Source organism: Aquarana catesbeiana, linkage group LG10, assembly GCF_042186555.1.
Source record: "Aquarana catesbeiana isolate 2022-GZ linkage group LG10, ASM4218655v1, whole genome shotgun sequence".
Taxonomy (NCBI): Eukaryota; Metazoa; Chordata; class Amphibia; order Anura; family Ranidae; genus Aquarana; species Aquarana catesbeiana.
Genome location: NC_133333.1, coordinates 230,780,073 through 230,924,251, shown reverse-complemented (window position 1 = coordinate 230,924,251; position 144,179 = coordinate 230,780,073). Strand labels below are relative to the sequence as shown.

The 144,179-nt window shown below is 43.7% G+C and overlaps 1 pseudogene; it reads left to right on the top strand.

The window, feature by feature from the left end:
- The first annotated feature begins 78,127 nt into the window (after positions 1 to 78,127).
- Positions 78,128 to 134,004, top strand: LOC141110157 (indolethylamine N-methyltransferase-like; annotated as a pseudogene).
- Positions 134,005 to 144,179: the final 10,175 nt, after the last annotated feature.

Genomic DNA, 144,179 nt, shown 5'->3' with positions numbered 1-144,179 from the left:
TAGGAGTTTTCAAGCTGCAAAAAACCCCAGGGCCAGCGTTTTCTTGAGCAGCAGCGTTACAGCTGTAAAAATGTCTGACACGGCTAAAAGCATGTTAATGCTGTATACAGCATTAGGCATCGTCAAGCGTTTTTTAACTGTAGTAACTGGATTTGGGAGTGGAAAATAGAAGAGGGCAGAGAAACGCTGCTAAATGCTAATGCAGCTAAATGCAGCTAAACACAGCTAAATGGGCATTAATACCAATGCGAAACGCTTCTAAAAGCGTGTTTTTCCTGGTGTCGGTACCGGCTTTGCAGCTCATTTTTTTTCACGCACTGTGTGCGTGAGGCCTTAAACTCACAGTGACTTTAAAGTAGTTCCTGTACTACTTTGGTCAGACTTTTATGCAACATGAGGGCCATAGACTTCAATGTAAACCCTCAAAAGTTGCATGAAAGTCACACCTGAATAATATATGTGTGTGCGACTTTGTAGAACACACACAGTCACATGGTCAAAGCCAAAGTCGCAGCAAAGTCCCACTCATCCAACGTGGCATCAAAGTCGCAACAAGTCACACTGTAAAGTTGCAGTGGAAATTACACAATTTTGAAGTCGCACAAGTGTGAATGGAGCCTAAATGATCAAAACAGATGTAGAGCAAAGTTTCTGTGCAAATGGCCCTCTGACCCCTTTATACTCTCCTTATCCTCCCTCTCTCTCTCTCTGTCATTAAAGAGGAGTTCCCATTTTTTAAAAATAATTAAAAGTCAGCAGTTACAAATACTGCAGCTGCTGACTTTTAATAATCGGAAACTTACCTGTCCCACGGTCCAGTGATGCGAGGGATAGAAGCTCCGCTCGTCTCCCCTTCCGTTCAGCGGTGCCGGCATTGCAACTGTGGGTGCCGGGCTGTGGCTTCACAGCCGGGCACCCAATGCGCATGCGCGAGCGGCGCCGCGCACCACAATTGGCCTCTCAGTCATCTGGGACCTGTAATGTGTCCCAGATGATTGACAAGAGGGAGGGAGCAAAGCTAAGCCCTTCCTGCGCCGAGGGGAAGCGATATCACCAGCCCAGGCACTGAAAGAGGCAGACTACGAGGGACCCCCTAGCAATAGGCATTTAGAGGTAAGTTATTTTTTTTTTAGGCACATTCATGCATTTTTTTTTTTTTTGGGTGGAACACCACTTTAAATGCCAAATGTTATGAAAATTTAAAATCTCTTTTTTGGCAGTGAAATTAGTTTAGTTTCGAGTAAGATAACATCTGAATCTCTAATATTCCTCCAGGTCGAGCTGAGGGTACATTTTTGATTGACATCAGCCTTGGTTCCATCATTCACCATCTGTATTTCATCTCTAAGTTTTTCAAAAAAATAGTCCTATTAAAATTCCAAGAGAGATGTATTATGGAACTGAACAGATGGCTACATGACCGTACCGGAGCATATGATTGGTCTCATACATCGTCAGCCGCAGCTGAGTTAGAAGGAACGAGGTGATTTGTCCCCTTTCTGATTTTTGCATTTTAGGTTGCAGAAGATTGTTTCTTTATAGGCAACTTCTATTGTTTTTGAGTATATTTCATTTATTAAGTTGTTTAAAATACAAACTTTCTTTTCATGTTTTTAGTCAGGTAACTTTGAAATATTGTATTTCTAAAGTTCAAATCTATGTTTTCATCCAAATAAATGTATAAATGCAGCGCTAATGAGTGATATATAATACAAAGTGACAGCATATCACACCAAATGTGGTGTAAAATTAATAATGGCTTGATAATAAAATACAAGCAAGTATATACCAAAACATAACAAATTATATGGAAAGTCAATCTCCAGTAAATATTTAAAAAATGGTGTCCATAGTAAAGTAAATGTTCTTCAATAAATGAAAAAACATTCCATGGGGAAAAAAAAGGGGGGATATGTGTGAATGATGCCTTTTCAACCAATAGGTACAGCAAAACAGTTGTCTTTGTACGGTCTAAGCCCACATACAGCTGTGATGGTAGCGGAAATGAATACGCTTGCCAGAAAGGGTGGACACACTCACCGTACGGCGCTATGTCGATTAGGCATTTGGATCAGTCAATCCTGTGGGTGCTTGATAGGAGACACTGATGGTATGGAGATGCATTTCAATGGCCTCATCCGAAGCAACCATGGATGGGTGGTAATTCTCAGGTCCCCAGCAGATGGATATGCTCACATTCACAGGAAGTAGACAGTTGGATGGAGCGTGCAGACTCCACAACACAGGATGTCAAATCATAAGGGAGAAAAGAAAAAGCCTCCACGTAGTGCACGAATCCAATAGGAAAAGGTTTATTAAAAAACGCCAGAAAAAAGGGGATATACAATCACCTAAACAGGTGAGTATAGATAGTGATCACATATATTGTATAAAAATCGCGTGGTGACAAGGCACAAAGGCTCAGCAACCCGACATGTTTCGGACAATAGTCCTTCAACTGGGGCAAACAGCCTAGTGTTTGGCACGACGCTACATAAGAACCCATTGAAATTAAAAAAACATCGATCAGCTGAGTGCACTGACGCTAGGCAGGTGCAACAGCCAATCAGAGACCAACGGTATGCACACACTAATTGTCGTTGGGGCATGTGATAACGTAACCCAATCACCGCTCCAAACACACTCAGAACACAGTCACATGTTACTGCTGTTGTGTATGACGTCATCGTGCACCGGCGTAGGCGCTCCAAGCCTCATTTTCATTACAGGCAATAGCCTGTATGTTTGTAGGGCCAGGGATGAGATAACCCCACCCACTCACCACATGTAAGCGTCATTGCGCACTGGAACAAGGTGCTCATAGCCTAATAACACCCCGCGTCTACGGAAGTGCAATTACAAAGCTGGTTGAGCAGTAGTGAATGAGGTCTTAAAGGAAAGTGTGTGCATAATCATAGAGCGTAGTGTGGGCATACAGATCATCTTGCACAGATGTCTATAGAAGTTAAAAATATAAATATGAAAATACTTGCGACAGTATGATGCAAATATATATAATAAAAAAAATGATGAAAAGATGTGCTATAAGGACTGTATAAGTAATACATAAAGTGAGAGGAAAATATTGCTGACCCCAGTCACTAAACCAAATAACAGTCATCTAGAAAAAAATATTTTTAAAACACTAATGCCCCGTACACACGGTCGGTGTTGTCGTAAATTCCGACCGTGTGTGGGCTCCATCTGACTTTTTCCATCGGATTTTCCGACACACAAAGTTTGAGAGCAGGCTATAAAATTTTCCGACAACAAAATCTGATTGCGTCAATTCCGACTGTGTGTGGACAATTCCGATGCACAAAGTGCCACGCATGCTCAGAAGAATTTCCGAGACGGAACAGCTCGGTCTGGTAAAATTAGCGTTCGGAATGGATAGAGCGCTTTCGTCAGGTTGCAATGTTTAAAATTGTTTAATACAGCAAGAACAAAGTCGTTTTGCTGCTGATATTCACACAGAGTTCTCACAAACTTATTTTGTTATTATTTATTGTGATTCCCTCAATATATTATGATTTGTCACATCTGACCAATAATCTATATCATTTTTTTTTCAACTGCACTTGTAGTGTAAAGTGTCTTTGCCTTTAGTAAATAACACCCAACAGTGCTTTGTTATGTTACACAATCATGCCATTTTCAGGACTCACCACATTTCTGTCAGGGTCAGCTAAAAGAAACACAGGCAGTAAATGTCACCAAAGATTTTAGTAGTTAAAATGATTTATTTATTTGAAAAAGGTTTCAGACATTGTTTAGCATATTGATGGCCCCCCCAAAGTATTCAAGGTATCTTAGACGGACCTCACGGGCACACGGGGGGGCAAGCCAGGACGGCCACTTTCAAGCGCTGTCAGAGTTGGTTCATTCAGATTTCCGGCCTCAGGCCCAACTGAGCCAGCATAGTTGGCAGAATGTTGCCGTAAAAAGTTGTGTGGAATACAGCACGCCAGGATAATATGATTCAGTTTGTACTCCGCCATGTGTATGGGTGTAAGAAATAGGCGGAACCGGCTGGCCATGATTCCAAATGTGTTCTCCACCGTTCTTCTGGCTCTGGCCAGCCGGTAATTAAAAACCCTCTGGTCCGGGGTGAGGGTCCTCATCGGGAATGGCCGCATAAGATGGTCCCCCTGCGCAAACGCTTCATCCGCAATGAAGACGAATGGGAGTCCTTCCGCAATGTCTTCTGGAGGTGGCAAGTCCAAGCTGCCATTCTGGAGACGCCTGTAGAACTCCGTCTGGGCGATGACTCCACCATCGGACATCCAGCCATTCTTCCCCACGTCCACATACAGGAACTCATAAGTAGCTGACACCACTGCCAACATCACAATACTATTGAACCCCTTATAGTTGAAATAGTATAACCCAGAGTTGGGTGGTGGGACGATTGTAGTGATCGAGTATAATATTGTGGTATAGTAGTTATGATAATTAATTAGTAAGTACTCTTCCGCAGCAACCCAATTCTTCCAGAGAGATGCACTTTATTGACTTCCAACACAGAACAAAGTCCAAAGTCCACAGATGACAAAAAAATCCGACAGAGTATATAATTCAAAGTCCCATGTTCTTAGGTCTGTGTGTCCATACACAGACAAGCCTCACCTAAAAACCATAGACTGAATGCCGTGTTATATTCCCTACATATTGAATGGCTGAGCAATTTGATTGGCCGTCTCCATTCAGGTCTTTTATATACTCTAGTCTTTCAGACAGACAACTCCCAGCCATGAACAGCTGTAGTCATAAACCACCCCAATTTGCACTCCCGCATATCAACATCAACAAGTCCTTAGATATGTGTAATTAGATTAACAGATACCACCTGAACACCCTTTTGAAATGTTCAAATAGACTTGCATAAGATTAACACATCAAAGGGTCTTCAGCTGTCCCCTTGCTATGTTAAAATTCAGTTGGACAATTCAACTGAATTTCTGGTCAGCATGGCACTCCAATACAATATTATACATAAATCGGTGAACATATTACAACATATACAACATATACCCACACTTGGATCAGTTCTAACTACTAGAACTGACCCATAAAACAAACAACAAAAAATATCATTATGATTTAAGGTACTGGATGCTTTACAATGGCTCATATAAAATATGAAGTTGAAACTGGTTACATCTCTCTTCGCTAGCCTCTAAAGTATCCCCATGAAACAGTTATTAGATAATATAACTTTTAGACCATGACTAGAAAAGGATTTGGTAAACATCAGTGGCCCATATAGCTGTTAGGCCTTATTAAATCACATCAAGACCTTGAATATTGCGCAAAGATGAGCTGATGTCACAGTCCATCCTTTGGTCTGACTTCATCACATCTCTCACCATCTCACTGAAAGTAAACTTGGTATGCTCTGGGAGCTCCAATCCACAAGTCCAGGCTCAAGCTTTTCATTTTTAAAGATGCTTTTACGCAAACACTCTACTTTCATCTTTACAGTAAGAAGAACCATCAATGTACCAGCACTCACTTTCAAGGTAGAAAAGGTTTGGATATGGCAGTAAAAACTGTGCTGCAAACTATTTCCTTGCACTTGACATTCATGAGTCCATCTTTGTTGATTGCCAGTCACAATTTGCTTTTGTAATTTGCTGTAGGCCGACCCCTCATTGCCTTCAATAAAGCAGTTACTTGGATCATTCAGTCCACGATTACACCTGAATGGTATACCAACATATACATATACCCCCACACGATGGTTCAGATAGAGTCATCGGTGTTTATCAGATCTTCTATCCAGACAAAGCGGCAGTGGAAATTCTTGCCAGTATCTTCACCATGAAAGGTAGAAAGGTCTTTTTCATCCATATATGTCATAGCCTTTAGCATATTATAAACAACTGAATGTGGACGTGTTTCCCATCAATTGCTCCTCCGCAGTTAAAAAAGTCCCACCGCTGGGCAAAGTGGGAGGCCACAGTCTGCCATTCCTGTGGGTTGGAAGGAAACTGTGGAGTCAAACAAGAAAAAAAAAATAGTCATTTTGTACATAAACAGGGAAAGCAGATTAGACATAAACATTCTTGGCCAACATCAAGATAACATTTATTTGAGGGAGTTTTTAAAGACCAAGGTATAAGGTACACCTATCAGATCCCCCCCCCCCCCTCATGGGCCATTTCTAACATTATAGGGGGGAGCACTTGGACAGGTAACCCTCTCCACTTCATTGAGAGATGAACGCCTAAATAATGTGTGTTACTTTGGCCAGCCCCTCCTTAGTTACACTATTGACAGCCCACTGGACAGGTAAGAAGTGTCATAATACAAAGATATAAATACACATTGTACACATTTGAGCACATTTGGAAATTCTGCTATTACCTATCAAGATAATAATAGTATACAAAAAATGTAAACAGTACCATTTGAAAGTATACAGGTAGGCCCTTGCACTACATGCTTTGGGGAATTCATCCATACATCTAAACACAAAAGAGGTGGGTATAGTGTGTATGGGTTTGGCAAAGTCAGCAGATAGATGATTGAGGATAGATAGAGAATTGGTATCAGCTGACTTAGCAGTTGGGGGGAGGGAGGGTTCCAACTGATTTGGGGACCCCCCAAAAAAGCCTCTGGCACGCTGCCTGAATTTCAAGCACAAATCACATTTTCAAACATTTTAGGGGGTGTTTGGGGTAAAGCACTACTATGGAGCTGATAAAATACATTTATTAGTGACTACACAAGGTGAATATAGGGCCAGGAGACCATGCTGGGGAGGTAAGTGAAGGCAAATATGTATGAAGGACAAAAAAATAATTACATACAAATCCAGCATGCATGAGGACAAAGGGGACATTCATGGCATATTACAATCATGGTCATTAGGGAATGAGGAAAGAAATACAATAAATTATCAAACATTAAATACAATAAAATGTGATGTTAAAGGATAAAAATCTCACCTTAGTATACTCCTTCTGCAGGACCTGAATGATGGCAGAACAGGTCTCTGGGATAATGATCCCCAGAGCCTGGGGGGAGATGCCTGTCGAGAACTTGAGGTCCTGCAGGCTTCTCCCCGTCGTCAAGTACCACAGGGTGGCGACTAGCCTCTGCTCCGGAGTGATGGCTTGCCTCATGCAGGTATCCTGCCTGCTGATATAAGGGGTCAGCAAAGCCAACAAACGGTGAAATACGGGGTCCGTCATCCGGAGAAAGTTCCTGAAATTATCAGGATTATTCTCACGGATCTCACGGAGCAAAGGCATATGACAGAATTGGTCACGCTGAAGCAACCAATTCTTGGTCCATGAACTCCTCCTCACCCTGTTCATGGACTGGGCTTGTGTCAAGGTAAGGACCCCAACACCAAGCCCCCGCACAGCACGATCTCTACGAGGAGTACGTATACGCAACATGGCTAGAAAATGGTCGGCTGCTCAGAACAAAGTAACAGAACGCACTGAAGAGCAGCAAGGCCTGTGAAGAGCGACCTGAAAAACAGTAACGAACGAACAAGAACACAATGACAGAGTAACACGTAACTCGCTGCATGCACTGAAGAGCAGATACAAAGCCGCAAGCACAAACTGAACAGCAGAAAACGATCTGAAAACCACGAGTCTGAAAAAGCGCGAATCGTCTCTCACCAAACTTTTACTAATACAAGATTAGCAAAAGGAGCCCAAAGGGTGCCGCACTTGGTTCGGACCTGCTCTTTTCTAGTCTCGTCGTACGTGTTGTACGTGACCGCGTTCTTGGCGATCAGAAAATTCGACAATTTTGTGCGACCGTGTGTATACAAAACAAGTTTGAGCCAACATCCGTCGGAAAAAATCCATGGATTTTGTTGTCGGAATGTCCGATCAATGTTCGATCGTGTGTACAGGGCATTAAAAAACCTTCCAGAGGGCAAAAGCCCCAAGAGCTAAAAATGGGAATGGGAATAAAGGAAAAAAACATTTTTAAATTATTCCTTAACGTAATAATAGGCAAATGCCATGGGATCCAAAATGAAAAATCCCCATGCATACTTTCTCAAAAACTGAATATGTATGGAAAAAATAATAAAAAAATAATGAAAATATTACAAATGGAAAGAGACTGGAAGACAGACCAAGAGCCCATATCAAGATTTGTTAATGAACGCGTTTATGTCCCATTCAATATTTAACCCATAGGGGGAGTAGCACTTAAGCTGGCAAATCCAGAAAGTCTCAAGTTTTGATACCCCCCTAATGCGTGGTCCCCCTCTCCAATGTGGGACAAACTTGTCGATAATTTGGAACTTGGTGCCGTTCGGGTTTTTGTCATGAAAATGTAGTGTTGGGGGACACTGTGATTGAAACGACCTAATTTGATGGAAGTAATGTGTACGTTTACTCGAATTGCAAATGTTCTTATGGTACGTCCCACATATTGCTTATTACAAGGACAAGTAATAAGGTAAACTATGTATCGAGTAGTCCATGTGGTAAAATGTCTCATGTGGTAGATGGTAGAGGTGACCATGGACTGGAACGACTCAGATTTTTTCCGTCCAAAAAGGTTGTGCATGCATACATTGCATTTTTTTACAAGGGTAATAACCCTTGGATTCAGGAAAAAAAGTAGGTTTTGTTGGAGCATCAATCACATTATGAGAGATACGATTACGCAAAGATGGAGCTCCCCTAAAAATAACACCCGCTTTGATGGGAAGTACAGGGCCAAATATTGGGTCATTTTTCAAAACATTCTAATTCCAAGGCTATGACCACCTTGTTCCGGTGCGCAATGAGGCTTACTTTTGGTGAGTGGGTGGGGTTATCACATCACTGGCCCTACAAACATACAGGCTATTGCCTGTAATGAAAATGAGGCTTGGAGCGCCTACGCCGGTGCGCGATGACATCATCCACAACAGCAGTAACATGTGACTGTGTTCTGAGTGTGTTTGGAGCGGTGATTGGGTTACGTTATCACATGCCCCAACGACGATGAGTGTGTGCATACCGATGGTCTCTGATTGGCTCTTGCGTCTGCCTAGCGTCAGTGTACTCAGCTGATCGATGTTTTTTTAATTTCAATGGGTTCTTATGTAGCGTGGTGCCAAACACTAGGCTGTTTGCCCCAGTTGAAGGACTATTGTCCGAAACATGTCAGGTTGCTGAGCCTTTGTGCCTTCTCACCACGTGATTTTCATACAATATATGTGATCACTATCTATACTCACCTGTTTAGGTGATTGTATATCCCCTTTTTTCTGGTGTTGTTTAATAAACCTTTTCCTATTGGATTCATGCACTATGTGGAGGCTTTTTCTTTTCTCCCTTATGATTTGACATCCTGTGTTGTGGAGTCTGCACGCTCCATCCAGCTGTCTACTTCCTGTGAATGTGAGCATATCCATTTGCTGGGGACCTGAGCATTACCACCCATCCATGGTTGCTTCGGATGAGGCCATTGAAATGCACCTCCATACCATCAGTGTCTCCTATCAAGCACCCACAGGATTGACTGATCCAAATGCCTGATCGACATACCGCCATACGGTGAGTGTGTCCAACCTTTCTGGTAAGCATAAACATTTCCTCTTCCATCACAGCTGTATGTGGGCTTAGACCACACAAAGACAACTGTTTTGCTGTACCTATTGGTTGAAAAGGCATCATTCACACATATTCCCCTTTTTTTTCACCATGGAATGTTTTTTCATTTATTGAAGACCATTTACTTTACCATGGACACCATTTTTTAAAATTTATTGGAGATTGACTTTCCATATAATTTGTTAAGTTTTGGTATACACTTGCTTGTATTTTATTATCAAGCCATTATTAATTTTACACCACGTTTGGTGTGATATGCTGTCACTTTGTATTATATATCACTCATTAGCGCTGCATTTATAAATTTATTTGTATTTCATTGCACGGTTCACTACACTGTTGATGCTGGCTGCTACTATTTTGTTTTTTTGCTGTTCTTAGTAGTGCAACTTTACTTTTTTTGTTTTGTTTGCTATGTTTTCATCCAGCAGATGGAGCTCTTAGCTCTTTATAATGTTTTTATTCCGGCTCTCCTTATCTACTGTGCTGAAAAAGCCTATTCACTTTGTTTAAAGTAGAAGTCCAGTCAAATCTAAACTTAACCCTGCTCTCACCCCCATTCTAAGCCCTATACTAACTACCCTGTAAAGGAAGGATGTCTGTGCTTACCTATTCTGAGGGCCCTCCGGTCCGAACTGACTACGGATGCCCCATAGTAAGCCTATGGGTGAAGAGTAATCACTGCTCAAGGTCAGTCTCCACCTGTACCACCTCCACACTACCAGGTGCTGGCCCTGTCCATTACAGGCTTCACAGTAGAGGAAAAGGGTCTGGTGGGGCCGCACATTTGATAAAATCAATTTTATTAAGAAGACATATTCCAAATAGACACTCCACAATGTACAATTGAGGTAAAATAACACTAGCTGGTGTGCCATTTTTCCTCGATTGTTCATTGTGCAGTGTCTATTCGGAATATGTCTAAATTAAGGTGATTTTATCAGATGTGTGACCAACCAGACCCTTTTCCTCTACTGTGAAGCCCATAACAAACAGGGCCTGCAGCTGGTAGTATGCAGTGGAGGTGGTAGAGGTGGAGACCAACCTTGATTACGCGCAGGCCCAGACTGGCCATAGGGCAGACCCGGACTGGCCATAGGGCAGACCGGGCATTTTCTCGGTGGGCCAGGGCTGCCCACTCCGTGGCCTGTTGATGATCAGGCCTCACAGCGAGAGGTAAGCAGTGCCCACGGCCTGGAGAGGGTTAACAGAGAGAGAGACACACAGCTCAGCCAATCAGCCCCTAACGTCAACTGCTTGGACACTGCTCCTCCTCCTCCAGCCTCTCTACTCCTGTCTGCTGTGCCCACACTCCCTTGTGAATGCCCTGTCCATACTCCTGTGTCTGCCCCGCCTACATCCCCTGTGTCTGCCCCGCCCACACCGCTGTGTCTGCCCTGCCCACACATGTGAAGGAAGATTTAACACAAGATTAAAAGCTGCAGGCAGCCTGTGCCTGAGCCTCCATCCTAGGGTAAGTAAGGTCACCCTCTTTCCTGCCTCCCAGTGTATACATAAAGCAAATTTAAGGGGTGCTCTGTGGACTCTGATGCAATAGGGGGGCTTTGGTGAGCAGGGACCCACTTACATCAGAGTTCCCCTTTACACCAGAGTCCACAGCATTCCCCCCTAAATCAGGGTTCTCAGAACACCACTGTGTGGACTCTGATGTAAGGAAGCAGAGTAAAAGGGGGGGCATGATTGCAGGGACACTGTAATGTAAAGGGGACTGCACTGTAAAGGGGCACTGTAATCATTACAGTGCAGTCCCCTTTATATTTATATCACAGTGTCCCTGCACATTACAGCGTGGAGGACAGGCACTCCCCCCTTCGAGTCCCTGGGCTGCTCGGTCTAAAATGCCCCGGCGTATTTTTTGTCCCAGTCTGTGCCTGATTACACGTAACCTATAGGCTTACTATGGGGCATCCTTTGTTAGTTGTCCCTTTAATACACTGAAGCAGGCTCTGGGAGATGATCACGTGACCATCCAGACCGTTTTCCTCTACTGTGAAGCCTATGGGTGATGTCACCACCCAGGCACTGCAGCCGTTGTCGGAGATCTCTCCTCTCCAAGGAAGCCGGCTGCTGAGAAGATCATGTGACTGGACCAGAGAACCTTCAGAATAGCTACTCTGTTACCTATTTCCTTTACAGGGTAGTTAATATAAGGTTTAGAATAAAGGTGGGAGCAGGTTGAAGTTAAGAGAGTATTTGATTGGGCTTCTACTTCAATAGCTCAATCTGTAACTTATATATAGAACTTAGATCAGCCATGCCCTGGATTTGAGCAGTTCCAGCTCTCTCTAGTTTTTCTGATAGACATCAGCTTGGGTGTTCCCAATGCAGACAAAGGATTTCAACTGTGTTCAAGTCAATAGGGGTACATTTTTTGATGGTCACTTTTGGCCCTTTAATAAGAAAGGTGTATTAAAAAATCCCAGCAGGCTTGTGTTTCATAAGCAGCTGGTATTGGCCCATTAAAGCGGGGTTCCACCCAAATTTTGAACAATATCTGTATGTATTCTCTTCCTTGCCTAGATGCTGACATGCCGTTTAAAAAAAATTTAAATCGCCGTAATTACCTTTTATTTTTCTATTCTTCTTTGCACTTCCTGGTTCTCCTCCCGTGGGAGTAGGCGTGTTTCTAGCCTCTCCCAGACTCCTGGGAGCTAGTCTCAGGCTTCCCAGGATGCCACTGAGCATGTGCGGGAACGAGCGGTGAATGCTGGGAGCACAGCATTCACCACATCCAGGAAATAAATGCTTGTGGGCTTCAAATGCCCACAATGAAGATGGAAACCGCCTGCAGTGAATAATATAAGTTATTCTTTCCGACGAAATCTGACACAGGCGGACATATTACACACAATATGTGAGTATGTAATGCTGAGAAGAAAAGTTTGTGAATTAACTCAAAAAAAAAAAAATGATAGATAGGTGGACCCCCGCTTTAACATGTAGAAGAGAAAAGTACAGAGATCTTGTACTTACTGTAATTGCTCATTAACCACTTCAGCCCCGGAAGGATTTACCCCCTTCCTGACCAGAGCACTTTTTACAATTTGGCACTGCGTCACTTTAACTGCTAATTGCGCGGTCATGCAATGCTGTACCCAAACAAAATTTGCATCCTTTTTTTCCCACAAGTATAGCTTTCTTTTGATGGTATTTTATCACCTCTGCGGTTTTTATTTTTTGCGCTATAAATGGAAAAAGAGCAAAAATTTTGAAAAAAATTATATTTTCTACTTTTTGTTATAAAAAAATCCAATAAACTCAATTTTAGTCATACATTTAGGCCAAAATGTATTCGGCCACATGTCTTTGGGAAAAAAAATGTCAATAAGTGTATATTTTTTGGTTTGCGCAAAAGTTATACCGTCTACAAACTAGGGTACATTTTCTGGAATTTACACAGCTTTTAGTTTTTGACTGCCTATCTCATTTCTTGAGGCGCTAAAATGGCAGGGCAGTACAAAACCCCCCAAATGACCCCATTTTGGAAAGAAGACACGCCAAGGAAATTGCTGAGAGGCATGTTGAGCCCATTAAATATTAAATTTTTTTGTCCCAAGTGATTGAATAATGATAAAAAAAAAAAAAAATTACTAAAAGTTGTCACTAAATGATATATTGCTCACACATGCCATGGTTAAATGTGAAATTGCACCCCAAAATAAATTTAGCTGCTTCTCCTGAGCATGGGGATACCACATGTGTGGGACTTTTTGGGAGCCTAGCCGCATACGGGGCCCCCGAAAACCAAGCACCGCCTTCAGGATTTCTAAGGGCGTAAATTTTTGATTTCACTCCTCACTACCTATTACAGTTTTGAAGGCCATAAAATGCCAAGATGGCACAACCCCCCCCAAATGACCCCATTTTGGAAAGTAGACACCCCAAGCTATTTGCTGAGAGGCATGTTGAGTGCATGGAATATTTTATATTTTGACACAAGTTGCGGGAAAATTACAAACTTTGGGGTTTTTTTTGCACAAAGTTGTCACTAAATTATATATTGCTCACACATGCCATAGTTATATGTGAAATTGCACCCCAAAATACATTTAGCTACTTCTCTTGAGTATGGGGATACCACATGTGTGGGACTTTTTGGGAGCCTAGCCGCATACGGGGCCCCGAAATCCAAGCACCGCCTTCAGGATTTCTAAGGGTGTAAATTTTAGATTTCACTCCTCACTACCTATCACAGTTTTGAAGGCCATAAAATGCCAAGATGGCACAAACCCCCCCAAATGACCCCATTTTGGAAAGTAGACACCCCAAGCTATTTGATGAGAGGCATGTTGAGTGCATGGAATATTTTATATTTTGACACAAGTTTCAGGAAAATTACAAACTTTTTTTTTGCACAAAGTTGTCACTAAATGATATATTGCTCAAACATGCCATGGACATATGTGGAATTACACCCCAGAATACATTCTGCTGCTTCTCTTGAGTACAGGAATACCACATGTGTGGGACTTTTTGGGAGCCTAGCCGCGTACGGGGCCCCCAAACCAAGCACCACCTTCAGGATTTCTAAGGGCGTAAATTTTTGATTTCACTCCTCACTACCTATCACAGTTTTGAAGGCCATAAAATGCCAAGATGGCACAAACCCCCCCAAATGACCCAATTTTGGAAAGTATACACCCCAAGCTATTTGCTGAGAGGCATGTTGAGTGCATGGAATATTTTATATTTTGACACAAGTTGCGGGAAAATTACAAACTTTTTTTTTTTTGCACAAAGTTGTCACTAAATGATATATTGCTCAAACATGCCATGGGCATATGTGGAATTACACCCCAAAATACATTCTGCTGCTTCTACTGAGTACGAGAATACCACATGTGTGGGATTTTTTGGGAGCCTAGCCGCGTATGGGGCCCCGAAATCAAGCACCGCCTTCAGGATTTCTAAGGCCGTAAAGTTTTGATTTCACTCCTCACTACCTATCACAGTTTTTAAGGCCAGAAAATGCCAAGATGGCACAAAACCCCCCAAATGACCCCATTTTGGAAAGTAGACACCCCAACCTATTTGCTGAGAGGCGTGTTGAGTGCATGGAATATTTTATATTTTGACACAAGTTGCGGGAGAATTAAAAACTTTTTTTTTTTGCACAAAGTTGTCACTAAATGATATATTGCTCAAACATGCCATGGGCATATGTGGAATTACATCCCAAAATACATTCTGCTGATTCTCCTGAGTATGGGGATACCACATGTGTGGGACTTTTTGGGAAACTAGCCATGTACGGGGCCCCGAAAACCAAGCACTGCCTTCAGGATTTCTAAGGGCGTAAATTTTTGATTTCACTCCTCACTACCTATCACAGTTTTGAAGGCCATATAATGCCCAGATGGCACAAACCCCCCCAAATGACCCAATTTTGGAAAGTAGACACCCCAAGCTATTTGCTGAGAGGCATGGTGAGTATTTTGCAGCTCTTATTTGTTTTTGAAAATGAAGAAAGACAAGAAAAATTTTTTTTTTCTTTTTTCAATTTTCAAAACTTTGTGACAAAAAGTGAGGTCTGCAAAATACTCACTATACCTCTCAGTAAATAGCTTGGGGTGTCTACTTTCCAAAATGGGTTCATTTGGGGGGTTTTGTGCAACTTGGGAATTCCATGGCCTCCAAAACTGTGATAGGCAGTGAAGAGTGAAATCAAAAATTTACGCCCTTAGAAAGCCTGAAGGCGGTACTTGGTTTTCGGGGTCCCGTACGCGGCTAGGCTCCCAAAAAGTCTCACACATGTGGTATCCCCATACTCAGGAGAAGCAACAGAATGTATTTTGGGGTGTAATTTCACATATTCCCATGACATGTTTGAGCAATATATCATTTAGTGACAACTTTGTGCAAAAAAAAAAGAAAAACATTTGTCTTTTTCCGACAACTTGTGTCACAATATAAAATATTCCATGGACTCGACATGCCTCTCAGCAAATAGGTTGGGGTGTCTACTTTCCAAAATGGGGTCATTTGGGTGGGTTTTGAACTGTCCTGGCATTTTATGCACAACATTTAGAAGCTTATGTCACACATTACCCACTCTTCTAACCACTTGAAGACAAAGCCCTTTCTGACACTTTTTGTTTACAAGAAAAAATTATTTTTTTTTTGCAAGAAAATTACTTTGAACCCCCAAACATTATATATTTTTTTAAAGCAAATGCCCTACAGATTAAAATGGTGGGTGTTTAATTTTTTTTTTTCACACAGTATTTGCGCAGCGATTTTTCAAACGAATTTTTTGGGGAAAAAGCACACTTTTTAAATTTTAATGCACTAAAAAACACTATATTGGCCAAATGTTTGATTAAATAAAAACTATGATCTTAGGCTGACTACATGGATACCAAACACGACATGCTTTAAAATTGCGCACAAACGTGCAGTGGCGACAAACTAAATACATTTTTAAAAGCCTTTAAAAGCCTTTACAGGTTACCACTTTAGATTTACAGAGGAGGTCTACTGCCAAAATTACTGCCCTCAATCTGACCTTCGTGGTGATACCTCACATGCATGGTGCAATTGCTGTTTACATTTGACGCCAGACCGACGCTTGCGTTCGCCTTTGTGCGAGAGCAAGGGGGGACAGGGGTGCTTTTTTTTTTTTTAATCTTATTTTTAAACTGTTCCTTTCATTTTTTTAAAAATCATTTTTATTATTATCTCAGGGAATGTAAATATCCCCTATGATAGCAATAGGTAGTTACAGGTACTCTTTTTTGAAAAAATTGGGGTCTATTAGACCCTAGATCTCTCCTGTGCCCTCAAAGCATCTGACCACACCAAGATCGGTGTGGTAAAATGCTTTCCCAATTTCCCAATGGCGCTGTTTACATCCGGCAAAATCTAAGTCATGAAATGCTTGTAGCTTCCGGTTTATTAGGCCATAGAGATGTTTGGAGCCATTCTGGTCTCTGATCAGCTCTATGGTTAGCTGGCTGAATCACCAGCTGCATTCTCAGGTTCCCTGTTGAGACAGGAGAGCCAGAGAAAAACATGGAAGATGGTGGGGGGGCATTCCCTCCCACTGCTTGTAAAAACAGTCTAGAGGCTAATTAGCCACTAAGATTGCTTTTACATGAAAGCCGACCGCTGGCTGAAAAGAATGATACCAAGATGATACCTAAACCTGCAGGCATCATTCTGGTTTAACCACTCAAAGTCCAGCAACATACCAGTACGTTGCTGGTCCTTGTTCGGTATATATTGTAAACTTTTTTTTCATGCAGCCTGTGGAATGAATGAAAAAAAGAGATTGATTGGTGGGTATGCCCACCATTAGAATACCTCCCTTCATCCACCCACTTCTAATAATGGGCATACATACACCGTTTATATATGCCAAAGCATGGGGGCATCCGCCCCAAAAGGTAGGAGCATATTGCTCCTCCGCCCCTGCTGCCCCTATGCTTCGGCATATATGCTCTTTTTTTTAACTGTGGTGGTGAAATCACCTCCTACAGCGCTGGAGTCACGGCTTTATGTATTGTGTTAGCAAACGCTGTTCCTGTCAAGATAAATAAATCTGCGCTGCAACTGATTGGCGTACCTGCTAAGCAAATGATGGTTCACAATAAAACAAAGTAACATTACAGTATAACAGTCTTACCATACTTGCAAAGCAAATACAAAAAAAAACATAGTAAAAAATAAAACATTTTTTAATGCAACCTGTGCCTAATATATATATATATATATATATATATATATATATATATATATATATATATATATATATATATATATATATATATATATATATATATATATACCGAAGCATGGGGGCATCCACCCGCAAAAGGTAGGAGCAAATCGCTCCTCCACCCCTGCTGCCCCCATGCTTCGGCATATATGCTCTTTTTTTTAACTGTGGTGGTGAAATCACCTCCGACAGTGCTGGCTTTATGTATCTTGGGAGCAAATGCTGTTGCTGTCAAGATAGATAAATCTGCTCTGCAGCTGAATGGCGTACCTGAAAACAAAAAATGGTTAACAATAAAACACAGTAAACGGTAAAGTATAAAAAAATTGCATACCTATAAAGCAAACATGATAAAACATAATAACAATAAAACATTGCAGAATAGAATACAGTAAAAAAGAGCAGAACAATAGAGAGAGAATAGAGAGAGAACAATAAAACGACAACTATTTTTGTTTTTTTATTTTATATATTTTTTTGTGTTTTTTTTTACTTTTTTTTTTTTTTTACACTTTTTTTTGTAACTGTAACTTTTGTAACTGTAACTGGTTCCAGGTTCGGGTCTCTCAAAATGCAATGGCACCTTGGGAGACCCTGTGAAAGTGTGCCTAGTCTGTGCAGTGCTGTACCCTACGCCAATACTCAACTAGTGTATGGTAGCATTCAAAGCATTCACCAATGCAAAGACCAGGATTGTCAGGACAGAAGGGACAATAATAGCGGGTGTCCGCGCTTGCTGCAGATACAACATCTTTTTTGGGGGACTCGTTGGGTAGGGGTACTCGGGAGGACATAAAGAAAATGCCTCTCATGCAGCCAGGTTACAGCATTTGGTTGGGGAAGGTGCGGTGGAGCACCGTCTGGAAACAGAAGGGCTCTGACGATCTCTTCCTGGAATTTAAGGAAGGATTCAGTCCGTCCTGAAGCTCTGTATAGCACATAAGCTTTCAGCAAAGCCAATTGAAATAAATAAACAGACACTTTCTTGTACCAGCGTCTGGCCTTACGGGCAATTAGGTACGGCGCCAACAACTGGTCGTTGAGGTCCACCCCTCCCATATTTTTTTTTATATTCGTGGACACAGAGGGGTTTCTCCACAACACCAGATGCCGTAGTAATTTGGACTGTCATGTCTGCATGAAGGGAGGTAAGAACGAAAACAGTCTTATCATCCCTCCACTTCATAGCGAGCAAATTATTACACTGCAAGTAGGCTCTCTCCCCCAGCCTAAGACGGGAATCTACAAGCTGCTGGGAAAAGCCCTGGTGATTAGGTCGCACGGTGCCACATGCTCCAATCTGCTGATCAAACAAGTGACTAAAAAGTGGCACACTCGTGTAATAATTGTCTATATATATAAGTGGTACCCCTTTCCGAATAAGGGTGACATCAATTCCCACACAATCTTGCCAGCGCTTCCTATGTAGTCAGGGCAGTTTGTCGGCTCTACGTGGCTATCATTTCCCTCGTAAACCATAAAGCTACATGTATAGCCTGTGGCCCTGTCACAGAGCTTATACATCTTGACCCCGTATCTGGCACACTTGCTGGGAAGGTACTATTTGAGTGACAAGCGGCCAGAAAACTTAATCAGGGACTCATCAACGCAGACAACTTGATGGGGAGTAAACAAGTCTGCAAAACGTTGGTTGAAGTGGTTTACGAGGGGCTGAATTTTGTAGAGCCGATCGTATCCAGGGTCTCCACGAGGACAACAGAGTTCATTGTCATTGAAGTTCATGAACCGCAAGATCTGCTCGTATCATGCCCTGGTCATGGAGGCAGAGAACAAGGGCATATGTTGAATTGGGTCAGTGGACCAATATAACCGCAACTCAGTTTTTTTAGTTATGCCCATGTTGAGGGAAAGGCCCAGAAAGAGCTTAAATTCGGAAACCGTAATTGGTCTCCAATCTCTGGCAAGGGAGGACTGGGGAATAGTGGCGATGTGTTGACCAGCGTACAAATTGCTTTGGTCCACAATAGATCTATAGAGATCTCCGGTGAAAAACAGCGAATAAAAATCAAGTGACGTAAAATCAACTGTTTCCACCTGAATCCCGGGTTGGCCATTGAATGGGGGAAGTATGGGTGCTGCAGAAGTGGTGGGTTCCCAATTAAGATTGGCAAATGCAGCAGGAAGGGCACTATGGGCACGACGGGCCTGTGTTCGTCTTCTTGGTGGCAGCGGGACACTACTTGTGCTTGCCACCTCACCAGCTTGAATTGCACTTATGGGACTCGCCACATCACCACATGTTACTGCAGTGCTGGATGTACGACCAGGGTGTTACTAGGCTGCTGGTGCTTGTCAGTTCACCAGAAGGAATAGCGGCGCTAGTACTGCTCTGCTCCATACTAGGGACCTTCGGTTCTTGCACATCAACTACAGAAAAAGAAGTTCGGGGTCTGGTATGCCTGACATTGGCAGGGACCACAACTCCGTCGTCTACAGGATCGTATTCTGAGCCTGAATCTGACAGTTGAGTGACTTCCTTTTCATTATCTGTCATGCTCAGAAACATGCAGGCCTCTTCAGTAGTGTACCTTAGATTTGCCATTTTGGGCTGTAAATTTAGTGGTACAGTAGTGAGACTCACAGGTAAAAAAGTTCCTGACTGTTAGCGACTGTATCAAAACGCTACCAAAAAAACTGTTAGCGATCGCAGGGATCAGGCCTGACTCTGCGAACGCTGCAGTTATGTGTTTTTAGTGTTTTGTAAGTGACAGTGATCAATCGATACTGCACTTGGGTGGGCTGGGCAGGGCTGGGCCTAGGGGCAGAATGCAGATGCTAGCAGGTATCTGGGCTCATCCTGCTAACACTGCATTTTTGGGAACCCTAAACTGCTGGGGACGCTAGTATAGATCTGATCGGATAAGATATTGATCCGTTCAGATACTATACCACTAAGGGAGATGTATGCTGCGTGCGTGGGTGTTAGCGGTACTGGCGCTAACCTGACGCTGCCTGGGGTGATGCAGACCCTATCTAACCCTAAAACCTAACTTATATCACCGCCAGGCGATCAGGGGGTTAAACCTTTTTTAGGTAATAAATTGCGGGTGCCCTGAAACTATAAAAAACAAACTAACTAACCAGCGTCACCCATAACAATTATACGGTGATCACTGGTGAAAGGGTTAACTAGGGGGCAATCAGGGGGTTAAAACCTTTATTAGGTAGTATATGGGGGTCTCTATAAAACGCTATAAAACGCTGACGGCGAACCTATATACTTACCTCCCTATCTAGCAACACCTGTAACACTAATACAGCCATCAGAAAAACAATCGCTTAGTGACACTGGCGATGGGGGGTGATCACGGCATTAAACCTTTATTAGGGTTGGTTAGGGGGGTATCCTAGACCTAAAGGGGGCTAACACTAACTGCCTACCACTTATAACTGTCACAAACTGACACCAATGCAATAATCAGTAAAAAAAAAAGAAAAAATGCTATTGGTGTCACTGTGACAGGGGGTACAGTGGTGTGATCAGGGGGTGATGGTGGGTGAAAAGTGTGCCTAGAGTGTTCTACTGTACGTGTGGTGTTTGGTGCACTTACTTGATGTCTTCTCTCCTCGACGCTGGAACGAAAAAGACTGACTCGAGGAGAGATGACATCACTTCCTCTGCCACTGTTTACATTACAGAGGCAGAGGAAGATTGTCATTTGTTGGGAGCGATCGCGAGGGGGTGGCCATGAATGAGTGGCCTCCCCCTCACCTCGGATCGCTACCCTAATGATGCCAACCTCCTCGGGCACTGGGGGGGGCAGTGCACACCCCGCCTGCGGGAGGCAAATCACATACCAGGTACGTGATTTTGCCTGCCCGTGCCATTCTGCCGCAGTATATCTGCGTTAGGCGGTCGGCAAGTGGTTAACCACTTGCTTACTGGGCACTTAAACCCCCTTCTTGCCCAGGCCAATTTTCAGCTTTCAGTGCTGTTGCACTTTGAATGACAATTGCGTGGTCATGCAACACTGTACCCATATGACATTTTTTTCATTTTTTTCACACAAAAAGAGCCTTTCTTTTGCTGGTATTTAATCACTACTTTTTATTTTTTGCTAAAACAAATGAAAAAAGGGCGAAAAAAAAAAGAAAACTGTTTCATAGTTTGTTATAAAATTTTGCAAACAGATAATTTTTCTCCTTTATTGATGTGCACTGATAGGCTGCACTGATGGGCACTGATAGGTGGCACTGATGAGGCTGCACTGGTGGGAACTGATCAGGAGGCACTGATGAAGCTGCACTGATGGGCACTGATAGGTGCCACTGAAGGGCACTGATAGGCGGCACTAATAAGTGGCACTAATAGGTGGCACTGATAGGCACTGGTAGGTGACACTGATAGCCAGCACTGATAGGTGGCACTGATGATGCAAAACCATTGGGCACTGATTGGCAGCACTGGTGGGCACTGATGAGGTGGCAGTGCCTCTCTGTGTGAATGACTGATGTCCCATTTACAGAAGCCAGTGATCTGCTTTTTCTTTTCTCCTCACACTGTCAGCACGAGGAAAAAAAAGAACATTACTTGCTTCTGTTTACATCACGTGATCAGCTGTCATTGGCTGACAGCTGATCACGTGGTAAGGGATCTGTGACCAGTCGAGTCTCATTGACTGGATGAATAAAGTGAATATTTATGCATATAAAAAAAGAAAGGTAATAATAATTTTCTATAACGAGATGTATTTTATATATATATTAAAGCTGAATTTGAGGCAGATATAAAAGACTCAAATTAACGAAGCTCTGTAATCATTTTGAATGCAAACAGTGTACCTGAATCCAACCTGCTATCCGCCTCTTGCAGTCTCTGTACTACAGGACTGGAGTGTGAGAGGAAAAAGCAGCACATGTTCATGTGGTGATAGAAGGAAGGAGCAGAGTGACAGAGAGACAAGACCATCACTGTGCTGCTTCTCATATCACTGTCCAGTAGGGATGAGCCGAACACCCCCCTGTTCGGTTCGCACCAGAACATGCGAACAGGAAAAAAGTTCGTTCGAACACGCGAACACCGTTAAAGTCTATGGGACACGAACATGAATGATCAAAAGTGCTAATTTTAAAGGCTAATATGCAAGTTATTGTCATAAAAAGTGTTTGGGGACCTGGGTCCTGCCCCAGGGGACATGGTTCAATGCAAAAAAAGTTTTAAAAACGGCCGTTTTTTTCAGGAGCAGTGATTTTAATAATGCTTAAAGTCAAACAATAAAAGTGTAATATCCCTTTAAATTTCGTACCTGGGGGGTGTCTATAGTATGCCTGTAAAGGGGCGCATGTTTCCTGTGTTTAGAACAGTCTGACAGCAAAATGACATTTTGAAGGAAAAAAATCATTTAAAACTACCCGCGGCTATTGCATTGCCGACAATACACATAGAAGTTCATTGATAAAAACGGCATGGGAATTCCCCAAAGGGGAACCCCGAACCAAAATTAAAAAAAAAAATGACGTGGGAGTCCCCCTAAATTCCATACCAGGCCCTTCAGGTCTGGTATGGATATTAAGGGGAACCCCGGCCAAAATTAAAAAAAAAAAATGACGTGGGGTTCCCCCTAAATTCCATACCAGTCTGGTATGGATTTTAAGGGGAACCCCGCGCCAAAAAAAAAAAAAAAACGGCGTGGGGTCCCCCCAAAAATCCATACCAGACCCTTATCCAAGCACGCAACCTGGCAGGCCGCAGGAAAAGAGGGGGGGACGAGAGTGCGCCCCCCCTCCTGAACCGTACCAGGCCACATGCCCTCAACATTGGGAGGGTGCTTTGGGGTAGCCCCCCAAAACACCTTGTCCCCATGTTGATGAGGACAAGGGCCTCATCCCCACAACCCTGGCCGGTGGTTGTGGGGGTCTGCGGGCGGGGGGCTTATCGGAATCTGGAAGCCCCCTTTAACAAGGGGACCCCCAGATCCCGGCTCCCCCCCTGTGTGAAATGGTAAGGGGGTACAAAAGTACCCCTACCATTTCACTAAAAAACTGTCAAAAATGTTAAAAATGACAAGAGACAGTTTTTGACAATTCCTTTATTTAAATACTTCTTCTTTCTTCTATCTTCCTTCATCTTCTGGTTCTTCTGGTTCTTCTGGCTCTTCTGGTTCTTCCTCCGGCATTCTCGTCCAGCATCTCCTCCGCGGCGTCTTCTATCTTCTTCTCCTCGGGCCGCTCTTCTCTTCATCTTCTTCATCTTCTTCTCTTCTTCTCTTCTTCATTTTCTTCTCCGGGCCGCTCCGCACCCATGCTGGCATGGAGGGAGGCTCCCGCTGTGTGACGGCGCTCCTCGTCTGACAGTTCTTAAATAACGGGGGGCGGGGCCACCCGGTGACCCCGCCCCTCTCTGACGCACGGGACATGACGGGACTTCCCTGTGGCATTCCCCGTGACGTCACAGGGAAGTCCCGTCAAGTCACCGTGCATCAGAGGGGGGCGGGGTCACCGGGTGGCCCCGCCCCCCGTTATTTAAGAACTGTCAGACGAGGAGCGCCGTCACACAGCGGGAGCCTCCCTCCATGCCAGCATGGGTGCGGAGCGGCCCGGAGAAGAAAATGAAGAAGAGAAGAAAAGAAGAAGAGAAGAAGAGAAGAAGATGAAGAAGAAGAGAAGAGCGGGAGCCTCCCCCCATGCCATGGGTGCGGAGCGGCCCGAGGAGAAGAAGATAGAAGACGCCGCGGAGGAGATGCTGAACGAGAACGCCGGAGGAAGAACCAGAAGAGCCAGAAGAACCAGAAGATGAAGGAAGATAGAAGAAAGAAGAAGTATTTAAATAAAGGAATTGTCAAAAACTGTCTCTTGTCATTTTTAACATTTTTGACAGTTTTTTAGTGAAATGGTAGGGGTACAAACCCCCTTACCATTTCACACAGGCGGGGGGCCGGGATCTGGGGGTCCCCTTGTTAAAGGGGGCTTCCAGATTCCGATAAGCCCCCCGCCCGCAAACCCCCACAACCACCGGCCAGGGTTGTGGGGATGAGGCCCTTGTCCTCATCAACATGGGGACAAGGTGTTTTGGGGGGCTACCCCAAAGCACCCTCCCAATGTTGAGGGCATATGGCCTGGTACGGTTCAGGAGGGGGGGCCGCACTCTCGTCCCCCCCTCTTTTCCTGCAGCCTGCCAGGTTGCGTGCTCGGATAAGGGTCTGGTATGGATTTTTGGGGGGGCCCCACGCCTTTTTTTTTTTTTTTTTTGGCGCGGGGTTCCCCTTAAAATCCATACCAGACCTGAAGGGTCTGGTATGGAATTTAGGGGGAACCCCACGTCATTTTTTTTTTTAAATTTTGGCCGGGGTTCCCCTTAATATCCATATCAGACCTGAAGGGCCTGGTATGGAATTTAGGGTGACTCCCACGTCATTTTTCTTTTTTAATTTTGGTTCGGGGTTCCCCTTTGGGGAATTCCCATGCCGTTTTTATCAATGAACTTCTATGTGTATTGTCGGCAATGCAATAGCCGCGGGTAGTTTTAAATGAGTTTTTTCCTTCAAAATGTCATTTTGCTGTCAGACTGTTCTAAACACAGGAAACATGCGCCCCTTTACAGGCATACTATAGACACCCCCCAGGTACGAAATTTAAAGGGATATTACACTTTTATTGTTTGACTTTAAGCATTATTAAAATCACTGCTCCTGAAAAAACGGCCGTTTTTAAAACTTTTTTTTGTATTGATCCATGTCCCCTGGGGCAGGACCTGGGTCCCCAAACACTTTTTATGACAATAACTTGCATATTAGCCTTTAAAATTAGCACTTTTGATTTCTCCCATAGACTTTTAAAGGGTGTTCCACGGCATTCGAATTTGCCGCGAACACCCCAAATTGTTCGTTGTTCGGTGAACTTGCAAACAGCCAATGTTCGAGTCGAACATGAGTTCGACTCGAACTCGAAGCTCATCCCTACTGTCCAGTCACAGAGTGAGGAGGGTCCAGGACAACCTGGGCTAAGAGGAAGTGGGTTCAATGATCCACGCCATCAGACCGTGGACATCAAGTGGCAGAAAAATGGTACTATGGGGGATATCTCTGGACTAAATGTGAATATTGCAGAAAAATTTGGTTGTATTATTTTATTATTTTATCTTTTAACATGCTATTCATCTTTTTATTTGTATCTTGAGTTCTGTTTTTTTTTTTTTTTTTTAATCCTAAAATTGATAGATATAGTATAGAGTAGATATAAAATAAAATCATGTTTATTTGTATTTGATCAGAAATTAGGGGATGTGTTTTCCAGTGTAGCACCCTGATGTCTAGGCAGGGTTGCTCCTAAATTTACCTGTCAGGTCTCTTGGCCTTGGCCAATTGTTAGGAATCAATTGAGTTCACAGTAAGTCTGGAATTGCTGAACTTCTCTCTTCTGTCACTAGATGGCCAGGTATCTGGTGACATTAGATAAGACAAGGGCATTGCAAGAACGGATTGGGAATGGATGAGGTGTCTCAGCCAAAGGGCAGGAATCTTCTTGGGTCCCTCGGCCTGCTAGGAGAGCCTATTTGTTTGGGTGGGGTCAGGTGATCGGGGTTTCGGTGCCACCTGGACGGCTTTCTGGGTGGACTTGTGTTGTGCTGTCCGGGCTGCTAGGCCAGAGTTTGGGCCAATCCCCGGCACATCTGGCTGCTAAGCTGTCTGAGGGGCTATCCAGAAGCAAGAGAGCAGCGTAGGGTTGGGATTGAAGCTTGCAGTCCAACCAGGAGTGACAGAGAACCTGTCATGGTCGGAGGTAGAGGGGAAGCTGTCGCCACTAAGGGACAGGCCACCTTGTTACCAGGGACCACAGTGAGTAGCTGAAGCAAGTGCCGGAGCAGTATTCTCACCAACCAGAGATGGTGAAGAATCTGGAAACTTCAGCAAGTGCCAAGCTAGGGACCCAGCCAGTGGGGTGATGCTTGAGGAGTATCTACAGTGCCAAGCCAGGGACCCAGCAGGGATGCGGCGGTGACACTTGAGGAAGATACTAAAGTAAGAAGATTTGAAGAACTCAAGGGATTCAGTGGCAGTGAATCAGCAAGTCTAGTGAGAGAGACTGGGAGCTTAGTGGGCTGAGGATCTACAAGAAGTGATTGTATAAAAGTAAAGGAGTTTGTTACAATTTGTGTTAGGAACTGTTCTAAGACTGTTGCCAAAGGAGACAGCGCTCCTACACATGCAGATGTTGTGTCTTGCTGGATGCCTTTCCCTGCATGGCTGTCTACCTGTAGAAGTCTCGGAGTCTGCCAATTGACATTGCAACTACCTAAGGGTGTCCTTGCTCTAAACTCTCCCTCCCACCGTTCTGTTCAAGAGAACATAAATCTCTTTGAATTCAAGAAGTGTCTGGCGCCCATAAATCTACCTTACATTACACTCTATACAGAAGGATGACAGCTGTCCCTGGCTCTGGAGGTTCTCATTAGACTAAAGGAGGCCTGGGACCTTGCTACACTAGATATGTTGGAGCAGCTAGTGGGTATTAAAGTGGTGTATTAGGCTGCCCATAGATGAGCGGGCTGAATGAAATAAAATGATCAGATCCCCCTATCCACACATTCAAGGTGGATGAATGAATCCTCCCTGCTGTGTCATTGTCTTCCTGCAGCACTGATCGAGCGTGGAGAATTCAACAGGGTGGTTGTACACAAGTCAGTCAGTAGATTAACTTCTGTATAACTACAGTGCCCATACAAAGTCCCTGCTAAACCGGTCTAATTTTGATCCATGTATGGCCAGTAGATACTGAAATATAAAATATTGAAAGACACATACAAATCAGAAAACTATATACTTACCTGTGGTAATTTTCCTTTATTAACACGTACAATGTGTTATATAACAATCTAAAAACAGGGTAAATATTACCTATAAAGTTTAAAGGAGAAGTCCAGCCAAAGCTTGCTTGGCTGAGCTTCTCCTATGGATCACAGGAGTGCAATTTGTTTTGCACTCCTGTGACCCGTTTTCAGCAGAGAGGGGACTGAAGTCCCCTCTCTGCTGATGTCATGGATATCAGTCCAGGCATCCGCCAGGTGCTTGGATTGACACCCGTCTCAGCCTCTCAGCGAGCCGCCCCTCCACAGCTCAGTGCTCCAATGAGCGTGGAGGGAGATGAGCAGAGAGCTGTGACTGACAGTCTACAGCTCTCTGCTCACAGAGCTTTGAAAATTGAGCGATTGGCGTTGTTCGATCGCTCTGTTTTCAGTGCAGAGGCGTCGAGGGACAGATTCAGCATCAGACTAATGCTGCATCCACCGAGGTAAGTGTAAATCTAAAAAAAAAAAAAACCTTACTTCTCTTTTAATTATTAATTTTGGAAGTAGAAGAGAAAACTACAGATCTTCCAAAGTCCACGGTGGTAAAGGCAATAGGATTGACCCTGTCATGTGTCAAGGAGGTAGCATAAGACGACCATATTGCTGCCTTAAAAATCTCCAATGGAGTGAAATCTTCTGCATGTTGCTATAGACAAGGAATCTCCAAACTACGGCCCTCCAGCTTTTGCGGCACTACACATCCCATAAGGCATTGAAAAACTGACATTTACAGACATGACTAGGCATAATGGGAATTGTAGTTTCTGAACAACTGAAGGCTCATATAACACAATATAATACCCACTTTTTGGTAAAATATAAAAGATGATGTTATGCCGAGTAAATAGATACCTAACATGTCACACATTAAAATTGCGTACGCCCATGGTATGGTGCCTACTACAGTACTTAAAATTCTCCATAGGCGATGCTTTAAACACTTTTACAGGTTACCCATTTAGAGTTACACAGAGTTACCTTTTACCTGTTAATCACTTGGGCCAGGTGAGGCGTGCGACGGCTGGACTATATCATCCTATTTCTGCAGTATGCTTTGGGTCTGGGCCGACCTCTCCTCAGCCTGCACCCTCACTACTCAGCAGCATCCAACTCATGGGACCTTGACAACATGAGCGGGTACCCTTAAGCATTTATCATGGGTCACAGTGAGTACGTTCGGGTTCCCTGGTCTCGGCTTTGGTCCATTGTGTAATTATTGAAGCTATGCACTTTAGAGCCTGATTTCTATACAGGATCTTGCTGCTTGGTCCATTTATATTTATATTTATTCTTATCTTCATTGCTTATGATTTATGCCTCACCTGAAGGTACTACTCTGGTGAATGAGCTGTCAGCTGGGGCACATCCCAGCATGTACACAGGTCTAAACAATCTCAACAATGAAGCAACGTTCTTGTCTCTGACTGGATCAAATGGATTGTTGTGAACAGTGACATGGACATTCATTGTACTGTTCATTTAAGCACAAGAGAATCCATTTTGTTCTCACTGTTGAAATGTGTTCTGTAACCTTCACCTAACACACAGACACTTCTCCTACTAAACGCTCTCTACTCCCCCCTCCCTTTTCAAGGTTTTACTTTTGCAATTGTTCTATTCGCTAGTTTTTAATAATATATTTCTATTTGTTAGCTTTTAATAACATATTGCTATTTGTTAGTTTTTAATAACATCTCACACCACCCCTTTCTTATCTATGTATAAAATAACATGTAATAATACATTTTTCTCTGAACGGACATTTGAAACACAGTGATTGAGTCCTGTGAATCTGTTCCTGCAGCTGCTGTATTAACTTTGTTTTAGAGTCCCAATCAGAAATCAGTCATATCAGTCTTGGCGAGCCATAACAGGAGTTTGGCAGAGTCTCCAGAAGGAACCGCGCTTCGATCGGGATCATCGGGAAACGCAGACCTCAAATGCCGGCTAGGTAAGCTGCCCTTAAGCTTGCTATATTTCTGCCTTTTCCTATGTATCCTATCTGTCGGTTCTCAAGGAAACCAGACCACTCTCGGACCTTTCTGGTTGGGTAACGTGTGTGTGTGAATGTGTTTGTGTCCCCCTTCACGGGTTGGACTGTGTGTGGATAGGGAAAATCCTCTGCAGTTCCCTGCGTTGACTCCTTGTGGGCGACCTGGGTCAGAGGCGCATGGTAGGGTCAGATAAAACTCACAGAGAAGAGAAGAGACGAGGAGGGTCTCTTAATGAGTGTTTTGTCTATTGTCATAAACCCCTTCTATCCACGTAGATAAGTGGAGACTATTCTTGTAAATCTGCAGATTTGCTGTACTATTTGTTTTAGAGGCAAGAGGGTATAGGCACAAGTAGAGAAGAGAGAAGACTGGCCAGTCATTATGGGCATTAAATTAATTAAGGGAATGAAGGGAGAGAGGCCTTCAGAAAATGCCCAGCGCAAGATGAGCGCTAGAGAATATATGAACCGAAGGTACGGTTCTGCCTATACTGAGCCCCTAGATAAATGGGTAGAATGGACAAAGGGAACAGCTAAACCTTTAAAATCTGAAGGGACTTTTGATTTATAAGTATGGCAAACTTTTTTGCACGATTATGGCCCACTACTGTGCAGTGAAGGAACGTGGAGAATAGCTTGCACATGGGAGACAGAAGCTAAAGTAGCAAATCAAACTGGCTTGACGGAGATATTTAATAATAGTACTGCCCAAATTTACTACGTTTGGCCAGAAGACTCTGTAGAGGAGGACCCCCCACCTTATGTGGCTGCCAGTTTGGCTTTAAGGGGTCCACGCACAAAAGCAAAAGAATTAGATTACATGGAACACACAAAAGATGAGCTATGCAATATAGTAGAGAGCAGAGGTTTAACAGCCCCATATCAACCTACAAAGAGGGATTTGGCTCGTATCCTAGAAACAGATGATTGGCATAAATCAAAAGGCACATATGCAAACCTAGATCTCTCTGAACTTAAGGCCTTGGCCAGAGAAAGAGAGATAGAGTCTGAACTTCCAGAGCAAACCATAATTTCCAAATTGTGGCAGCAAGATGAAGAAAGAAGGAAGGGAGATGCCAGCCCTTCTGCCCCTGGCATAGAGAAATCTGTTGCAGTTTATCCTGTCAGAACCCAATTAGTTTTTGAAGGTGATGCTGTTGACAGTAAGTCTCAAATTAAATGGCATGTACCTTTTAGTCCCCAAGATATGAGAGCCATATTAGAGGGATTGGGAGATCCTAGAAAGAATCCAATTGGGTTTGCAAACAAACTTAGTGCTGCACAGGAAGCATATGAGGCTTCTGCTACTGACATTCATCAGCTTCTTATTAAAGCAGTGGGAAGCAACATGTCTGGCTATATACTTAAAGAATGTGGTGTAGACGTCAAAAATCTAGGTAAGATGGTAAGTGGACGGGAGGTTTGTGAGAAATTGAAGGAAAAATTGCCCCAAATATATGGACAAACCAGACATGCTGAATTTATGAATGCTAAGCAAGGGAAAGAGGAAGCAGCAGGGGCTTATTGGAGGCGGTTAAGTGATATGGCTGAGGAAGCAGGCATTAAAATAGAGGAAGAGAAGGCGGGAGAAACTGCAAGTCCATCTACACAACTGGTGAAACAAAGGTTTCTTGATGGTTTAATACCCCAGTTGAAAGAAAAGTTGTTCACAGCAAGGCCTGAGGCAGGCAATATGTCTATTCGAGACGTCCTGCCTATCCTGTTGTCCATAGAAAACAGGATTAACCAAAAAGACAGCAAACCCAAGGTAATGTACATGGGGAAGCAGAGAGGAAAAGGAAGAGGAAGAGGCAAAGGCAATTTCAGAAATCATGGCAATCGGGGACCAATTATATGCTACAATTGTGATGGGGAAGGACACATAGCCAAATTCTGCCATCTTCCTGACCGTAGACTAGGAAAGAGCTTAGAGGCCCCTCATGCTGATCCCAGTTCTCTGCCAAAAGCAGTGGATCAGGCATAGGAAAATGGCATGCCAGTATCAATCATGTTAAATAGGGGAGACAATGGTCCTGAGGCCAGAGTAAAAGTATTTTTACAAGAACTCCCCTATCCTGGAGGAGAAACAGAATTAACCTGTTTAATTGATACTGGTGCAAGCCAAAGTGTTTTTAATATAGAGGACTTACCTCCAGGATTATTATCTACAAATGTTATCTCTGGTGTTGGCCTAACCGGGACCTCTACTGATTTGGTTGAGTCCAAGCCACTTAAACTCAGGCTAGGACAGCAAACAGAAATTGTCACTAAAGTGTTAGTTTCAGACACAGTTCCTACCAATCTTTTGGGAGCTGACATTTTGAACCAAATTTTAGCAAACATAGACTACACTCCTACAGGAGTCCAAGTGGTCAGTAGTCTGTCAGGAGAAGTTTTAAATTCTGCCTGTGGAGTATTTTTAATCCAAGACTCCACTCTGCCATTTCCACCAGAATTGAAAGTGATTCCCACTGAATTATGGGCCACCAGTAAATATGATGTAGGTCTGCTGGATTGCACCCCAGTCATGATAAAAATTAAACCAGGAGCCCATCTCCCACAGATTAAACAGTACCCACTGAGTATTGCTCAGACTGAGGGGATAAAGGATCAAATCACTCAACTGAAAGCAGCAGGGGTTGTTGTACCAATTAAGTCCCAGGTCAATACACCCCTGTTCCCAATTGCAAAGAAGCCAGACAAGAAGGGTGGGCAGGTGACATATCGCATGGTGCATGATTTGAGAGCCATTAACAATATAATAGAGGCAGATACCCCGATCGTGCCCAACCCCCGCACTTTACTAAGTGGAATACCTGCCTCCAGCACCTGCTTTACAGTGATTGATCTTGCAAATGCTTTCTTTTCGCTGCCCCTGCACCCAGATTGCTGGCACCTGTTTTCATTTACCCATGATGCCCAAAAGTTAGCATGGACAAGATTGCCCCAAGGCTGTGTGAGTAGCCCCTCTGAATATAATACTGCGTTAAAGCAAGTATTGGACCAATGGTCCCCCTCACACCCAAACACTGTTTTGTTTCAGTACATAGACGATTTGCTAATTTGTTCTGATACAAAGGACATTTGTAGCAATGAAACAGTAAGCCTTCTCCTGTTTCTCTATAACAGTAACAACAAAGTTAGCAAAGATAAGCTACAATACTGCCAAGAGAAAGTGATCTTCCTGGGTCACTGCATTTCACATGGAATCCGTCACCTAACCCCAGATCGAGTTAAAACTCTACAAAACTTTGAAAAGCCAAGAAATGTCCGGCAACTACGTGCCTTCCTGGGGTTAGTGGGATATTGTAGGGACTGGATTCCAAATGCATCAGAACTTATGGCTCCTCTGTATGAGGCTACCACTAGAAACCCTTTGAAACTCACATGGGACAATGAATTGCAGATGAAGGAGCTTATTAAAATTTTGTCTGAAGCTCCCGCCATTGGACTTCCTGACTATACTAAGACTTTCTCGTTGTTCTGTCATGAAGTCAATGGATTTGCTGCAGGTGTACTCACCCAGCTACATGGAGACAAACAGAGGCCTGTGATGTATGTATCAGCCTCATTAGACCCTGTCATCAAAGGCTCCCCCAGTTGTATGCGAGCCATAGCAGCCTTCATTTTGCTGCTAGACAAAGTAACGGAGCTTGTACTAGATTCTGCTCTGATCCTGTATGTGCCACATGCCGTACAGGAAATCATGAATCAAGTAAATACTAGACATGTGTCTGTCAGTAGATTTGACAAGTACCAGTCTGCTCTTTTTGCTCCATCGAATTTAACAATCAAACGATGTGTTACTTTAAAACCGGCTACTCTTCTTCCTATAATTGATGAGGAAGATGCAACAAATGGTACTGATGTAGAACCTGAGAGTTTTTCTCATGATTGTATGGCTCTTATGGAGGTAGAAAGGGCCTCTGTCACACCAGCAAAAGATGAGCCCTTATCAGATTGTGACACACACTTATTCGTAGATGGTTCCAGATTTTACACTGATGATGGTCAGCCACACACAGGGTTTGCTGTAACCACTACAGACACCATTTTACATCAGGAAGCATTGAAACCCCAGATGTCAGCACAGGAAGCGGAGTTGTATGCTGTAGTCAAAGCATGTCATCTCCTAGAGAATCAAAGGGGAAATGTTTACACTGACAGCAGATATGCATTTGGAATAGCCCACGATTTTGGGCCTATCTGGAAAGCATGGCACTTTTTGACTAGTGCAGGGAAGCCAGTGAGACATGGAAAACTCATAGAGCGGCTATTTGAGGCCTTTCAGAAACCAGCAGAAGTTGCCATCTTGAAGGTAAAAGGGCATGCAAGGGGAAGTGACATGACAGCCAGAGGAAATGCTTTAGCGGACCAAGCGGCAAAGGATGCTGCCCTTATGGCATTTGGAGTCACATCCACTGTAGGGGTCGCCCAGGTAGCGGGGACAGTTTCCCCTCATCAAGAGCAGTGGGATATAGAAACTCTAATTCAGTTGCAGAACCAGGCCCCTGATGAAGAGAAGGATAAGTAGATCAAATGTAATGCTACCCAAAATCAGCAGGGCCTGTGGAGCGCTGACAACAGGTGGTGTCTACCCAGGAGTTTGTACCCAGTTTTAGCACAGCTGGCACATGGCGTCAGTCATCTTGCTAAGGGCGCGATGGTGGCACTTACTGACTGCTATTGGATAGCACCTGGATTTAGTGCATTTGCAGCCAGGTTTTGTGCTTCATGTCTCACTTGTGCTCTGTACAATGCAGGGAGGCCTGTTCATGTTCCCCAAAGGCATTCTCCAAAGCCAGATTTCCCTTTCCAAAGAATTCAAATAGACTACATTCAGATGCCCAGAATAGGCACCTATGAGTTTGCTTTAGTGTGTGTTGACATGTTTTCAGGTTGGCCCGAGAGCTGGCCAGTAGCCAAAGCAAATGCAAAAACAACAGCAAAGAAAATTTTGAATGAAATAGTTTGTAGATATGGAGTTCCTGAAACTATTGAGAGTGACAGAGGAACCCATTTTACTGGGGAAGTAATGAAAGAGGTAATGGAAGCACTTCACATACAGCAAGCTTTCCATACACCTTATCATCCACAAAGTAGTGGTAAAGTTGAGAGACTTAATGGAATTTTGAAAAACAGATGTGCAAAAATTAAAGCAGATACAGGAAAAGGATGGGTGGAAGCTTTGCCATTAGCCCTATATTCTGTACGAACTACCCCTAAACAACCACATGGGCTGTCCCCCTATGAGATTTTATTTGGAGGGCCACCCAAAACAGGGCTATATTTTCCCCAACAGTTGCAGGATTCTCACTCTAATCTGTTAGAATATGTTCAGATTTTGCAAAGAACATTGAATAAAATACATGAAGGTGTTTATAAATCTATCCCCGACCCAGATTCTGTTTCAGGTATTCACAGAATCCAACCAGGTGACTGGGTGGTGGTCAAGCGACACGTCAGAAAGCCACTAGAACCAAAATTTGATGGACCACATTTGGTGCTTTTGACAACCAGTTCTGCTGTCAAGTTGGAAGGAAAGCCCACCTGGATTCACGCCAGTCACTGCAAGAAAATCCTGAAGTGATGATATCCTTTGAAAAAAAGATGATAATGTTTCTTTTCTTTTTGTTGTTTGTGAGAACTGAGACATGGAAAAATAACCCTTTCATCCAAATGTTAAAATTGTATGCAACCCATAGCAACGCTAGTAACTGCTGGGTGTGTTCTCATTTACATCCCCAAACAGGAACAATACCCATGATAGCAATGCCTCTCAATTTCACTGATCTAAACAGGACCAGAATAAATGGCTCATACATAGTCTCCACAGCTAATGAGCACAGATCAGTAACTTTGATGGTTTCAAAACAGATAAACACTCCACAGATTTGTTTAAACATCACATGCCTGTTTAACACTAAATGTAGACGGTTGAGCAATTCAGATTGCAGCGGAGCAAAAATTACAGTTTATGGAGGAAACTATGGTCAATATTATTATATCCCAGATCCAGAACTAAATAGAACCCTTTATAGTACAAATTGCTCACAGTTTCCAATATGTGAAAATATCGGTTTCCTGAGATTCCATGTTATTGCTTCCAGTTTTTTAGGAGCAGGCATACCGTCCATACGTAGAGGGTTATATTATATATGTGGAAATAAATCTTACGCCTGGCTTCCTACTAATGTTACAGGTACATGTTATATTGGGAAGTTAGTACCGGCTTTGGCTGTTCGCAAAGATACAGTGCGACCAGATCAAAGTCCAGAATACCCTTTAGTGTTCAAAAGAGAGCTGTTCACTGAAGGTGACATGGCATGGTCATGGTTCCCTTCCTGGACAGGATGGGGAATTGAAGCAATGAAAAGACTAAATAATTACACTAGAATTGTAGATGAGATTATTAACCTTACTACCACTGATATAGGTTTATTAAATGAAGAAATGGCTCAGCTTAAAAAAGTAGTATTAGAGCACAGATTAACGCTAAATTATCTCACTGCAGCTCAAGGTGGGATGTGTAAGATATTTCGCACTGACTGTTGTATATACATTTCTGATAATGAGGACATTATTAAAGGGCATCTTGCTAAGATAAGAGAACTACAGAATAAGGCCAGAGATATTGCTAAAGATGGATGGAACCCCTTTCAGGGTTTAGGAGGTTTTGGTGATTTTTTATATGGCATAGCAACATGGTTACAGAAACTAGGCGCTTACATTGTGATGTTCCTATTTCTCATGTTTGTTATTTACTTCCTCATCAGGCTATGCCTCTGTGTGACTACCCGCTGTACCAACAAATGTACCACCAGCCCTGATGAACCCATTATTGTGAGAAAGCTAGGAGAGAGCTGAACAGTCTCTCTGCGCCAATGTAACAGGAGTTACCAGCAATCGGCTGAATGTAACGCGGAGAAGAATGGTGTCAAATAAACAAAAGGGGGGAAATGACATAGACATTCATTGTACTGTTCATTTAAGCACAAGAGAATCCATTTTGTTCTCACTGTTGAAATGTGTTCTGTAACCTTCACCTAACACACAGACACTTCTCCTACTAAACGCTCTCTACTCCCCCCTCCCTTTTCAAGGTTTTACTTTTGCAATTGTTCTATTCGCTAGTTTTTAATAATATATTTCTATTTGTTAGCTTTTAATAACATATTGCTATTTGTTAGTTTTTAATAACATCTCACACCACCCCTTTCTTATTTATGTATAAAATAACATGTAATAATAAATTTTTCTCTGAACGGACATTTTAAACACAGTGATTGAGTCCTGTGAATCTGTTACTGCAGCTGCAGTATTAACTTTGTTTTAGAGTCCCAATCAGAAATCAGTCATATCAACAGTTGGACAAACTATCTTTTTTTGAGACTTTTTGATGGTTTAGCTGCAAGTATAATGGCTCATTGGATGTCTCAATCTGACACTTTGCTGAATGTGTGAGCCATGGCTGATATTATTAAGTTACACAGCTGGAGCATTTTTTTTCTTAACCTTTTAGATGCAATTTCCTGCACAATTGACCTTTGTTCAGGGGTCTAAACTTATCAGATTATTTTATCTTTCATTTGTATATTCACTTTTTAGTGATCACGTATAAAGTGAGACCTGGAGGAGAAAATGGACAGAGGGGTTGCATTATTAAGGGAGGAACAAGGTCAATGAGCAGTCAGCTAGGTCAGTGTGTTTGGTGGGGGTGTAGCCATTACCTGATTGGAGGCAGAGGTCGAAGAGGCAGGGTTCAGATTAGAGGGTCTTTGTGGTGAGGTAGTTCTCTCACATTCCAAGGAGTCAGGAGAAGTGGCAGCTTCGGTCGCCCCCCCCTGCTGGAAGAGAGAGACAGAATGAGTGAAGTGGAGGCCTTGTTGGGCCAGGTCAGGGCTGCAGTGGAGGATCGGGGTCCGCAGTGGCTGCAGAAGCAGCTATCAGACATGCTGGGGGGGGTCAGGAGGGGCTCCCTCACCTACTACTTCCCCATCAGCTTGGAAACAGGCTAGAAGGGTTCCCCCTCCTGAGTGTCTGAGTCCTTCACCTGTCCCCCAGGTCCAGCATGCACTAAGGAGCCACTGTCTCAGGGACTCTTCAGGGCCTGCTGCTGGGCTTCCTGCTCTAAGTCCCAGTGGTGGAGGAATCCTCGTCGCCGGCGGGACCCGAGGGGGCATCCTGCTCTTAATTCCCCTCTCTTCAGATGCCGGTTGTGGCTGCCCCCCTGCTGAGGTTCCAAGCGGGGGAGCAGCTCAGCATGGGAGACATTCGAGAACATGCAGTGGGGGGTGTCATGGCCCCTCAGCTGCTCCCAGTGGGAGATCATCTGCCCTGGATGCTGGAGGAGATTGCACGGAGGGGGGTCCACTTTACTTCCCTGCCCGCCGTGAGGATCCGTAGCCTTCAGCTCTCTCTGTGGCTTCAGTGCAGAGAGGAGCTTGGCCAGAAATTAGATCAGCTATGGGCAGCAGGACGGTTCAGTCACCCTCTGCTTGCCCTCCAGCATCGCTGAAGCCTGGTAATGCCAGTGGAAGGAGGCCGGAGACTCGAGCTGGGGGATCCGCCACTTTAAAGAGACAGCATGTCCCTGTTGCAGCTGAGGGTTCTAAGGAACCCCGCAGCTCATCAAGATACGGCTGGGGCAGAAGATGATGCTTCCAGGAGCCCTGAGCCGGAGTCGCCAGACCGCAGGGTGCAAGGGATGCTGATGTAGTGGGAATCTTCTGCAGCATCCGGTGAGGTCACCAGCGAAGATGATGACCGATGTTTGACTGAGAGGCTCCCTGCCTTGCGGAGCCAGCTGGGATCCGGACGAACGGCTGAGGCAATCGCGTCCTCTGTTTCCAGTGTTATGTCTGCATCACAGATGGAGACGGCTGGGGGTTGGAACCCCTCAAGGCAAAGGAACCGCGGAGGATAGGGGCGGTTGGCAGATGCAGCAAAGTGCGAGATTTACGTGTGCTTTGAGGGCCTGCTAGGGGTCCATCTTAAGCAGGATGTCAGGGACAAAATCTGAAAGAGGGAATATGTTGAACTATTCTATATCTATAGAGAAGGGTAAGGCTGATGACAGCAAGTAAGAGGAGGAGGCGAAATGCCACTGGCAGCTTATCCCCCGCACTTTTTCTAATTGGCTACAGGCTTTTGCCATCTTGGCCAGCGTCAATGGCGAAAAAGGCACCGGAAAATTGTTCTCCACTTTTTGCTATCTTGACGCCATTGGGGAAGCATACAGAGTTTATGGGGGTACTGCTTGGCTGCGTTATGATGAGCAGTTCTGCCAGCAGAATGCCCTGCGGCCTGCTTGTGCTGGAATCATAAGGACATTGAACTTTGGATGAAGCTCATGGCTCAGGCGAGGGCTCCAGGGTGGCCCTTTCTCAGAGGGGCTGGCTGCGTAGGTGCTGCTGGACAGTTGGCCAACCTTAAAAAGGAGTTTGGCAGTTCAACGAGGGGTCATGCCGTCTTGGCATGGCCTGTTGTTTCCACCATGAGTGCTCAGGTTGTGGGGGTCACACAGTTATGCCAAATGTTTTAAGAGAGGGAAGTCCCAACCTGGGGATTCTGCTTCAAAAGGGAGGGCACTGGTAAGCCTTCCCACGATGGTGCCATATCTAGGTAGATATTCACAGAGGGAGGTGGCAAATTTCCTGTCTGATGGTTTTGCTCATGGTTTTCACGTTCCGTGTTCTGTGCTGGTGGCTCTTTCTTCATTGCCTCAGTATTTGAAATCCACGCAGCATTTTCTTCAGGTTGTTTCTGACAAATTGGCAAATAAGGTGGAACTTGGGAGAATGGCTGGATCATTCGACCTTCCGTCCAGTCCGTCTTTGCAGGTGTCTCCATTGGGGGTGGTCCCCAAAAGGGAACTCAACAAAAAATTTGGTTAGAACACCATTTGTAGTATCCGAAGGGAGCTTCGGGGGACTATGCCATTTCTCTGGACTTGGCTTCGGTGTAGTATATATCGTTCGATGGCGCAGTCAGTTGGGTGCAATGTTACGGCCTGGGATCGTTATTGGTGAAAACAGATATTGAATCTGCTTTTCGCCTGCTGCTGGTTCACCCTGGGAGCCGACATTTACTGGGTTGTTTTGGGATGGGCAGTTCTTTCTGCTGTCTATCGATGGGCTGTTCCATTTATTGCGCTTCTTTTGAGGTTTTTAGCACCTTCGTTAAATGGGTGGTACGGGAGGAGACGCAGGTAAGATTGGTGATACACTATCTTGACGATTTCCTTTGCATTGGCCCCCCAGACTCCTAGGTTTGTTCTGTTTTGTTACACACTTTGGAATCTATTGCAACACGGTTTGGGATTCCTCTGGTGCCTGAAATCACGGAGGGTTTTGCCATGGCCATACAATTCTGAGGTATTGTCATTGACACGCAAATGATGGAATGTTGCTTGCCGATTGACAAATTGGAAGATCTGCATCGGATGGTTGACGATGTCTAGACAGCGAAGAGGGTTAGGCTTGAACAATTGCAGTCCTTATTGGGTATGCTTAATTTTGCCTGCCACATTATGCCTATGGCTCTAAGTTTTGGGATTGTCAAATTTGTTTTCATTGCGACAACATAGGTGTGGTGGAAGTTATGTCCAGCCTGTCTGCCTCACCTCTGCCGGTGGTGCGCTTACTGCGTCACCTTGTCTTGCAGTGTTTAAGTTTGAATTGTTTTGTGCAACCTGTTCATGTCCCAGGTGTTCTAAATTCCATTGCCGATTCATTGTCTCATTTCCCGAGCAGCTGTGGAGACTGGCGTTGGAGTAGCAGGGGAGCTGTTACGTCGATTTGTGAGGGAATGTACATGGGCTGGATATTCGACAGTTTGGGGTGAGTGGTTTGCTTTGATAAGTTCGGTCGGTGGTTGTTTTTTCCACTCCGGATCAATTGTCTTTGCTTTTGGATTTTTTTGTTGGGATGGAATTTGCCAGGGACACATCAGTTTTGCAACTGAACAGGGGCTTGGCCGCTTTAGCTTTCCTCTTCCGGATGCATGGCTTGAGTGATGTTACCAAATACTTTATGGTGAGACAGACCATGAAGGGTTTTCGGCACAGGAGGGTGAAGTTAGATACCAGGCGCCCGGTCTCGTTTGATTTGCATCAGGAATTAGTGGAGGCAGGGCCGTCTTTAATATTGATTGGACCCTGTGCAAAAAATTTCTTGGACCCCCCATGTAATTTCGCTCTCCACCTGCTCTGAGACATACAATAAATAGCAGCTAGACTCAAAATCAGTTTACTGAATCAGATCAGGCAGCGATTGCGATTGGTTGCCAGAGAATTAAGTTAAACAGGGAGGTAGATGGGTTTGAGGCTAAGCTCCGGGGCATGGTGGTTTGCCACCGGGAACTGGAGGATCAGTCTGTCTGCTATTGGAGGGATGATGGTGTTCACCTGAATGCAGTAGGGACAGATATTTGGTCTTTGGGCCTAAAGGAGGGGGTGCTGAGGGCACTGCAGGTGTGGAGGGATTCGCTTGAATGAGGTGTCACTCAAGCTCATGTGGCGGTTCAAGGGGTCTTTGGGGGGTCAGTAATTACATGGTTACCAAATTGTGGGGCTCATCTAAGGTATGGCGCTTCCACTTGGTTAGTGGTGGTTCTCCCAGGAGTGAGGTCTCCTGGGTGAGGGGAATATGGAATTATGTGTGATGTTAGAACATCTTTGAGCCAGTTGGGGCGCGGCTGAGGACATGGACGATTCCAGTTAAAATTGGTCCTTAAGGACACCCAAAGTCCTCTTGTTGTTGGGCATTACATTCTTGAATTTTCACTTATTGGTATGTTTTAATATTATTTTATTTTATTCTTTGGTTAATAAAATTGGCTGCTCTGGCCGTATAAACCCATGTCACTCAGTCTGTGTCTTTATTCTAAATTTGTAAGGACCTAGGTTGATGAATCCTTTAGTCAAGTGAGACCTGGAGGAGAAATTGGATGGAGGAACTGCATGACTAAGGGAGGAACAAGGTCAGGGAATGGTCAGCTAGGTCAGTGTGTTTGGTGGAGGTGTAGCCCTTACCTGATTGGAGACAGAGGTCGAACGGGCAGGGTTCAGATTAGAGGGTCTTTGTGGTGAGGTAGTTCTCTCACATTCCAAGGAGTCAGGAGAAGTCGCAGCTTTCCACCCACCCGCCCTGGTGTTAGGGGTTAACCGAAGTGGATAGCTAAGTGGTTGTATTTGTGTCTAAAGTTTTTATCGAGTTTATACAAAACAAAAAAAACAAATAATAATAATATAAAATATATATATATATATATATATATATATATATATATATATATATATATATATATTAGCAGGGCGCCTGTAAACCGGGTAAAAACTACAGGAAATGTGATTCATGGGATATATGTTCCTCCACGGATTCTTAGATTTGCAATCTAAGATAATTCCAGCAAAGACTTTAGGGTAAAGAAGGATAGTTCTTTACCCTGTATTGGTAAAGTCCGTTCCGGGGACTGGTTTTATTGGGAGTCCGATAGAGATCCGGGTGGGAAAGACTCCCAAGTCCATGGACCGCAGTTTAATCTTTTCTTTTCAGGTCTTGATTAAGGCAGCTGGTCCTAGCTCTCAGAGAGTGTATGTCTCCATGTGAGGAGGCAACTAGGAGCATGGCTGCTTGTTTTCCCTAACTTTGGATACAAAATGTTTGGAAAGACATTTGCTACATAACCAAGGACAGGTCAGACTACGGACACAGTAAGGCTCGGTTGAGCAGAAGTTTATTTTGTTTGATTGATGGCAAGATGCCGTTTTTCTTCTGTTTAGAATCTCCTGTGCATTAAACATGGTGTTTTCCTAAAGAGAGTTTGTCGCTACCTTGAGTGTGATCCCTTACAATTGGTGGAGAATGCGGGCACAAGACCCAGAGACTGTACCTCTTGCTTAAATAAGAGCCAGCGCTCTTAAAGGGACAGTTAGTTAAGAAAATATTTGTTTTGTTTTTTTCACTGGTACCAGTAAACTGATAAGAGAATGGAGGAACTAATTAAACAGATGGTGCAAGCACGTATAGACCAACAAGAAACTAACCGCTTGTTGTTAACTGCTACCCAAGTGGCCATGCAGGAGCAGAAGGATTTCAATAAGCTTATAAAGACTCAGCTGCAGTCCTTGACTGACAAAGTCATACGTGTGGACAATGTTGCAGATTTACACAAGCGAGTACAGGCTGCATTACAGAAAATGATGGCCAAGGATGATGTGGAGGCTTCCCTCACAGTTTTTGAGAGGGTGACAGAGCGTGAAGGGCTACCCCCGGACCAATGGGCTGAGTTCTTTGCCCCCTTTTTGACCGGGGACCCACAGAAAGACTATTTTGATTGAAATGCTGCTGAGGCCCAGAAATATCAAACTCTGAAAACTGAGATTCTGGCCCACCTTGGCGTACCAATGGCTGTGAGAGCTCAGCGCGTCCATGCTTGGCAATTTAAGGTGGACCAACCTGCAAGGTCCCAGATGTACAACCTCATTCACCTCACACGGATGTGGTTACAGCCAGAGGTCATCACCCCAGCCCAAATCTTAGAGTTGTAGTAGACCTCTTTGTGAGAGCCCTTCCAAACCCTATACAGCGGTTTGCCGGGAGAGCTGATCCTAAAGCTGCCAATGAATTGGTGGCCCTCGTGGAGCGGTACTTGTGTACTGAGGATTTTTTTTGGGGTGTAGTACCCACAGAATCCTTCTCCAAGAGGCAGAAGCCCACCAACCCGGGAAAAAGCGATCCTGCCCTAAAGTAGGGGAAAAGGGAAGTAAATGCGATGGAGGTTCCTGAGGTGCAAGGAGTGAAGAGGCTCAATCACCAAAGAGAGACCCGCCAGGACCAGGGTCCTATAGTGTGCTGGCGTTGCCAAGAACCGGGGCACCTCGCCACCAGTTGTCCGCTAAACCAGGAATCTATGGATTACAGTATGACCCAGAAATGCTCTTTTGTTGCTACACCAGGAGACACCCCACAACAGCCAGGCGGCACTGAGAAACAAATTTGTGTCTTTAAAGTGGACGGTTGCCAGATGACTGCCTTGCTGGATTCTGGCAGTCTAGTAACTCTAGTGCATGCCAGTCTTGTGAACCCCCAAAAGTTGCAGCGACAGTTATTGGTTGTGGTTTGTATTCATGGGGATACCAAGTGCTACCCCATGGCCATTGTATCTATCAAATCTCCCTGTGGCACTATGGACCATGAGGTTGGAGTAGTTCCAAATCTCATGTATAACACTGTCCTTGGATGAGACTTCCCCTTTTTCTGGGATTTATGGGATAATGCCAAGGGAGCAAGGCCCTCAGCGGGATCGGATTCCTACTGCCCAGAACTGTTGGAGGAGCAGAATGAAGAGAGAGTCTGCCCATTTTCCCTTGGAGGTCCTTGCAGGTGACACAGAGAACCCCCATCCAGAGTTAGACCTGCCGGACCTGCCCATAACCCGGGAAAACTTTGGCACAGCCCAGCTTAGGCACCCCACTTTAACTAGGGCAAGGGAACAGGTAAAAGTGATAAATGGGGTACCCCAAGAGCCTGGGGAGGAGGTCATATTCCCACATATTGCTATGGAAAATGACTTGTTATACAGAGTCAATGAAGTTCGGGGAGAGAGACTTAAACAGTTGCTAGTACCTCAACCTCGTAGATGCATGGTACTGGACCTGGCACATTCTCATGTTCTTGGGGGACATCTGGGGGTGAATAAAACTAAGGAAAGTGTATTGCAATGGTTTTATTGGCTGGTTTAGACAAAGAGGTAAAAGTGTCCATTGGTACCTTTACCCATCATTGAGGCGCCCTTTGACAGGATTGCCATGGATATTGTGGGTCCCTTGGTTAAGTCCACTAGGGGGCACCAGTATATCCTGGTTGTCTTGGACTATGCCACCCGGTATCCAGAGGCAATCCCATTAAGGAACCCCTCAGCTAAGAGTATTGCTAAAGAGTTTTCTCTTATATTTTCACGTGTGGGTATTCCTCAGGAGCTGCTAACTGACCAGGGCATGCCCTTCATGTCGAAGGTTACTAAAGAGTTATGTCAATTGTTTAAAATTAATCACTTACGCACTTCTGTGCACCACAACAAAATGCTGAAAGGAATGTTAAAGCGAGTGGTAGCGGCAGATGGTAGGGACTGGGACTGCCTCTTGCCCTATCTCATGTTCGCTGTACGGGAGGTACCCCAAGCCTCCACTGGCTTTTCCCCTTTTGAGTTGCTGTATGGCAGACACCTGAGGGGCCTATTAGATATAGCAAAAGAGACCTGGGAACCCCACTCAAAAGTGTAGTGGAACATATTGTTCAAATGCAAGACTGGATTGGAAATGTCATGCCCATTGTTAAGTCCCAATTGCAACAGGCTCAGCAGACTCAGGCTAGAGTCTATAACCGTTCCGCCAGGATCTGAACCTTTAACCACGTTGACAGAGTCCTTGTGCTGGTACCTACAGTGGAGAGCAAATTTCTAGCAAAATGGCAAGGGCCATACCAGGTTGTAGAACAGGTGGGAGAAGTTAACTATAGGGTACATCAGCCTGGTAAAAGAAAACCCTACCAAATGTACCATGTCAATCTATTGAAGCCCTGGAAAGACAGAGAATCCATTATGGTCCAAGCACCCTTGGCGATGACTACCACAGGTCCTTATACCATGCCGGGGGTAAAAGATCGCTGAGGCTTTGTCCGTAAGCCAAAAACATGAAACTAAGGAATTTCTGCTAAGAAATAGGGGGTTCTTCTCTGATCTTCCAGGGGTAACTTCAGTAATAAAGCATGATATTGTGACCGAGCCAGAGGTGAAAGTTAACTTAAAACCTTATAGCATCCCAGAAGCTCGACGTCAAGTAGTTTCAGAGGAATATAAGGAGTATGTTGGATCTTGAGGTAATAGAAGAGTCCCATAGTGTGTGGTGTAGTCCAATCGTCCTTATTCCCAAGCCGGATGGAAGCATCCAATTTTGTAATGATTTCCGAAAGTTAAATGAGGTGTCAAAATCTGATGCTTATTCAATGCCCAGGGTAGATGAATTAATTGAGTGTCTAGGACATACTCGATATATCACCACCTTGGACCTTACGAAGGGGTATTGGCAAATACCACTTACAGAACGTGCAAAAGAGAAGACAGCCTTTTCTACTCCTGAGGGCCACTGGCAGTGCAAGAGGATGCTATTCGGCCTACATGGGGCCCCAGCCACTTTTCAGAGGATGATGGATCACATCCTTAAACCCCACCAAGCCTATGCATCTGCGTACTTAGATGACGTGGTAATTTTAAGCGCAGACTGGGAGAGCCACTTACCTAAAGTGCAGGCTGTTATTAACACCCTCCAGGGTGAGGGTCTGACAGCCAATCCTAAGAAGTGTGTTGTGGGATTAGAGGAGGCCCGGTATCTGGGGTACATTATTGGCAGGGGGATAGTAAAAGCCCAAGTCACAAAGATCCAAGCAATCCAAAGTTGGCCAAGACCCCTGAATAAAAAACAGGTCAGGACTTTTTTGGGGTTAGTAGGCTATTACAGAAGGTTTGTCCCCAATTTTGCTACATTAGCCGCTCCCCTTACAGATCTTACCAAGGGGGGAAGTACACAGGAGTAACATGGTCCCCAGATGCTGAGAAAGCTTTCCAGAACCTAAAGACAGCTCTGTGTAATAGCCCTGTCTTTATCACCCCAGATTTCACACAGGAATTTATAGTGCAGACGGATGCTTCAGAAGTGGGATTAGGTGCAGTGTTGTGCCAAGTGGTGAATGGGGAGGAACACCCCATAGCGTTCTTAAGCAGAAAATTGATCCCTGCTGAAAAAAGGCACGCCATTGTAGAATGGGAATGTTTAGCCATCAAATGGGCTCTTGAAAGTTTAAAATATTATCTGTTAGGGTGACAGTTTAGGCTCCTAACTGACCATGCCCCACTCAAATGGATGGCCCAAAATAAGGAGAAAAATGCAAGAGTTACTAGATGGTTCTTGGCTCTACAGAATTTTAAATTTTAGTAGAACATAGACCAGGTAGCCAACAAGCTAACGCTGATGCCCTCTCCAGAATTTACAGTCTGTTTGCCCAAGGTGCTCAACCCCCCGAGTTTGAGCAGAAGGGGGAGCTATGTAGCAGGGTGCCTGTAAAATGGGTTAAAATTACAGGAAATGTGATTGATGGGATATATGTTCCTCCACGGATTCTTATGCCGCGTACACACGGTCGGACTTTTCACCTACAAAAGTCCGACAGCCTGTCCGACATACTTCCGGCGTACCTTCGGCGGACTTGCGGCAGACTTTCTTACGAACGGACTTGCCTACACACGACCACACAAAAGTACGACAGCCTAGTACGCGGTGACGTACACCAAGTTCGACGAGACTATAAAACGGAAGTTCAATAGCCCGTACGACACCCTTTGGGCTCCTTCTGCTAATCTCGTGTTTATCTCGTGTTAGTAGAAGTTTGGTGAGAGACGATTCGCGCTTGTGAGACTCGTATTTTTCAGTTCGTTTTAACTGTTGTTCAGTCTGTGCTTGTGAGGTTTGTATCTGCTTTTCAGTGCGTTTGGTCAGTTGGCATTGAGAAATCTTTGTTTTATTGGCCGCTCGTTCCTGATTTTCAGGTCGCTCTTCACAGGCCTTGCTGTTCTTCAGTGCGTTCTGTTTAGTGCGTTCTGACCAGCCGACCGTTTTGAAACCATGTTACCTGTACGTACTCGTCGTCGAGCTCGTGCATTGTATGTGTTTGGTGCTGTAGTTTATTCTTCAGCCCAAGACCAGTCCATGAACAGGGCGAGGAGGAGTTCATGGACCAAGAATTGGTTGCTTCAGCGTGACCAGTTCTGTCACATGCCTTTGCTCCGTGAGATCCGTGAGAATAATCCTGAGGATTTCAGGAACTTTCTCCGGATGACGGACCCCGTTTTTGGTGGCTTTGCTGACCCCCTATATCAGCAGGCAGGATACCTGCATGAGGCAGCCCCCCCTCCTCCTCCTCCTCCTCCTCCTCCTGCCACAACTGAAACACCAGAGCCACAGCCTCAAAAGAAGGCTACAGGGAAGGCTGCAGGGCAGCGTGGAGGAAAGGCTGCAGGGAAGAGAAGAAAGTGATGACCTGGGTTCAGTCTGGTCTGACAGAAGACGCAGGCTGTTGTAGGACCACAGTCTGGGGACATCTAGATCATCTGCTGGTGCTGTTGATCTCTGGGATTCTTGGACCAGATTGTGCTCCCTCTTATATGGACTCCGCAAGATCCCAATTTTCTTGTACACCGACTTTTTCCAGCGTTGACTTCCTCTTTATTTTATTTTGGCCATGAATAAATGGATTTTTTTTGAGTTTAGCAAAAGACTTTATGTGTTTTCTTTTAAATCATTGATTTTACACACAATGTTAAATTAACAAGGGACAATAATCTCATTGAGTTTGAAAAAAACACACCAAAAATACATTACTAATGTTAATAATGTTCAAGTGGTAAGTCTTGAAAATTAAAAAATCTACATAACCAAAAACGGTGCTTTGGGTTAACTTTATCTAAAAACTAAAAAATAATCACTAGAAAAAAAAAATAGAATAATGGGTTCTTTGTGGTAACTTTACAAACCTAAAAAAAAAAAAAAAGGGAAAAAGTATTATTAGTATGGAAACATTGTTTTTAAAAAGCATACTATATCATTCATGAGATCAAAGAGAAAAAGAATCCAGAAATCAGTTTGGGAGAACTCTGATTATGAACAGCAAAACACCTTCGTTCTTTAGAGCATTCGTAAAGAAGAAATAAAATGTGCTGCATTCAACGATCACAGATTTTGCAGCGTGATGAATGTGCTACCTACAATACGAACACTAGTTTTACTAGACCGAGTGCTTCCGTTTAGTTTTTGCTTATGAGCATGCGTCGTTTTTTTGTCCGTCGGACTAGCATACAGACGAGCGGACTTCGGGGTCCGTCGTAGTTACGGCGTAAAGATTTGAAGCATGTTTCAAATCTAAAGTACGTCGGATTTGAGGCTAAAAAAGTACGTTGAAAGTCCGGAGAAGCCCACACACGATCGGATTACCGGCCAGCTTTAGTCCGTCAGCGTCCGTTGGACTTTTGTAGAAGAAAAGTCAGACCGTGTGTACGTGGCATTAGATGTGCAATCTAAGATAATTCCAGCAAAGACTATGTCACGTACCTGATGGTCGAGCCCAATATGCAGGGAGAGGCCTCTCTTACAACCCTGACTCGAGAACCGCTGATAGGATAGACAGGAGGCTCGGGAGTACAGCGTTGCACAAGTGCCTGACAGGAACTCTGGTGCTGGAGCTGAGCTGGGTCTCAAAAGACTCTGCGAAGATACTGGCAGCGTAGAATTTGACTGGAACTGCAGACTGGTTGAAGACAGGAACAGCTGGAAGCCGGTCACAGCAGTCAGAGAGGGAGGTGTTCTGTAGATCGGAGGACAAGCAGGTGGAGACCGGCCGAGTCAGTAACAGGCAGGCAGATCAGGTACTGGTGCTGGCTTGCCCTTCTTGACATTGCCCCCTCCCAATGGGCAGCCTCCGGCTGCCCAACTGGGCCATCTTAACTGGGTGGGAATCCTTAAAGGATTGGATCAATCTTTCGGCATGGATATTGCGTTCTGGTTCCCACGAGTTTTCTTCCGTGCCATACCCCTTACACTTAACCAAGTATTGAACCTGGTTACACCTCTTTCTACAGTCCATGATAGATTCCACTTCAAACTCCACTTCATTGACAAGTATTGGTTCAGGGGGGCCAGTGTTTCGGCCGGTGAAGGGATCAGGAATTGTGGGTTTAAGTAGGGATTAGGGATGAGCTTCGAGTTCGAGTCGAACTCATGTTCGACTCGAACATTGTCTGTTCGCAAGTTCGCCGAACAGCGAACAATTTGGGGTGTTTGCGGAAAATTCGAATGCCGCGGAACACCCTTTAAAAGTCTATGGGAGAAATCAAAAGTGCTAATTTTAAAGGCTAATATGCAAGTTATTCTCATAAAAAGTGTTTGGGGACCCGGGTCCTGCCCAAGGGGACATGGATCAATGCAAAAAAAAGTTTTAAAAACGGCCGTTTTTTCAGGAGCAGTGATTTTAATAATGCTTAAAGTCAAACAATAAAAGTGTAATATCCCTTTAAATTTCGTACCTGGGGGGTGTCTATAGTATGCCTGTAAAGGGGTGCATGTTTCCTGTGTTTAGAACAGTCTGACATTTTGAAGGAAAAAACTCATTTAAAACTACCCGCGGCTATTGCATTGCCGACAATACACATAGAAGTTCATTGATAAAAACGGAACCCCGAACCAAAATTTAAAAAAAAATGACGTGGGAGTCCCCCTAAATTCCATAGCAGGCCCTTCAGGTCTGGTATGGATTTTAAGGGGAACCCCGCGCCAAAAAAAAAAAAAAAAAAACGGCGTGGGGTCCCCCCAAAAATCCATACCAGACCCTTATCCGAGCACTCAACCTGGCAGGCCGCAGGAAAAGAGGGGGGCACGAGAGTGCGGCCCCCCACTCCTGAACCGTACCAGGCCACATGCCCTCAACATTGGGAGGGTGCTTTGGGGTAGCCCCCCAAAACACCTTGTCCCCATGTTGATGAGGACAAGGGCCTCATCCCCACAACCCTGGCCGGTGGTTGTGGGGGTCTGCGGGCGGGGGGCTTATCAGAATCTGGAAGCCCCCTTTAACAAGGGGACCCCCAGATCCCGCCCCCCCCCTGTGTGAAATGGTAAGGGGGTACAAAAGTACCCCTACCATTTCACTAAAAAACTGTCAAAAATGTTAAAAATGACAAGAGACAGTTTTTGACAATTCCTTTATTTAAATACTTCTTCTTTCTTCTATCTTCCTTCATCTTCTGGTTCTTCTGGCTCTTCTGGTTCTTCCTCCGGCGTTCTCGTCCAGCATCTCCTCCGCGGCGTCTTCTATCTTCTTCTCCTCGGGCCGCTCCGCACCCATGGCATGGCTCTTCTCTTCTTCTTCATCTTCTTCTCTTCTTCTCTTCTTCTTTTCTTCTCTTCTTCATTTTCTTCACCGGGCCGCTCCGCATCCATGCTGGCATGGAGGGAGGCTCCCGCTGTGTGACGGCGCTCCTCGTCTGACAGTTCTTAAATAACGGGGGGCGGGGCCACCCGGTGACCCCGCCCCCCTCTGACGCACGGTGACTTGACGGGACTTCCCTGTGACGTCACGGGGAATGCCACAGGGAAGTCCCGTCATGTCCCGTGCGTCAGAGGGGGGCGGGGTCACCGGGTGGCCCCGCCCCCCGTTATTTAAGAACTGTCAGACGAGGAGCGCCGTCACACAGCGGGAGCCTCCCTCCATGCCAGCATGGATGCGGAGCGGCCCGGAGAAGAAAATGAAGAAGAGAAGAAGAGAAGAAAAGAAGAAGAGAAGAAGATGAAGAAGATGAAGAGAAGAGCGGGAGCATCCCCCCATGCCATGGGCGCGGAGCGGCCCGAGGAGAAGAAGATAGAAGACGCCGCGGAGGAGATGCTGGACGAGAACGCCAGAGGAAGAACCAGAAGAGCCAGAAGAACCAGAAGATGAAGGAAGGTAGAAGAAAGAAGAAGTATTTAAATAAAGGAATTGTCAAAAACTGTCTCTTGTTATTTTTAACATTTTTGACAGTTTTTTAGTGAAATGGTAGGGGTACTTTTGTACCCCCTTACCATTTCACACAGGGGGGGGCCGGGATCTGGGGGTCCCCTTGTTAAAGAGGGCTTCCAGATTCCGATAAGCCCCCCACCCGCAGACCCCCACAACCACCGGCCAGGGTTGTGGGGATGAGGCCCTTGTCCTCATCAACATGGGGACAAGGTGTTTTGGGGGGCTACTCCAAAGCACCCTCCCAATGTTGAGGGCATGTGGCCTGGTACGGTTCAGGAGGGGGGGCGCTCTCTTGTCCCCCCTTCTTTTCCTGCGGCCTGCCAGGTTGCGTGCTCGGATAAGGGTCTGGTATGGATTTTTGGGGGGACCCCACGCCGTTTTTTTTTTTTTTTTTTTTGGCGCGGGGTTCCCCTTAAAATCCATACCAGACCTGAAGGGCCTGGTATGGAATTTAGGGGGACTCCCACGTCATTTTTTTTTTAAATTTTGGTTCGGGGTTCCCCTTTGGGGAATTCCCATGCCGTTTTTATCAATGAACTTCTATGTGTATTGTCGGCAATGCAATAGCCGCGGGTAGTTTTAAATGAGTTTTTTTCCTTCAAAATGTCATTTTGCTGTCAGACTGTTCTAAACACAGGAAACATGCGCCCCTTTACAGGCATACTATAGACACCCCCCAGGTACGAAATTTAAAGGGATATTACACTTTTATTGTTTGACTTTAAGCATTATTAAAATCACTGCTCCTGAAAAAACAGCCGTTTTTAAAACTTTTTTTTGCATTGATCCATGTCCCCTGGGGCAGGACCCAGGTCCCCAAACACTTTTTATGACAATAACTTGCATATTAGCCTTTAAAATTAGCACTTTTGATTATTCATGTTCGTGTCCCATAGACTTTAACGGTGTTCGCGTGTTCGAGCAAACTTTTTTCCTGTTCGCATGTTCTGGTGCGAACCGAACAGGGGGGTGTTCGGCTCATCCCTAGTAGGGATACGTGGAAGACGCATCCGAAATGACTCCGGTAACTCTAATTCATAGGCCACATTGTTAATCCTTCTTTTAATCAGAAAGGGGCCCACAAATTTTGGACCAAGCTTCTTTGATGGGCAACCAAGCTTCAAATTTAAGGTAGAAAGCCAAACCTGATCTCCAGGTTCTAGATTAAGCTCACCTCTTCTCTTCTTATCGAACACTTCCTTATTGTACTCCTGCGTTCTTGTCATTGTTTCTTGTAACAACGTATTGTTGGTATCAAAAAAGTTCAATGCTTCCTGGGCAGCAGGTACTGTACTTTCTGGAATACTGTTGGAAAGGAACAATGGGTGAAAGCCGTAATTCGCAAAAAACGGAGACTGCTTCGTGGCGGAGTGGACAGAGTTGTTGTATGCGAATTCGGCAAGATGTAGTAACGACACCCAATCATCTTGAGAAAAGGATGAAAAATAACGTAAGTATTGCTCAAGCGTCTGGTTTGTCCTTTCCATTTGGCCATTCGTCTGTGGATGATAGGCAGACGAAAAAGATAGATCGATCTTCAGGGACTCATAGTGCTCTCTAGAATTTGGAAGTAAACTATACCCCCCGGTTGGATACAATATTTGCAGGAATGCCATGGAGGCTCACAATTTCCTTAATAAAGATTTTAGTGGTCTCAGGTGCAGAGGGTGTACCTTTCATGGGCAAGAAATGCGCCATTTTCTATAGTCTGTCCACCACCATGAAGATAGTAGTGTAGCATTCAGAAGGAGGGAGTTCCACAATAAAATCCATGGAGATCATCCTCCATGGTCTCTCAGGGACGGGAAGTGGCTTCAACAAGCCCCATGCCTTGGACTTGCTACCCTTATTCTGGATACAGGTAATACAAGACTCCACTTATTTCCTACAGTCCTTCAGTAACTGTGGCCACCAAAATGTGCGTTGTAAAAGTTCAGAAGTCTTGTACACACCGAAGTGGCCGGCCAGTTCGTGGTCATGGCAAGAACCAAGGACAGCAACTCGCAAGTCTTCTGGTACAAACATTTTATCCTGGTACCACAGTAAACCGTCTCTTAGTTGCAGGTCTATACCTGACGGGGAAGGATCCCCCAAGGAAGCTTGCCTGATTTGGGATATCTTGCTGAAGCAACAGAAAGTTCCCTGAGGACAGGATGTTGTCAGGAGGTGTGGAGACTCCTGGGTTGCTGAACATGCGGGAGAGCGCATCAAGCTTTGTATTTTTTGACCCCAGCCTGTACGTTATATGGAATGCAAATCTGGTGAAGAAGAGTGCCCACCTGGCCTGGCGTGGTTTCAGTGTCTTGGCAACTTTCAGATATTCCAAGTTCTTATGGTCCGTATAGACTAGAATTGGATGTGCTGCTCCTTCTAAAGAGGTACCGCCACTCTTCAAGTGATGCCTTTATTGCCAACAGTTCTCGATCTCCCACATCATCGTTTCTTTCAGTTTCAGATAATTTGCAGGAAAAGAAGGCAACCGGATAAAAGAGAGCCTTGGGTCCCTGTTTTTGAGAAAGGACTGCCTATACTGCCGTTTCAGATGCATCCGCCTCCAAGATGTATGTCAAGGCTGGATCAGGATGCTTTAGGACGGAAGCAGAGATGAATAAGTTCTTGAGGGTTTCAAATGCGGTTTGGGCTTCAGAGGACCAATGAAACCGAATAGCCTGTTTAGTCAGTTTGGTAATAGGGGCAATAATGGTTGAAAATCTTCTGATGAATTTCCTATAGAAATTTGCAAACCCCACGAAGCGTTGGATACCCTTCTTGTCCACAGGGACCGGCCAGTCCAGAATGGCAACGACCTTCTGAGGGTCCATCTTAATACCTTCCACTGAAATAATTAATCCTAGGAACTGGATACTTTGGCGTTCAAATTCGCATTTTTCGGATTTTGTGTAAAGGCCATGGAGTCGAAGTCGGGTTAACACTTTTTTAACATGTTCACGATGCTTGTCCAGAGATGGGGAAAAGATCAGGATATCGTCCTGGTATATTATAACAAACAGATCAAGGTAGTCTCTAAAAATATTGTTTACAAAATGCTGGAATGTAACAGGAGCATTACAAAGTCCAAAGGGCATCACTAAATATTCAAAGTGCCCGAAGCAGGTGCGAAAAGCTGTCTTCCATTCATCACTGCTTCGGATACGCACCAAGTTATAGGCTCCGCGGAGATCCAATTTTGTGAAGATAACTGCAGTCCCAAGTCTCTGAAACAGTTCAGGGACCAAAGGAAGAGGGTACCGGTTCTTAATTGTGACTTTGTTTTTCGTTCCCAATAGTCTACGCAGGGGCGTAGGGCATGGTCTTTTTTTTCTGCGAAGAAAATTCCTGCGTCTGCCGGAGAGGTAGAGGGACGGATAAACCCTTTCTTTAGGTTGTCGTCTTTAAAGTCTCAAGTCCTGTTAAAGGAAAAATTCTTCCAAAAGGAATTTCGGCCCCAGGGAGGAGCTCAATTGGACAGTCATAAGACCTATGTGGGGGGAGAGCTTCTGCTCCCTTCTTACTGAAAACATCCAAGAACCTATGATATACCTCCGGAACAGATTGACGGGTTTCAGCATCAGAGTCCAGGCAAAGCAGAGGAGAAGTGGCACATGTAGCTCGCTGTAAACAGTGTTGCTGGCAGTAAAGGGAACAGAAACTGATCTTTCCCGTGATCCAATCAATTTACTGGTTATGTGCCAGTAACCAGGGCATGATCAAAATGATGGGGAACAGGGGAGACTCGATGACATCCATACATATTAGCTCCTGATGGTTTATGGCAATGGTAGTGGTTAAAGGCACAGTTTCCTGTGTGACTGGTCCGGATTTAATGGCTGACCTGTCGGCCAGATGCACAGAAAGTCTCTTTGCCTTGGATCGCAGGGGAACTTGATATCTGACAGCAAATGACAAGTCCATAAAGCAACTGCAAGCTCCTGAGTCGAGATAGCACTGACCTGGGTACTCCCCCCCTGGGAGCTGCAAAAAGATGGAAATAGCCAGATGAAAAGAATTGCTTGGTAAGACAGGTGCATGAACAGAAGATAAGGAGAAACCTCTATGGAGTTTTGCGGGGCAAGTCCTTCTGTAATGTCCAGATTCTCCACAATGGAGGCACAGGTTGTTGACCCGCCAGCGTAGGCGCTTCTCTGGCGTGAGCGAGGGGCGGAGTAGGCCCAATCACATTGAAGAGGGATTTCTGGTGGTGGTAGGTACTAGAGCCAAGGAGATTCACTCAGACCTACGTTCTCTAAAACGTCTGTCAATTTGAATGGAGAGATTAATGAGGGCATCCAAGGACTTTGGGACACCCACTCAAGCCAGCTCATCTTTTATCGATTCAGAAAGGCCCATACGAAATTGGAAACGCAAAGCGGCATCGTTCCAGTTTTTATCGATCTGCCAATGCCTGAACTAAGATATATAGTCCTCAGCTGCTCTGCGGCCTTGCTGGAGGGTGTACAGGGCCGCTTCTGCAGTGGCAATCTGAAAAGGATCCTCATATAGTTGGGATAAGGAGTGGAAAAAGGTGTCCAAGTTGTTGAGGGAGACGTCCTCTTGTTCCAGGAGATGGTGAGCCCAGGACTGTGGCTCACCAATAAGAAGAGAGATAACGAAGCCCACCTTGGTGGACTCCAAAGAAAAAGTCAGTGGTTGCAGCGCAAAAAAGAGTTTACAGGCGTTATGGAACACCCTGAATTTACTTAGCTCCCCAGAGAATCTCTCAGGCGTAGGGACCTTGAGTTTGGAAGGCAGCATTATTACTGAGGGTGTAGCAGAAGTCCCAGATGAGATGGAAGCAGGAGAAGATAAGTCCTGGATACAACCCTCTAATCAAGTATAGCCTCCTTGCAAGTCCTTGACCACCTGGGCCAATCCAGCAAGATGCTGGCAAAGTTCATCCAAAGGGGAGGCTTCCTGTGCGGGCTCAAACATGGCTGTTCGGTACTGTCACGTACCTGATGGTGGAGCCCGATATGCAGGGAGAGGCCTCTCTTACAACCCTGACTCGAGAACCCCTGATAGGACAGACAGGAGGCTCGGGAGCACAGCATGGCACAAGTGCCTGACAGGAACTCTGCTGCTGGAGCTGAGCTGGGTCTCAGAAGACTCTGCGAAGATACTGGCAGTGTAGAAGATGACTGGAACTGCAGACTGGTTGAAGACAGGAACAGCTGGAAGCCGGTCACAGCAGTCAGAGAGGGAGGTGTTCTGTAGATCGGAGCACAAGCAGGTGGAGACAGGCCGGGTTGGTAACAGGCAAGCAAATCAGGTACAAGTTAAGAGGCAGAAGCAGAGTCATGGTGCAGGCTGGGTCGGTAGCAGGAGGGCAGCAGGCAGACCAGGAAGAAGACGGGAGCGTAGTAAGGACAAGCCGGGATCAGAGGCAGACAGAAGGCAGAGGTAGTCAGGAACAAGCCGGGTCAAACAGAAACAGGTATACGGGAACAGACAGGCAGCAGGGATCTCCAGGAAATGTTGTAGACCGAACAGCAAGAGGCCTGGGCATCAGTCTCCTTTAAATAGCGCATCTGGCGCCAAGAATTGTCACGATGCATGCGCACTCCCACACGCGTACACGTGCCTCCTAATGCACATCTGAGCATGCGCATGCGTCAAACAACTCTTCTTGTGGGAGACCTGCACACAGGTGTTCTTCTGCCATCTTGGTTGCTAGCTTGCCCTTCTTGACAGACTTAAGGGTAAAGAAGCATAGTTCTTTACCCTGTATTGGTAAAGTTAGTTCCAGGGCTTGTTTTATTGGGAGTCTGATAGAGATTCGGGTGGGACAGACTCCCAAGTCCATGTACCACAGTTTAACCACTTGACAACTGGGCACTTAAACCCCCCTCCTGCCCAGACCAATTTTCAGCTTTCAGTGCTCTCACACTTTGAATGACAATTACTCAGTCATGTAATACTGTACCCAAATGAATTTTTTGTCCTTTTTTTCATATAAATAGAGCTTTCTTTTGGTGGTATTTGAACACCTCTGGGTTTTTTATTTTTTGCTCTATAAATTTAAAAAGACCAACAATTTTAAAAAGAAAAACACATTTTTCTTAGTTTCTGTGATAAAATTTTGCAAATTATAAATTTTTCTTCATAAATTTTGGCCACAATTTATACTGCTACATATCTTTGGTAAAAATAACCCAAATTAGTGGATATTATTTGTTCTTTGTGAAAGTTAGAGAGTCTACAAGTTCTGGTGCAAATCATAAAAAATTGATCACAACTGATGTACTGATGGCCTATCTCATTTCTTGCGACCCGAACAAGTCAGGAAAGTACAAATACCCACCAAATGACTCCTTTTTTGAAAGTAGACATTCCCAGGTGTTTAGTAAGATGCATGGTGAGGTTTTTGATGTTGTAATTTTTTCCCACAATTCTTTGCAAAATGAAGATTTTTTCTTTCCCCCCACAAAATTGTCATTTTTTTCAGTGCCGTCACAAAGTAATCTAGAGCAATGTTGAGACCCCTCCCCAAAATTGAGCACTAATCTGCATGCTTACCCCCAAGTACAAATCTGCCCCCCTGCTGAAATCCCCCCTCCGAGCACAAATCTTTGCCCCCATCCCCTAAACCCCCCCAACACAAATACCCCTCCCCTAAAAAGTCATGTCTCCTACCACAAATCCTCTACCCCTCAAAATTCCCTCCAAGTCCACATACCCCCCCCCCTCAACCTCTTTGCAGCACCCCCTCCCTCACATGAACCCACAGTGCTTTTTATTTTTCCCTCTTTTTATTATTTTCTTTCTTCCTTTATCATTTTTTGGTTATTATCTATTAATGAATTCATTCCATTAGGGTTATTAAATATTTTGGTATCAATACAGATATCATCCATGAGCCATACAGGCATTCTCATTATCAATCATCAAGAGGAGTTGTCTACATTTAATTTTATTAAGTTATAGGTTTTGGTTTCTTCATAATTTTTAATATATTTTTATTTTTATGTTTGGTTTGTAATAAGTTTTTATGGGGATTTTTGGTATATATATATATATATATATATATATATATATATATATATATATATATATATATATATATATAGATAGATAGATAGATAGATAGATAGATAGATAGATAGATAGATAGATAGATAGATAGATAGTTATATAATATTTAATTCTTATTTAATTAGATTAGATTTATCATTAGCTCTGGTCGGCTTACAATGAGACGTTCTGCATTTAGTTTAGATATGCAGCATCGTTTATGTGACAGCAATATGCATCGTGACATGCGCTTTGGGTCAATTTGGCTAGATGTGTGACGGAACAGAATCACGTCCACTTGTTCGTCACTTCATTCATAGGATATAACGCTCGTACGTTGTTCAATACGAGCGCCACATTCATAACAATGTTTGAAACGCACGTCTCTGCAACATATCGAGTCATGGAACGCACGCCGGTCCACCATTTTGGACGAACCGGAAGTAAATACCAAATCTGTCCGTGACACGGCATGAGCTGGATTCTCGTTATTGGGGTCACATTTCTTTTATAAGTAAGTTGGGCTGCAGTGAAGGGACACCCCAGACAAAGTCTAATGAGACTAAACGCGTCGGAAGGACTCCACTGCTGCCATTATTTTACATAAGCGCTTGTTAACATGTCCTAAATGTGGGTGTGTTTTTTATATACGGAATTATGCTATGTGGCTCTTCTCTCTGCATTTCTCCTATCCTATCAATTGAAATCTGATATCACTCGATGTGCAATTTCCTACATATGGAGACGGATTGTCCATGCCTTTTGGGACGTATTTGGTTCACAGTTAGAGAGCATTCCTAATACTACGCCCTGGTTGTCGGTTGATAACACAAAGTATGTTTGACTCATAGAACGTATGTTCTTTTGAGTTCAAACCATTTGTTAAGCTTACATCTGTCTCGGTGGAGGTTTTGCTGCACTGGTGTTCTCAGCCCTTTTTCGTTTATATATCAGATTGGATGTCTAAGTGGTGATTTAGAACTTTCCTTTTATTCAATCAACACTGTGGATCGTTAATTTTTTCACGGACACATTTATTTGCATTTTTCCTTTTCATCATCACTTTTCTGCACTATTTAATTTTTAGTCATTCACATTTGTGGAATTTTGTGATTTATTCATGTATTTATTTATTTTTTTGCACATTGTATTAATTATCACTTTATAGGGTAATATATCAATTTATTTACGGTCATTTGTGATTATTTTTGATATATATATATATAAGACGTCATCTGAGGCGCGCTTGATGAGGAAACGCGCAAGGCGTGGTCATACGGTACGCACACGTTGCTTCTACATTCTGACTCTGCACTTCCGGTTTCGGTAGCCAGGCTGCTGGAACGCACGCCGTCACCTCGCTACCTAGACACCATCCGCTTCTGTTTTGCTAGGAGAGCAATGTTAGCTCCCGTTTTTAAACTTAAATATCATCTTTTGAACAATAAACTCTTAATTCTAAATGGACTTACACTATGAGGATTCCTTGTTTCTCCACACATATTCTGTTCCGGTGGATACTTATGTAAAGAACAACGTGGATCCAGTTGGAAGGGGCTCGCTGAACCTGAGAGGGGGATTCCGGGTCTTCAGAATTCCGGCCACAGGATTGATTCATACCCTTCACCCCTGCAGGGGTTGGGCGTTCTGGTGAGTGAGGGCACAAGAGGGGGCCTGCCAGACACAGACACACTAACATTGAAATTCGTTGGGGATTACATACCTGTCTGATATACCTTCATTGGACAATTTATATTGGACGATTTTGATTGTATCACATACACCAATTTATTTATAACTTGTTTGATTGCACATATTTATTATTCTCATTTTTTGATTAATTCACCTCCAATATACATTTTTATTTACATTTTTTACTATTCATATCAGGAAGATCACAGATGTTTATGTGGCCCATTTACACGTATCTTTTAGGTATTGTTTATGATATTGGGCACGTGAGTAGGATTTTTAAATGCTGATATTACTTTTTATGTCACTTTTATCCATCTTGTACTATGTATGATTTTGCATTTTTTCACTTATGGTAGTGACTTGCATATTCACACCCTATGTAATATACGTAATGGATTAATTTACAGGATTTTAGTTAGATTCTCTCACATAGGTTGTTGTAGACTTTGGTGCACACTGCACATTTATTGTTCATTGTTTTTTCACATTTTTTATTCACATTTTCTCTTTCCCATTTTCTGGTGGGTTGTGCTTTGCGTTTTTTGATTTTTTCATTATCTGTGAACAGCGCCATTCCCCTATTAGAACATTAAGCTGCACATGTGATCAGTTGATTGGATGGTTTATCGTGTTCTATCGGGTTGAGGTCAGAACTCTCTGCAGGCCAGTCAAGTTCTTCCAGACCAAACTTGCTCATCCATGTCTTTATGGACTTGCTTTGTGCACTGGTCCAAATCCTTGTGTGGAGAGGGGATTATGGTGTGATGCAGTGGTGGCCCATCCATAGGGGGCGCCCGTGCGCTGCCCCCCCTCCTGTGTAGTCACAAAAAAAAATTCAAAACGATAAAATTTTTTAAAACTGCCCCTTTAAGAAGAAAAAAAAAAAGTCCTTTAACTAAGTGCACTGTGTTCAGACGCCAGACACAGTGCACTATGGGAAGCGCCACGTCAATGCAATCACGAGATTGCAGGTGTGGCACTTCATTTGCGGGCTTGTAACCCGAATTGCTGTGCAATACAAAGCGCTGAATAGCTTCCGCTCGTAGAATCAATACGGGTGGGAGCATTGTTGTTTAAATCTTGAAGTTACTTCCGGGTTTCGCGTAATAGACGAAAACCAGAAGTGATGTTGGCAGCTCCGTTCTTCGGCCCAAGCGGAGCTGCTGGAAGCCACGTAAGGTAATGAGATCTTGCGTGCCATGCAGCATGAGGGTCGTTTCAGTTCTTAAGTTATTTAGGGGTTTAAGTTTTTTTTACCCCCTCCCCACGTATCTACAACAATCTCCACTTATCTGTGAAGGCTTCCAGCATGGTTTTGGATTTTATCTGTGGGCATTGCATTTTTAACGTTAGGCACTGATGTTGGATATAAGGCCTTGGTTCACAATTGGTGTTTTATTCCACCCAGCTGGCCTTGTGGGTAGTCATGCTGGAATTTAAATTAGCCTTCACCAAACTTTTGCAGAAAGTTAGAAGTGTACAATTTATCAAAATATCTTAGCATGCATTTGGAAGGTATGCTGCATACACCAAATAGTCTACACCTGGGTAAGTATATATAAAAAATACAAAATGTATTTTTCCATGTTGGAACGTGCTACAAAAATTCATTAAGATGCACCTATATTAGATGAAAACAGATTCACACTGTATGTCTCGCGGGGTGCTGCTGCAGCAGATCACCCAAGCAAGCAAACTTGATTGTGAACACTTACAAAAGAAAAGAAAAACATACACATAGACACAAAATACAAAAAAACATAAAAACAACCACTACACAGAAGTCCAGACGAAGCTACACTGATTGGTTAGCGAAACGCATTGACGTCACAGAGGTCATGTGATGCCAGTCAAACAACACGCCCTGTGTCAGCTACGCTGCGGGACAGGAGACACAGGCTCCATCACCACCCGGCGCACATGCCACAGCTTACCGGCTTCATAAGCCTCACATACTCAGAGGTTCTGCAGTGACAAGAAGGGATTATCTCATCATGAGAGAGCCGCCAAGAGGTGATTGATATGGGAAGACCTACAAGAGGATGACTGGTTCTCCTAGGTTAAAGAAGAAAAGGGGCCGTGCCACATCCAGAAGGCTTATTCTGAAAAAGAGGGTTCCCCTAATTTGGATTTTTCAGGCACTTGCATAATATTTATATGGAGTGAGAAAGTACACATTTGTATGTGGAATAAAACAATGTTTATATTTATTTAGAAACTTTTCATATTAAAAACAATGCAAACATTTGTGAACAACGAAAACATATTATGTAATACACATGAATCAAGGAAAATTCTGTATCTGTCTGTTAATGGATGACACATTAGATGATAGGGTTCTTTTCAAGCCCGATGCGTTTCGGGGTGTATTCTATTTCAATCCTTCTTCAGGGGCATTGTTTGAAAAGAAAAATTCATCTAAATTGATTAAAAGAATATAATTGATCAATTGCCATATATATCTATCTGTCAATAGTTATTTTTAGGTTAAATGATCCATTGATCACCTACCTGTTTTGTTGTCGTTAATTTCTATGCAAAGGGATGATGTCAGTTTCGAACAGGGAGAAGGGGATATTTGCAGGAGGAATGGGGCTTACTTAGATTTTCATAGATGGGGATTGTTGTTCTCTGGGTACTTATATCACATGTGTAGTACTTCCTCCAAGAGGGGGGAAGGACCGAGGAGGGGAGAGGGTTTGTTAGTTATTGTTATGTATATAAAGCTTCACCTACCCCTGCCCTCCACGGATGCATATAGGCCACAGCGGTATACTGGAGCATAGAGGAACAGTCCTATAGATAAAAATTCACATGATTTAAATAAATAATGGGTTCTTACTGAGCAGAGCAAATAATAGTAATTTTTTAATTTTTAATCAGTGTGTAAGAAAAAAATTATTTTTTACATTGGTAATCTTAGATCTAGTATACTTTGAAAAAATGATTGTTGTGAAACAGTCCCAATATGCCATTATGGATAGAGAGAGTAGATTCATGAAACTAATATGAAATTTATATTTATACGTTCCCATCACAGTAGCCCATATGATGTATATTTCAGGCATGGTGACAAAGAATTTTCTATTTATATATGTGTACACATGTATATATCTATATACACACACATAACATATCTATGTGTGTGGGAGGTCAAGGATTCCTAAGATAATGGCTCAGATGTTGCATCCTTGAATTCTCAAAGATAACAGGCACAGTACATATAGTGGTAAGCAAAAGGACTGTTTCAAAAAAAAAAAAGTTGCCAGGTTTACAGGGAAAAGACAAATATCCCCTTCTCCCTGTTCGAAACTGACATCATCCCTTTGCATAGAAATTAACGACAACAAAACAGGTAGGTGATCAATGGATCATTTAACCTAAAAATAACTATTGACAGATAGATATATATGGCAATTGATCAATTATATTCTTTTAATCAATTTAGATGAATTTTTCTTTTCAAACAATGCCCCTGAAGAAGGATTGAAATAGAATACACCCCGAAACGCGTTGGTCTTGAAAAGAACCCTATCATCTAATGTGTCATCCATTAACAGACAGATACAGAATTTTCCTTGATTCATGTGTATTACATAATATGTTTTCGTTGTTCACAAATGTTTGCATTGTTTTTAATATGAAAAGTTTCTAAATAAATATAAACATTGTTTTATTCCACATACAAATGTGTACTTTCTCACTCCATATAAATATTATGCAAGTGCCGGAAAAATCCAAATTAGGGGAACCCTCTTTTTCTGGATATGGGAAGACCTGGACCAATGTATGGATGAAACGGGAAGCCAATACTGGCCACAAGAGTGGTATTGTAATGAAGCTCCATCTCAGTCCATCTCTTTTTCTCCTATCCTAACCTAATTAAACTGGTTACTGGTGATTGCTGAGAAGTATGTGCCATATATCAATGGCCTAAATGTTCAAATGGAAAGATTATTTTGTCATTTGACTTGATGAACAATATCTTGAAGTAATAGCCACTTGTGGCTATAGAGTTCTATCCTATTTTCCTTTGGACACTTATATATAAAGTTACAGGATCGAATTTGAATATGCTGCTTGACACATGATTTGAGAGACATCTGTGTTACAATAGTAGCTAGAGGGTGTCTGGAGTCTACAACGAAAGGAATTTTCTGCAATTTGTTCCTTTGCCAAAAGATGTAGTATAATGTTAAGGAAATACTAAAATCATCATATAGCAGAATTTCTAATACCGATAAGCCAACATTATCCATCCAACCCATCCTGCACATGATATGCCAGCATATATTTCTGAATACAAGCCCCAGCAACCCCTGGGGGGCCATTCACAGTGATATTGTCAAGTATCTCTTTGGAATCTGGAATATCCCATTTTCCTCCTTTTTACACATGTCATGTACATCTATGCGAATTTACCGCATCCCAATTTCACTGTGAATTGCTGACTGGTGTCCAGACCTTCTGTGTAGTGGTTGTTTTTATGATTTTTGTATTCTGTGTCTATGTGTATGTTTTTCCTTTCTTTTGTAAGTGTTCACAATCAAGTTTGCTTGCTTGGGTGATCTGCTGCAGCAGCACCTGGCGAGACATACAGTGTGAAGCTGTTTTCATCTAATATAGGTGCATTATAATGAATTTTTGTAGCACGTTCCAACATGGAAAAATACATTTTGTATTTTTTATATATACTTACCCAGGTGTAGACTATTTGTTGCCGAAGTAGCCACTTTGTGATCCCAGTAGAGATACTGAGATTTCTCCCCTTTTTGTATGCTTAGTTCTTTGGCTATAGCAACATTGCCGTATTTTGGTAAACATTATTAGGGTATATTTGGATGACTCGCCACCTGGGTCATGTTTTCAGTAGGACCTACTTAGTTGCATATGCTGCATACACCACATATCAGCCATGACATCTGTTTAGTGCATTGACCTTCAGAAGTATAACCTTGGTTTCTAGTACTTATATTTGGTGTGTACACATGTTTTATTTTCTGGATACTATGTACAAACATATATCTTTATTAGGGCCGGTTCACACTGGTGCGCTGTGCAAGACCGCATGTGATTCGCACCGCACTGCAGTGCAAATCACATGTGATGTCCGTGCAGTGCGATTTTAGCCATACCGAATGCATCGCATTTGGACTAAACTCGCATAGAACCCTTTTTTGGTCTGCACCAGAATCGGATCGCATGGGTGTTCACACCCATGCGATCCGATTCATGTCTGAACTGTCAGTTCGCAGTGCGATATGCGAGCTGAAATGGGGGTGTCATTAACATTATAATAAACAGCAAAGTGCAGCGCTAATATAATATATGAAATAAAAAGAAAAAGAAATGGATCTCACCAAGTGACGTAAAAATACTCAGTGAGCAAACATATTACAATTCAATCAATGATAAACAAAAACTTAAATCACAAGTGCATGTGAAAAAAAAAATTATTGAGAAAGAAGTCCAAAAGTTCTTGATAGATCCACAAGTAAATAAATAAAGAACACCCATCCAGGAAGAAATATGACAAAGGTGCCTATAAATGATCCACCAAAGCGTGTGTGAGTAGAATCTGCTTACCGGACGGCGATGACTGCTATTACGGCAGTCTCGCCCAGCATAGGGATTATGGTCTCCCAAAACCAGGGGTACAATGCAGGATCAGTGGTTCTAACAATCCATCAAAACCGGAAATACAAAAGAGAACACTTCCATAGCGCAATATTGTATGATAAAAGAAATTTAATAGTAAAACGAAGGAATCACACTTACAATATAGCAGGAGGTATGCAGCATATGAAATATTAAGCAGAGCGGCGGCATCTCCTCATTAACATTGTATGACACTCCCCAGCAGTTCGCATATGGCAGTGTGAACTGCCGTGCGAGTCGGGTGTGATGCGGGAACCAACAGTGGATTTGCAGGGTTCCCGCATTGCAGCAGTGTCAACCGGACCTTAGTCTGCATAGTGAATGGTCTGCACAAGGGTAGATTATAGTTTGATTGAATGCCCTTTCTTATCGTCCATCCGCTATAAAGATAAAAGACAAAATTCTATAAGGGGTGTGGTTTATAAAAAGTGAGAGGGGTCAAAAACGATGGGCGGGGTCTGGCGCCCCCCATTCAAAAACTTCACCAGCTGCCACTGGTGTGGTGCTGCTTTTCAGGGGTTGGGCTTGGCCCCTTAGTTCCAGTGAGGGGAATTCTTAAGGCATCAGCATACCAAGACATTTTGTACAATTTTATGCTTCCAACTTTGAGGGAACAGTTTGAGGATAGCCTCTTCCTGTTCCAACATGACTGCACACCAATGCACAAAGCAAGGCCCATAAAGACATGGAGTCCTGACCTCAACCCAATAGAACACCTTTGGGATGATTTAGAGCAGAGACTGCAAACCAGGCCTTCTCGTCCAACATTAGTGCCTGATCTCACAAATGCACTTCTGGAAGAATAGTTAAACATTCCCATAGACACACTCCCAAACTTTGTGGACAGCCTTCCCAGAAGAGCTGAAGCTGTTATAGCTGCAAAGGGTGGGTCACCTCAATATTGAACCCTACGGACTAAGACTGGGATGCCATTAAATTTCATGCACATGTAAAGGCAGGCGTCCCGATACTTTTGGTAATATAGTGTATATACTCAGGTACATGTGCAAAATTCCTTTTGCTGATATACCTATTTGTACATTGGATGTATGTACTGTTAATAACCTTTTCTTATATAAAGCTTGTATTATTTCCATACAGGTGTGCATCTTTATACTTATGCAAGAGGAAAAGGAAAAAAGCGCCAAGCAGGCATTGTGAAGCACAATTTGTTAAAGGATAAAAAATTATATAAACAGCAATGGCACTCACAAGCGGGTGTGGTGGGGGATGAAGTTTGCAGTGGATGGGAAGTCCAAGTGTGAACCGGGAGCTATGGTCTTTATCCATTATAGGAAGAAGGCAAGCTATATAGAGGGAGCGAGATCAGCCTGAGATCTGTCCAGAGGGAGTCGGCGTCGAGCTTCCCTGTATAGCCGGGATGGTTCGTCCGGTGTTTGGATATCCGTCCAAAGTATGTATCTTCAGCGGGAGTGTAGAGAGGAGCTGCCAGTCCGTCTGCCATGAGAACCAATGGGAACATGTTTCAGAAGCAAGCCACACTACCTTCAACAGCCTCTTTTTTATTATTGACATTTATTCCTATACCTCTGGGAATAAGACTTTTTTTGGCTGTTTATTTTAATCAGTTGCTTAAATGCATTTGTGTATTAATTACAAAATTAATGAAATTGGTATAATAATTACTTATTTTTTGTTATATCAGTTTCATTAGTTTTGTATTTAATGCACAAATGCATACAGTATATGATGAGATCATGTACGGTACTATTGCTGTGATAATATTAGCATGACAAGGAAAGCGCTGTGGATATAGATTAATAATAGTATATGCTGGTTGCAGTAGATCCTCTGCTCCCAATTACTTGGTTTAGATTTCTGTTTAATTTCTGAAGAAGGGAGTCCCCATTGTTCACAGAGGCCCTGTCCTGGGTAGAGGCACTGCCAACTTCATTATCAAACTCACACTTCCACTTACCGACAATTCTGGTTCTCTTATTTTCCTAGGGTCTTAGTGCAATATCTTGTTTGGGGTTGCTATTTCCCATACCCCCTTCCCCCCCCAAAAAAAAGTGAACTACACTCTTTAAACTTTTAGTTAGGAAAATATGAAATATTGCATACACTTCCTTAATATTTGCTAATAATATTTCTAGCCACATATAAAACTCTCAGCTTCTTTTATACAGCTCAGTAGCTCAAGCAGAATTTTACTGCAGAACTGAATGAGTCCGGAGACAAGCATTTCCAACTTTCTAATTTTTCTGTCTATAAAGCCTGGTACACACTAATGCCCTGTACACACGGTTGGATTTTCCGACGAAAAATGTGTGATAGGACCTTGTTGTCAGAAATTCCGACTGTGTGTAGGCTCCATCACACATTTTCCATAGGAGTTTCCGACACACAAAGTTTAAGAGCTTGCTATAAAATTTTCCAACAACAAAATCCGTTGTTGGAAATTCCGATCATGTGTACACAAATCCGATGCACAAAGTGCCACGCATACTCAGAATAAATGAAGAGATGAAAGCTATTGGCTACTGCCCCATTTATAGTCTCGACGTACGTGTTTTTCGTCACCGCGTTCAGAATGATCGGATTTTCTGACAACTTTGTGTGACCATGTGTATGCAAGACAAGTTTGAGCCAGCATCCGTCGGAAAAAATCCATGGATTTTGTTGTCGGAATGTCTGATCAATGTCCGACCGTGTGTACAGGGCATTACAGTTTTTTTTTCAGGCTGAACAAAAAAAATGAAGAGCTCGGGAATAGATGTTAGCGATCTCCCTGGCTGAGCTCTTGTGTTCTGACAGGGGCCCCTGCCAGAACACACTGGTCAGCACTCTCAGCCATTGGCTGAGAACGCTGATGGGGTGGTGATCAGCAGACTTTTTAAGTCATGCCCCTTCAACAGAACCGCCGAATGTCAGCCAATTTCTATTTAAACGGTCTATGCCACCTGACATGCGGCCCGTGTGTGTGGCACTTAAAGGAGTTGTAAAGTCAGAAGGTTTTTTTTTATCCTAATGCATTCTATAAATTGAGATAAAAAGCCTTTTGTGTGCAGCAGCCCCCCCAGCACACCTAATACTTACCTGAGCCCCATCCCTGACCATCAATGTCCATTAGTGTCTTGGCCGTCTGAGACTCTCCCACCTGGTTGGGACTCAGCAGCGGTACCCACTGCTGTCAATCAAAATTAGCCAATCAGGAGAAGGAGGGGGTGGGGCCGGCCCGCAGTTCCATGTCTGAATGGACACAGGGAGCTGTGGCTCGGCTCGGGTGCCCCCATAGCAAGCTGATTGCTGTGGGGGCACTCAACAGGAGGGAGGGGCCAGTAGAGCCTAAGAGGGACCTGAGAAGAGGAGGATCCGGGTTGCTCTGTGCAAATCCACTGCACAGAGGAGGTAAGTATGACATGTTTGTTATTTTTATAGAAAAAAATTAGACTTTACACTCAATTCTGAATATAACTTGTAGATGTTGCTGATAAATTCATTGCGGGACCAAAATTTACCTTCTTCACTTGCAGAATATTGGAAACTTTCCCTGTAATGCCCATTTAATATTTTATTCAGAGAGGAAATTCAGGAGAAAGAAATGCACCTAAAATAGTTTATCAAGCAGGGTTTTAAATGTGATTCTGAACAGGAAAACATAACCTCCCCGGAGGTGTTACCACTTGCTGATTGCATTGTTAATGCACGGATACTGGATTTCATCAGGAAAAATGAAAATTAATGCATTTTAATCTCTGACCAACTCTGTACCATGTGCACATCCCCAGACCACCACTGTATCATTATTGTCTGCATTCTCTGACCACCTCTGTACCCTGTCCACATCCTCTGACCACCTCCTCTGTATCCTGTCCACATCCTCTGACCATCTCTGTATCATGTCTGCAATCTCTGACCTCCCCTGTACCATGTCTGTATCCTCTGACCACCTCTGTACCATGTCTGCAGCTGCTAACCATCTCCTGTATCATGTCTGCAATCTCTTACCATCTCTTGTCTTGTATCATATCTGCAGTCTCTGAGGGGGAGCCTGGAGAAGCATTGAAAGTTAGAATGCCACCGGGATGGGGATTACGGGAGGAGTCAGTGTGGACTGTGGAGAGGAGACTATAGGATAAAAACAGAGCCACCAAGCTGGAGCCAACTGACTGAGCCCTGCACGGTGCACCTGAGAGGAGGTCAGTGACAGCACCGTCAGGCCAGTCTGAGGGGGGGTTGCTGGTGTAAGGGGGAGTGAATGCAATAATGTAGGGGGGCACTGATATAAAGGTTCCCCCTTATATCAGTAACCCCCCCTTGCGTTAGTGTATTCACTCTGCAGAAGGTGGACTCTGATCTCCAGAGGGCCCCCCACATCAGAGTTCCAGGTGTTCCCCTTTCCATCAGTCTGCAGGGGGGATTCTGCAAAACCTGGTGTAAAGGGGAACTCTGATGTAAAAGGCAATGCTGCAGACCCTAATGTAAGTGGGAACATTGGTATAAAGGGGAAAGAAGTGTGGTCTCTGGTGACCAAAGCCACCCCCTTTACATCAGAGTTTCCCTTTAGATCATGATCTGCAGAATTCCCCTTTATGTCAGAATTCCCTTGCACTGTAAGGGGAAATGCTGCAGACTCTGATGTAAGGAGGAACTCTGTGTTTTTGACATTTGTTTAACTTAAACACTACTACTTTAAACATTACTAATAGCACTAGCTATATGTTTATAGTGGAAATATTAATATTTGCATTGTTTAGCAGTGAGAACTGACATTTTAGGTACTTTTGCAGTGGCAGTAGAAAATTTGGCTCTGTCAATAAATTTCATGATTTTTCCCAGTAAAAAAAATTGGTGCTGTTTGTAAATTTTGGCATCCTGCCAGTAAATTGCACTTCGGGGTGTTGGCAACACTGAATCCTGGTAACCAACTACAAGAAACGTCTTACCTCTGTGCTTGCCAACAAGGTTTTCTCCACCAAGTACCAAGTCGTATTTTACATTAGGATGAAATATTTATTTTACTCACTGAACTGCAACTCAATTTATAGCATTTGTTTTATGTGTTTTTTTCTGGATTTTTGTTTGATATTCTGTCTCTATCATTTAAAATACACCTATGATAAAACATTATAGACCCTTCATTTCTTTGTAAGTGGGCAAACTTACAAAATCTACAGGGGATCAAAAAACAGGATTTTTGAATACAGCATACCTGTAAAATTCTTTTCTTGAGAGTACATCATGGGACACAGAGTATTCATTACATAGTGAGTTAGATAGGCACCTTTGGTGATTGGAATAAACTCCGAACGTTTCTCTGACAGAACTCCGACGGAATTCCATTCAAGCGGTCTTGCCTACACATGGTCAAACCAAAGTCTGACCGTCCAGAACGAGGTGACATACAACACGTACGACGGGACTAGAAAAAGGAAGTGCAATAGCCAGTAGCCAAGAGCTTCCGTCTCGTACTTGCTTCAGAGCATGCGTCGTTTTTGGTCCATCGGAAATATTTAGAACATGTTCCATTTCTAGGTCCGTCAGAATTTTCCAAAAAAAAAGTCTGATGAGGCATACACACGATTGGAATAGACGATGAAAAGCTGCCGTCTGACTTTTTCTGTCGGACATTCCACTCGTGTGTACGCAGCATAAGAAATAAAGTATTCCCCCTCTACCAGCAATAGGAAGCTGTGAGGACAGAGCTATGGGGACTGCCACTTATGTGAGTGATAGTCTAATGCCCCATACACACGGTTGGATTTTCCGACGGAAAATGTGTGATAGGACCTTGTTGTCAGAAATTCCGACCGTGTGTAGGCTCCATCACACATTTTCCATGGACTTTCCGACACACAAAGTTTGAGAGCAGGCTATAAAATTTTCCGACAACAAAATCCGTTGTCGGCATTTTCCGGTCGTGTGTACACAAATCCGACGCACAAAGTGCCACGCATGCTCAGAATAAATAAAGAGACGAAAGCTATTGGCTACTGCCCCGTTTAGAGTCCCGACATACGTGTTTTAAGTCACCGCGTTTAGAACGATCGGATTTTCTGACAACTTTGTGTGACCGTGTGTATGCAAGACAAGATTGAGCCAACATCCGTCGGAAAAAATCCTAGGATTTTGTTGTCGGAATGTCCGATCAATGTCCGACCGTGTGTATGGGGCATTAGACTTATTACAAGCATTAGTCTTTTTTGTTGAAAACATCAATCTATGCTGTACATACCGGTGCTGAACTGATAGTGAATCATCGCCATTGGAAATTTTAAAGTATCCTCTGCAAAGACCATGTCCTCCTTATTAAAGAAGTATGTATCAAGATAACTTCTGGGAGCCATTCCATGTACATGATAGAATTTATGTGTTGTAGAATCCATCGTCCTGCAATGCTGAACTTCACCTCTTTGATTTCTGCTTTCAACTAAGCTTCAATGTTTGATTTCTGTTTATAATCTTTTGAAATAAGGTATTTACATTTTATTATAATATAATCATAAATATATTTATAAAGCAGTCATGTGGATAGTGCTGACTGAGGTATGATTGTCATCTGAGTTTGCAAAGGTTTAACCACTTTAAGACCAGGCTTTTTTTTACATCACCCAAATATTATACAGTGGGGAAAATAATTTTCTTGATCATTTTCTTGATCATACATCACGGGACACAGAGTATTCATTACATAGTGGGTTAGATAGGCACCTTTGGTGATTGCACACTGGTTAACCCCAATTAAGGAGAATTCCTCCCCTATATAACCCCTCCCACGTGGGGAGGACCTCAGTTTTGTAGCAAAGCAATAGGTAACCACATAAAACCCATAGAAGGGCGGGAGCTCTGTGTCCCGTGATGTACTCTCAAGAAAAGGATTTTACAGGTAAGCTGTATTCAAAAATCCTGTTTTCTTGATCATACATCACGGGAAACAGAGTATTTATTACATAGTGGGATGTCCCAAAGCAATGCTCATTTGAGGGCAGGGAGACGCAGATCAAAACATAGACCGCAAACGGACCACAGGAACTAAACTGCAGCCTGCAGTACACTGCGCCCGAAGGTGGCATCCTTTTGCCCTCTTACATCCACCTGATAGAATCTGGTGAACGTATGGACTAAAGACCACAGCCTTACAGATCTGAGCCATGGAGGCCTGGTGATGCACTGCCCAAGAAGCACTAACAGCCCTGGTAGAGTGCACTTTCACATGAAAAGGAGGAGTCTTCCTCTTTATACCATAAGCCTGAAAAATACCCTGTCTAATCCATCTGGAAAGAGTGGATTTCGACGCTGCTTGGCCTCTCTTAGGGCCATCTGGCAGAATGAACAAACAATCAGTCATCCGTATCTGAGCGGTTGCCTGTAGATAGCTACTGATTGCTCTCACCACATCAAGAGTGTGCAAGGATTCTTCTTCCGCGGACTGCGGATCTGGAAAAAAGGATGGCAGGATCACATCCTGAAACCACCTTAGGTAGGAATGATCGATTAGGATGCATAACTACTCTATCCTTGTGAATAATCAAATAAGGCTCTTTGCAAGAAAGAGCTGCCAACTCTGATACTCTCCTAGCGGAGGATATGGCTATCAAGAAGACTAATTTTTTAGTCAAAAGTGCTGAAGGAGCATGGTGCAATGGTTCAAAGAGTTGTCCCTGTAATGTCGACAACACCAAATTCAGATCCCATGGGCATACTGGAGGTTTGACTAGCGGATTCAATCACAGTGCCCCCTGAACAAAGGCACTGTGACAAGGGAATGTGAAGCGATTGGCTTCTGAAAAAATACTAACACAGCCGAAATTTGGACTTTGATAGTGCTCAAGGCCAATTTCATCTCTAGGCCTGACTGAAGAAAGGTCAAGATCCTGTTAATGACATACTTTCTAGAATGTCATCCCCTGGGTTCACACCAGGAAACATATGCCTTCCAGATTATGTAGTAAATAAGCCCGGAGGCCGGCTTTCTGGCATTGACTAGAGTGGAAAGGACTGACTCCGAGAGCCCACGGTCTTTTAAAATGTGGGTTTCAGCAGCCAAACCATCAAATTTAGACTTCGTAAAGCAGGGTGGCAAATTGGACCCTGTGAGAGTAGATCTGGCCGGAGTGGGAGGACCCAAGGGCTGCCCACTGCCATCTTTATGTCTCTGCATACCAAGGTCATCTGGACCAAGCCAGGGCTACTAAAAGAACTGACTTTGCTTCCCTTTTGACTCTCCCCAGGAACTGCGGAAGAAGTGGATAAGGAGGGAAGGCATAGATTAGATTGTACTGATTCCATGGTATTGTCAGAGCATCTGACCCCTGAGCAAGTACATCCTTTGTCCTTGACACAAATTTGTCCAGTTTTTTGTTGAATCTGGACGCAAATAGATCTACATCTGGGGTACCCCACTTGTGACATATGATCTGAAATATGTTAGGGTGTAGAGACCATTCTCCTGGACATAGTTGCTGGCGGCTTAAGAAATCCGCTTGCCAATTTTCCACTCCTGGGATGAATACCGCAGATAGACAGGTAACATGGCTTTCTGCCCATGCAAGAATGTGATTCACCTCCTTTTGGGCATCCAGACTTCTGGTGCCACCTTGGTGATTGATGTAAGCCACTGCCGTGGCATTGCTGGACTGTATCCAAATAGGATGACCCTGTAGTCTGTAAGACCAGTGCATAAGGGCCAAGTAAATTGCCCAAATTTCTAGAATATTGATGGGCAAGCACCTTTTGATTGCGGGCCATCTTCCCTGCGTGCATGCTTTTTCCAGAACTGCTCCCCAGCCTGTCAGACTGGCATCCGTGGTTACGATTTTCCATTGTAGTGGAAGAAAGGCTTCGCCTTTCAAAAGATTTCTGGTTCGTAACCACCAATTGAGGCTTTTGCGTATCCTTGGGGATAGGCACATAGGGAGATCCAAGGCCTGAGGCTTCTTGTTCCAATCCGTGAGGATGCTACTTTGCAGAGGCCTTGAGTAAAACTGGGCAAATGGAACAGCCTTAAGAGGGAACCATCTTTCCTAACAGTCTCATACATAGCCGAATGGATGGACTCTTTTTGCTTTACACTAGGTGGACTAGAGCTTTTACGGCCTTGAACTTTGGCTCTGGTAGAAACACTCTGCCTTGAGTGGTATCTATGATCATGCCCAGATATTCCAAACTTGTTGAAGGTTGCAAGGAAGACTTTTCTAGGTTAATTATCCAACCTAGGCTTTCCAAATATTTTACTGTCTTGAAGACAGCATTGTTCAGGTGCGCCACTGACCGAAAGGAAGGGCCACAAATTGAAAATGGCGCTGGTCTAACACGAACCTTAGAAATTTTTGGTGAGTGGGAAATATCGGCACATGAAGATATACATCCTTGATATCTATTGATGCCATAAATTCTCCCCCTTGAAGGGTGGAGACCACTGAATGGATTGACTGCATTCGGAAAGATTGAATGTGCAGAAACTGATTCAGATCCTTTAGATCTAGGATAGGTCTTACATCCCCATTTGGTTTTGGAATGGTGAAGAGATTTGAATAGAACCCTGATCTTTTGGGTCCACTTCTACTATCACCCCCTGGGATAGCAAATGATCTAAGGCCAGAAGTAGTGGTTTTCGCTTTACTGGATCTTTGGAAACCCTTGACCTTAGGAAATGAGCTGGTGGGAGCTCCTGGAACTCTATCTTGTCGCCCAGAGATACTGAAGAGTCTACCCACTTGTCTTGAACCTCTTCCCGCCAGGCTCCTGAAAACAGTAGGAGCCTTCCCCCCACTCGATTGAGTGGGGGCGCCCCTTCATAGGGATACTTTGAGGCTCTGCTTGGCAGACTTTCGTGCCCAAGTCTTTTTCTGCCCTTGGGCGAGAACTTGGGCCTTTCCCCTGAAGGCGGATTAGGAAGGCCGTCGCCACTGCTTAGAGCCTGATGTTCCAGGGAAAGGAGAAAGAGAATGCTTGAATGATGGACGTTTACTCTTTTTGACTGGTAGGAGAGTAGATTTAACATCTGAAATTTTTTGGATGAATTTATCTAGGTCATCCCCAAATAGGCGTTCCCCTTTGAATGGGAAGCCAGTTAAATATTTTTTGCATGAAAGTTCCGCTGCCCAATTCTTAAGCCAAAGGGACCTGCGCATGTGTACTAATAGGAGAGACAAACGAGATGCCTGCTAGGCAGAATCCAGAATGGCATCAATCATAAAACACAGCACCTGTGGAAGGTCTGCATAGTTCTCCACTTCCTCACTGGGAAGGAGACTAAGCATCTGCTTAACCTGTTCCTTGAGGAATTGACACAAACCAACAGTTGCGACTGTAGGTTGTACTACAGTGCCAGCCATGGAAAAGGAGGTTTTTAATAAGGTTTCCAGCTTCTTATCAGTAGGATCCTTAAACACCTGAGCATTGTCCAGAGGACAGGTCAGGTTTTTGTTCACACAAGAGACAGCTGCATCTATGGATGGGACCTCCCACTTCTTGGTGAAGCTTTACTCCAAAGGATAAAGCATAGAAAATCTTTTAGGAGGAGAAAACTGTTTATCGGGATGTCCCCAGTCCTCATACAACAATTTATCCATTAAAGGATGAATTGGAAAGGAAAAAGCAGCCTGTGGGATCCTTCTGACCCCCAAGGAAGAAACAGAGGATGTGGCAGCTTCAGCAGAGGGCATTCTGAATGTGGAACGCACCAGCTCAGTGTAATACTGGACCTGTCTCTTGAGTGCCTGAGAGGAGGAATTTCTCTCCTCTTCCTCTGAATCTAGATAGGGATCTTTCCTCATTGTCAGAAGAATCATTTGAAAGATAAAGTGCAGCAGAGGGAGGGGATCTACCCCTTTTCCTGCTATCTTTTAAGGAAGCTGAGATTAAACTCATAATCCTTCCCTCAAAACCCTCCAATGTAGCCTTAAGGGAATCCTCCGTGACATACGCTGGGGTTGCAACATTGGGAGAGGCTGCAAAACCTGACAGGGGCACTGACTCATCCTGTGAGGCTGGCTCCAGTCTTGCAGGGGGATGGTAATCTACAGGCATCTTTAGGACCCCTGGACATAGGCGGTGACTTCTTTGTGCCTTTGTTACCTCCCCCTGAGACCCTCTTACGAGGAGACATAGTCCAAAGCTACAAAGCAGAGATACTAGTACATATGCAATCACTTTTGTGCTAAAAGTCTCACAATATACATATATGCTTAATACTGCACAACCTAATGCCGAGTAGGTGTCCTAGCCTGGATCCGACCACTTATACCCCGTACACACGGTCGGACTTTGTTCGGACATTCCGACAACAAAATCCTAGGATTTTTTCCGACAGATGTTGGCTAAAACTTGTCTTGCATACACACGGTCACACAAAGTTGTCGGAAAATCCGATCGTTCTAAACGCGGTTACTTAAAACACGTACGTCAGGACTAGCTCAGCTAGACTCAGCTTTCATCTCTTTATTTATTTATTCTGGCACTTTGTCTGTCGGATTTGTGTACACACGATCGGAATTTCCGACAACGGATTTTGTCGTTGGAAAACTTTATATCCTGTTCTCAAACTTTGTGTGTCGGAAAATCCGATGGAAAATGTGTGATGGAGCCTACACATGGTCGGAATTTCCGACAACAAGGTCCTATCACACATTTTCCATCGGAAAATCCGACCGTGTGTACGGGGCATTAGGATGCTTACTGCCCACACTCTGGGGTTGATTTACTAAAACTGGAGAGTGCAAAATTTGCTGCAGCTCTGCCAATCAGCTTCTAACTTCAGCTTGTTCAATTAAGCTTTGACAATAAAACCTGGAAACTGATTGGCTACCATGCCCGGCTGCATCAGATTTTGCACTCTTCAGTTTTAGTAAATCAACTCCTCTGTGTCCACCTGTTTTACAGAGCTCTGATGCTCTGGGCTTTTTAAAATAGCTGCCTGGTGCCTGCACCTGGAGCGCCATGCACGGCGCACGTGCATGGCGCCGCAACCATGCCCCCCCTGTTCCCTGCCTGGAATTTAAAAGCGTGCCTGCCATGCAGCGACGAGGGGGGAGGGGGACCATCTCTGGACCCTTAGACTACATGGGACCCGCTTGTATTTGATGCTTGTGGCAGAGCTTGCAGCGGAGGAGGTGAGCTTATGGCTAGCTTCACCGAGTGTATATCCTGGAAAGGCATGTAAATAACACCAGGCTGCTCTTTACTCCCTCTAGTGGTGGACCCAGGTAAGACATGCAACTACTCTCTGAAGAAATCCTAAATGTAATATATATATATATATATAGGATTAACTTCTCTTACCTGTCCCCGCCACAGGAACTGCTGAGAACAGACAGTTTCCAGCCTTCACCCATCACGGTGGGTAGCGATGTGCCAACCTTCAGGGTTTTTGGGTTCCTACTCAGAGAAACCTCTTACCTGGACCTGTAAAAGACTCTAACAGAACTTTCGTGCCACTGTTTAAATAGTACACCAAGCTTGGTTTCTCAGAGCCCGGTCTTCCAAGGAGAGACTTACAGGCAAAACCTTGTTTCTTCGGCTGACGAGGCCCGGCTACCATACCATTTTGGGAGTCAAAAATATTGACCCGAGATATGGATCCGGTCAGCATAGCCCTTTAAGCCCCCGCAGGGACCTGACTAGAGCTTTCTCCACAGCACATGTTTTACGTAACCAACCACCTAAGACACTGGCGAAAAAACTGAGGTCCTTCCCATGTGGGAGGGGTTATATAGGGGAGGAATTCTCCTTAATTGGGGTTAACCAGTGTCCAATCACCAAAGGTGCCTATCTAACCCACTATGTAATTACTCTGTGTCTCGTGATGTATGATCAAGAAAATGATCAAGAAAATTATTTTCCCCACTGTATAATATTTGGGTGATGTAAAAAATAGCCTGGTCTTAAAGTGGTTAAAACTTTGCAAACTCAGATGACAATCATATCTTAGTTAGCACTATCCACATGACTGCTTTATAAATATATTTATGATTATATTATAATAAAATGTAAATACCTTATTTCAAAAGATTATAAATAGAAATCAAACATTAAAGCTTAGTTGAAAGCAGAAATCAAAGAGGTGAAGTTCAGCATTGCAGGACGATGGATTCCACAACACATAAACTCTATCATGTACATGGAATGGATCCCAGAAGTTATCTTGATACGCATTTCTCTAATAAGGAGGACATGGTCTTTGCAGAGGATACTTTAAAATTTCCAATGGCGATGATTCACTATCAGTTCAGCACCGATATGTACAGCATAGATTGATGTTTTCAACAAAAAAGAGTAATGCTTGTAATAAATCTAAGAGTATCACTCACATAAGTGGCAGTCCCCATAGCTCTGTCCTCATAGCTTCCTATTGCTGGTAGAGGGGGAACACTTTATTTCTTATGCCGCGTACACACGAGTGGAATGTCCGACAGAAAAAGTCCGACGGCAGCTTTTCATCGTCTATTCCGATCTTGTGTATGCCTCATCTGACTTTTTTTTTGGAAAATTCTGACGGACCTAGAAATGGAACATGTTCTAAATATTTCCGACGGAACCAATTCCTATCGGGAAACCCGTTCAATCTTTATACTGTTCTGACGGACCAAAAACGACGCATGCTCTGAAGCAAGTACGAGACGGAAGCTCTTGGCTACTGGCTATTGCACTTCCTTTTTCTAGTCCCGTCATATGTGTTCTTTGTCACCGCGTTCTGGACGGTCAGACTTTGGTTTGACCGTGTGTAGGCAAGACCGCTTGAATGGAATTCCATCAGAGTTCTGTCAGAGAAACGTTCGGAGTTTACTCCAATGGCAAAACTAGTCGTGTGTACAGGGCATTACTCAAAAATCAAGCTTTCTATAGAAAAATGTATATACTGTACCTCAGTATGGGCTCTTCCACATTTTGTTTTGTTACAACCTGCAACTGAAATTGATTTGATTGATATTTTATAACACTAAAGTACATGAAATGTAATTGAATTTGTAAATAAATAACAACGATCAACACAAAAAAATTGAGTTTCCTCTGGAGCAACAAATTTCCCTCTAATTTAGTATAATTGGTTGAATGAAGTCTACTTTTGGGTAATTAATGTAAGCAAGTCCAGGATAAGGGTTTAGACCAGTACCAATCAAGGTTGGGTTCTATAAATAATTTTTGGAAAAATCTCCAGTGGGTTTTAAAAAACATTTTATTGTGAAAAGCTGTCTTGGGTGCCACTTTCATGGGAGGCAAATAACAGCTTCAAGATTAAGCCTCTGTCCATTTACTCCATCCAATGGCACAATGAAGGGATGGAGAACTCCAACTTGAGGTTTAGAGGTCTACAGTGGCAGCCTGATCCAAAGAAGATTATTGTAAAACAGAATCATAAACTGGTACCACATTATGATGAGACAATAACAAATGATAATTAATTTCTTATGACTGTTTTATTTGGTGAATATGTCACTCTAATGCCCTGTACACACGGTCGGACTTTGTTTGGAGATTCCGACAACAAAATCCATGGATTTTTTCCGATGGATGTTGGCTCAAACTCGTCTTGCATACACACGGTCACACAAAGTTGTCGGAAAATCCGATCGTTTTAAACGCGGTGACGTAAAACATGTACGTCGGGACTATAAACGGGGCAGTGGCCAATAGCTTTCATCTCTTTATTTATTCTGAGCATGCGTGGCACTTTGTCCATCGGATTTGTGTACACACGATCGGAATTTCCGACAACGGATTTTGTTGTCGGAAAATTTTATCTCCTGCTCTCCAACTTTGTGTGTCAGAAAATCCGATGGAAAATGTCCGATGGAGCCCACACACGGTCGGAATATCTGACAACACGCTCCGATCGGACATTTTCCATCGGAAAATCCGACCGTGTGTACGGGGCATTAGTCATCATATTATCACTTTTTATGTATTTGCTTGCAAAAGGTCAATTCACAAACATTATCATACTTGTTTTCTATCTTTAAGGCCCAATTTACACTTGTACGACTTGTCATGCTACTTTGGACCCCAAAGTCACATGACAAGTTGCACCCCATGTTTTCCAATGAGTACTGTTCATATTTGTGCAACGTAAGACTCAGGACTTTTTTCCCTGCACGTTTTTTCTTTTTTTTTTTTAACAGATTAAAAACGTCTCTCCTTGTTATTCTATGTGTCCACATAGGCTTTTAAGAGCTTTAAGTGGCATAGGCATTTTCAAGCTGCAAAAAACCCCAGGGCTAGCACGTTCTTGAGCAGCAGCATTACAGCTGTAAAAATGCCTGACTCGGCTAAACGTATGTTAATGCTGTATACAGCGTTAAGCCATGTCAAGCGTTTTTAAGCTGTAGTAATTGTATTTGGGAGTGGAGAAGAGGGCAGAGAAACGCTGCTAAACACTAATGCATCCAAACACAGCTAAATGGGCATTAACGCCAATGCAAAATGCTTATAAAAGCGTGTTTTTCCTGGTGTCGGTACTGGCTTTGCAGCCTGTTTTTTTCACGCACTGTGTGCATGAGGCCTTAAAGTCACAGTGACTTTAAAGTAGTTCCTGTACTACTTTAGTCAGACTTTCATGCAACATGAGGGCCATAGACTTCAATGTAAACCCTCAAAAGTCACATGAAAGTCACACCTGAATCATATACATGTGTGTGCGACTTTATGGAGCACACACAGTCACATGGTCAAAGCCAAAGTAGCAGCAAAATCGCACTTGTCCAAAGTGGCATCAAGGTCGCATCAAGTCACACTGTAAAATCGCAGTGTAAATCACATAATTTTGAAGTTGCAGAAGTGTGAATGGAGCCTAAATGATCAGAACAGATGTAGAGCAAAGTTTCTCTGCAAATGGCCCTCTGACCCCTATATACTTTCCTTACCCTCTCTCTCTCTCTCTCTCTCTCTCTCTCTCTCTCTCTCTTGGTTGGGAATAATTTTTTCAAGCTATTTTCACCTAGCAGTGTCATTAAATGCCAAATGTTATGAAAATTAGTTTTGGGTAAGATAACATCTGAATCTCTAATATTCCTCCAGGTCGAGCTGAGGGTACATTTTTGATTGACATCACCCTTGGTTCCTTCATTCACCATCTTTATTCCACCTCTAAGTTTTCAAAAAAATAGTCCTATTAAAATTCCAAGAGAAATGTATCATGGAACTGAGCAGATGGCTACATGACCGTACCGGAGCATATGATTGGTTGCATACATCATCAGCTGCAGCTGAGTTAGAAGGAACGAGGTGACTTGTCCCCTTTCTGATTTTTGAATTTTTGGTTGCAGAAGATTGTTTCTTTAAAAGCAACTTCTATTGTTTTTAAGAATATTTCATTTATTAAGTTGTTTAAAGTACAAACTTTTTTTCATGTTTTTAGTCAGGTAACTTTGAAATATTGTATTTAAAAAATTCAAATCTATGTTTTCATCCAGCAGATGGAGATCTCAGCTCTTTATAATGTTTTTATTTCGGCTCTTCTTATCTACTGTGCTGAAAAAGCCTATTCACATTGTTTAAAGTAGAAGTCCAGTCAAATCTAAACTTAACCCTGCTCTCACCCCCATACAAGCCCTATAACTACCCTGTAAAGGAAGGTTGTCTATGCTTACCTATTCCGAGGGCCCTCCGGTCCGAACCGACTACAGCTGCCCCATAGTAAGTCTATGGGTGAAGAGTAATCACCACTCAAGGTCGGTCTCCACCTGTACCACCTCCACTGCACACTACCAGGTGCTGGCCCTGTCCATTACAGGCTTCACAGTAGAGGAAAAGGGTCTGGTCAGCCACACATCTGATAAAATCACTTTTATTAATAAGACATATCCTAAATAGACACTCCACGATGTACAATTGAGGGAAAATAGCACTAGCTGGTGTGCCATTTTCTCTCAATTGTACATTGTGGAGTGTCCATTCGGAATATGTCTAAATTAAGGTGATTTTATCAGATGTGTGACCAACCACACCCTTTTCCTCTACTGGGAAGCACATAACGAACAGGGTCAGCACCTGGTAGTATGCAGTGGAGGTGGTACAGGTGGAGAGCAACCTTGAGCTGTGATTACGCCTAACCTATAGGCTTACAATGGGGCATCCTTAGTCAGTTGTCCCTCCAATACACTGAAGCCGGCTCTGGGAGCTGATCTTGTGACCAACCAGACCATTTTCCTCTACTGTGCAACCTATGAGTGATATCACCACCCAGGCACTGAAGCCGTTGTCGGCGATCTCTCCTCTCCAAGGAAGCTGGCTGCTGAGAAGATCATGTGACTGGACCAGAGCACCTTCAGAATAGGTACTCTAGTACCTATTTCCTTTACAGCTTAATTAATATAGGGATAGAATAAAGTTGGGAGCTGATTGAAGTTTAGAGAGTATTTGATTGGACTTCTACTTCAATAGATCAATCTGTAACTTATACAGTATATAGAACTTAGATCAGTGATTCCTTGGATTTGAGCAGTTCCATCTCTCTCTAGTTTTTTTGATAGACATCAGCTTGGGTGTCCCCAATGCAGACAAAGGATTTCAACTGTGTTGAAGTCAATAGGGGTACATTTTTTGATGGTCACTTTTGGCCCTTTGATAAGGGAGGTGTATTAAAAAATCCCAGCAGGCTTCTGTTTCATAAACAGCTGGTATTGGCCCATTAACATGCAGAAGAGAAAAGTACAGAGATCTTGCACTTACTGTAATTGCTCATTAACCACTTGCTTACTGGGCACTTAAGCCCCCTTATTTCCCATGCCAATTTTCAACTTTCAGCGCTGTTGCACTTTGAATGACAATTGTGTGGTCATGCAACACTGTACCCATATGACATTTTTATCATTTTTTTCACACAAAAAGAGCTTTCTTTTGGAGGTATTCAATCACTACTTGGGGTATTATTTGTTGCTAAACAAATAAAAAAGGTCAGAAAAAAAAAGAAAACTGTTCCATAGTTTGTTAGAAAATTTTGCAAACAGGTAATTTTTCTCCTTTATTGATGTGCGCTGATGAGGCTGCACTGATGGGTACTGATAGGCTGCACTGATGGGCACTGATAGGTGGCACTGATGAAGCTGCACTGATGAAGCTGCATTGATGGGCAAAGATAGGTGGCACTGAAGGGCACTAATAAGTGGCACTGGTAGGTGACACTGATAGGCAGCACAGATAGGTGGCACTGATGATGCAAAACCAGTGGGCACTGATTGGTAGCACTGGTGGGCACTGATGAGGCAGCAGTGCCTCTCTGTGTGAGTGACCAATGTCCCGTTTACAGAAGCTGGTGATTGGCTTTTTTTCTCCTCACATTGACAGCGTGAGGGAAAAAAGCTTATTACTTGCTTCTGTTTACATCACATGATCAGCTGTCATTGGCTGACAGCTGAACGTGGTAAGGGATCTGTGATCAGCCAAGTCTCATTGACTGGATGAATAAGGTGAACATTTATGCATATAAAAAGAGAAAGGTAATAATAATTTTCTATAATGAGATGTATTTTATTTATCAGCGTATAACACGCACCCCAATTTAAGAGAGAAGTTTCAGGAAAAAAACTTAAATTTTAAAATAAGGGTCAGTGCTCTGCAGCCTCACCAGTGCTCATCAATGCAGCCTGATCTATGCCCATCTGCAGCCTGTTTAGTACACATCTACAATTATATTTGTATCAAAGTGTTCTAAGGAGGGTCAGTTTGGTTAATCATGAGCTGTCTTTCATTGTAGCGTCTTGTTAGGTCTTCTATCCTGCTCAGTCCATTCCTCATGCTGTGCTCACTTCTCAAAATGTCTTCAACATATTGCAGAGGGTTCATTCTCACTGATACTGTAGCAGAAAGAGAAGGGTTTCTCTGTCTCTTTCATCGCTCTTAAAGATGCATTACTGTGCTTTGAAGAAGCAATGAGTTGAGCTCATCAAAACGAAATTTGTCTGACTGCAGCCGCGCCAGTGCTGGATGACACAGATCCGCGATCTCCTATGTATCTGGTACTCAGTCGCTCACAGTCCTGCCCGGCTCATATGATGGACAGAACAGTGGTCCAATGCCAGGCCAGGGGGGCGGGACTGTGTGTGACTGAGCGCTGGATACACAGGAAATCGCGGCTCTGTGTCATCCAGTGGCGCTCGTCCTCTCCTTCCACTCCGAGGCAGCCGGGATCGGCGTATAACACGCACACGTGATTTCCCCCAGATATTCAGGGGGAAAAAGTGTGTGTTATACGCCGATAAATACAGTATATAATAAAACTGAATTCTAGGCAGATATAAAAGACTCAGATTAATGGAGCTCTGTAATCACTTTAAATGCAAACAGTGTAAGTACCTGAATCCAACCTGTTATCCCCCTCTTGCAGTCTCTGTACTACAGGACTGGAGTGGGAGAGGAAAAAGCAGCACATGTTCATGTGGTGATAGAAGGAAGGAGCAGAATGACAGTGAGACAAGACCATCACTGTGCTGCTTCTCATATCACTGTCCAGTCACAGAGTGGGGAGGGTCCAGGACAGCCTGGGCTAAGAGAAAGTGGGTTCAATGATCCCCGCCATCAGACCAAGGACATCAAGTGGCAGAAAAATGGTACTATGGGGGATATCTCTGGACTAGGGATGAGCCGAACACCCCCCGGTTCGGTTCCCACTAGAACCTGCGAACGGACCGAAAATTTGCACAAACGTTAGAACCCCATTGAAGTCTATGGGACTCGAACGTTTGAAATCAAAAGTGCTAATTTTAAAGGCTAATTTGCATGGTATTTCCTAAAAAGGGTTTGGGGACCCGGGTCCTGCCCCAGGGGACATGTGTCAATGCAAAAAAAAGTTTTTAAAATGGCCGTTTTTTGGGAGCAGTGATTTTAATGATGCTTAAAGTGAACAAAAATTGAAATATTCCTTTAAATATCATACCTTGGGGGTGTCTATAGTATGCCTGTAAAGTGGCGCGTATTTCCCGTGCTTAGAACAGTCCCTGCACAAAATAACATTTTTAAAGGAATAAAAGTCATTTAAAACTGCTTGCGGCTTTAATGTCGGGTCCCGGCAATATGGATGAAAATCAGTGGCACAAACGGCATGGGTACCCTCCCTACCCCAGTCTATTACCAGGCCCTTTGGGGCTTGTATGGATATTAAGGGGAACCCCACACCCAAATTAAAAAAAGGAAAGGCGTGGGTCCCCCAGGCCCTATATACTCTGAACAGTGGTATACAAGAGGTGCAAACAAGACAGGGACTGTAGGTTTGTTGTTAAGTAGAATCTGTTTGTAATTTTGAACTGGTACATTTTTAAAGTGTAGCGCCAGCCAAAAAAATCTATTTTTAAGCTTTTTGGAAAACATAGGGAAGGATTATCACCCCTGTAACATTTGTTTTGCTGTCTGTGCACCTCTTCAGAAGATTTCACCTCACTTTCTGTCCCAATGACAAATGTTTTTTGAAAATGTGGGGTTTTTAGTAAAACAAGGATTGGTGATAAAGCATCAGTGGAGAGGAGACACGTTCTTCCCATATTAACTCTTACAGGAGAGAATTTCCCTTCCTAGGGGTAGATTTCATCTCACTTCAAGTTGTCTTCTTCCGTTTGCAAGCAGGAGTCCTTTGTAAGTTGGGTGTTTGAAAGGAGGGGCCTGCCCTATATACTCTGCAGAAATTGGGGCCTTAGGTGTTGGTGTTGCCACAACACTGTAAGCCCTCACAGTTACTCTTGGTGGGCGCAGGAACGGGCTCTGCTGTGAAATATTAGATCAAAAATTGTAATTACATGCCCCTGTTGAACAGGGTCAGAAAAATTGGGCCTTTGGTGGTGGTGGTGCTGGTGCCACAACACTGTAAGCCCTCACAGTTACTCTTGGTGGGCGCAGGAACGGACTCTGCTGTGAAATATTAGATCAAAAATTGTAATTACATGCCCCTGTTGAACAGGGGCAGAAAAATTGGGTCTTTGGTGGTGGTGTTGCCACAACACTGTAAATCCTCACAGTTACTCTTGGTGGGAGCTGGAACAGGCCCTGCTGTGAAATATTAGATCAAGAATTGTAATTACATGCACCTGTTGAACAGGGGCAGAAAAATTGGGCCTTTGGTGGTGATGGTGCTGGTGCCACAACACTGTAAGTCCTCACAGTTACTCTTGGTGGGCACAGGAACGGACTCTGCCGTGAAATATTAGATCAAGAATTGTAATTACATGTCCCTGTTGAACAGGGGCAGAAAAATTGGGCCTTAGGCACTGGTGCCACAACACTGCAACCCCTCACAGATACTCTAGTTGGAGCGCAGGAACAAGCCATGCTGCAAAGTATTGCATCAAAAATTGTAATTACACGCCCCTGTTAAACAGGGCCTGAAAAATTGGGCCTTAGGCACTGGTGGTGCTGGTGCCACAACACTGCAACCCCTCACAAACACTCTAGTTGGAGCGCAGGAACAAGCCCTGCTGCAAAGTATTGCATCAAAAATTGTAATTGCACGCCCCTGTTAAACAGGGGCTGAAAAATTGGGCCTTAGGCACTGGTGCTGGTGCCACAACACTGCAACCCCTCACAGATACTCTAGTTGAGTGCAGCAATGAACCCTCCTTGCAAAATATTGCATCAAAAATTGTAATTGCATGACCTTGTTAAACAGGGGCTGAAAAATTGGGACTTAGCCACTGGTGGCGGCGCCCAGAACCAAAAATATTCTTACAAGCTATCGGCATGATCATTGAGGAGGAAGAGGATAGTCACTCAGCATAACAGGATAGTCACTCAGCATCAGCATAGGCAGTCTTGAAGGGATTTGACATTTCAAAAAAAATTATTCGGTTACATCAGCATCAGGTGCTTGGTAGCTGGTGATGATCCAAGACTGATTCATTTTTATCAAGGTCAGTCGATCGACCGAGTAGTTGGACAGGCGCACCCTGTGATCGTTTAAAAAACCTCCAGCAGCACTGAATGTGCGTTCCGAAAGAACGCTGGATGCAGGACAGGCCAGTAGCTCAATTGCATACTGTGCAAGCTCTGCTCAGTGATCCATCCTCAAGACCCAGTAACCCAGAGGATTTTCAGTGGGAAAAGTGTCCAAGTCAGATCTTGCCCCTAGGTATTCCTGCACCATGTAAAACAGACGCTGGCGATGGTTGCTGGAACCGCTCATACCTTAGGGCTGCAGACTAAAAAATTGTCTGAACGCATCGGTCAGACGGCCACCTTCTCCACCGCTCCTTCTTTGACTGACCGAAGCCTCAGCAACACGTTGTCCAGGAACAGGAGTTTGTAACTTCCCAGTCTCTGGGAACGCGTTGCACAGACCTTTCTGCAAGGCCTCCCAAAGATGTTTCATCCTCTGCTCCCTCTGCGACAGCAAGATAAGGTCCGGAATCTTACCCTTGTAACGTGGATCAAGGAGGGTTGCCAGCGAGTATTGATTACTCACCTTGATACCACAAATACGAGGATCCTTCCGCAGGCATTGCAGGATCAGGGAGGCCATGCAGCGTAGGTTTGCTGAGGCATTCCATCCGGAGTCCTCTGGGTCACTAAGGATGACATGATCCGCAGCCTCCCATCCACGTACAAGTCCATGGGTTTCTTGGGACTGTAAAAGATCCCTTAAAGACTGCTGCTGATGCTAAGTGCCAGGCTCCACCTCCATGCTGACACAATCCTCCTCTTCCTCCTCTTGTCCTCTTCCTGTGTGATTGGCGGGCACGCATGAACACTGTCTGAAAAAAGGGGGCCTTGAGAGCTAAGAAAGTCCTCCTCTTCCTGCCTCTGTTCTGCCTCAAGTGCCCTGTCTATTATTCCATGCAGCGTGTGCTCCAACAGGTGGACAAGGGGAACAGTGTCACTGATGCATGCACTGTCACTGCTCACTATCCTCGTGGCCTCCTCAAATGGTGACAGGACAGTGCATGCATCCCTGATCATGGCCCACTGGCGTTGGGTAAAAAAAAACAAGCTCCCCTGACCCTGTCCTGGTGCCATAGTCGCACAGGTACTCAGGAGGGAGGAGAGGAGGTTGGTGCCATTGTCGCAAACCACCATACTTGCCTTAAGCTGGCATGGTGTCAACCACCTCTGAACCTGCCCCTGCAGAGCTGACAGAATATCTGCCCCAGTGTGGCTCCTGTCCCCCAAGCACACCAGCTCAAGCACCGCATGGCATCTTTTGGCCTGCATAGCCCCTTGAACGCCTACAGAGCACCGCTGGTTCTGAAGACAAATCAGCATAGGAAGAGGCCATGGAGGAAGAAGAAGAGGAGGGGTGGAGGAGAGAGGTGTGGCAGAATCACCACCAGTAGTATTTTGGAGGCGTGGTGGCAGAACAACCTCCAACACACCCTGTCCTGCATCCTTCCCAGCTGCCAGAAGAGTCACCCAGTGCGCGATTAAAGATAAGTAACATCCCTGTCCATGCCTGCTGGACCACGAGTCAGCGGTAATATGCACCTTACCGCTGACTGCCCTGTCCAGCGAGGCCAAGACATTGACTTCCACATGCCGGTAGAGAGCCGGAATCGCCTTCCGTGAGGAAAAGTGGCGTTTGGGAACCTGCCACTGAGGAACCGCACATTCCACAAACTCACGGAAGGGGGCAGAGTCTACCAACTGAAAAGGCAGCAGTTGAAGTGCTAGCAATTTAGCCAAGCTAGCATTCAACTGCTTGGCATGTGGATGGCTGGGAGCGAACTTCTTTCGGCGGTGCAGCAACTGGGGCAGTGAAATTTGCCTGGTACAATCTGACGTTGGTGTACTGATAGCAGATTGCCCCCAAGTACTTGGCTGTGACACACCTAATTCTACACCTTCATTCCTCTCAGTGCAGGTCTCAGAGAGGACTGAAGGTATAGTGGGGTTGGAGATCCCAACTCATGAGGAGCAAGGAGAGGTTCTCCTTGTTCTTTGGTGTGGGTCTTTTAGGTACACTTGCCAATGAACTGCATGGCAGGTCAACATATGTCTGGTCAAGCATATGGTGCCCAAGCGGGAGATGTTTTGGCCACGCGAGATACGCTTGAGACATATGTTGCAGAGAGCAGCGGTGGGATCTGATGCACTCATCTCAAAAAAGGCCAACACCAAAGAACTTTTGGAATAACGTGCAGAGACAGCAGCGCCCTGCACATGCGGAGCTCTGCGTTGTGATGCAGTCGGTGTGCTGCCCTTAAGCTGGCCCCTGGAGGGCATCCTGCCTCATTAGTGATGTGCCTCCTCCTCCTCCCCTCTCCTATCAGGCACCCACGTGGAGTCAGTGACCTCATCATCTCCTCCCTCCTCATCACTGGAGCAAAGCTGGCAGTATGCTGCAGCTGGGGGAACATGACTGCCAGATTGCTGTCCTTCTTGGGCACCCCCTCTCTCTGGGCTCACGTTCCTGCCTTCCTCTAGCTGGATACCATCATCGGAGCCTTCAAAACGCTGGGCATCCTCCTGGAGCATGTACCAACACTGTGGTCAAGCAGTTCAGGGGACTCCTCAGGAGGACATGGTGGGGCTAGGGAAGGAGTGACTGATGCCATTGAGCCAAGGGAAGAGGCCGCGTTGGCAGCTGCTTTGCTAGACAAAGTACCCTGAGCTTGGGTGAGAGAGGATGAGGAGGATGAGGAGGATGAGGACGGCTTGGTCATCCACTCTACCGAGTATTCTGCATGTTGCGGTTCAACATGGCCAGCTGCCAAGAAAAAGGACAAGCGTGTCCCACGGCCACGTGCTCATGAGGATGCACCATCTCCACGACCAGCACTGTTGCCTCTAGACACAGAGCCTGCTTGCTCTCTTTTATTGGCTTGTGACTGTCTGCCTCTCCTTGTTGGCCTTCCAGACATACTAATGGCCTGCAGTGAGATGTAACTGCACAAAGCTGGGATGTATATATATATATACTGATACTGCAGCTAGCAGAATCAACTGCCTGCCTGTAGTATTATTAGTATGAGAACACCAGCAATTGTCTTCAGGTAGCTTTAGGTGCACACTGTGCAGATCACGCAGTACACTAACTGTAAATACTGTAACTGCCTGCCTGTGGTATTAATAGGAGCAGAACAACAGCAATTGTCTTCAGGTAGCTTTAGGTGCACACTGTGCAGAGGACACAGTACACTAACTGTAAATACTGTAGCTGCCTGCCTGTGGTATTAATACAGAATCAGAAGAACAACACCAATTTTATTCAGGTAGCTTTAGGTGCACACTGTGCAGAGGACACAGTACACTAACTGTAAATACTGTAACTGCCTGCCTGTGGTATTAATAGGAGCAGAACAACAGCAATTGTCTTCAGGTAGATTTAGGTGCACACTGTGCAGAAGACGCACTACAGTAACTTGTAAATACTACAGCTGCCTGCGGTACTGTACTAATAGGATCAGAAGAACACCACTAATTTTCTTCAGGTAGCTTTAGGTGCACACTGTGCAGAGGACACACTACACTAACTTGTAAATACTACCGCTGCCTGCAGTACTGTACTAATAGGATCAGAAGAACACCACTAATTTTCTTCAGGTAGCTTTAGGTGCACACTGTGCGGAGGACGCACTACACTAACTGTAAATACTGTAGCTAATAGGGCTAATAGGATCAGAAGAACACCAGCAATTTTCTTCCGATAGCTGTAAATACTGTAAAAACACCTGCCTGCCTGTCAGTGGTAGGAAGAGAATAACAGGAACGGATCTAGCTAAACTGAATACAATGTATATGCATATATACAACACCTAGGATGAATATATATATATATACACAATACACTGTAAGTGCAGCTAACTGACTCGCCTGCCTACTCTATCTAACTTAAATCAAATGACACTGTCTCTGTCTATCTATCTCTCTCTCAACGCCGGAACACACTACACAGGGCCGCTGTGCAGGTGGCATTATATAGTGTGGGGAGTGTACTAAACCCCCTGAGCCATAATTGGCCAAAGCCACCCTGGCTTTGGCCAATTATGGCTCTCTGTACAGACGGCGCTGTGATTGGCCAAGCATGCGGGTCATAGTGCATGCTTGGCCAATCATCAGCCAGCAATGCACTGCGATGCCGCAGTAAATTATGGGCCGTGACGCGCCACTCGAATTTGGCGCGAACAGCCCATATCATTCATAATTTGGCGAACGACCGAACAGGTGATGTTTGAGTCGAACATACATTTGATTCAAACACGAAGCTCATCCCTACTCTGGACTGAAGGTGAATATTGCAGAAAAATCTGGTTGTATTATTTTATCTTTTAAAATGCTATTCATCTTGTTATTTGTATCTTGAGTTCTGTTTTTTTTTTTTAAATCCTAAAATTGATAGCTATAGTATATAGATATAGGATAAAATCATGTTTATTTGTATTTGATCAGAAATTAGTGGATGTATTTTCCAGTGTAGCACCCTGATGTCTAGGCAGGGTTGCTCCTAAATTTACCTACCAGGTGTATTGGTCTTGGCCAATTGTTATGAATCAACTGAGTTCAGTTGAGTCTGCAATTTCTGCACTTCTCTCTTCTGTCACTAGATGGCCGGGTATCTGGTGACATTAGATAAGACAAGGGCATTGCAAGGACAGATTAGGAATGGATGAGGTGTCTCAGCCAATGGGCAGGGATCTTCTTGGGTCCCTTGACCTGCTGGTGTTGTAATATGTTGGCCAATTTATGTAAAATGTTGTATTGGAGTGCCATGTTGACCAGAAATTCAGTTGAATTGTCCAAGTCAACTGAATTTTAACATATCAAGGGGACAGCTGAAGACCCTTTGATGTGTTGATCTTATGCAAGTCTACCTAGGTATGTGAGGTGAGGTATGGTCTGTAAACCTAATTGAACATTTTAAAGGGTACATTGTTTAAAGGACCATAGAAGAAGTATTTATTGATGGTAATTAGACTTGAGGGGGTAACAATAAGATCAAAGAGTATTTTGGGTTGACCTAGCAGAAACTCCCTCTTAGTGGACTAGTATTTCAGAGAGGACATTCAAGCTGACATTTAGTTTTGATATAGTTTTGTCTGCGTATGACTGTGAAGGCACAGACCTAGGAAAATGGGACTCTGAATTATATCTACTGTGTCGCATTTTTTTGTCATCTGTGGACTTTGGACTTTGTTCTGGAGTTGGAAGTCAATAAAGTGCATCTCTCTGGAAGAATTGGGTTGCTGTGGAAGAGTACTTACTAATTAATGATCATACCCACGATACTACTACACATATTCTTATATTACTACAGCTGGGAGAGCCTATTTGTTTGGGTGGGGTCAGGTGATCGGGGTTTCGGTGCCACCTGGACGACTTTCTGGGTGGATGTGTGTTGTGCTGCCCGGGCTGCTAGGCCAGAGTTTGGGCCTGTCCCCAGCACATCTGGCTTCTAGGCTGTCTGAGGGCTTATCCAGAAGCAAGAGAGCAGCGTAGGGTTGGGATTGTGGTTTGCAGTCCAACCAGAAGTGACGGTTCTGCCGGCCGGAGAACCTGTCATGGCCGGAGGTAGAGGGGAAGCTGTCGCCACTAAGGGACAGACCACTTTGTTACCAGGGACCACAGTGAGTAGCTGAAGCAAGTGCTGGAGCAGTATTCTCACCAACCGGGGATGGTGAAGAATCTGGAAACTTCAGCAGGTGCCAAGCTAGGGAACCAGCCAGTGGGGTGACGCTTGAGGAGTATCTAGAGTGCCAAGCTAGGGACCCAGCAGGGAAGCGGTGATGATGCTTGAGGAAGATACTAAAGGAAGAAGATTAGAAGAGCTTATGGGATTCAGTGGCAGTGAATCAGCAAGTCTAGTGAGATAGACTGAGAGCACAGTGGGCTGAGAATCTACAAGAAATGATTGTATAAAAGTAAAGGAGTTTGTTACAATTTGTGTTAGGAACTATTCTAAGACTGTTGCCAAAGGAGACAGTGCTCCTACATATGCAGATGTGGTGTCTTTCTGGATGCCTTTCCCTGCATGGCTGTCTACCTGTAGAAGTCTCGGAGTCTGCCAATTGACATTGCAACTACCTAAGGGTGTCCTGGCTCTAAACTCTCTCTCCCACCATTCTGTTCAAGAGAAAATAAAGCTCTTTGCATTCAAGAAGTGTCTGGCGCCTATAAATCTACCTTACATTACACCCACTATGTTTTGCAATCCACTCTATACAGAAGGATGTCAGCTGTCCCTGGAGGTTCTCATTAGAACAAAGGAGGCCTGGGACCTTGCTACACCAGATATGTTAGAGCAGCTAGTCGGTATTAGAGTGGTGTATTAGGCTGCCCATAGATAAGCGAGCTAAATAAAAAAAACTGACCAGATCCCCCTATCCACACATTCAAGGTGGATGAATGAACCCTCTCTGCTGTGTCATTGTCTTCCTGCAGCACTGACCGAGCGTGGAGAATTCAACAGGGTGGTTGTACAGAAGTCGATCAGTAGTACAACAACAGTGCCCATACAAGGTCCCTGCTGAACCGATCTAATTTGGATCCATGTATGGCCAGCTTTAGATAGTAGATACTGAAATATAAAATATTGAAAGACACATACAAATCAGAAAACTGTATGCTTACCTGTGGTCATTTTCCTTTATTAACACGTACAATATGCATGGTATCATAGTGATAATATATAACAATCTAAAATCAGGGTGAACATTACCTATAAAGTTTAAAGGAGAAGTCCAGCCAAAGCTTTGTTTGGCTGAGCTTCTCCTATGTTTTGCACTCCTGTGACCCGCTTTCAGCAGAGAGGGGACTGAAGTCCCCTCTCTGCTGACGTTATGGATATCAGTCCAGGCACTGCGTCATCCCGATAATGGGAGTCGGGATCAGTCTACAGCTCTCTGCTCATGGAGCTGTGAAAACTGAGCAATCAACGGTGTTCAATCGCTCTGTTTTCAGTGCAAAGGCGCCGGGGGGACAGATGCAGCATCGGACTAATGCTGCATCATAGTTACATAGTTACATAGTAGGTGAGGTTGAAAAAAGACACAAGTCCATCAAGTCCAACCTATGTGTGATTATATGTCAGTATTACATTGTATATCGTTGTATGTTGCGGTCATTCAGGTGCTTGTCTAATAGTTTCTTGAAGCTATCGATGCTCCCTGCTGAGACCACCGCCTGTGGAAGGGAATTCCACATCCTTGCCGCTCTTACAGTAAAGAACCCTCTACGTAGTTTAAGGTTAAACCTCTTTTCTTCTAATTTTAATGAGTGGCCACGAGTCTTGTTAAACTCTCTTCTGCGAAAAAGTTTTATTTCTATTGTAGGGTCACCAGTATGGTATTTGTATATTGAAATCATATCCCCTCTCAAGTGTCTCTTCTCCAGAGAGAATAAGTTCAGTGCTCGCAACCTTTCCTCATAACTAAGATCCTCCAGACCCTTTATTAGCTTTGTTGCACTTCTTTGTACTTGCTCCATTTCCTGACTGGACTGATGCCCAGAACTGGACAGCATACTGGGTGCCGCCAGACCAGAGTCTTGTAGAGTGGGAGAATTATCGTTTTATCTCTGGAGTTGATCCCTTTTTTAATGCATGCCAATATTCTGTTTGCTTTGTTAGCAGCAGCTTGGCATTGCATGCCATTGCTGAGCATCTCATCTACTAGGACCCCCAGGTCCTTTTCCATCCTAGATTCCACTGTGGTAAGTATAAATCTAAAAAAAAAAACCCTTCTCTTTTAATTATTAATATTGGAAGTAGAAGGGCAAACTACAGATCTTCCAAGGTCCACCTTGGTAAGGGCAATAGGATTGACCCTGTCACGTGTTAAGGAGGTAGCATAAGACTACCATATTGCTACCTTAAAAATCTCCAATGGAGTGAAATCTTCTGCATGTTGCTATAGACCAGGGATCTCCAAACTATGGCCCTCCAGCTTTTGCAGAACTACACATCCCATAAGGCATTGAAAAACTCTGACATTCACAGACATGACTAGGCATGATGGGAATTGTAGTTACTGAATAACTGAAGGGTCATAGTTGTGCAAGTAAATTAATATACTTGCACACAAACACAATACAATACCCCATTTTTGGTAAAATATAAAATATGATGTTACACCGAGTAAATAGATACCTAACATGTCACACTTTAAAATTGCGTATGCCCCTGGTATGGTACCTAACTATGGTACTTAAAATTCTCCATAGGCGACGCTTTAAACACTTTTACAGGTTACCCATTTATAGTTACACAGAGTTACCTTTTACCTGCTAATCACTTGGGCCAGGTGAGGCGTGCTGGACTATCTCTTCCTATTTCTTCAGTATGCTTTGGGTCTGGGCGGACTTCTCCTCAGCACGCACCCTCACTTGTCAGCAGCATCCAACTCGTGGGACCTTGACAACATGACAACATCATGTGTCACAGAGAGTACGTCCGGGTTCCCTGGTGTCGGGGGCTTTGGTCCATTGTGTACTTATTGAAGCTATGCACTTTAGAGCCTGATTTTTATACAGGATCTTGATACTTGGCCAGTTTATATTTATATTTATTTTTATCTTTATTGCTTATGATTTATGCCTCACCTGAAGGCACTACTCTGGTGAATGAGTTGTTAGCTGGGGCACATCCCAGCATGTACACAGGTCTAAACAATCTCAACAATAAAGCTAAGTTCTTGTCTCTGACTGGATCATATGGACTGTTGTGAACAGTTGGACAAATTACCTTTTTTGAGACTTTTTGATGGTTTATCTGCAAGTATAATGGCTCCTTGGATGTCTCAATCTGACACTTTGCTGAATGTGTGAGCCATGGCTGATATTATTAAGTTACACAGCTGGAGCCTTTTTTCATAACCATTTAGATGCAATTTCCTGCACAATTGACCTTTATTTAGGGGTCTAAACTTATCACATTATAAACCGTGTCAAAATTTAGAATATAAAAATATATTATTATTATTAAAATGAAGTTTAAATCAGATATGTCTGTGTGTAAAAGTAGCATCAATGTCTTAAGATGTATGTGTGTGAGTGTGTCCTCATGGAGAGCTGGAATGAATGTCTGCCTTTGGTCCCTCCTGTTACAAGCTTTTCTACTTCTAAAAAAACAATCCCTCCCTTTTCCTATTCAGGCTGCTTTAAAGGTTTGTTTTTTTCTTATAGTCCCACAGAAAAACCGGGAACTTTGAATAAGCATATTCCCTCCCACCTTTCTAAAAGGTGGGTGTCACTCAATCTAACATTCCTAAGGGTGGGGCTATGAACTATGTGAGAGTAACTAAAATAAGACTCATTTAACTTATACAATATAAAAGTTTCCTTTAAACATCTAAAATCCTACTACATATCAGTATATATACATTTAAAATGCAGTGTTCTTATTAATATCCTAAACAAGAAATGTTGTAATGTAAAAAAAGAACTTATATTCTTAACTTAACATATATAAACTTTGTGTCTTTGGAAAAGGATGTAACCTTATCTCTTACGATGGGGGGGGGGGGGGGTGAAACTAATAGATACCACATGAGAATTCTACATAGAACTGCTTTTCCAATAAATGTATTTGAAGCTTCAAACAAATCTTTACATAAACATATGTGAAAATCTATCTATCTATCTATCTATCTATCTATCTATCTATCTATCTATCTATCTATCTATCTATCTATCTATCTATCTATCTATCTATCTATCTATATATATATATCTATATATATATATATATATATATCACTTTATCCATACCTAGAATATATGAATATATGATGATATACATAAGCAAGTCAATCATTCTCAAAAGACCCAAACCATTTATAAATATTGATATTCTAACATTTCCCTCTCAAAATTATATATTAAACAATCTTATCATTTTCTTAAGTCCATATAATTCTAAATCTAAATCCATTTATATCTCAAATGCATCACATTTGTATCCATTCATACAATTAGATCTTAAGATAATTGACTTGAATATATATTTTTAAATTTAATTCCATATAAGGAAAAGTGAACTTCATAAACCTTTTGCTTTACATACCATAAAAAATATTTCACCCTTATTATTTTCTTTTTCTTTTACCAAATAAATCAATCCTCTTAATTTCATAATTCATAAATTCATAAATGAAGATTCGCAGTCCAAGGACCCCGACTATGGAATGCTCTTCCTACCAACATCCGCATGGAAGAAAACCACCAGGCCTTCAGGAAAAAACTAAAGACCTTCCTCTTCTAACAAGCTGACAACAGAGAATGTATCTCAGCGCCTTGAGGCGATTCAGTTCGCATTTGCTGCGCTTTACAAATCATTCATTCATTCATTCATTCATAAATGTAACATTGTTGTACAATACTTTGAAATATAGATATCACTTCAGAAATGTGTTTCATATTTTCCCTCAAAATTGTTTTTAGCATAAATCTATAATTCATAAAACCTTTCTAACCTTGTCAAAATGAAACATAAAATATGTTCTTAACTTCAATTTGTTCATATATGTGAGATGCTTTCAAAACTAAATACATATTACAATGTAAAGGTAATCCTATCTTGTTTATGTACCTTTAAGAAAATTGTACTCTGTCTTAATTAACACCAGATGTTCCCTCTAACTAGAACGACTCTATTGTAAGGATGTTTAACCCTTTCAACTCTGAAAATATACTATATATGATTGTAAAAATTGATGTGTAAAAAATATCTCATCTTGATATGATAAACATGACCTGTCACATAAAAATGAATATATATATATATATATATATATATATATATATATATATATATATATATATATATATATATATATATATATATAGATTAATATATATATAGTCAGTAGTCAAAAAATCAAAAGTCCATTGTTTTTAGAATTTCCTCTCTTATCAGAGGTTCTCGAGAGTTTTTTCTTCTTCTTCTTTAACGAATTAATCTCTTCTGTCAGTTCTTCTCCCAGAACTGATATTCTTAAACTTCAAGATTTTGTTTCCATCTGGAAGGTCTAGAAATATTAAATTTCTTTCCTTTGGTAACTTACAAGTCAGATCCTAAAAAAGAATGTAGTATCATTATTGAGAATTTAAATAAATGCAAAATATACCTTCATTTATTTATTCATTTTACATACCAAAACTCTAATGATTTATTATGACATACAAAACATATTTTAATAACAACATTTCTAATTATCTTACTTTGCTCTATTTTTCTTAAACTGACCTATACTCCTTAATTTAAAAAAAAAAAGAAAAAAGGGGAAAAGGCGGGACTTTTAATGAAGCACACAGTCAATAGTGAGTGGTCAAGAAATTGTATATTTATTGTATCAAAAGATTCCCTAATGATTTGTGCATAGGTCACAGTAATTCATCTATATTACATATACAGAGGGTCTGCGCATTTTATGGAGTATTTGTATCCACTCTTCAGGAGCAACAATGTTTATATCTGAAATAGAACATATTAGGTTTCAAAGTCAATTCTTTTATAGAGAAATGCAAAAATGTAACTGGGAATAAACCCTGGTGGTAAAAAAACTGACAACTACCATGCGATGGAAGTGCAACAATGAGAGCTGGTGGGCTTCTTTTCCAGGAGCTGTGGAGGCATTCGGCACACGCAGGACCCCCACATGACAGCACCGGGGGCGGACAACACTCCAAGGGGTGGTGGTCCCTGGGAATGGTGGTGTATGTGAGTAAGGACATCTTGGGGGGTAGCTGGAAAAAATGTGAAAGTGAGTGAGATGATATGAGAGAGAAAAAAAAAGATTAAAAGAGAAAGTATGTGTGCAAAATTGAAAGTGTAATCAAAAAAGGCAGGGTAATGGACCTGTGACAGTGCTGATGTCAGTAAAAAAACAAAACCATAAATCAAAAATTGGGAAAATATGTGTACTAACCGTATTCAAAAGAAAAAGGTGAAATAAATTACAATAGATGTGAGTGAATACATTATCCTAAATGCCTTACCTGGTGCTGAAAATTGTGAAACAATGGAGTATAGTGCTGTGTGCTGGCAAAGTGAGGAGGGAAGACCAACCTGTGGGGAAGACCGACCCCGAATGGGACATATAAGGGCATGCATGCCAATCACCTCCAAACATCACTCTAGCGTGCAAGGTGCGGGGGAGGCACCAGTGGCTGGGATGCCAAGTCTCTTGGCGTTTGGTGCCAAAATTACACCCGGTATGCCGCTGATGGAAGACACTGGCAGAGTGAAGGTGCTTGAATGGACGCCACACGCATAGTGTGAGGGGCATGACGTTGATGCACAGCGCGGTGGTATCCCAACCCTCCCAGAGAAACAAGGGGAGGGGAGGAGACCCCACGGTGTGCATCGCAGCTCCCGGACATGAAGTGAGCCATTGGCTCAAGGATCCAGATCAAGGGGCACCAACCATTGCAGGTGTGGAGATAAAATAATAAATTGATTAATAAGACAGGCATACACAGCCTGTGAAATAGGTAATTCCTTGGCAAGATTAAACACGGGTAGGACAAATAGAACAGACTAATGGAATTGGATAGCATGTTTACAACCAACTGCAATAAAATTGTACTGATTGCTAAGATCAGACCCGACTCTATACAAACTGCACACCTCCATCCCTATTTGCAGTTAGCAAGAATATGGGGAGAAGTTGGGACTTTGAATGAGGCAGAGACCTGGCAGGGTCTCATGCCTCCATCCCTGTCAATATGAAAAAAGGGGAAAAAAGGGGAAAAGCGGGACTTTGAAAGAAGAGCACAGTCAATAGTGAGGGGTCAAGAAATTGTATATTTATTGTATAAAAAGATTCCATACAGATTGGTACATAGGTCACAGTAATTCATCTATATTACATGTATCTGTGTTACATTGGTATTACACATTGCATATACAGAGGCTCTACGCGTTTCATGGAGTATTTGTATCCACTCTTCAGGAGCAACAATGTGTATATCTGAAATAGAACATATTAGGTTTAAAGTCAATTCTTTTATAGAGAAATGCAAAAATGTAACTGGGAATAAACCCTGGTGGTAAAGATGCTCACAACTACCATGCAATGGAAGTGCAACAATGAGAGCTGGAGGCTCCCCGAAGGGCATCTTTTCCGGGAGCTGTGGAGGCATTTGGCCCGCGCAGGACCCCCACATGACAGCGCCGGGGGCAGACAACACTCCAAGGGGTGGTGGGCCCTGGGAATGGTGGTGTATGTGAGTAAGGACATCTTGGGGGGTAGCTGGAAAAAATGTAAAAATGAGTGAGATGATATGTGTATTCATTTATTATTCTGTGTATTTAAATGACAGGACATGATTTCTCTTTTTTTGTCATGATATAAAACCTTGTTTTCACAAACAAAGTAGGTTTTAAATCACCCCCAGAAGACTGAAGCAAACTGTATATCCATTCACTTCTCCTCTTTAATTTTTCAGAGTAATGCGTGCTGTACTGTACTTCTAACATTTTTCAATTCAACATTTTCTGTAGAATTTTTGCTGAATAGCATAACCATTCTTTGGGTAACACATAGAAAGACTTGTTGAACAATTCTTAATGTTATTGACAAATCCTGTCTCAAAGCATCCCTCATCACTTGTTCTAACAATCCCATTTACAGGCTTTCTGAATACATTTAACTGAGAATTTTCTGTTACCAAATCTACCTGTATGGGTTTAGATTGTAAAGTTTTAAAAAATGGGCAAGATTTGCCATATAATTCTCCTGACTGAATTCTCTTTAAAGGAATTTTTCTTTTCCAATATTTTTATTCAGAAAATTTTTAACAAGTACAAGATCGACATTTACCATCTTAGTATGAAGTAATGGAACAGGTAACAAATTGGTTATGAGTCAGTTACATCACAAATTACCTTGTATTTACGTGAAGTTTTGTGTATCATTGTCCTCATTTTAAGTTTATAAAGTATGGTCAGGCCTAAACCGAAAAAAGAAAGAAAAAAAAAATAAAACAAAGAAAATAAAAAGAAAACCTCCTCCAGGAAGTGCACAGATGTGCTCCAACTTGTAGCACGGAGAACCGTGGGGGGGCCCCTTCTCCCTCTGTCACCTCCACAGAGGGAGAAGGGGTCCCCTCTCTCTCCTTACCTTTTCCTTACCTCTCTCTCTTTTCTTTCAACTTGAGTTTACCTGCTGAGTTGAGCAAGGAGCCATAATTGGTCCATGGGCCCTCAGAGGCAAATTCAAGTTGAAAGAAAAGAGAGAGAGGTAAGGAATGATAGAAGGAAGGTTAGAGGATAGTGTAGGGGGTGCACTCTGGCCCTGGAGAAAAGTACTCCCGAGCCACTCTCATCTCATTATGTAGCCGACGGGTAGTTAATCCAGGGGTCCCATATGGTATCAAGCAAAGCCATTTTATCGTTTAAAATTGCAGAGAGGCATTCGTTCACCATTATCCATGACAGTTTAGACTTTAGCAAGTGAAAAGGAATCGTTGGGGATTTCCAAGATTTTGCAATTGATATTCTTGCTGCTACAAATATGAAAGCGATGAGTCTCTTCATGTGTTTTGATGTCCGCTCCACTGGGTGTCCCAACATTGCCTGTAGGGGTGACTTAGTGAGATTCACTTGAGTCAGTAAATATATGAAATTGTATGTTCGTATCCAGAACCTTCACACTTTTGGGCATGTCCACCATGTATGGAACATAGTGCAATCTATGGTACATCCCCTGAATCGCTGTGGGGAGGCCCCCAGGACAAAAGGTTGCTACCCTTGCTGGAACCATATACCACCTCATCAAGACTTTGCCTCTATCAACGAGGTATTGATATATGATCTAGAAGCACATTGTGTTACTTTGCTCCATTCTTCAACGTCTAAGTTGATTGCCAAATCTTGCTCCCATTTTTGCATGTAAAACAGTTTTTGAGAAGTCGAATTTAAAATACTGTAGTTCTGCGATGTGTGACCGGTGTGTTTGTCGAGGGTCCTGCAAAAATTTTCCATTGGGGTGGATGTGGTTAGATCCGAAGTGCGATTTAATGTCACTAGGAAATGAGCTGGGTATAGCGATATAGTTCTGAATTTGGGAGGACCTGTTTCGACAAAGCACCTCTATGGTCACAGAAGTCCGCTATTTGTAGCAGACCTTTGTTAGTCCACCATGTAAATTCCTGAGGATGAAGACACGGGGTGAATGAAGGATTACCAAACAATGGGGCTAATGGGGTGTGTGGGGATTTAAATTTGTATGTAGCTGCCAGTCTGTCCCATAAATTTAGAGAGAAAGATAGAGTCGGACACAATATTGTCAGTCTATCTGTCCCTTTCACCCACATTAAGTGGCTAATCTCTCTATTTGGATATAGGGAGGATTCCATTATCATCCAGAGTGGTCTGGGCTGTCATGTGTGGAATCGAATCAGTTGGGACAGTTGCGCTGCATGGTAGTACTTGATCAGGTCCGGTACTCCTAGGCCACCCCTCAGTTTAGGTGTGTATAATGTTCACCCTTGGTCTTTTATTTCCCCATATAAACCCCAGCAGTTTTGTCTGAAACTTCCCTAGATCAGATCTTACTATTGCTATTGGGAGAGTCCGGAACAAGTATGGTACCTTAGGTAGAATGGCCATTTTAACACAATACACAGTACAATCGACCGAACCATGATGGGGGGTTGTTTGACCATCTTTTGAGATCCTCTGATAATTTTTTGAACAGTGGAGGGTAGTTTTGTTTATATATGGTGGAGAGGGTGGGGGTTAAAAAGATACCCAAGTACGGAAGGGCCTCATTCTGCCATTTAAATGAGAATGAGTTTCGCAAAGCCCGGATTATATGTGTTTGTAGGGATACATTGAGTGCTTGAGATTTTGAATAGTTCACTTTCAGGCCTGTAATTGAAGTGAAGTGATGTAGTACTATGTTTAGAGTGGGCAGAGAGGTGACTGGGGAGGAGAGAAGTAGCAATATATCATCCGCGAACAACGCGCATTTATGTTTGTGGTCTCCGCAGTGAACTCCCTGTATATCTGGATGATCTTGAATTTTGATGGCTAGTGGTTCAAACGCCATAATAAACAATAAGGGGGATAGTGGGCATCCCTGTTGGGTCCCTCTGCGTATACCTATATTTTGTGACCGATAGCCCTTGACTACGAGGCGCGCTGTGGGAGAGTTATATATAGTTTTAAGCATCGTCAAGAATTTTGGACTGAACCCCCTCTGTCCTCCACCATCCCAGCCCAAATTCAGAGCAGATATGATATTGATAATCCGTCTGGTCTGATCTGCGGCTTGTCTATTGGGAACGAACCCTACCTGATCTGGGTGGATATACTTTGATAAGAATTAATTTATGCGAGTAGCTAAGATCTTTGTCATTATCTTGAGGTCTACATTTATTAACGATATCGGGCAGTAATTCACGCAGTCCCCATGGTCTTTATTCGGTTTTGGTATAATATGAATAAAGGCGCTTTTTTCGTGTGATGGTAAAGGGGAGACCTTTCTTAATTCGTTGTAGAAAGAGCACAGATGTGGGGTCAGAACCTCTGCATATGTGCGATAGTAGTGGCCAGAGAATCCATCCGGACCTGGCACCTTGGCACCTTTAGATTTTTAATAGCTTCTGCTACTTCTCCTGCAGTAAATTCCGCATCCATTAACTCTACATGATCTCGGTCTAGTGTTGGGAGCTGGATGTCTCGGAGGAACTCCTCCGCCTTATCCTTATGGAGAGGGGTAGGGGAATCATATAGTTTGGAATAAAAAGTGAAAAATTCCTGCAGTATTAGCTGAAGATTTTGGGTTATCTGGCTGTCCTGCAATCGCAATTTAGGTAGAGCAGGTGTAAATGGTCTGGGAGTTAGTTTCCTCGCTAAAAGTTTATTGGGTTTATCTCCCATGGTGTAGTATTGATGTCTGGACCATCTAATATATTTTTCTGCTCTTGTAGGGAGGCTCAAACTCAGGGCTGTACAGGCTGCATCAATCTAGTCTCTAAGATCAAGATGCTGTTTGGCTCTTTGTTTGCACATAAGTCGTTGCAACTCCTCATTTTGTTGGCTGATCATTTGTTCTCATACTCGTTTCACTCTGGAAGCTACTTGTATCAGTTTGCCATGGATGGTGGCCTTATGGGCCGCCCAAATTATGGCTGGGGTGGAGGACGAGGGGGGATTATCCTGAAAGTAGTGTTGGAGAGCCGTTTCAACTTCTTTTGCAATAATAGGGTCATTTAATAAGGACTCATTTAGTCCCCATGATGATGGTCGTGGTTTCGACCATAGGTTTGTTAGTGTGACTTGGATCGAGGAATGGTCTGACCATGCCATAGGGAGAATTTTACTCGATGAGACATATGAAAGTAGTGGGGATAATGTCAATAGGTGATCTACACGGGAATACGTTTTGTGTACATGGGAGTAAAACATGTAGTCCCTGGTGGTGGAATGAGCATCTCCATATATCGATCAAATCATAGCTGTGTAGTAAGCGTGCTATTCCCCCACTTTGCTTTGGGGTGTGTTTTAGAATTGCCTTCCTGGGGTTAGATTTATCTAAAATTTTGTCTACGGAAGTGTTGCTATCCCCTCCTAAAATTACATGTCCCATCACACGTGGCATAATCACTGCTAGCATTGAGCAAAGGAACTGTGTTTGCCCTGTATTGGGAGCATAATAGGATAGTAGGATGATTATGTTTTCGTTGATTTTCCCTGTTACCATGATATAGCAGCTTTCTTTGTCTTTTATTAATTTGGTAGGTGTGAATGGGATCTTTTTAGCGATACATATGGCTACTCCCCATTTTTTATCTGATCCATTTGACAAAAAGACCGTGGGATATCTTGTATGTAGGTATCTAGGGGCAGAGGTCCATGAAAAATGTGTCTCCTGTAGTAGTAGTATGTCTATCCCCATTTTATGGTATTGTTGAAAGGCCTTTGCCCTTTTTATGGGGGGGTTAAGGCCATGCACATTATGTGTTATGATGGTGTATCTTGTGGAGGATCTACTGGTCATAGGGGTTTCAGTGGACTGTACTCACGTTTTAGGAGCCTCAAGGATTCTGTCTATCATGTCAGACCCATTCCTGGAGTGGGAGTGCACCATAGGGAAGAAAGACTCGGAAAGAAGAGAAAAGAACAGATTTAGAAGACTGTACGTCTTTGGTTAGGCTGTAAGAAAAACATGTAAACAGTGCTAACAAATAAAAAGAACCAGTACACTGTAAATCAGTGCAACCGTGGTCTTTAAAAGAATTTTTAATGACAGATCAGGTGTCTGTAATATGATCCTACTAGATCTCACAATCTTTCCTGTTACTTTGACTGCAAAATAAACACTTGACAATTGCTTCATATTTGTGTCAAAAGTCTTTCCATATTTGTCAAACCTGCATCCGGTTGCACCAGCTTATTTCCCACCTCTGGACCTGATATCCCCTGCAAGAACCGCTGCGACATGTAGTTCCACTGCTCAGCCAACTGACCTGAATGCAACTTCCTCTGCCCTCATGTGAGTGGATATTGTTGTTTTTAATAAAATTTGTTTGTGATACATATTCAGAGGCGCCCCTTTCTTTGTTATTGTTTTACCTGAGACAAAATTACTGAGATGGAATTCTCAGATACCTTAGTAGACAATAAAACAGGCATATATATTCCAATTTCGATTGTATGCAATGAGGGTGCTTTTTGCAAGTCTTTTTTCAACATCTCAAAAGCATCTCTATAGGTTTGATTCCATTGATCAAACACAACATCTTTTTGTTTCAAGAAATCAAATAACGGTTTAACTTTATCATCATATTCCTGTAAAAACTCTTTGCAATGATTTACTTCACTCAAAAATTGATATAATTCCTTGTAAGATGTTGGAACTGGAATAGCAGAAATGTTTGTAACTTTTTCCTATGATAACATTCTCTGTCCATGACTAATTTGCATATGAAGATATGTAACTTTATCTTTCATTAACTGAACTGACTCTGTGTTCAATTTCAGCCCTGCAGTTTGTAACAGAGTAAATAACTCCGTCAACAGAGTGACATGTTCCTCTGTATTTTGTGTAGACAGCAACATTTTTTCCACATGCTGGAAAATACATTTTGGTATGGTACTGAAAAATGACTATTGGAGATTTCCAGCACTGAAAATACTTTGGCCTTGGCATCCATGTATGACATTAAAATTAAATTAGGAACAATAGGTTTGTTATTTGTAATGCATTTATTCAGTGATCTTAAATCAACTGATAAAGAATACGAATTATCAGCATTCTTGATAGGCCAAATACAATTATTTACCACTCATTGTGCCTTCTTTAATATTCCTTGTTGTAAAAATGATTGTACAATGTCAGAAACTGGACCTATTGATTCTTGTGGCAACTTATTTTGAATTTGGGGCTGGATAGGGTCTTGTCCCTCAATTTCTATTTCAATATCTTTAAACAAACCTGTATCCATTTTGGTTTGACTCCAAAGACTTTTATGTGCTCTAACCAACTGTTCCAATTCGAGATTCCTGTATGTGGCCAATTAAAATCTGAAGAAATGTCAGCAACTGCTGTACAAATACTTCCAACATTACTCTACATGGAAGAATCTATTAACATAGATTTGGGCCTAGATGAATCTTTCCATATAGTATAATTACTTAAATCAATAATCCAATCTAATTTACTAATCATATCCATGCCTAAAATGTAGGGAAGTATTTCCTGTCTGCTCTGAAACTTTAGTTCCGCCTGTGATGTGTATCTCATCACCTCTGGGCGTGGCCTTACACGTGGCAACTTTCTGAATGTCACTTTGCTTTCGTCTGTCTAAACTTGTGCTAACAGCATCTTCATCATGGTCCTGGCCTATAGACCGCTTAACTGGTACAAAAGATAAGTTTGGTTTAAACAAACCTTTACGTTCTTGGTCAACAACCTTGATAGACCACATATCTTGTACAAAAGACTTCTGCATAGAGTCTGCATTAACATTCATAGAGTCTGCATTAACATTAATCTCTAAACTCTTGCTTGACTCTGTTTTAAACTTTACATTATTCTGTAACTCAGACAACTGAATATCCTTTATTTGAATTGCACTCTGCAAATCCTCTATCCGCTCAGACAAACATACCTGAGTCTCTGGTCTCCCTTTTGTACCAACAAAATTACGTTCAGGAACTCCTGATATCATTATGTCATAAACTTTAATTAACCTGTTTGCTGAATTTGTTAAATGTAAATTTTTACTTTTGTATTTTGATATTAGCCTGTAAACATTCATTGAACATGTAACACCATAATTCATCATCTTTAACAAACTTTGACAGATTTTTTAATTCTAATTTACTCTCGCTAGATAATTCATCAATAAAATCCATAAATAACCAATGTAGGACGGCTTCCTTCATGTAACACACGTTTCCCTCTCTTGGCGGGAAATTACGTCATCAAGAAACAGATTTTTCTTGCACGTGCGCAAACATCTCACCAATTCTGATGTTTCTTTTCCTTTCAAGTTCAATTCAACCCAGACCACTCTGGATGATAATGGAATCCTCCCGAAAATTAGCTTTTTCGATTTCTCCTGAAAGCTTGTCTGAATAGTCACTGTATTTGCTTGTATTCCTTCTCGACAAGCAGAAGGAGAAATTATGGAAAAAGTTTGATATTCTGACAAAAAGAAGCTGGCAAAGACTTGCCGATGTTGAAATCGAGTTATTACTGTATTAATAATGATATTTCAATAATTCATATTGATGAGAAAAGTTCCAAGAAAATCCGTTCAGTTCTCGTGTAAAAACTCAAAAAATTGATTCAATAATAAAATAGCAAAATGTTACAAAAACAATGTCAAAATGTAGAATATAAAAATAGATTATTCTTAAAATGAAGTTTAAATCAGATATGTCTGTGTGTAAAAGTAGCATCACTGTCTTAAGATGTATGTGTGTGAATGTATCCTCATGGAGAGCTGGAATGAATGTCTGCCTTTGTCCCCTTCTGTTACAAGCTTTTCTACTTCTAAAAACCAACCCCTCCCTTTTACTATTCAGGCTGCTTTAAAGGTTTGTTTTTTCTTTATAGTCCCACAGAAAAACCGGGAACTTTAAATGAGCATTTTCCCTCCCACCTTTCTAAAAAGGTGGGGGTCTAACATTCCTAAGGGTGTGGCTATGAACTATGTGAGAGTAGCTAAAATAAGAATCATTTAACTTATACAATATAAAAGTTTCCTTTAAACATCTAAAATCCTACTACATATCAGTATATATACATTTAAAATGCAGTGTTCAAATCTTTACAGAAATATATGTAAAAATCTATATATATATATATCACTTTATCCATACCTAGAATATATGATGATATACATAAGCAAGTCAATCATTCTCAAAAGACCCAAACCATTCATAAATATTGATATTCTAACACCCCCCTGCTGGAAGAGAGAGACAGAATGAGTGAAGAGGAGGTCTTGTTGGGCCAGGTCAGGGCTGCAGCAGAGGGCCCACAGTGGCTGTAGCAGCAGCTATCAGACATGCTGGGGGGGTCGGGAGTGGCTCCCTCACCTACTACTTCTCCATCTGCTTGGAAACGGGCTAGGAGTGTTCCCCCTCCTGAGCGCCTGAGTCCTTCACCTGTCCCCCAGGTCCAGCATCCATGTAGGAGCCCCTGTCTCAGGGACCCCCCAGGGCCTGCTGCTGGGCTTCCTGCTCTAAGTCCCAGCGGTGGCCCCGGGAGAAAGCCTCATCGCCGGCGGGACCCAAGGAGGGAGGGGGCATCCTGCTCTTACTCCCCTTCCTCCCCCTCTGTGAGAGTAGCTAAAATAAGAATCATTTAACTTATACAATATAAAAGTTTCCTTTAAACATCTAAAATCCTACTACATATCAGTATATATACATTTAAAGTGCAGTGTTCAAATCTTTACAGAAATATATGTAAATATATATATATATATATATATATATATATATCAATCACGTTATCCATACCTAGAATATATGATGATATACATAAGCAAGTCAATCATTCTCAAAAGACCCAAACCATTCATAAATATTGATATTCTAAAACCCCCCTGCTGGAAGAGAGAGACAGAATGAGTGAAGTGGAGGTCTTGTTGGGCCAGGTCAGGGCTGCAGCAGAGGGCCCACAGTGGCTGTAGCAGCAGCTATCAAACATGCTGGGGGGGTCGGGAGTGGCTCCTTCACCTACTACTTCTCCATCTGCTTGGAAACGGGCTAGGAGTGTTCCCCCTCCTGAGCGCCTGAGTCCTTCACCTATCCCCCAGGTCCAGCATCCACGTAGGAGCCCCTGTCTCAGGGACCCCCCAGGGCCTGCTGCTGGGCTTCCTGCTCTAAGTCCCAGCGGTGGCCCCGGGAGAAAGCCTCATCGCCGGCGGGACCCAAGGAGGGAGGGGGCATCCTGCTCTTACTCCCCTTCCTCCCCTCTCTTCAGATACCGGAGTTTGCTCAGCATGGGAGACAAAGCAGTGGGGGGTGTCACGGCCCCTCAGCTACTCCCGGTGGGCGATAATCTGCCCTGGATGCTGGAGGAGATCGTATGGAGGGGAGTCCCTGCTGCAGCTGAGGGTTCTAAGGTACCCCGCAGCTCATTATCCTTGCAATATATGGCTGGGGCAGAAGATGATGCTTTCAGGAGCCCTGAGCCAGAGTCGCCAGAATGCAGGGCGCAAGGGACGCCGATGCAGTGGGAATCTTCTGCAGCATACGGTGAGGTCACCAGCGAAGATGGTGACGGACGGCAGACTGAGAGGCACCCTGCCTTGCAGAGCCAGCTGGGATCCGGACGAATGGCTGAGGCAATTGCATCCTCCATTTCCGGTGTTATATCTGCATCACAGATGGAGATGGCTGGGGGTCGGAACCCCTCAAGGCAAAGGAGCCACGGAGGATAGGGGCAGTTGGCAGATGCGGCAAAGTGCGAGATTTACATGTGCTTTGAGCTGGGGGTGCATCTTAAGCAGGATGTCAGGGACAAAATCTGAAAGAGGGAATATGTTGAACTATTCTCCCTCTTGCCTGTCCCCCAAATGCAGCCTTTGCTTGTGTCTACCAAATGCAGCCTTGCCTGTGTCCCCCAAATGCAGCCTTGCCTGTGTCACATTACCCCCTCCCCCCGTTCTCAGTGGGAGCATAGCAGTACTACTTACCTTGCTGTGTGGTGTCCTCTCCAGCAGTGTCTTCTTCCACAGCAGCGATGGAGAGGTCCGCTCCCCTCATACTTCCTGTTTCCTCTCTCCCGGGTACAATGGGAGAAAGAAAACAGGAAGTGCCATCAAACTCAGATGTCAACCAAACCGCCAAGCCGTAGTAATAGATACTACAAGCGCCGGGCAGAAGCTACTCAGCACTTCAGAAAGCGCTGCAAGGTGGGCTAAGCACCTGCATATAAGGTGCCACGTCTGCAATCTCGTGACTGCATAGATGTGGCACTTCCCATAAGTGCACTGTGTCCGGCATCGCACTGTGTCCGGCATCGCACTGTGTCCGGCGTCCGAACACAGTGAACTTAAGGACCTTTTTTGATTTTTTTTTTAAAGGCCAGTATTAAAAAAAAATTTTGACTTTTTTTGTGACTGCCTGAAGGGGGGGGGGGGGCAGCGCCCATGTGCCCCCTATGGACGGGCCACCACTGGTAGCCAGGCAGAAAAGTCATCAAGAAAGCGTGATACCGGTCCAGGAGGCCAATAGATTTCTGCAATCCTCAGAGAAAAAGGAGAAAACAGATGAATACATTGCATCTCGAAAGAAGAGAGGGATAGTAAGGGAGGTATAGTAAGGACTTGAAAGGTGCTTTGTGGGGATAGAAGGAATCCATCTCCATCTCCTTTTTGTCTGTTGGGTCTGGGGGAGTGAGTCCAATGGAGGCCAACATGGGAGAGGGCAGCAGGAGAAGCTGAGTCAAAATTTTGAAGCCAGGTTTCGGTTATGGCGAGTATGTTAAAGCCATGAGAGATGAAGAGGTCATGTACAGATGTTAGCTGGAGATGTACAGATGGAGCGGGCGTTCCAAGGGGCGCATGAGATAGGTGGGCTGCTTTGAGGAAGCAGGGGGATAGAAACTAAACTGCATTATGATGAGCAGTTCTGCCAGCGGAAGGCCTTGCGTCCTGCTCGTGCTGAGATCATAAGGACATTGGGCTTTGGATGAAGCTCATGGCTCAAGCGAGGGCTCCAGGGTGGCCCTTTCTCAGGGGGGCTGGCGGCACGGGTGCTGCTGGACAGTTGGCCAACCTTAAAAAGGGAGTTTGGCAGTTCAACGAGGGGTCATGCCATCTTAGCATGGCCTGTTGTTTCCGCCATGAGTGCTCAGGTTGCGGGGGTCACACAGTTATGCCAAATGTTTTAAGAGAGGGAAGTCCCAACCCGGGGGTTCTGCTTCAAAAGGGAGGGCACCGGTAAGCCTTCCCGCGATGGTGCCATATCTAGGTAGATATTCACAGAGGGAGGTGGCAAATTTCCTGGCTGATGGTTTTGCTCATAGTTTTCGCATTCCGTGTTCTGTGCTGGTGGCTCCATCTTCACTGCCTCGGAATTTGAAATCCACGCAGCATTTTCCTCAGGTTGTTTCTGACAAATTGGTAGACATGTGCACTGCCAAAAAATGTGTTCGTTTTCGTTTCATTTGTTTATTTTTTTTCTTCTTCGGGTCATTCGTTATGATCACAATTCATACATTCGTACATTTGTATGTTTGTACGTTCGCACATTCGTATATTCTTAAATTTATAAATTCGTACATTCGGAAATTCGTACTTTCGGAAATTCATACATTCGTAAATTCGTAAATTAGAAAATTTGTATATTTGTAAATTCGTACATATGTAAATTAGAAAATTTTGAAATTTGTAAATTCGAAATTTGAAAATCCAAAAACTTGAAAATTTGAAAATCTGAAATAGTAACTAACCATTAAATTATAGGTATTGTAATTTCCTTTCAAATTTGGTTGTTAGTGAACGTAACAAATACGAATTTATCCAAAGTTACGAATTATCCAAAATAACGAATGCTGCATCTAAACAAATGGAACGGAACTAATTAATAATAAATAATAATAATAAAAATGTTTTATTATTATCATTGTTATTTATTATTATTATTTCATTTCCATTTTTGGATATGGCATTCGTTATTTCAGATAATTCGTAACTTCGGATAAATTTGTATGTGTTACGTTCACTAACAGCCAAATTTGAAAGGAAATTACAATACCTATAATTTAATAGTTAGTAATAGTTAAGTTATTATTAGTTAATTATTATTTCAGATTTCCGAATTTACAAATTTACTAATTCACTAATTTACTAATTTACTCATTTACGAATGTACAAATTTACGAATGTATGAACTTACGAATTTATGAATGTACAAATGTGTGAATGTGCGAATTTACGAATATTCGGAAAAATTTGTTAAACAGTTTTTCGTTAATTCGGATATTTCCGAATTAACGAATTTGTTGAAATTCGTTAATAAAATGAATTCAGAACAAAACAAATTACATATGTCTACAAAATGTCAAAATTGGCAAAAGAGGTGGAACTTGAGAGAATGGCTGGACCATTCGACCTTCCGCCCAGTCCGTCTTTGCAGGTGTCTCCTTTGGGGGTGGTCCCCAAAAGGGAACCCAACAAAAAAATTAGGTTAATACACCATTTGTAGTATTCGAAGGGAGCTTTGTGAACTATGCCATTTCTCCGAACTTGGCTTCAGTGTCGTATACATCATTTGATGCTGCAGTCGGTTGGGTGCAATGTTACGGCCTGGGATCGTTGTTGGCGAAGAAAGATATTGAATCTGCTTTTTGCCTGCTGCTGTTACACCCTGGGAGCCGACATTTGCTGGGTTGTTTTGGGATGGGCAGTTCTTTCTGCTGTCTCAAGATGGGCTGTTCCATTTCTTGCGCGAATTTTGCATTTTTTAGCACCTTCATTAAATGGGTGGTACGGGAGGAGATGCGCATACGCATTTAATCAGTTCAGGTTTGAAAGCATTTTTACCATGAGGGCTCATTCACACCATACGTGCATGAAAACTGATGAGAACTGAAGTGAAAACTACGCAGATTTCACTTGCAGAGACATCAGTTTCACATCAGTTTTCATTTGTGTTGACATCAGTTTTAATGTGTGTCAGTTATGTGCCCTGTTCACACCAATGTTGATGCCATGTCAGTTTTTTTCCTGTGCAGAAAACTGCATACAGGTTGCAGATTCCTGTGCAGAAAAAACCTGCATGTCGAGGTGTGAACAGGGCACGAGGCCTTAGCCCCTGGATCATACCATGGTGCAGAGATGCCAGTTTTTCTGCATGCATTCTGCAAGGGCACAAAAAATAATGGTTCTCTATGTGCCCTGTTCACACCACAACACTGGTATCACGTGTGGATTTTTTCTATGCAGAAATCTTAAATGTGTATGCAGTATTCCACACAGAAAAAAACTTGACATGACATTAACATCGGAGTGAACAGGGCACAGAACTGACATGCATGAAAATTGATGGAAACTGATGTGAAACTAATGTTTCTGCAAGTAAAATCTGCATTCTCTTTAGTTCCCATCATTTTCACGCAGGTATGGTGTGAACGAGCCTTTAATCTTGCCTCAAGGTTACTTTTTTCTATGGGCTACATCACAGTCTAGAAAAGCCCGGAGCGAGAACAAAGTGGTAGTGTAGGGCTGGCATGACAGGGGAAACAGTGGGGGTAGTAAATTAGAGAGATTAAGGGATTGGTGGTGACAAAAAGGGGGAGGAGTTTCAGGGGGTTATAAGAACCTGGCCCCTCCCCAGCGTCACCAATGGTGCAGGAGGAAAAGATTGAGCAGCGCAGAGAAGAATTCCACACAGCAGCAGGGTGAGAACGTTTAGCTGGGAGCCGGTACAACCACTGATCAGGCCAGTTTCGCTCACTCAGCAGCGCCAGTGTCAGACTACATCAGGGCTGGGAGAGAGAGAGTGCGGAGGCGGCTGGTTGGGAGGGGGACATCGTGGGGAGCAGATGTATGAGCATTATGCTGACACATAATGCTTATACATCTCAAAGATCTGCGCGGTGCTGTTGACCATGTTAAAATGAACACCAATGACTAAACAACATTAAAAAATATAATCCTTAAACTTCTGGACTTGTTCAATCATATTTTTGAAGCCTCCACATATAGACAAATCGGATAATCTTAGATTTCATACCCTCCTCTGCCCCACTCAGATGCAGATGTCACCCAGTTCTCTCAGTGTCATTCGGCCTACGGGGTTCCCCACTATCACATGACTGCACTAACCTACTGTACCATTACAAAAGGATAGGCCAAACACCCCCCTGTTTGGTTCACACCAGAACGGGAAATGTTCTACTGTAACCTGAACGGTGAACCCCATTGAAGTCTATGGGAGCCGAACAGGAAAAATCAAAAGAGCCCATTTTGAAGGCTTATATGCAAGTAATTGGCCATAAAAAGGGTATGGGGGTCTGGATACTGCCCTGGGGGACATGAAACAATAACATTTTTCTTTTTAAAAACAATTGTTTTTTCAGGAGCAGTGATTTTATGTATGCTTAAAGTGCAACAATAAAAATGTAAAATTCCTTTACATATAGTGCCTGGGGGGTCCCCTTAATGTGCCTGTAAAGTGGCCCTTCAGATCTGGTATGGATTTGGAGGGGACCCTGTTAGATATCAGAGTTTATGAATGAATTTGGGTCTTTTGAGAATGATTGACTTGCTTATGTATATTATCATATATTCTAAGTGTGGATAAAGTGAAATATTGAAATATATATATATATATATATATATATATATATATATATATATATATATATATATATATATATATATATATATATATTTTTTTTTTTTTTTTTTTTTTTCTTCAAATGCATTTATTGGAAAAACAGTTCTATGTACATCTCACATATGGAAGTAATTTAGAGTGTGTTGACCATTCACCTCCCCCATCGAAAGAGATAAGGTTACATCCTTTTCCAAAGACACAAAGTTTATATATGTTAAGTTAAGAATATAAGTTCTTTCTTTATATTACAATATTTCTTGATTAGGATTATTATTGAGAACATTCTATATTGATATATGTAGTATTTGATTCAAGGATTTTGGCTGTAAAAAGAAACTTATAGGGGTTGATTTACTAAAAGCAAATAGACTGTGCACTTTGCACAGTGCAGTTGCCTTCTGCAAGTGCAGTTGCTCCAGAGCTTAGTAAATGAGGTAAGGCTTCACTTTGCAATGAGTACCCAATCATATGCAAGGAAAATTGAAAAAACTGCATTTTTCCATGCACATGATTGGATGATGGAAATCAGCAGAGCTTCTGCTTATTTACTAAGCTCTGGAGCAACTGCACATGCAGAGTGCAATTGCACTTTTCAAAGTGCACAGTCTATTATCCTTTAGTAAATCAACTCCATATTGTATATGTTTAACTTTAAATTGACAAAGTAGATATGCCCATCCCCATGGAATGTTTTGATTAGACATGGTTTTGTATTCCAACATCCTGTGTTGGAAGGAGTGACACCCACCTTTTTAAAAAGTTGGGAGGGAATGCTGCTCATTGAAAGTTCCCGATTTTTCTGTGGGACTATAAGGCAAATACAAACCTTTAAAGCAGCCTGAACAGGAAAAGGGAGGGGTTGATTTTTTAGGAGTAGAAAAGCTTGTAACAGGAGGGGACAAAGGCAGACTTTCATTCCAGCTCTCCATGAGGACACACTCGCACACATGCATCTAAAGACATTGATGCTACTTTTACACACAGACATATCTGATTTAAACTTTATTTTAAGAATAATCTATTTTTATATTCTACATTTTGACATTGTTTATGTAACATTTTACTATTTTATTATTGAATCAATTTTTTAGTTTTTACACGAGAACTGAACGGATTTTCTTGAAACTTTTTCTCATCAATATGAATTATTGAAATATAGTTATTAATACAGTAATAACTTGAATTTAACAGAACCCCCCCCACAAAAAAAAAAAAAACGGTTTGGGTTTCCCCCCATGATCCATACCAGACCTTTATCCGGGCATGCAGCCTGACAGGTCAGAAAAAAGGGGGGGTGAATGAGTGGCCTCCTGAAACATACCAGGCCACATGCCCTCAACATGGGGAGGTGGGTGCATTGGGCAGGGGGTCTCTGCCCCCCCACCCCAAAGCACCTTGTTTCCATGTTGATGGGGACAAGGGCCTCATCCCCAAAACCGTGGCTGGTGGTTGTAGGGGTCTGCAGGCGGGGGGCTTATCAGAATCTGGAAGCTCCCAGATCCCACCCCCATGTGAAAAACCTAAAAAATTGTGTTTCTCAATGTAAATCCATTGTCAATAATTCCGCCAGCCAACCCGAAAAAATAAATAAATAAAAAACACTCCCGCCTCCTGGGACGGCCTCCTGCTGAATGCCTGCTCAGTGCTTTGACATTTCTTATATAGTGGAGCCACCTGGCTACGTCAGCCGGTGTCACCACCCTCTTATGACTTCATGGACTGGTGCATGCTGAGCCTGTGATGTCACAAGGGACCCCTGGATGATGTAGACAGGTGGCCCCACCCCTTACCTATATAAAAAATGTCAAAGGGCAGAGCAGGCATTTGGCAGGAGGCTGTCCCAGGAGGCATAGCGATTTCAATTTATTTTTATTTTTTGGGGTCGGCGGTGCGGCGGGTTGCGTGATTGATGATGGATTTTTTATTTTTTAATAAGGGATTTGTCAAATTCTTGTTTTTATTACATTTTGACACTTTTTTGAAGAATAGGTAGTGTTACTATGTACCCAATACCCATCACATGGGGGGATCTGGGGGCCCCTTATTAAAGGGGTCTTCCAGATTCTTATAAGCCCCCCATCTGCAGACCCCCACAACCAATGGCCACAGTTGTGGGGATGAGGCCCTTGTCCCCATCAACATGAGGGCAAGGTGCTTTGGGGTGGCCCCAAGACACCCACCCTCCATTTGAGGGCATGTGGCCTGGTATGGGTGGGAGGGGGCGCTCAATCGCCCCCCCCTTTCCTGACCTGCCGGGCTGCATGCCCGGATAAGGGTCTAGTATGGATTTTGGGGGGACCACACGCCATTTTTTTTTATCTGGCGTGGGTTTCCCCCCAAACCCATACCAGATCACGCCCTTTTTTTCTTTATGTTTTAACTGGCAAGTTTTTTTTGCTCAGCTGTCAGCAGGGGGAAACCCCTTGACAGCTGATGACTCATTGGTTGTTAAGGACACTGCAGCCGGCTTCCCGGGCCTGCTCCTTAACAACCAGCTTACACTGCGCCATGATTGGGCAAAGCTTTGTTGGTTGCTTCGGATCCTGTAGGGAGATTGCTCCCTCCAGTTCCTCTAAAAAAGAGACAGATTTTTGTGAGGTATCTTTATCTAGTTCACTTTCAGAAGAAGAACTAGTTCTATTTTTATGTTGGTGCTGCCGCTGTCTTGAATTCCTAGAAAGTGATCTACTTCTATTGGGAATCGTGGAGTTAAAGATTTCTCCACTTTCCCAATCAGCTAAATTCTGGCGAAATTTTTCTTGTTTAGTATGTTTTAAATTCTTTTGAATCCTTTCTATCTCTTTTTTAATAAATTCATTGTTTTTTTCAATGTCTGGGTCTGATTTGTAAGGTTCCAACAACTTAGCACTGCTTTCAAGTTCCTTGCGTAAATCAGATAGTTGCGCTTCTTCCTCAGTGACAATAAGTTTCATCAGGGATAAGCCTCTATTAAGACATTCATCTTTCCAAATAGATAAAAATCTGGGGGTGTGGAGATGCTCTGCAGGAACAATCCTCTCTCTGAGGCCCCTAGGAATAATTTGGTTGGAGATATGTGATTTTAGGGAAGAGATATCCCATTTACAATTTAGAAACTTTATCATTAATTTTTTATGCTGTTTAAACAGTTTTCTCACTGGTTCCTTCTCTACTTCACGATCTTCACTACCAGCTAAAAAAGCTGTATCAATTTCGTGATCCAGATGTGAATCGATCATATACACCATTGGGGTTAAAATAAGCAGTAAAGGGTCCTGTAAAGTCAATAACTCACAATAGCGCGGGAATTAATTAAATAAACTCAGATAAGTACTGAAAGTGTGGTGGGGGATCACAAAGGCAAGAAAGGGATAAATAGATCCCAAAACATGAGCAAAAAAATAGGTTGGATTTAGCCTGGATCAACCGCCTCACTTAATAAATAAATATAAGTACAGGTCTATATCAGACAATCAACCGCATAAAGGATGCGGGATACCAGTCAGGGATGCCCTAAAGCATACAAGAAAAAAACAAGAGAATATCTCTTAAGAGGACAAAAAAAACCCCAGGCAATGTCTGAAAAAGCAAGCCAGGATTTTATTAAACAAATAAGTAAATAATAAACACCACACAAAAAATTACAGCAATTTGTAGAAAATGGGCTATGGTGAGTGACTAACATAGGCCCTAACCATAAAAATGACAACCATGTCCTTTAAAAACAAGGGGAGCCACGGCTATGCATACCACACACACATTCCATTCACCACTCATGCACTGATGATAATGATTCAAGATCAGCTGAACTGATATTGCAGGATCTGTGAATCACTCTTCAGGGGCGTGGTATAGTGGGAGTGGGGGTAGGTATGGATGGAGAGAACAGTGGAAGTCCATGGGGCCAAATTAACCTGATGGGGGGAAACAGGGGCTGGCCAGGACCAAGGAGTGTGATTCCAAGAGGGACACAGCAATTAGACCAGCAGTATCTGACAGTTCAAATATTGAAGCAGATGGGCATAATATCAATGGCAACAGCAAGTACAGCAGAATGAACCCGCAGTTCATGCATATGGATAGGCAGATGATTAGCAATGATGGATAGCAGCAACAAGCTGGCTGGGGGGGCTGGCTTAGGAACAGTGTGAGAGGCAAATGGTCAATCAATAGACAATACTTCTCTCACCACCCAATCAATGACCGACATCCCTCTATCGCCATGCTTATCCCCACCAGAGAGTGAATACGTGTAAAGCCTATTTCCTGCTTGAAAAGCTGTGTCCCCCAGGCGCTGCGCTCGCCGTGCAAAGTAGGCTGCCGGGGTAGCGTCACGTGCTGATGCGTTTCACCAGCCAATTACCGCTGGTTTCCTCAGAGCAAGGAGGAGTCCGTGGATCAGGCATAAATAGACAGGGCGATAGAGTGAAATTACACTTCTTTACCACTAGATGTCATCCAAGGTCACCTCACATAATGAACATACAGCAAGGGAAAATAAAAAAAAACAAAAACCTTAAATGGCTATAGATGATCATTCACAGTTGGTTATATGTATTGAAGATGGAAAGGAACCTAAACTGTATAGATAGATATAAGGCCAATAGACAGATAGAATAGGGACATAGAATCACACAGTGGTCAGAAGCAAGTTCAAATTAATGAATGTTGTATAGCATGTTGCTACGACAGAACCAGACTATTATTTTTCCAGAAAAGGCTGGAGGCTGCACTCAGTGTTTAGGCCATTTGGGATCATAGAATCCATATAGTACGTCCACATTTTTTCTTTCTGGAGAAGGATGGTGTCATAGTCACCACATCTAGTGGGTAAGTTTAGTCTGTAAATTCCTTTCGCAAAATGCAGAGAAACTGGACGTTCATCATCCTTCTTTTTAATACCAGCTATGTGCTCACCAATCCTTATGTGTAAGTAGGGATGAGCTTCGAGTTCGAGTCAAACTCATGTTCGACTCGAACATTGGCTGTTCGCAAGTTCACCGAACAGCGAACAATTTGGGGTGTTCGCGGCAAATTCGAATGCTGCGGAACACCCTTTAAGAGTCTATGGGAGAAATCAAAAGTGCTAATTTTAAAGGCTAATATGCAAGTTATTGTCATAAAAAGTGTTTGGGGACCTGGGTCCTGCCCCAGGGGACATGGATCAATGCAAAAAAAGTTTTAAAAACGGCCGTTTTTTCAGGAGCAGTGATTTTAATAATGCTTAAAGTCAATCAATAAAAGTGTAATATCCCTTTAAATTTCGTACCTGGGGGGTGTCTATAGTGTGCCTGTAAAGGGGCGCATGTTTCCTGTGTTTAGAACAGTCTGACAGCAAAATGACATTTTGAAGGAAAAAACTCATTTAAAACTACTCGCGGCTTTTGCATTGCCGACAATACACATAGAAGTTCATTGATAAAAACGGCATGGGAATTCCCCAAAGGGGAACCCCGAACCAAAATTAAAAAAAAAAAATGACGTGGGAGTCCCCCTAAATTCCATACCAGGCCCTTCAGGTCTGGTATGGATATTAAGGGGAACCCCGGCCAAAATTTAAAAAAAAAAATGACGTGGGGTTCCCCCTAAATTCCATACCAGACCCTTCAGGTCTGGTATGGATTTTAAGGGGAACCCCGCACCAAAAAAAAAAAAAAAAGGCGTGGGGTCCCCCCAAAAATCCATACCAGACCCTTATCCGAGCACGCAACCTGGCAGGCCGCAGGAAAAGAGGGGGGGACGAGAGTGCGGCCCCCCCTCCCTCCTGAACCGTACCAGGCCACATGCCCTCAACATTGGGAGGGTGCTTTGGGGTAGCCCCCCAAAACACCTTGTCCCCATGTTGATGAGGACAAGGGCCTCATCCCCACAACCCTGGCCGGTGGTTGTGGGGGTCTGCAGGCGGAGGGCTTATCGGAATCTGGAAGCCCCCTTTAACAAGGTGACCCCCAGATCCCGCCCCCCCCCGTGTGAAATGGTAAGGGGGTACATAAGTACCCCTACCATTTCACGAAGAAAGTGTCAAAAATGTTAAAAATGACAAGAGACAGTTTTTGACAATTCCTTTATTTAAATGCTTCTTCTTTCTTCTATCTTCCTTCATCTTCTGGTTCTTCTGGTTCTTCTGGCTCTTCTGGTTCTTCCTCCGGCGTTCTCGTCCAGCATCTCCTCCGCGGCGTCTTCTATCTTCTTCTCCTCAGGCCGCTCCGCACCCATGGCATGGGGGGGAGGCTCCCGCTCTTCTCTTCTTCTTTTCTTCTCTTCTTCTCTTCTTCTTTTCTTCTTTTCTTCTCCGGGCCGCTCCGCAATCCATGCTGGCATGGAGGGAGGCTCCCGCTGTGTGACGGTGCTCCTCGTCTGACAGTTCTTAAATAACGGGGGGGCGGGGCCACCCGGTGACCCCGCCCCCCTCTGACGCACGGTGACTTGACGGGACTTCCCTGTGACGTCACGGGGAATGCCACAGGGAAGTCCCGTCAAGTCACCGTGCGTCAGAGGGGGGCGGGGTCACCGGGTGGCCCCGCCCCCCCGTTATTTAAGAACTGTCAGACGAGGAGCGCCGTCACACAGCGGGAGCCTCCCTCCATGCCAGCATGGATTGCGGAGCGGCCCGGAGAAGAAAATGAAGAAAAGAAGAAGAGAAGAAAAGAAGAAGAGAAGAGCGGGAGCCTCCCCCCCATGCCATGGGTGCGGAGCGGCCCGAGGAGAAGAAGAGAGAAGACGCCGCGGAGGAGATGCTGGACGAGAACGCCGGAGGAAGAACCAGAAGAGCCAGAAGAACCAGAAGAACCAGAAGATGAAGGAAGATAGAAGAAAGAAGAAGCATTTAAATAAAGGAATTGTCAAAAACTGTCTCTTGTCATTTTTAACATTTTTGACACTTTCTTCGTGAAATGGTAGGGGTACTTATGTACCCCCTTACCATTTCACACAGGGGGGGGGCCGGGATCTGGGGGTCACCTTGTTAAAGGGGGCTTCCAGATTCCGATAAGCCCCCCGCCCGCAGACCCCCACAACCACCGGCCAGGGTTGTGGGGATGAGGCCCTTGTCCTCATCAACATGGGGACAAGGTGTTTTGGGGGGCTACCCCAAAGCACCCTCCCAATGTTGAGGGCATGTGGCCTGGTACGGTTCAGGAGGGAGGGGGGGCCGCACTCTCGTCCCCCCCTCTTTTCCTGCGGCCTGCCAGGTTGCGTGCTCGGATAAGGGTCTGGTATGGATTTTTGGGGGGACCCCACGCCGTTTTTTTTTTTTTTTTTGGCGCGGGGTTCCCCTTAAAATCCATACCAGACCTGAAGGGTCTGGTATGGAATTTAGGGGGAACCCCACGTCATTTTTTTTTTTTAATTTTGGCCGGGGTTCCCCTTAATATCCATACCAGACCTGAAGGGCCTGGTATGGAATTTAGGAGGACTCCCACGTCATTTTTTTTTTTAAATTTTGGTTCGGGGTTCCCCTTTGGGGAATTCCCATGCCGTTTTTATCAATGAACTTCTATGTGTATTGTCGGCAATGCAATAGCCGCGAGTAGTTTTAAATGAGTTTTTTCCTTCAAAATGTCATTTTGCTGTCAGACTGTTCTAAACACGGGAAACATGCGCCCCTTTACAGGCATACTATAGACACCCCCCAGGTACGAAATTTAAAGGGATATTACACTTTTATTGTTTGACTTTAAGCATTATTAAAATCACTGCTCCTGAAAAAACGGCCGTTTTTAAAACTTTTTTTTGCATTGATCCATGTCCCCTGGGGCAGGACCCAGGTCACCAAACACTTTTTATGACAATAACTTTCATATAAGCCTTTAAAATTAGCACTTTTGTTTATTCATGTTCGTGTCCCATAGACTTTAACGGTGTTCGCATGTTCGAACGAACTTTTTTCCTGTTCGCATGTTCTGGTGCGAACCGAACAGGGGGGTGTTCGGCTCATCCCTATGTGTAAGGCACGTTTGGTTTTACCAATGTAATTTTTATTACATGGGCATGTCAACATATATATCACCCGAGGTGTGGAACAATTAATAAATTGTTTGATTTTAAAATTTTTTCCTCCACGTGGATTGGCGAACACATTAGTCTGGTGTACATATTTACAGATTTTGCAATGTCCACATGCGTGCATACCAGGAGGGGGCTTAGAGCTAGTGAGCCAATTATGGCTTGTTGTCCGTGTGTATTCAGAGTGGACCAGGAGGTCACCAAGATTACGTGACCTTCTGGCTGTCATAAGTGATCTAGGGCTCACAAGGTTGGCAATCAGTGGAGCAGATTTAAGAATATGCCAATGTTTAGCAAGGATCCCTTGTACCGCATTCCACTGAGAGCCATACCTAGTAATAATTCTAGGAAAATCCTGTGACTTGTTTTTCTGACAGCGAGGTTTAGATGTAGCAAGAAGTTCATTGCATGTTCTCAGGGAGGCTTTAATTTGTGCCTTTCTGAGAGAACGATGAGAATAGCCTCTCTGTCTGAACCTCTTGTACATATCACGTGCCTCCTTATGGTAATCTTTCTCATCAGTGCAGTTTCGCCTAATCCATAGGAACTGGCCTGTGGGTATCCCATTAATCAAAGACTTAGGGTGATGACTTTGGGCCAGGAGTAGCGTATTGGCAGCTGTCTGTTTCCTAAAGGTGCTAGTGCTGAATCTATTTCCGGATCTACCAATCTGTAGGTCAAGGAAAGGAAGCGTCTCAGTATGGTGTGAAAAGGTTAGATGTATATTTCTGTCATTAATATTCAGTTCGGATATGAATTCCATAAGTTGTTCCACTGATCCCTTCCACACCATAAAGACGTCATCGATGTACCTTAGCCACAGCAAAGAGTGGCCAAGGTACATCGAGGACTTATAGACAACCTCCTCCTATTTTTTTGCTCATGTTTTGGGATCTATTTATCCCTTTCTTGCCTTTGTGATCCCCCCACCACACTTTCAGTTCTTATCTGAGTTTATTTAATTAATTCCCGGGCTATTGTGAGTTATTGACTTTACAGGACCCTTTACTGCTTATTTTAACCCCAATGGCGTATATGATCAATTCACATCTGGATCACGAAATTGATACGGCTTTTTTAGCTGGTAGTGAAGATCGTGAAGTAGAGAAGGAACCAATGAGAAAACTGTTTAAACAGCATAAAAAATTAATGATAAAGTTTCTAAACCGTAAATGGGATATCTCTTCCCTAAAATCACATATCTCCAACCGAATTATTCCTAGGGGCCTCAGAGAGAGGATTGTTCCTGCAGAGCATCTCCACACCCCCAGATTTTTATCTATTTGGAAAGATGAATGTCTTAATAGAGGCTTATCCCTGATGAAACTTATTGTCACTGAGGAAGAAGCGCAACTATCTGATTTACGCAAGGAACTTGAAAGCAGTGCTAAGTTGTTGGAACCTTACAAATCAGACCCAGACATTGAAAAAAACAATGAATTTATTAAAAAAGAGATAGAAAGGATTCAAAAGAATTTAAAACATACTAAACAAGAAAAATTTTGCCAGAATTTAGCTGATTGGGAAAGTGGAGAAATCTTTAACCCCACGATTCCCAATAGAAGTAGATCACTTTCTAGGAATTCAAGACAGCGGCAGAGCCAACATAAAAATAGAACTAGTTCTTCTTCTGAAAGTGAACTAGATAAAGATACCTCACAAAAATCTGTAGAGGAATTGGAGTGAGCAATCTCCCTACAGGATCCCAAGCGTCCAACAGACAAACAGGGAAACGAGGGAGGAAAAGGAAACACAGAAGGCAGAGGAAAAGAAAGGGACAGTATACAGAATCGAAGAAGCGGGAGATTAAGGAGCCAGAGACAATGCCGAGTAATCCTACTAGCGCCGAGTCTATGGACCTTAGTGTGGTTAATCTATCAGACTTTGAACTCAACAATGACCATATCCAACATCTTAAAAAGGGCCTTTCCTTCTCCCCACCTCGCCCATGAACAAATTTGAGGTTTTCAAAGATATTAGCCTTTTCCTAAGGAAAGTTCTTTTTAAACTACGGCATAATAGAAATACAGCTAATTCTGAAACTCTCGAAGTCAACCTAGACAAGGATGAAAAGGAGGCGATTGATAACCTAATTTCTCTACTTGATGAGAACAATGAGAGGGATTCTGAATCCTGGCCACTCCCATAGATGACCTTCTACCTTGAGAATTAGATCTACTAAAATGCCTGTAATTTCCAAACACAAATGGCTCCAGCTCTTCCTGGACCAGGTCAAACAGTTCCTGCGGAAAATCAACTGGGAATGGCTGGGCCCTAATAACCTCTCTATTACTGAAAGACAGGCCCTTTACGATCTAAAGAATGCACCTAACTTGGTTATCAAAAAAAGTGATAAGGGGGGGAATGTGGTCCTCCTTAGTGAGAAACTCTATGAGGAAGAAACCTTACGACTGCTTAATGATAGTTCCACTTACCAAAAACTTCCATCGTCCCCCTTCCCTACTTTGGTAAAAACTCTTAATGAAAAACTAAAACTGGGAATGGAAGCTGGCCTACTTACAGGGAAAGAATTTTCTTTCCTCAGATCCCTTTGGAAAAAACTGGTAAATATGTGGATTCTATGATAAAGCACCTAGTCAACAAACTCCCCTCTATGTGAATACACACGGACAACAAGCCATAATTGGCTCACTAGCTCTAAGCCCCCTCCTGGTATGCACGCATGTGGACATTGCAAAATCTGTAAATATGTACACCAGACTAATGTGTTCGCCAATCCACGTGGAGGAAAAGACTTTAGAATCAAACAATTTATTAATTGTTCAACAACTCGGGTGATATATATGTTGACATGCCCATGTAATAAAAATTACATTGTTAAAACCAAACGTGCCTTACACATAAGGATTGGCGAGCACATAGCTGGTATTAAAAAGAAGGATGATGAACGTCCAGTTTCTCTGCATTTTGCGAAAGGAATTTACAGACTAAACTTACCCACTAGATGTGGTGACTATGACACCATCCTTCTCCAGAAAGAAAAAATGTGGACGTACTATATGGATTCTATGATCCTAAATGGCCTAAACACTGAGTGCAGCCTCCAGCCTTTTCTGGAAAAATAATAGTCTGGTTCTGTCGTAGCAACATGCTATACAACATTCATTAATTTGAACTTGCTTCTGACCACTGTGTGGTTCTATGTCCCTATTCTATCTGTCTATTGGCCTTTTATCTATCTATACAGTTTAGGTTCCTTTCCATCTCCAATACAACTGTGAATGATCATCTATAGCCATTTAAGGTTTTTTTATTTTCCCTTGCTGTATGTTCATTATGTGAGGTGACCTTGGATGACATCTAGTGGTAAAGAAGTGTAATTTCACTCTATCGCCCTGTCTATTTATGCCTGATCCACGGACTCCTCCTTGCTCTGAGGAAACCAGCGGTAATTGGCTGGTGAAACACGTCAGCACGTGACGTCAGCACGCTACCCCGGAACCACGTGCAACGCTGTGGATGGACGATCAGCTGGGACCAACAGCTGACGACCAGCGTCTCTTGTATCTCAGCAGCCTACTTCGCACGGCAAGCGCAGCGCCTGGGGGACACAGCTTTTCAAGCAGGAAATAGGCTTTACACGCACTCACTATCCAAGCCATCTGGTGGGGATAAGCATGGCGATAGACGGATGTCAGTCATTGATCAGGTGGTGAGAGAAGTATTGTCTATTGATTGACCATTTGCCAAATGAACCTGATGAGATATTCTATGAGATATTCTTTTGTTTTTTTCTCATCTGTCCGGGGAGCCTGCAATGTCGGCACCCCAGCCAATCTTCCGATTGACTGTCAGATGCAGTTGCCACCATTTCAGGTAAGGGAACCCGGCTTTTGGCTTCACAGCCAGGTCCCTATTGCACATGCATGTAGCGCGCTGTGCTTTCTAATTGGTCCAGCAGTGGAGGAAGGAGTAGGTGACCACGTCTCCTGGAAGTGGGAAACAGTACCTGTCAAAAACAGTCCCCCCTCCCCCCTAAAAGGTGCCAAATATGGTAATGGAGGGGGGGAGAAGACGGATAAGCAGAAGTTCCACTTTTGAGTGGAATTCCGCTTTAACAGGCGTAGACCAAACAAACAAATTGTGTTTGATAAAGGGACAGCAAGAGCCATTTACTGTGTTTGGATGTATTATACGATATGTGGTAAGAAATATCAAATAAAATTAAAATAAATGCACACATTATATATTGCCTCTTTGTTTTTTTAGGGTGCTATTATCACACTTTTTGGAGTTAATTTCCTAAAGACAAATAGACATTGCAAGGGAAGTTGTACTTTGCAAGGGAATATTTTACCCTGCACTTAGTGAATAAGGTGAAGGTCTGCTGGCTTCTATGATCTAATCACATGCAAGTAAAACATTTTTTTCACTTTCTTTGTGCTTGATTGGGTATTGTTTGGAAAGTGAAATATCACCTCATCCACTAAGCTCTGGGAAAAATGCCCTTACAAAGTTCAACTTCACTTTCAAAGTCAACAGTCTATTTGCCTTTAGTAAACCACACCCATTGTCTTACCAGTTCAAGGAACAACAAGCAAACACAAACATGTCATTTCAGTGACAATAGCTTGTCCAGCAGCCCTCCAGAGGACCTAATTTAAACATAAAGTATGACCTCCTATTGACTGCAATGTAATTCAAATTCAAAATCCTAGTGTAGCAGCCTCCAGTGTGTGCTACTAGAAGAGAGATTAGGCAAACTATAGTCAAGCCCAGGGATAAACCTGAGTCACTGGATCTAGGTCAGGGTTATTAGAGGCCAGGGCTCGATGACTCATAGCAGCTCTCTGATGCCCCCACTCTGTTTCTAGAATGTTGGAGAACATTCTGGAAGGTAGTGGACGAAAGCTAGGAGGGTTTGCCTTGAATATTTAGGGGTCCTTAGCCAATCCCCAGGTTGGGGGCCTGGCAGGGAACTAAAGAGCCATGCCAGCAGAGGAGTTGAGTGGTAGAAGGACAAGTAGTGTTGAAGAGAGTCTGTCATGGCCCTTGAGGGACCCCTGCCAGGAGGGGGTTTACCTCAGGCTGGAGCTCGGGAGGTTGGCCTGGAAGGATCCCATTGTGGGAAGAGAAAGCAGCCAGGTGGGCTGGTGGCAGCCAGGTGGGCTAGCATACAAGAATGACATTTCCTGCAGGGCTAGTTAAAAACACCTGAACACCTGAACATATTCAAAAAATACGGGGGTTTGGTCACACTATATGGTCATATAGTGCTAAGCCCACTTACTGCGACAAAGTACCCCGAATTAGTGGGTCCTACACTAGTAATAGAATGGAAGATCCTCTGTCTCAACCATGGGAGCTGAACTCCTCTATGTGGGAGAACTGAAAGGGATACATCCTAATCACTGGTGGCCACTAAATAGGAGGTAATGAGGAGGGGGAGGGGTGCTCCAGCCCAAAAACCTGGTCAGGGCCTATTACAACATACAAGTACATATTTGGGGGGCACACCATACAATGCATTTAAATTCAAGATGGTGCTGCTGTAAGACCTATAAACAGTACAAAATATTTTACAGCGCACACATACAAGAATGACATTTCCTGCAGGGCTAGTTAAAAACACCTGAACACCTGAACATATTCAAAAAATACGGGGGTTTGGTCACACTATATGGTCATATAGTGCTAAGCCCACTTACTGCGACAAAGTACCCCGAATTAGTGGGTCCTACACTAGTAATAGAATGGAAGATCCTCTGTCTCAACCATGGGAGCTGAACTCCTCTATGTGGGAGAACTGAAAGGGATACATCCTAATCACTGGTGGCCACTAAATAGGAGGTAATGAGGAGGGGGAGGGGTGCTCCAGCCCATTCTATTACTAGTGTAGGACCCACTAATTCGGGGTACTTTGTCGCAGTAAGTGGGCTTAGCACTATATGACCATATAGTGTGACCAAACCCCCGTATTTTTTGAATATGTTCAGGTGTTCAGGTGTTTTTAACTAGCCCTGCAGGAAATGTCATTCTTGTATGTGTGCGCTGTAAAATATTTTGTACTGTTTATAGGTCTTACAGCAGCACCATCTTGAATTTAAATGCATTGTATGGTGTGCCCCCCAAATATGTACTTGTATGTTGTAATAGGCCCTGACCAGGTTTTTGGGCTGGAGCACCCCTCCCCCTCCTCATTACCTCCTATTTAGTGGCCACCAGTGATTAGGATGTATCCCTTTCAGTTCTCCCACATAGAGGAGTTCAGCTCCCATGGTTGAGACAGAGGATCTTCCATTCTATTACTAGTGTAGGACCCACTAATTCGGGGTACTTTGTCGCAGTAAGTGGGCTTAGCACTATATGACCATATAGTGTGACCAAACCCCCGTATTTTTTGAATATGTTCAGGTGTTCAGGTGTTTTTAACTAGCCCTGCAGGAAATGTCATTCTTGTATGTGTGCGCTGTAAAATATTTTGTACTGTTTATAGGTCTTACAGCAGCACCATCTTGAATTTAAATGCATTGTATGGTGTGCCCCCCAAATATGTACTTGTATGTTGTAATAGGCCCTGACCAGGTTTTTGGGCTGGAGCACCCCTCCCCCTCCTCATTACCTCCTATTTAGTGGCCACCAGTGATTAGGATGTATCCCTTTCAGTTCTCCCACATAGAGGAGTTCAGCTCCCATGGTTGAGACAGAGGATCTTCCATTCTATTACTAGTGTAGGACCCACTAATTCGGGGTACTTTGTCGCAGTAAGTGGGCTTAGCACTATATGACCATATAGTGTGACCAAACCCCCGTATTTTTTGAATATGTTCAGGTGTTCAGGTGTTTTTAACTAGCCCTGCAGGAAATGTCATTCTTGTATGTGTGCGCTGTAAAATATTTTGTACTGTTTATAGGTCTTACAGCAGCACCATCTTGAATTTAAATGCATTGTATGGTGTGCCCCCCAAATATGTACTTGTATGTTGTAATAGGCCCTGATCAGGTTTTTGGGCTGGAGCACCCCTCCCCCTCCTCATTACCTCCTATTTAGTGGCCACCAGTGATTAGGATGTATCCCTTTCAGTTCTCCCACATAGAGGAGTTCAGCTCCCATGGTTGAGACAGAGGATCTTCCATTCTATTACTAGTGTAGGACCCACTAATTCGGGGTACTTTGTCGCAGTAAGTGGGCTTAGCACTATATGACCATATAGTGTGACCAAACCCCCGTATTTTTTGAATATGTTCAGGTGTTCAGGTGTTTTTAACTAGCCCTGCAGGAAATGTCATTCTTGTATGTGTGCGCTGTAAAATATTTTGTACTGTTTATAGGTCTTACAGCAGCACCATCTTGAATTTAAATGCATTGTATGGTGTGCCCCCCAAATATGTACTTGTATGTTGTAATAGGCCCTGACCAGGTTTTTGGGCTGGAGCACCCCTCCCCCTCCTCATTACCTCCTATTTAGTGGCCACCAGTGATTAGGATGTATCCCTTTCAGTTCTCCCACATAGAGGAGTTCAGCTCCCATGGTTGAGACAGAGGATCTTCCATTCTATTACTAGTGTAGGACCCACTAATTCGGGGTACTTTGTCGCAGTAAGTGGGCTTAGCACTATATGACCATATAGTGTGACCAAACCCCCGTATTTTTTGAATATGTTCAGGTGTTCAGGTGTTTTTAACTAGCCCTGCAGGAAATGTCATTCTTGTATGTGTGCGCTGTAAAATATTTTGTACTGTTTATAGGTCTTACAGCAGCACCATCTTGAATTTAAATGCATTGTATGGTGTGCCCCCCAAATATGTACTTGTATGTTGTAATAGGCCCTGACCAGGTTTTTGGGCTGGAGCACCCCTCCCCCTCCTCATTACCTCCTATTTAGTGGCCACCAGTGATTAGGATGTATCCCTTTCAGTTCTCCCACATAGAGGAGTTCAGCTCCCATGGTTGAGACAGAGGATCTTCCATTCTATTACTAGTGTAGGACCCACTAATTCGGGGTACTTTGTCGCAGTAAGTGGGCTTAGCACTATATGACCATATAGTGTGACCAAACCCCCGTATTTTTTGAATATGTTCAGGTGTTCAGGTGTTTTTAACTAGCCCTGCAGGAAATGTCATTCTTGTATGTGTGCGCTGTAAAATATTTTGTACTGTTTATAGGTCTTACAGCAGCACCATCTTGAATTTAAATGCATTGTATGGTGTGCCCCCCAAATATGTACTTGTATGTTGTAATAGGCCCTGACCAGGTTTTTGGGCTGGAGCACCCCTCCCCCTCCTCATTACCTCCTATTTAGTGGCCACCAGTGATTAGGATGTATCCCTTTCAGTTCTCCCACATAGAGGAGTTCAGCTCCCATGGTTGAGACAGAGGATCTTCCATTCTATTACTAGTGTAGGACCCACTAATTCGGGGTACTTTGTCGCAGTAAGTGGGCTTAGCACTATATGACCATATAGTGTGACCAAACCCCCGTATTTTTTGAATATGTTCAGGTGTTCAGGTGTTTTTAACTAGCCCTGCAGGAAATGTCATTCTTGTATGTGTGCGCTGTAAAATATTTTGTACTGTTTATAGGTCTTACAGCAGCACCATCTTGAATTTAAATGCATTGTATGGTGTGCCCCCCAAATATGTACTTGTATGTTGTAATAGGCCCTGACCAGGTTTTTGGGCTGGAGCACCCCTCCCCCTCCTCATTACCTCCTATTTAGTGGCCACCAGTGATTAGGATGTATCCCTTTCAGTTCTCCCACATAGAGGAGTTCAGCTCCCATGGTTGAGACAGAGGATCTTCCATTCTATTACTAGTGTAGGACCCACTAATTCGGGGTACTTTGTCGCAGTAAGTGGGCTTAGCACTATATGACCATATAGTGTGACCAAACCCCCGTATTTTTTGAATATGTTCAGGTGTTCAGGTGTTTTTAACTAGCCCTGCAGGAAATGTCATTCTTGTATGTGTGCGCTGTAAAATATTTTGTACTGTTTATAGGTCTTACAGCAGCACCATCTTGAATTTAAATGCATTGTATGGTGTGCCCCCCAAATATGTACTTGTATGTTGTAATAGGCCCTGACCAGGTTTTTGGGCTGGAGCACCCCTCCCCCTCCTCATTACCTCCTATTTAGTGGCCACCAGTGATTAGGATGTATCCCTTTCAGTTCTCCCACATAGAGGAGTTCAGCTCCCATGGTTGAGACAGAGGATCTTCCATTCTATTACTAGTGTAGGACCCACTAATTCGGGGTACTTTGTCGCAGTAAGTGGGCTTAGCACTATATGACCATATAGTGTGACCAAACCCCCGTATTTTTTGAATATGTTCAGGTGTTCAGGTGTTTTTAACTAGCCCTGCAGGAAATGTCATTCTTGTATGTGTGCGCTGTAAAATATTTTGTACTGTTTATAGGTCTTACAGCAGCACCATCTTGAATTTAAATGCATTGTATGGTGTGCCCCCCAAATATGTACTTGTATGTTGTAATAGGCCCTGACCAGGTTTTTGGGCTGGAGCACCCCTCCCCCTCCTCATTACCTCCTATTTAGTGGCCACCAGTGATTAGGATGTATCCCTTTCAGTTCTCCCACATAGAGGAGTTCAGCTCCCATGGTTGAGACAGAGGATCTTCCATTCTATTACTAGTGTAGGACCCACTAATTCGGGGTACTTTGTCGCAGTAAGTGGGCTTAGCACTATATGACCATATAGTGTGACCAAACCCCCGTATTTTTTGAATATGTTCAGGTGTTCAGGTGTTTTTAACTAGCCCTGCAGGAAATGTCATTCTTGTATGTGTGCGCTGTAAAATATTTTGTACTGTTTATAGGTCTTACAGCAGCACCATCTTGAATTTAAATGCATTGTATGGTGTGCCCCCCAAATATGTACTTGTAGGTGGGCTAGCATTTCTGCAAGCAGTAGAACTGGGACAAGTGTCTATGAAGAGGCAGAAGGTTGTGTGAGATGCTGTTCACTCCACATTGCAAGTTTACCAAGGGACTGTTCCTAGCCTGTAATGGGCTATTGCTGAACTAACTAGGGACTGTTAAGCCGCGTACACATGGGCGGACTTTTTTTGACTGGACTGGTCAGACGGACCGAATCCAGCGGACAATCCGACCGTGTGTGGGCTCCATCGGACCTGCAGCGGACTTTTTTGGTCAAAAATCTGATGGACTTTAGATTTCAAACATGTTTCAAATCTTTCTGTCGGACTCGAGTCCCGTCGAAAAATCCGCTCGTCTGTATGCTAGTCTGATGGACGAAAACCCACGCTAGGGTCGCTATTGGCTACCGGCTATCAACTTCCTTATTTTAGTTCAGTCGTACGTCATCACGTACGAATCCGTCGGACTTTGGTGTGAATGTGCGTAGGCAAGTCCGTTCATTCAAAAGTCCATCGGTAGTCCGTTATAAGTCCGTCGGAAAGTCCGTCGGACCAGTCCAGTTGAAAAGTCCACCCGTGCATACGCAGCATAAGTTCTCACAGGAGTTAACCAGCAGGAACTGTACAATGGAACCAAGTTTGTGCAGGTGGAAGGAAGAAGAGGAATTTGTAAATAGGGAGGAAGTTGTTTCTGGTTTTAATTGTTGGACATTTTCAAGTTGGGTATCCCATAATCCCTTAAGTTACCCATCCAAGTTATCATTCCTTAATAAAACAACAAAAACACAAGCCAAAGGTCTGATCACTGTGTCTGGCTACAAGAAGGAAATGCTGTGTAACTGGCTGTGCAGTAGTGGGGAACCCTGCCATTATCAACTCCTACAGGGGTAGTGCTACACTAGTATGACAATTTTATTTTAACTTGTCAAATTACAGTCTAACTGAATTTTAGCAGAATTGCTTATCACACCACATCACTGTATATTGAAATATTTCCTGTAATGTCCATATTATGTTTTTTTTTTCTTTCAGAGATCAACTTCAGGAGCAAGAAATGCGCCTAAGGTCATCCATCAAGCAGATTTTGAAATGTAATTTTGAACAGGAAAACATATCTTCCCCGGTGCGACTACCACTTGCTGATTGTATTATTGGTGGGGGGATACTGGAAATTATCAGTAAAAATGAAGATGAATACATGAAGAATCTGGAGAAGACAATAAAGCTGCTAAAACCTGGAGGCCAACTGTTACTTTTTGCAGTATTAGATGCAACTTACTGGGTTGCTGGAGCAGAACGGTTCCATTGTTTTAAATGTAATGAGGAGTTTGTGAAAAGCACCTTTGGTAAGCTAGGTTTAGTCATTGATTACTATGCAGTGCAGAGGAGACGCAATGTCAGCGATCTCACTAATTATAAAGCTATTCTATTCATTGTTGGTCGCAAAGGTGAGTAGATGATTGGAGCCAATAGCATTCATCTGGTGCCAAATCGAGCCAAATAAAATCATGTTGGCCTCCGGGTTTTATTGCAGTCAGAAATCACAGCAGCTGCACTAAAGTCAGCAATGGTATTTTGCATTAATCTGTGTTAAATTGTGTTAACAAATATCGCTATCCTAATAAAGATCATTCAGAATATAAATGTGAGTTGACTTGTCTTGGAACAATATTGTAAACCTTTTATGTATATAATATATCTTTTCATCTATTTATTGATAACCAATGCATTTCAGGACACTTACTGTGTGCCTTTCGTCAGAATATGGATAAAGATTATATAAAAATACAATATCAGATACAGTGTATGGACAATATATTAGAAAACATAAACAATTAACATTATCAGGTTCAATACCTAAACATTATTAAAAGTTTATGAGGAGAAAAAATATAGAAGAGATTAAATTGATAAGTATTGTACAGGATGGCACGGATGGGTTCTGACTTTTACCCTGAAATGGTTCACCCGTTTGCATCAGAGTCCAGAAAAGGAGGACAGTGCCAGTGCCAGTCTGTGAGGTGAAGTAGAGAATAAACACAACTTAATGAGCAATGTGGGCTAGAGCGTGGCTGAGACAAGGTATCTGAACTCTGATGACCTTCTCTTTGGGACCCCTTAGGCATCCAGGAGATTTCAAACACCCTGTTAAAGTAGAAGTTTGACTGGCAGTGAGCCGAGCGTTTATGTTTTGTACCAACATTTGATCAACATTTTTTGCTTCCAGAGGACCAGCTGTTTTTTCTGTTGGCCTGTTTTTGATCGTAAAAGGGACTGTTTGCTTTTACTAAGGTGCTTGGCTGATGATCTCCAGCTCCAATATCACAGTGTATATATAATAAATAAACTATGTTTTGTAAATAGCATGCCAAATAAATCACTTTAAATATTAATTAGATATACACATCATAGAAACTAAAAAGTTTACATTATCACAAAACTGTGACTTTCTTTAGTTATACTTTTTTGATTCGATAATGTGTTTATACAGTGCCCTACAAAAGTATTCATCCCCTTGGCTTTTTAACTATTTTGTTACATTACAGCCTTTAGTTTAATGTTTTTTTTTTTTTTTTAATCTGAATTATATGTGATGGATCAGAACACAATAGTCTAAGTTGGTGAAGTAAATTTAGAAAAATATATACATAAAACTATTTTTCAGAAATAAAAAATTGATAATTGGCATGTGCGTATGTATTCACCCCTTTGTTATGAAGCCCATAAAAAGCTCTGGTGCAACCAATTACTGAACCTTCAGAAGTCACATAATTAATGAAATGATGTCCACCTGTGTGCAATCTAAGTGTCACATGATCTGTCATTACATATACACACCTTTTTGAAAGGCCCCAGAGGCTGCAACACCTAAGCAAGAGGCACCACTAACCAAACACTGCCATGAAGACCAAGGAACTCTCCAAACAAGTAAGTAACAATGTTGTTGAGAAGTACAAGTCAGGGTTAGGTTATAAAAAAATATCCAAATCTTTGATGATCCCTAGGAGTACCATCAAATCTATCATAACCAAATGGAAAGAACATGGCACAACAGCAAACCCGCCAAGAGATGGCTGCACACCAAAACCGGGCAAGGAGGGCAGTACAGAGACCTAAGGTAACCCTGGAGGAGCTGCAGAGTTCCACAGCAGAGACTGGAGTATCTGTACATAGGACGACAATAAGCCGTACGCTCCATAGAGTTGGGCTTTATAACAGAGTGGCCAGAAGAAAATGTCAGGTCCCTCACTTACCAGACAGGTGAGTCCGCTTGGGCAGAGGGTAGGCTCCCTTACGTATCCGATTCGGGGCCCCTGATAGAGCAGACAGGAAGCCCACGAATACGGAGTGGTATGAGGGCCTGGTGTTTGGATCCTGGAGAAAGGTGGTCTTTCCAGCAGCAGGTAGAACTCAGGAATACTGGAACTGATGCTGAGCAGGAGCTTATCGGGTTGGTCACACACAGGTAGAGGTCGGCAACGGGCTGGCAGCAACGGTACAAAGGGAGCAGGCAGAAGCAAGGTCAGACAAGCCGGGGTCGGGTTCAGGCAGCAGTCAAGGAGTTCCAAAGGGCAAGCCGGGTCACAACAGGTCAAACTTCAGAGATACGGAACACAGAGAGGATCACAGAACTAGACACAGAGCTGTTGATCAGGCAGCACCGAACAGGGATAGAGGCAGACTTAAATAGGCCGATTGGCGGCAAAACGCTGCGCTCGTGCATGCGCCGATTTGCCAAGGCGCCCCGCGGCCCCGCACGCGCCCGACACCGGCGTGCACGCCAACACCACCGGGCACGCCCGCGGTAATACCCATAGGCAAACGCGAGTTAGCGAAAACGCACGTACGCTCGCACGCCCGGATGCCACCCTGCACGCCATGGCCGGCCAGACCAGACACGCGAGTGCCCCCAGGAACACACGCCCCGGCACGCACAGGAACCCGGGCACCAACGCGCCCCCCCGGCGCGCACCGGCGCCCAACCAGGTAACCTCTCTGACAGTGCCCCCTCCTCAAGGGCAGACTCCGGATGCCCAGCTGGGCCATTTTTGAGGCATGAGAAGCTTTAAAAGACTGTAAGAGTTCCCTGGCGTGCAAGTTGCTCTCTGGCTCCCAAGAATTATCTTCGGGCCCATAGCACTTCCATTTTACAAGGTATTGAACTTGGTTGCGTCTTCTTCTGCAATCTAAAATTGCCTCCACCTCGAACTCCTCTTCGCCATTAACTAAGATAGGCTTGGGTGGGCCAATACTACGGCCGACAAAGGAGTTGGGGGTGACCGGATTCAAGAGGGACACATGGAAGACTGGGTGTATCCGCAGGGCGTTAGGAAGGTCAAGTTCATATGCCACATCGTTAATTTTTCTTTTCACCAGAAAAGGACCCAAGTATTTAGGGCCTAGTTTTCTGGACGGACAGGCCAACTTAAGGTTAGTAGTTGATAACCAGACAGAGTTGCCCGGTTCCAGAGCAAGTTCTCCACGTCTCTTCCTGTCAAAAATTCTTTTGTAGTCTTCTTGAGCTTTGGTCATGGTATCCTGCAGTAGTTTGTTATTATTTGAGAAAAAGTCCAAGGTTTCGGATACTGCAGGGACAGGGCACTTGGGAATAGACCCAGGCAAGAAGGATGGATGGAAACCATAGTTAGCATAGAATGGTGACTGATTGGTAGCTGAGTGCAGTGAGTTATTGTAAGAAAACTGCGCGATGGGGAGCAGGGAAGCCCAGTCATCCTGGGAGAATGCAGAAAAACAGCGGAGGTATTGCTCCAAGGTCTGATTTGTCCTCTCGGTTTGTCCATTTGACTGGGGGTGATAGGCCGAAGAAAATGATAATTCAATCTCTAGGGCGCCCCAGAGGGCTTTCCAGAATCTGGAGGTAAATTGGACGCCTCTGTCGGAAACTATGTTGGTTGGTACTCCATGCAATCTGATGATTTCTTTAATAAAGATGGTAGCGGTTTCCATGGCCGAAGGGGTGCCCTTCATGGGGAGAAAGTGGGCCATTTTAGACAGCCTGTCTACCACAACAAAGATGGAAGAGAAACCTTCTGATGGGGGGAGTTCAACAATAAAGTCCATTGAAATCATGGCCCACGGTCTCTCTGGGACTGGTAATGGTCTCAACAGACCCCATGCTCTTGCCCGGCTACTCTTGCTTCTGGCACAAGTATTACAGGACTCGACGTATTCTTTGCAGTCTTTAGCAAGGTAAGGCAACCAGAAGGTGCATTGGAAGAGATCAATTGTCTTCCGTGTGCCGAAGTGACCGGCCAATTTGTGATCATGGCACAAGTGTAACACCCGTACTTTTAGCTCCTCAGGGACCACAATTTTGTTTTTGTACCAGAACAGCCCATCTTTGGTACAAGCTTCAGCAGGTGATGACATTCCCATAGAGGACCGTCTGATCTGAGAGATGAGATCCTCCTGTAAGATCAGGAAATTCCCAGAAGGGAGGATGGTGTCTGGAGGCAGGGTCTTCTCTGAGTCAAGGAACATTCGGGAGAGGGCGTCGGATTTGACATTCTTGGATCCGGGTCTGTAGGTAATGTGAAAAATAAATCGGGAAAAAAAAAGTGCCCATCTGGCTTGCCGGGGTTTACGTCTCTTAGCCTTCCTTAGATATTCTAAATTTTTATGGTCTGTGTAGACCAAAATGGGGTGAGCTGCACCCTCCAGGAGATAACGCCATTCCTCCAGGGCTGCCTTGATGGCTAGAAGTTCCCGATCTCCCACGTCATAGTTCCTCTCGGAAGAGGAGAGTTTGCGTGAAAAGAATCCTACAGGGTACAGGAGTGCTTTGGCACCTTGTCTTTGTGAGAGCACGGCTCTAACCGCGACTTCGGAAGCATCCACTTCTAGGACGAAAGGCAAGGCAGGATTGGGATGTTTGAGGATGGAGGCTGAAGTAAACAGAGCTTTGAGTTTTTCAAAGGCCACTTGCGCCTTAGGGGTCCAGCAGAACCGGATTCCCTGTTTAATGAGTTCCGTAATGGGAGTTATTATTGAAGAGAATCCTTTAATGAATTTTCTATAAAAATTGGCGAAGCCAATAAAGCGCTGTACTCCTTTTTTGTCTACAGGTGCAGGCCAATCCAAGATAGCAGATACCTTTTGCAGGTCCATTTTGATACCGTCAGGAGAGATGACCAAGCCTAGGAACTGGATGGATTGGAGCTCGAACTCGCATTTTTCGAGTTTGGCATAAAGCCCATGTTGTCTAAGTCGGGTAAGTACGTTTCGCACGTGTTTGCGATGGTCAGTCAGGGAAGCAGAGAAAACCAGGATATCGTCTAGATAAACGATGACGTATAGGTCCAAAAAGTCACGAAAGACATCGTTGACAATGTGCTGGAATGTGGCTGGCGCGTTGCACAGGCCAAAGGGCATGACGAGGTACTCGTAGTGCCCGAATCGAGTACGAAAGGCCGTCTTCCATTCGTCCCCCTCTCTTATGCGGATCAAATTGTAGGCTCCGCGGAGGTCCAGATTGGTGAAGACGGTAGCAGATCCTAATCTCTGAAATAGTTCGGGCACTAGAGGTAGCGGATATCTGTTCTTTATAGTAATTTTATTGAGTTCCCGGTAATCGATGCAGGGACGTAAGGAATGATCTTTCTTCTCTACAAAAAAGATGCCTGCACCTGCTGGAGATGTGGAGGGACGAATGAATCCTTTCTTTAGGTTTTCGTCAATATAGGCTTTCAAGGTGCCCAGCTCCTGCTCAGTTAAGGGAAAAATCCTCCTGAAGGGAACTTCAGTTCCGGGTAAAAGTTCTATCGGGCAATCGTAAGGTCTATGTACCGGAAGGGTTTCTGCCCCCTTTTTGCTGAACACATCCAGGAAATCCCGGTAGGGTTCGGGAAGGTTTTGATAAGACTTGGCTTCTGAGTCTAGGCAAAGGCATTGAGAGGATGTCATGGGGGTCCCCCGTAAACAGTGTTGTTTGCAATATTCAGATGAAAACTGGATCTTGCCTGTGGACCAGTTGATACTGGGATTGTGAGCCTGTAGCCAAGGCATTCCTAAGATTATTGGAAAAAGAGGAGATGAGATGACATCCAGGCGTAAAAGTTCCTGGTGTTCCGGGCCAATGGTGGCCAGTAGAGGAACAGTTTCCTGGGTAACAGGTCCGGAGCTGAGGGTGGAACCGTCCGCTAAGAAAACTGCCAGTCCCTGGGCCTTAGGTTGGATAGGAATATGATGATTTTCAATGAAGGTCCGTTCAATGAATCCGCTACATGCTCCCGAATCAATAATGACCGGTACTGGGATGTTCCTTCCAGGTAGCTGTAATATAACAGAGAGTGTTAGATGGTTACCGGATCTGGGTGAAACAGGTGCACACAAAGAGGAAGACGGCAGGCACTTACGTCTCTTGTTGGGGCATGCCCTTGCAAAGTGTCCAGACTCTCCACAGTACAGGCACAGATTGAGTGTGCGTCTGCGCGTTTTCTCTTCTGGGGTCAAAGAGGGATGGAGCAGTCCTAGCTGCATGGGTTCAGGAGCTTCCTGAGTTGGAACAGACGGGACAGGAGGAGCTTGGTTCGGGGCACTAGGAGCCCTGGGCAACATCCAAGTGAGGCGTGGATGGCCAATGGACCTCTCAGAACGTTTTTTTCGAAGGCGGCGGTCAATCTGGATTGACAGATTTATGAGCTCATCCAGTGTCTGAGGTACCCCTACCCATGCCAATTCGTCTTTAAGAGGGTCAGACAACCCCAGCCGGTATTGGTGACGCAAGGCCGCGTCGTTCCACTCCGTGTCAGAGCTCCAACGCCTAAACTCCACAGCGTAATCTTCGGCCGCTCTGCGGCCTTGTTGTAGGGAGTGCAAGGCGGCTTCTGCCATGGCTGTTAGCTGGGGGTCCTCGTATAACTGTGACATTGCACTGAAGAGGTCATTCAAGGAATCCAGAGATCTGGCTTTTTGCTCCAGCAGGTGATGGGCCCAGGTCTGAGGCTCGCCGGTCAAAAGAGATATGACGAACCCCACCTTGGTGGCCTCCAGGGAAAACGTACGGAGTTGTAAAGCAAAATAAAGTTTGCATGCGTTGCGGAACGCCCGGAACTTGCAACGTTCTCCGGAGAGCTTTTCGGGTGTAGGCACCCTGGGCTCTGGCAGGAGCATTACCTCCAGAGGGTGCTGAGGCAGGATTAGCAGGTGCTGCTCCCTGGGGAGATGTTGAGAGGGCCTGGACCTGTCCTTCCAGTCTTGTATAGCCCTCCTGTAAGCTTTTAACTGCTTGGGTGAGGCCCGCTAGGTGCCTGCAAAGTTCATCCATGGGGGAGGCCCCCTGCCCGGACTCAGTCATGGCTGCCTGATACTGTCAGGTCCCTCACTTACCAGACAGGTGAGTCCGCTTGGGCAGAGGGTAGGCTCCCTTACGTATCCAATTCGGGGCCCCTGATAGAGCAGACAGGAAGCCCGCGAATACGGAGTGGTATGAGGGCCTGGTGTTTGGATCCTGGAGAAAGGTGGTCTTTCCAGCAGCAGGTAGAACTCAGGAATACTGGAACTGATGCTGAGCAGGAGCTTATCGAGTTGGTCACACACAGGCAGAGGTCGGCAACGGGCTGGCAGCAATGGTACAAAGGGAGCAGGCAGAAGCAAGGTCAGACAAGCCGGGGTCGGGTTCAGGCAGCAGTCAAGGAGGTCCAAAGGGCAAGCCGGGTCACAACGGGTCAAACTTCAGAAATACGGAACACAGAGAGGATCACAGAACTAGCTGCTGTCTTTCCAGCAGCAGGTAGAACCCAGGAATACTGGAACTGATGCTGAGCAGGAGCTTATCGGGTTGGTCACACACAGGCAGAGGTCGGCAACCGGCTGGCAGCAATGGTACAAAGGGAGCAGGCAGAAGCAAGGTCAGACAAGCCGGGGTCGGGTTCAGGCAGCAGTCAAGGAGGTCCAAAGGGCAAGCCGGGTCACAACGGGTCAAACTTCAGAGATACGGAACACAGAGAGGATCACGGAACTAGACACAGAGCTGTTGATCAGGCAGCACCGAACAGGGATAGAGGCAGACTTAAATAGGCCAATTGGTGCCAAAACGCCACGCTCATGCACGCGCCGATTCGCCAAGGCACCCCGCGCCCCCGCACGCGCCCGAGCGCCCCAGACACCGGCATGCACGCCAACACCACCGGGCACGCCTGCGGCAACGCCCATAGGCGAACGCGTGCTGGCACGAACGCGCGTTAGCGCGAACGCGCGTACGCACGCACGCCCGGACGCCACCCTGCACGCCACGGCCGGCCAGACCAGACATGCCAGTGCTCCCAGGAACACGTGCCCCGGCACGCACAGGAACCCGGGCACCAACGTGCCCCGGCGTGCACCAGCACCCAACTAGGTAACCTCTCTGACAGAAAACCATTACTTTCAGCAAAAAACATTATAGCACGTTTTGAGTTTGCAAAAAGGCATGTGGGAGACTCCCAAAATGTATGGAGGAAGGTGCTCTGCTCTGATGAGACTAAAATTGAACTTTTTGGCCATCAAAGAAAATGCTATGTCTGGCACAAACCCAACACATCACATCACCAAAAGAACACCATCCCCACAGTGAAACATGGTGGTGGCAGCATCATGCTGTGGGGATGTTTTTCAGCAGTCGGGACTGGGAAACTGGTCAGAGTTGAGGGAAAAATGGATGGTGCTAAATACAGGGATATTCTTGAGCAAAACCTGTACCAATCTGTGTTTGATTTGAGGCTAGGACAGAGGTTCACCTTCCAGCAGGACAATGACCCCTTCACAATAGAAAAAAAATCTTCAATGTTGTGGGAATGTTCTGTAAATTAAATGATGCAAATCCTCAAACAATCCATGTTAATTCCAGGTTGTGAGGCAACAAAACATGAAAAATGCCAAGGGGGTGAATACTTTTGCAAGACACTGTATATGTAGTAATAACTAATTATTTGTTATTACTATAGTTAGCTAAAGCTTTAGGTTAGTGTTTTTTGTTTTTTTAAACCAGCACTAGGGACAGTACTAACAAATTACTTTTGCAAAGTACCTGCAAAAGTACATCTGCAGGTCTTCAGGCAGAAGCTGCATAGTAGCCAATTACAAGATGTGCTGACCAGGGGGGTGTGGTGACCGAGCTCCAAGATGGAAGCATGAGCTGAGAGCTCTGCTCGGCCGACGGAGAGAATCGGCATCCATCCGAGCCCACCGGCTCCATCCGCACACCTGCTAACCAGCATCGTCCCTCTAGACTCTGCTGCATGCACGGGACATGCCGAGACACCATCAAAACCCGCAACAGCCTCAGAAGATGGAGAGCTTCTTCTCCACCCACGGACCACAACAAAATGGCAGCGGAGCACATGTGAAGAAGCCATAGCACAAGGTATCCGCCAACGGCGGGCCGGAACATCCCATACTTCCCAGCAAGCTGGCATCACACAGCGGTTCCTCTTCTGGGACCTCTAGTCCCACAACCAGAAGCCCTGCTAAACAAAATAAGAGGATTACCTCACCAGAAAGGCCGCTGGAGGTAAGCAGGCCCTCTGATAAGGACAGTGCCATATTGCAGCCCCTGCAGGATCCTATAGTATCTATCCCCACAGCAGACAGACCAATCTCGGACACAGTATTAAAAGAAATGCTTCTGTCCCTAAAAGCATCTCTGAAAGCTGACATGACAACTGAAATCAAAACCTGCCAGAGGGAAGTTCAAGCCATAGGTGGAAGGGTGGATCCTATAGAGCATAGAATGAATGAATACTCAGCGTCTTTCAACACCTTGGTAGATGCACATAACACCCAAAATGAGGAGATAGCATGGCTTAAAAACAAAGTGGCAGATTTGGAAGATAGATACAGAAGGAACAACATCAAAATAAGAGGGGTACCTGAAACTATACCTGCCCCCCAGCTAATACAGTATGCCCAAACGCTATTCTCCACTCTGATACCTGCCCTGTCACCACAGGATCTCATAGTGGACCGAATACACCGGGTCCCCAAGCCCTCTTTCCTTCCAGAAAATACCCCCAGAGACATGCTTCTCAGGGTGCACTACTACCATGTGAAAGAACATATACTAATGGCCTCCCGCAGGGCCAAAAACAAACATCCACAATACGCTAAGCTTCAATTGCCTCCAGATCTGTCCAGGCACACCCTGCAACAACGCCGCAATTTGGCAACAATCACTAAGGCCTTACGGAACCACAAGATACTCCATAAATGGAAATATCCTGCAAAGTTGTGTGTCACCCATAATGGTGTCTCCATCTTTATTTCCACTCTGGAGGAGGGCATTGTGGCCCTGCGCCAATGTGGAATACTACCTGAACAAACGATGCACAATTCGCTTAACCCACAAGCACTTCTACTTCAAGAAGAATGGCAGGTGGTTTCATGCAAAAGATATTCCAAAAAAAATACCGGTGGAAACTAGTGAACAAAGTGTTTAACTAGTTACACATATCTCTCTGGATACAGGAGTTCACAGTTACAATCCCTGTTTTATCTCTCAAGTTATTTCGCAGCAGTTATGACTGCAAATAGGTCGTTTTAAAGACCCTGTTCTTAATGTTCTACTTACATCTCTTTCTTTAACTGTTTATTTTTTATTGTTCTTTATGCACCATGAATGAAGCACACCACCTT